Below are 134809 nucleotides of genomic sequence, written 5' to 3'. Positions count from 1 at the left end.
TTATTAATAAAGGGCAAACAGATCAGGACCAGAAGAGCAATGCATCAAGAGACAAATGAAAAGACAAGACAAGAGACAGATAGGAAACAGACTTTGTGAAAAGACAACAAAAATAGAAATAGGAAAAGAAGAGAAAATGTTTAATAACTTTGTATGGGGACTAGCTCACATCCTCTAGTGCCTCCCACTTGTCACTTGTGCTAAAAACCTTATCTCACCTATTCTTTAATCTCTGCACTGATGGTACCTCCTCTTGCTAGCTTAATACAGTAATCAATTGCTTCTAATGCTAGTACATTTCCCTTAATGTCTCAGCTCAATGTTTCCCTCCCTGGCTTTGGGCCATTGCTCCTTATTCTGTCCCCCTCTAAGGCTGTGAATAATTCTTATTCTCTCATTAAACTGTTCTACAGTAGATTTATTGGCACTCATCATGTTCCCTCATCCCCTGGGTCTCTCTGCTCCAACCCATTAAATAGATTTAGTATTTTTAGGACCTGATTCAGAGGCCATTGAAGTTAATGGAAAGATTCCCATGGACTTAACTGGTTTTTGGATGAATCCCTTAGTCATTACCCACATTTTCTCTCAGGCTGCCTAATTTCAGCCTGTATTGAAGTTCGCAGGTAGAGAGGGACCTGAACCAATTTTTTTAATCTTATCAACCCCAAACTTTGGGGAGGTTTGGAATCTGAACCCCCATCCCTAGTGAAGATCAAACCAAAACCCAGGATATAGACACTCCAAGACATTAGGGTGTGTGAAATCTGGTTCTGAACTTAGCACCTCAGCCCCATCTCTAGTGTTTATAATGGGCACATTATTTAGTGAGTGCTCAGGGAGACCTGGGAACCTCTTTCTTTCCCTCATACTCACAGGCAGAGGGAGTAAACCCAGGACAACTAGGGAATTGTCCCCACTAACCCCTGCGAAGTACAGTCCAGATATCCATTGCACTTCCCTCGTGGGAGATCAGCTGCTTTGCTGACAATCCCCATGACCCTGCTTTGTTATCACTGTATCAACTAGGGACGGGTCTGAACCAACCCCCTAGACCCCAGCACCTAGAGCTCCACATCTTTGGGAGAAGAGGTTGAAATCCAGATCAGGATCTGAATCCTTTGGCTTAGGCCCACCTCTGACACCAACAGACCCTGGCTCGGAAAGCCCTGGCAGAGCTAGGGAAACTGACACTGTGGCAGGGACTGGCTCTGACAGAACATACTGGAGAGATGAGATCATCAGTATTGACACCCCCTTGATGGGCTCACCTGTAGTACTCCTGACCAATGAGATTACTGCATTTCAACTGATCTCGGGGTGGGGCGCATTGCCTGGTGCAAAGCTGTGTATCTCAGATTCCAGTAGTGGGTTCCAAGGCTGGAGGAGGAGCACTTCAAGGATGGCCCACCCACATCTATGAACAGCTTGGCAGACACAGCGGAGTATTGACAGGCACTTTCCAAAGGGCCCTTCATTACTGAGCACACATTCACCTAAGGGGAAGTTAGAGGGATCCTCCTAAAATGTAGGTGCAGAGTGGCCATTCCACCCTGCTCACTAGTGGCCACCAACCAACAATAGAAGATTCAGACTCCTCAGTCTTACAGACAGGATTCTACATAATTTGTAGAATCCATCTCTGCTCTCATTTTCTCCTAATTCCTATCTGCTTTTTCCTTCTGCCATGCTTTGTGCCTTTGCTCCATTCTGCCCCTTAAAAGCCTGAAGTAGTTCCCTTGTTCCTTTCTGCCAACTACCTCTTGCTTCAAATCTCCTTAAAAAAAAAAAAAATCAGTTCAATCAATCTCTCCTTCATTTCATCAAATATCCCTTCACTCTCTCACTCCTGAACTGCTATCCACCACTTACGATTGTTTCCTTCATACCCCTTAAGATGTAAGATCTGTTAGCAGCTACAAGGGCCAGGTCCTTATTTTAGGTGTGACGGACCCAGACCTGTGGGGTACAGGAGTCTGGTCCTGCTGGTATCCAGGAGGTGAGCGGGCTATGGGGAGGATCCACAAGTCTGGGATTCCAAATAAGTGCAGGGGGACAACTAATGAGTTAACAGGAATGGGAGTGAGGTCACAGGGCTAAACAAAGGGAACCTGATGGCAACAGCGAGCAGAGAATCCCAAACAGCACCAACTGCTCCTCGACGGCATCCAGGGAGCCAGCATACGCCACCCAGAGGAACTCTGCCCAGATGTGTGAACGGACCGAGAAACGGAAATAGGCCCCATAGTTGCAGGAAACCCCGTCGGCCAACCTCCTCTCCCTGGTTTTGTAGATGGCCATTTTGGCCAGGGCTAGGAGGATGTTGACAAGGAGGTCCCGCGACTTTGTGAGGCCATGGATAGGGAGTACATAGATGTACAGGTGAGGGAAAAAGTGCAACCAAAACAGTAATAAAATATCTAGGAGGAGCCGGAATATGGGCTGCAACCTGGTGCACTCCAGGTACATGTGCGCCAGGGTCTCCCTCATGCTGCAAAAGGGGCAGGTGTCCGGGAGGGGAGTGAACTGTGCCAAGTACATGCCTGCGCTCATGGCTCCATGAAGGAGCCACCAGCTGATGTCCCCAGCGGGCCTTGGGACCAGTGTGGAATATAGGCTGGCCCACCAGGGCTCCTCACCCTCCAGAGGCAGCAAGAGGTCCCGCCCCTTCATGTTGGGGCGGAACGCAAGGGTGAGGACGTGAAGGGCCAGCCCTCTGTGGAGAAAGAGGTGGTTAGGGACTATTTAGAAAAGCTGGACGTGCACAAGTCCATGTGGCCGGATGAGTTGCATCTGAGAGTGCTAAAGGAATTGGCGGCTGTGATTGCAGAGCCATTGGCCATTATCTTTGAAAACTCGTGGTGAACTGGGGAAGTCCCGGATGACTGGAAAAAGGCTAATGTAGTCTTTAAAAAATATCTTTAAAAAAAGGGAAGAAGGAGGCTCCTGGGAACTACAAGCCAGTCAGCCTCACCTCAGTCCCTGGAAAAATCATGGAGCAGGTCCTCAAAGAATCAATCCTGAAGCACTTGCATGAGAGGAAAGTGATCAGGAACAGTCAGCATGGATTCACCAAGGGAAGGTCATGCCTGACTAATCTAATTGCCTTCTATGATGAGATTACTGTGGAAGACTGTGTCAAAAGCTTTGCTAAAGTCAAGAAACAATACATCCACTGCTTTCCCTTCATCCACAGAACCAGTATTCTTGTCAGCAAGTTAAAGAAGTATGGGCTGGATGAATGGACTATAAGGTGGGTAGAAAGTTGGCTAGATTATCGGGCTCAACGGGTAGTGATCAATGGCTCCATGTCTAGTTGGCAGCCGGTGTCAAGTGGAGTGCCCCAGGGGTCGGTTTTGTTCAATATCTTCATAAATGATCTGGAGGATGGTGTGGATTGCACTCTCAGCAAATTTGTGGATGATACTAAACTGGGAGGAGTGGTAGATACGCTGGAGGGCAGGGATAGGATACAGAAGGACCTAGACAAATTGGAGGATTGGGCCAAAAGAAATCTGATGAGGTTCAACAAGGACAAGTGCAGGGTCCTGCACTTAGGACGGAAGAACCCAATGCACAGCTACAGACTAGGGACTGAATGGCTAGGCAGCAGTTCTGCGGAAAAGGACCTAGGGGTGACAGTGGACGAGAAGCTGGATATGAGTCAGCAGTGTGCCCTTGTTGCCAAGAAGGCCAATGGCATTTTGGGATGTATACGTAGGGGCATAGCGAGCAGATCAAGGGACGTGATCGTCCCCCTCTATTCAACATTGGTGAGGCCTCATCTGGAGTACTGTGTCCAGTTTTGGGCCCCACACTACAAGAAGGATGTGGATAAATTGGAGAGAGTCCAGCGAAGGGCAACAAAAATGATTAGGGGTCTGGAACACATGATTTATGAGGAGAGGCTGAGGGAACTGGGATTGTTTAGTCTGCAGTAGAGAAGAATGAGGGGGGGATTTGATAGCTGCTTTCAACTACCTGAAAGGTGGTTCCAGAAAGGATGGTTCTAGACTATTCTCAGTAGTAGATGAGGACAGGACAAGGAGTAATGGTCTCAAGTTGCAGTGGGGAAGGTTTAGGTTGGATATTAAGAAAAATTTTCACTAGGAGGGTGGTGAAACACTGGAATGCGTTACCTAGGGAGGTGGTAGAATCTCCTTCCTTAGAAGTTTAAGGTCAGGCTTGACAAAGCCCTGGCTGGGATGATTTAACTGGGAATTGGTCCTGCTTTGAGCAGGGGGTTGGACTAGATGACCTCCTGAGGTCCCTTCCAACCCTGATATTCTACGATTCTATGAAGGGTGTGGAGCACGAGCTCATATAGCTATTTTCTTGGCATGGTCTGGAACTGAACCGGCTGCAAGTTGTGCAGCCGGTTCACAGTAAAAGGGCGGTTTGGTCCACGGGGCAGGGGCCAGATGAAAAGGTCCGGAGGGCCTAGGGTGGGTGGGGCATGCCCTCTCCCAGGACCCAGTTGAGGTAGGCCTGAGCAGCAGGTGGTAAAGCAGCCCTCGCCTCCTGAAGTACGTGCTGGGGAGTACAAGGTGTGGAGAGCCCCATGCGCCAAGCAAGCATCAGGGGGTCCAGCCAGTCTCCCTGGTCGTAGTCCAGGAGGTCTCCGACTCTGCTCCTGCCAGAAGTCACCAATCTCTGGCGCACTGAGCAGGACTCCGCCACCTGCACATGGAGCTGGGGGTTGTGTAGCAGGGGCTCCGCAAGGAGATCTGCCCCCTCGGGAGCTGCCACGGACCTTGTCGCCGAGAATAGTTTCCAGGTCTGGAGGAGGTCCTGGTAGAAGACTGGCAGCCCAGAGAGGTCTCGCAGAAGACCTCTCGGATGGAGATAAAGGAGCTGCCGGTCGTATCGGAGCCCTCGGAAGCGGCACAGGAAGGCGTTCGCCAGTACTCTCCATGCCGGACTACCTGCACCATAAAGAAGCCTCTGCGGGGCCTGGAGGCGGAAGACATGGACCTGAGTGTGTAGGCACTTCAGGCCCTGCCCTCCCTCCTCCAGGGGCAGGTAGAGGACCCCTGCAGAGACTCAGTGCACTCCTGGCCAAAAGAACTCCAGAATCGTCGTCTGGAGGTCAGCCAGGAAACCCAGGGCCAGGACCAGGGTGTTGAGCCGGTACCAGAGCATGGACAGGACTAGTTGATTAACCTCCCTCGAAGGGAAAGGCACCGAGTAGTCCTGTTCATTTCTGGAGCCGCTCTGTCACCCTGCCTTCTAAACCGTACCAGTTCTCTGGCAGAGACAGATGCGTGGCAGAAAGATAAACGCCGAGATAGAGCAGTGGACCCGCGCTCCACCAGATGGCCTGAAGCTCAGGTGGGAGGGAGCTCGCCTGCCACCCATCCCCGACCACCAGGCCAGAGCTCTTGACCCAGCTGACCGGGGCGGAGGAGGCTACTGAGTAGACGGCCTGGCAAACCTCCACCCACGCCAGGTCGCCCGGGTCCTGGACCACGAGGAGCACATCGTCAGCATACACCGACAGGACCAGCCGCAGCTCCGGCTCTCACAGCACCAACCCCATCAACCTCTGATGGAGGAGACAGAGGAAGGGCTCGATCGTCAGAGCATACAGCTGGCCCGAGAGGGGGCACCCCTGCCATACTCCCCGCCCGAAGCTGACCGGCTTGGTCAGGGTCCAGTTGAGCCTGACCAGAACTCTGCGGAGGCGTACAACATCTGGTGAAAGCCCACAAACTGGGGTCCAAAGCCTAATGCTCATAGAGTGCCCAGGAGATACCTATGGTCCACCCTGTCAAACACCTTCTCCTGATTCAGGGACAGGAGGGTGAACAACAGACCATCCCTACACCCAAGCTCCAAGAGATCCCAGTTCAGACACAGGTTATCAAAGATGGCATGGCCCGGGATGGTGTAGGTCTGGTCTGGGTGGACCATGTCCGCCAGCATGGACCCCAGCCGCAGTGAGATGGCCTTCACTAAGACTTTGTAGTCGGTGCTGAGGAGCAATATGGGACGCCAATTATGTAAGTCACGGAGGTCCCCCTTCTTCGGTAATAAGGCAAGCACGGCTCGCCTGCACAAGAGAGGGAGGACCCCACTCTCCAAAGACTCGGCCCAGACAGTGATTAGGTCTGGGCTGAGGTCGTCCCAGAACACGTGGTAGAACTCCACAGTCAGTTCATCCATGCCCAGAGATTTATTAGTGGGCATGCGGCGGAGGGCTTCCGAGAACTCGGCCAGAGTGAGAGGCAGTTCTAGCTGGTCTCGGTCGCCCGTGCTGACCATCAGGAGTCCATCCCAGAGCACTCTGCAAGTGTTAGGATCTGTCGGATCGGGGAGAAAAGGACTGCGTAGAAGGTCCTGGCCCTCCTGCACATCTCCGCTGGATCTGTGAGGGGGGCGCCATCCTCTGCCAGAAGGCAGGTGACGTGCTTCTTGGTCCCCCCTCCTTATCTCCAGGGTGTAGAAGAAGTGGGAGCCACGACCCATCTCCCAAAGGAAGCGGATGCAGGAACAAACAAAGACACCCTGGGCCTGATGGTCTTTGAGGGCCTGGAGCTCCTCCCACTTCTCCCAGCACGCTCCGCAGAGGGATGGATCCTCAGGGCTGATGGCCAGACGCCTCTCCAGCTCCAAGACCTCCTGTTTCAATTGCTCTATTGTTGCATCCCTCTGTCGGCTGGCACCCTGGGTGTAGTCATGGTAGAAGAGCCGGGCGTGCACCTTCCCCAGGTCCCACCACCGCAGCGCTGAGGGAAAGGCATGGCTCTGCCCTCGCCAGGACAGCCAGAACTCCCGGAAGGATGCCATGAAGCCCACATCCTCCAACAAGCTGTTGCTGAAATGCCAATAGGCCAGCCCCGGCCTCTCTGCACAGAGAGAGAGAGTCACGGTGGCTAGATGGTGATGTGAAAACAGGGCCGGCCAGATGCTGGAGGAGTGGGCCCGTGAAAGGTGGAAGCGTGACAAGTAGATGCGGTCCAACCGGGAGTGGCGTCACCGATGGGCCTCCACCCGGACAAAGGTGAACATTGAGACGTCATCCAGGTGGTGGTTGTGCCAGACGTCCACTAGGGAGTGATGGTCGACAATCTCCCGGAGGATGTCTGCCGTGGCCGGGCACTGCTCAGTCCCACTCCTCAAGGGTGGTGTCAAAGTCCCTGCCCAGGACCAGGCACTCACGAGGATCCAAGAAGCCAAGGAAGGCCGAGGCCTGCTGATAGAAACGCAGCTGCTCCGGGCCTGATGTTGGGGCATAAACGTTAACAAGGTTGACCACGAGCCCCTCCATGCGGGCCCGGAGGTGCGGCAGGCGACCCAGCACAGCCTTGGTGACCCCTAGCACCATGGGCTGTAGGTCGGGGGAGAACAGGGTAGCCACTCCAGCAGTGAACTGTGAGATGACTAAAGTACACCCTGTCCCCCAACTCCAGCTGCCAGCTGTCTTCGGCTGCCAGATCCATATGAGTCTCCTGCAGGAAAGCTACAGAGTACCCACCCTCCCGAAGGAAGGAGAGCACCAGGCACCTGCGGAGACCCATCCTACAGCTTTGGGTGTTCAATGTTGCAAAGATGATGGGTGCCATGAGGAGGGCTGGGGGGGATCCTCGCCGGCAGAGACGCTCAGGGCCCCCATTGGGCCACGCAGCAAACCGTGACCTACCCCATAGGTGAGCAAGGAGTCACGGAAGCTGCGGACCTGCTGGTAGGTTGCGGCAGCCTGCTTTCCGGTCCTTTTATCCTCCCCCATGAGAGCCCTCGCAGCCCGGAGGATTTGATGAAAATCTCCCCCCGTCGTTGGAGAGCAAGCTGCACCTTGTTGCAGGAGCCATGGACATCTTCCAGAAACTCCCGCAGCTCCTCTGGTAGAGTATGGAGGGGGTGGTGGTCACTGGCCCCTGGCCATCCTCCGGCAGGGTTCCTGGCACAGCTCTGTGGCCCACCGAGACGGGCAGGCAAGGGGCAGACCCTTGACGTGGCACCAGATAGGCCATGTGGCACCAGCCTGCCTCAGACCCTGGCTCAATGGGGGCAGTGGAGGGAAAACAGAAGCCCCTAGTGGGACAGGGGAACATGAAGGCCACTCCCTGGGGGCCATCCTCTGGGAAAGGGAAGGAGATGGCTCCAGGGGCGGCAATGGCATCACAGGAAGTAGAAGGGATAGGGACAGGGTTGGCATCAGGGGCAGGGCAGGGGGTCAGGAGTAGGGGCAGGGCAGTGGTCAGGAACAGGGTCGGGGAGGGGGCAGAGGCAGGATCCTGGGCCCCAGTAGCCAGGCTGCTGGGAGGTGGCCCCTCTCAGTCGGGCTCAGGGGTCTGGGGAGTGGGAGCTCTGTGAAACCGGGCTCAGGCTCTATGGCAGGTGTGACAGCCAAGGCATCAGGAGGTGTATGGTCTTTGGTGGGGCCACCGCCCGGGAAGGAGGTTAGTTGCCCCACATCAATGAGGGATGCCTCTGGTAACTCAGGTCCCGGCTGCGAGGCACTGGCTGTCAGCAGCCATCAGCGGGATGCCACCCGCGTCCAGGCAGATGGAAGAATCCAGGGGACCCTGGGAGGCAGGAGCAGAAGCAGCGGTTAGGTGGAGGGAGCACGGGGAAAGGGGGGCTGGGGTGAGGTCACCCAGATCGAGGCCCACTGGCAGAGGGTCGTCCTCCCCTTGGGTGACCGGGGTCAGACCCAGGGCCTTGATCTCCTCGTAGATGGAAGGGAGGATCGCCTTCCATCACCCTGGAGTTCTCCCCGCCAGCGCCCAAAGCGATGCTTGCCTCGGGGCTCCAGAAGTTAAGGGGCAGGAGGGGCTCCATCAGGGGCCTCCATGGGAAGGGACTCCAGTGGAGGGGCAGCACTTCTCCCCGATGCTGCCACATTTTCCCCAGCCGGCACCAGTGGATGGAACACCCCCATGGGCAAGGCAGCAAGCTCGGCATCGGTGCCCCCCTTCCTGGTCTTTCAGGGGGCCTCTGCATCGGATGGAAGGAGTGGAGCTCGAGCCTTCCGCTTGCCCCACTTCCCTTGTACTAGGGCCCAGCCCTCCATGGCAGCATCTGGGGGCTGGCTAACAGGTATTGGGTCGGGGGGCAGGGGCGATGGCTCAGGGACTCGGGGAGGTAATGGTGGGGCAGCACGAGGGAGGGAAGATTCCCCCTGGGGCGCGCCCTCTTCTATGCCCAGCGGTATCCCTACTGCACCCTCCTCCACAGGCCCCACCAGATTGCAGGCAGCGGAGGTGGGGCTCTCCCGCTTGTCTGGGCATACTGGGGGGAGGTACCTCTTGGGCTCAAGAGGGAGCAATGGTGGACTGGGAAGGAGGAGGGGTGGCTTCGGGCACTGGGCAGCCAGGGGTGCCAGCGATGATGGGGCCGGCCCCTCCAGAAGTGCCCCATCGCCCAGTAGAGGTAGCACCGGGCCTCCCCGTAGAATAATGCACCTGGTAGCGGGTGCCATGGTAGAGGACCAGGAAGGACCTCTTGATCGCCTCTCTGTCACGCGCCACCGGTGGCAGTTGAAGCTGCATCTGCCAACGGAACGAAAAGACGTGACGGAGGGCGGGGTCTTTGCAACCCAGTGGGAGAGGGCTCACAACAGAGAGGGGTTTCCCCAGGGTAGTGAGGACGGGTAACAGGGCGGCATTGAGGAGGAAGGGAGGTCAGGACCACTCGGACACCCAGGTCCTTAGGGTGACCAGATGTCCTGATAAAAAACAGGACTGTCCTGATTTTTAGTTCGTTGTCCTGCGTCCCGACCGATGCACGGTCGGGACACCATTTATTCTGATATTGCGGCTTTGGCCACGCCAGCCACCTTTTTTTTTTTGCTTCCCCCATGCGTCCCAATATTTTGTCCATTTCATCTGGTCACCCTACAAGTCCTCCAGTGGCTCCAGGGGGACAAACACCCCCCCCCCCCGCCACTGCCAGGCCTTTCTCCACCACCTCCTGGGCGGTGGCCTCCGATGCTAGGAAGAACACGACCTTTCCGCACATCTTGGAGGTTGCTACGATGGCCGTGGTCCCCACCACCCTCGCTAATGCCTGTACGTAGGTTTCTATGTGGGGCGACGTGGCCACGAGGAGGCAACGGACGCGGTGCTTCCTGATCAAGGTGGGGAAGGGGCCCCGGCTGCTATAGATGGTAGTGGAGGTGGTGGCCGGGAGAGATGACGTAGCAGCAGGCAGGTGGGCATTTGCAGAGCTGGTGGAGGGAGCAGCGGGGAGGGATGCCACAGCCGGTGGCGGGGCTGCAGCAGTGGGGGCAGCCCCTGCCATGGAGGGCCTAGTCTTTTTAGCAGGGCCCTTACCCTTCTTCTTGCTCCGGCCCTTCCCACCAGCTGGGGGAGCTCCCCCAGAATCAGAGGGGGCAAGGGACAGGGCAGCAGTGGAGGTCACCCCGTTGCTCGCTGCTGCCAGTGCCCCAGTGGGGGCGATAGCAGGTGGTTTGGCAGCGGCGGTTGAGGTAGAGGCTAGGGGGAGTGGTGGGGGGGCACGTGGAGGAAGGGCAATGGGGGCTGCCCAAGGGGTCCCACCCACCTCATCCTTTGCCATAATAAGGGGGAGACAAACGCCAGAGGAAGGGGGGAGAAGGGGAACAGGTCAACCACTCCTCCCTGCTAGGTTGCAGGCAGGGGAGGAGGGGAGAGCTGGATGTGGGGAGCTATCAAGGATGTGGGGTGGGGGTCTGTCACCAACTCAGGACAGGATTCCAACTCCTTTAGCTATCTAGAGGAGAGAGGGTTACAATAGCATTGGGGGGGGGTGCAGTGATATAAGGGTCAACTAAAACAGGAAGGGCACAAGTACATGGGAGGGGGCATGGGCGCATAGAGCAAGGGGCTAATCAGGGCAGGGGGACCGCAGGCGGAGGGGAACAACCATATTGGAGGTAGGACAAGGAGACCCAGGGGCTAGCTTCAGAGGCTGGGGTGGGGCAAACAGAGCAGCAGAGGAAAACGGGCAGGGCAGACAAACAAACTGAAGCTAGTGAGAGGGGATGGGGCAAAGGGGAGAGCAAAAGGCTGCAAGGGGCAAATGGGGCAGGTAGCAAGGGGAAAAGCTGGGGGTTTGCTGGGGGCAGGGGGGTCAGTCCAAGGAGTGGGGAACATGCACTCACATGTGCTTGCAAAAGTCAGTTTGGGCTGGCTGCTGCTTCAGGCCCAGAAGGTGGTGAAAGTGCATGGCAAGCCAGGTGAGCAGCTGAGTTCCAGAGGCAGGAGCTTGAGGCAGATGGTAAGTGTCCACTGGGGGTGGTGGAGGGGGCAGCAATGATGGGGACAAAGGGGAACACACAGATGGACCAGGGAGCAGGCTTCATGCTATACCCCCTATGTCCCCACAAACACAGTCAAAACCCCTACCACAAGAGCACAGGTCAAAAGTTATTCAGTCTTAGAGGCCCCCTCCATGGTAGTCTGCAGAGTCTCCGTGCGCTCCCCAGCAGTAGATGGTCCTCTTCTACTCTTCCTCAGGGCTCCAGCAGCTCCTCAGCAGCAAACACAGCAGCAGCTCCAGGCAACAGTCTGGTAGCCAGGCAGGAAGGGCCCCTCACAGGTAGTGGTGGTGATGACGTCCACAGCAGCAACAGCTGAGGCTGGGGTCCCTAACTCCCCTCCTCTGGGGAGCAGGCCAGCAGGCTCCCCCCAAGGGGCTGGAGCAGCAGCAACCAAGCATGGGGGGAAGGGGTCCAGCAGCCAGCCAGCAACCAGCTAACAGAGAAGGAGGAGGTGGTATCTGGCCTAGCCAGGGGAAGCAGCAGCAGCAGCAAGAGCCCAGGACCTAGTAGGAGCAGGAGTAGCAGCCTCTCATCTCCTTCCAGGCCAGAGGGCTATAGGAGATAGTCAGAGGCAAAACTTCTGACCACTGGAGAAGCAGGTTGCTGTTCCCTGACTGACCAGGGCAGAGGCTGTACTAAAGTAATCAGAAATGTGCTAGAACCAATTAAGACAGGCAAGCTAATTAAAACTCCTGGAGCCAATTAAGAACATACTAGAATCAATTATTGCAGGCAGACTAATAAGGACACCTGGTTTAAAAAGGACCTCCTGTCTGTTAGTGTGGGGTGTGTATAGAGCAGGGAGTGAGAAGGTGTGCTCCTGGAGGACTGAGGAGTACAAGCATGATCAGGCTTCAGGAGGAAGATACTGTGGCAAGGATAAAGAAGGTGCTGGGGGGAGGCTGGGAAAGTGGCCCAGGGAGTTGTAGCTGTCACACAGCTGATACAGGAGATATAGACAGCTGCTATCCACAGAACTCTGGGCTGGAACCCAGTATAGAGAGTGGGCCTGCATTCCCCCCCATTTCCCCAGCTCCTGTCACACATTGGAGGAGTTGACCTAGTCTGTGAGCAACACCAGAAGGGAAGGTCTAATTTGGAAAGGGATCTGGCCTGTCCTTAACCCACTAGGTGGGACAACAGAGACTGTGGAGATTGTTCTCCATTTCCCGCATGCTGGCCAGTGATAAGGTTAGCTGAGTAAATGGCAGGTTTGAGCCTCTAGCAGAAGTGGCCAAACTGAGGGCTGCCATGAACCTCTGAGGTAAGCAAACCTGCCAAAAAAGCGCAGGACCCACCAAGGCAGAGGAGGAACTTTGTCACAAGGGGATTCTCTAGTTCCTTAAGTTTTTTTTGGCTCAGGTCACCACCCAGGAATCAGAGAACCTATAACCACTCTGAGCACCTTTGCTCGGCAAATCAGTACAAACTTGCAAGCACAGAGATTTAAACAAACAAACTTTATTGGGGGTGGGGTGGGGTGGGGTGGGGGGAGAAAAGGGAAAGGCCAGGTTGAACTGGGACAAATATTTATAATTTAACACTTTTTTTCCACCATCTATGAGCGTTATGTCAGACCTGCCAGGCTCTGGAATGGGGCTTGCAGCGTCACAGGATGTGGGGTAGAGTCTCACTGGCATAGCCGCACTTCCTGCATCGCTTGTCCCAATTCCTGTGGTGGACGGCTCCCTTCAGCGGAACGCAGTACAGACGGGCCCTGTGGCTGAACCTCCAGTCAGCAAATTGGGTGAAGCTTCCCCCAGGGAGGAAGTGGTTGCTGGTGTCCTACTTGCACATGACCTTGAATGCCTTGCCCTGGTCTGGCTTCCGTTTCAGGTTTTCCACGTATTGGCAGTGGATGGGATGCTTCAGGGTCCTCTCCAGTATGGTTCTAACTTTCGGAGTGAGGACTGTGCTCTGTATTCTTCACCTGTGGCACCAGGACTCCCAGCTCCTGCCTTTCCTTGCACCACGTCCAGCGGCAGCTGCTACGTTTCTCCAGTTGTCACGTGGCGTTGCAGACGTGAATCTAGAGAAGCAGTCTCCCCTGTTTCTTCCAAATTCGCCTTCCAGCGAGCCGCTTAGGTAGGTGGCAACATCTTGATTGGAAGGGGTCCTTGCGATTCGCTTCTTCATGGCATCCCACATAGCACTTTCTGCGATGTTCCTCACCATGGCGTCTGGGCATGTCAGAAGGCATGAGTGATCACTGCAGTATCGCACAGATCACCCATATGAGGGACGCTGGTGCCACCTTGCCTGTGCAAGATGTACACCAGTTCATTGCTGGCTCTCTGGGAAAGAAACATCCACTTCTTCACTAGCTGTCTGATGGTGTTGTCTGCCTTGTTCAGAGGTACCTTTGCCATGGCAAGTCCCCTCAGGATGAATGAGATATGGGGGATCAGGAAGGTGTTCAAGGTGTTGATCTTCTGCCATGGTGCCAGTAGGGAGGAGTCAATCCTGGCCACATCTCATAGGATCTCTGCGATAGTCTCCTCAGGTGTCTGCTGGATGTGGAAACCGTGGACATGTCAAGATGTTGGTATGCTTGTCCGCCCGTGAGGAAGATCCTGGGTTCACCCTGGATCTGCAAAGGCGTTGCATAGACCGAGTCTCTTCTACTGTCATCAATATGCAGGGATGCGCACTTCCTAGCGTTGAAGCGGAGTCCCATCCAGTTGGCAGCCTGGCTCGTGACGTCGAGCATTTATTGAAGACTCTCAGGGTTGTCTGCGATCAGGACCAGATCGTCTGCGTAGGCAAGGATATTCATGCTGTTGCCATACAGGTCAAAACTGCTGGTCAAAAATTCTAATGTTTCTGTAAGGTCAGAAAGTGGTATATAACAACAAAGGTTGCTTCATCAGTGTCTTTTCCTTGCATAAGAAATGTGAATTTATGCCGCTAAGGGAAGATTTTTTTTTTTCATGATGCACAAAGGAAGTTGAAAGTGATCATATTTTTTTTGTCCAATCTCATTGCTTCCTACTGTGGAAAATAACTGACTTCACCAACCTAATGCAATGACATAACTCTGTGTGGTACGTACTATGTCTCTCTGCAGAATGGATGTTTTTTTTTTTTTAAAGTTGCAGTCCCTTGAAACAGTTATTACTATTTATAGCCAACAGTGTGATGGCTGAAATCAGCATTTCTTATTGTTGGAGCATGTGTTCCTTGATCTTGTCCAAACACTAACTACTGTTAATTATGATTCTACTGTTTGAAAAACTTGACTCACTGGAATGGTTGGAAAAAGACATAGGTGCTAGCTTGCATTCACATGTAACAATTCACCCATGGAGATGGGCCTAGCCTGCAATATACATGTTGAGACCAGGATCTAAATTTTTCTCAGTTTGGAATCCAAGATTCTTGTTCAGATCCAAAGTTCTAGTTCTTGTCATACACTATCACAGGGGGGCTTAGTATGGATGGAGAATGATTTTTAAGGTGAGAAAAGATGCAATTGAATTGTCTGGTATGGATCAGCTGATCTAGGTCCCATGCTCAGAAGGAGACTAGTCATACTGTACTATGTTTTTCATCTTGCCTGAGCCAATCCTTGTGGGTCTGTGTGTTTACTCAGTTCCTACAGAATTCAGTGACAGTTTTGTCCAAATAAGGAGTTCAGGATTTGGCTTAGAGAAAATAAACTTGTTTAAAGGGATATCAGCAAACAGTACAGGCTCCTAAATATAGGGTCCAGAGGCAGGGAAAGAATGGGTAAGTGGAAGGGTTTTCAAAAGTGGAAGTGTTTGCAAGTGTATTTACAATTTTAAAAATATAAATGAAACAAGCTTTTTGGAATGTGAATTAATCCTCTGCAGTTTTGCGAACCTACACATGGTAGCACTGCAAGAAAACCAGAAAGAACTAGTTTGACTGTCCATGCTGGGAAAAGTGCAAAAAGTAGGTGTCATAATTAACACTAAAAGAAAAGGAGTACTTGTGGCACCTTAGAGACTAACCAATTTATTTGAGCATAAGCTTTCGTGAGCTACACAAAAAATACTGGAAAATACAGAAGATGGTTTTTATATACACAGACCATGAAAAAATGGGTGTTTATCACTACAAAATCCAGGTTTTCTCTCTTCTCTTCCCCCCCCCCTTGTTGGTAATAGCTTATCTAAAGTGATGACTCTCCTTACAATGTGTATCATAATCAAGGTGGGCCATTTCCAGCACAAATCAAGGGTTTAACAAGAACGTCTGAGGAACAGTGGGGGGGGGAGAGGAATACACCATTTTTTCATGGTCTGTGTATATAAAAACATCATCTGTATTTTCCACAGTATGCATCCGATGAAGTGAGCTGTAGCTCACAAAAGCTTGTGCTCAAATAAATTGGTTAGTCTCTAAGGTGCCACAAGTACTCCTTTTCTTTTTGCGAATACAGACTAACACGGCTGTTACTCTGAAACCTATAATTAACACTCATAAACCTAAATTTGATTTTGAAAATTCTTCAATCTTAAATGTTAAAATGTACCGGAAGTTGGAAATACTAGATTGTTTTGTTTTTTTTTAAATCTGTCAGTGAATACACACACATCTTGTTGTTTTATCCTTTACTACCATATGGTTCCAGAAACAAAAGATCTTTCCTTGATTTTGATTAAAACTAAAGAAGCAGAAAGTCCATCTCCCTTTAGCAAACATTGATGTTTGGGAAGCAAGTGTCTTAGTTCTATGATTTCTTAAATTTTCAAAACATCTGCTGAACAGCACTAATTTTATGTCACTTAAAAATTTTAAACATCTTAAATGCTCTCATTTTGAGGGCAGTGTTCTAAAAGGTATTTATAACTTTTATTAGTAAACACAATGTACTGTACACTCAGTGCAAAATCAGAGGTCAGCAGCACTCAGAACTCTGCCGGATGCATAGCTAATGGGGTAGATATTCTCCACATGTGCTGGAACCATAAAAACATGCATAATATCTGGGACTGCAGTCAAGAAAAAGTGAAGCCTTATTAGGCATTCAGATACTGACCACACCTATATGGCTTCAATTTATACCTCTGAATTATTAAATGTTTCCAAAACAAATAGAATCATAGAATATCAGGGTTGGAAGGGACCTCAGGAGGTCATCTAGTCCAACCCCCTGCTCAAAGCAGGACCAATCCCCAACTAAATCATCCCAGCCAGGGCTTTGTCAAGCCTGACCTTAAAAACTTCTAAAGAAGGAGATTCTACCACCTCCCTAGGTGACTCATTCCAGTGTTTCACCACCCTCCTAGTGAAAGTTTTTCCTAATATCCAACCTAAACCGCCCCCACTGCAACTTGAGACCATTACTCCTTGTTCTGTCATCTGCTACCACTGAGAACAGTCTAGATCCACCCTCTTTGGAACCCCCTCTCAGGTAGTTGAAAGCAGCTATCAAATCCCCCCTCATTCTTCTTTTCCGCAGACTAAACAATCCCAGTTCCCGCAGCCTCTCCTCATAAGTCATGTGTTCCAGGCCCCTAATCATTTTTGTTGCCCTCCGCTGGACTCTTTCCAATTTTTCCACATCCTTCTTGTAGTGTGGGGCCCAAAACTGGATATACTACTCCAGATGAGGCCTCACCAATGTCGAATAGAGGGGAACGATCACGTCCCTCGTTCTGCTGGCAATGCCCCTACTTATACATCCCAAAATTCCATTGGCCTTCTTGGCAAAAAGGGCACACTGTTGACTCATATCCAGCTTCTTGTCCACTGTAACCCCTAGGTCCTTTTCTGCAGAAGTGCTGCCTAGCCATTTGGTCCCTAGTCTGTAGCGGTGCATGGGATTCTTCCGTCCTAAGTACAGGACTCTGCACTTGTCCTTGTTGAACCTCATCAGATTTCTTTTGGCCCAATCCTCTAATTTGTCTAGGTCCCTCTGTGTCCTATCACTACCCTCCAGCGTATCTACCTCTCCTCCCAGTATAGTGTCATCTGCAAACTTGCTGAGGGTACTGTCTACACCATCCTCCAGATCATTTATGAAGATATTGAACAAAATCAGCCTGAGGACCGACCCTTGGGGCACTCCACTTGATACTGGCTGCCAACTAGACATGGAGCCATTGATCACTACCTATTGAGCCTGACGATCTAGCCAACTTTCTATTCACCTTATAGTCCATTCATCCAGCCCATACTTCTTTAACTTGCTGGCAAGAATTACTGTGGGAGACTGTAAAAAGCTTTGCTAAAGTCAAGGAACAACATGTCCACTGCTTTTCCCTCATCCACAGAGCCAGTTATCTCGTCGTAGAAGGCAATTAATTAGTCAGGCATGACTTGCCCTTAGTGAATCCATGCTGACTGTTCCTGATCACTTTCCTCTCCTCTAAGTGCTTCAGAATTGATTCCTTGAGGACCTGCTCCATGATTTTTCCAGGGACTGAGGTGAGGCTGATGGCCCCGTAGTTCCCCGAATCCTCCTCCTTCCCTTTTTTAAAGATGGGCACTACATTAGCCTTTTTCCAGTTGTCTGGGACTTCCCCCGATCACCATGAGTTCTCAAGATAATGACCAATGGCTCTGCAATCACATCCGCCAACTCCTTTAGCACTCTTGGATGCAGCGCATCCGACCCCATGGACTTGTGCTCGTCCAGCTTTTCTAATTAGTCCCAAACCACTTCTTTCTCCACAGAGGGCTGGTCGCCTCCTCCCCATGCTGTACTGCCCAGTGCAGTAGTCTGGGAGCCGACCTTGTTCGTGAAGACAGAGGCAAAAAAAGCATTGAGTACATTAGCTTTTTCCCCATCCTCTGGCACTGGGTTGCCTCCCTCATTCAGTAAGGGGCCCACACTTTCCTTAATACAATGTAAATAACCAGCCAAGATAACAATATTGAGAGGGGAATCACAGTACAATAAATCAGAATAGCTGCCAAGTTTAACTAATTCAGTGAGGGACAAAAAAAAAATTATATAAATTGCAAAACATAATGGATTCCTCTGAGAACATGTGGCAATTCTTTGGCCCTTGGGCTGCAGTGGGTCACCTAATGGGACTACTCACCTGAGTAAAGTTAAACACATGTATAAACCTTTGCAAGGTTGGGGCCTTATTTAGCTATGATCAGAAAACGATAATCATTTTAATAAAGTCTGCTTTGCTTGAATTGGTGGCAGTGATGCAATGGTGGTAGCTTGATGATGACAACAGGGCTATTATTATCAACTATTATTTGATTAAAATTCAAGTCTGGGGAGACAAAGAATTGTTTGGCCAAATAATTCCTAATGGGTGCCGCCGACTGGATAATTTCAGGGACGCGATCAGGCTACGGGGCGCCACGCTTCTTTGCATGCTTTAGCGGGCACCGTGACAGCCTCTGGGATTGTGGCCCCTGGGGGAGGCTGGCCCCGGGGGAGCGCAGGCCCGCACCGCAGGCAGCCAGAAGCAACCCTGCCACGGAGCCCGTTCAGACGGTGCCGGGGGGGGGGGGGCTGTGGGGCGGGACAGGGGCCTTGACACCTTCCCGGGGCTACGGGCGGGGTTAACCCCCCCTCCGTCCCACAGAGCGGCGGGGGGTGGGAGGGGCCCAGCCCGGCCCCGCGCGCGGGGCAGAGGATGGCGGGGGTGGCGCGTGCGGAACGGGGGTTCCAGCCCCACGAGGCAAGGGCGGGGGAAGGGAGCGCAGAGGGGGGCCCCCCCCCGGTGTGGTTGGGGGGGAGGGGTCGCTCTATCCCTCCGCCGGGGTCTCGGTGGTGGGAGGCGGCCGCTCTGCCGTCGTCTCTATGGTCGGCGGCACGGGATGCGGGCTGGTACTGGCACCGCGGCGGAGGCAGGTGAGGAGCGGCCCGGTCCGCGCCCCCCTCCCCCGCCCCCGGGGGATCTGAGGCGGTAGCCGGGGGCGGGGGGACGGTCACAGTCCCGGAGCTTCCCAGAACCGGCCCGGCTGGGGACTGGGCCCGTCACGGGTCACCGCCCCGTGGCCCGGCTCCAAGGAGCGACCTGCCCTTCCCGCGAGCGAAACAACGGGGCCCAGGGCAGAAAGCGGGGCGGGGGGGGCAGTAATACCGGCCCCCTCTCGGCAATACCGCTCCCGCCCCATGCCGCCCTTGCACGGGCCAAGCACGTAAAAGCTCCCGGAGCCGGGGCCGAAGCTCCAGCGCGAGGCCCGTTGCCGGCCGGCCGCGCTCCCCTCGCGCGAGCGGCTGCGGTAACGAGCCCGCGCCGCGCTGTGCGCGCTGGCAGCTGCGGCGTGCCTGCGAAGCCCTGTTTGCGTCGCTCTGGATTTCTAGCGTGCAAATGGAGAGGCGCCTCTCTGGGCACCTGCTTTGGAGTTGTGAAGTAGTTTGGGGCTTAGCGCCACCCCCCGGGGTGTGTGTGCGTGCGTGCGTGTGTACTGGGATCAGCCCCAGCTGTGAATTTGCGGTGGCTTTGCATTGCGGTGTCTCATCAGGAGTTTGGGGTGTGAAGTGAGTGGGCTGTCAGTCTGACTTCAGAAAAGCGACGGGGTGTGTATTTAGAGGAAGCTGTCGCCTCAGATTTGGTGCAGAGTTTAGACTCTCTGAAAACTAAGTTCCTTCAAAACCCAAGAATAGTATAAATCAGTGATGCTCAGACCTCAGTGGTTCAGAAGCCAAATTAGCCATCAACATTACACTATGGCTCTTTTGGGTGACTTCATTGTTTCATTTACTGTAGTATTATTCATATTTAAACACAAGGGAAATCTTTATATATAAAATTATTCTCACAGTATATAAGTTAGTAACTGAGTGCAAGCTGATAATATAATTGGTTAACAACATAATAAAAGCGTCTTGGCTGGTTAATAATTAAATCACATAGTGTTTTAATATCATGTTCTGCAGAGAGCGCCAGGAGACACATTAAAGAGCCATTTGTGGCTTGTGAGCCGTAGTCTGAATATCACTGGTATAAATGTTTCTATGAATTAAAGAAAGAATTCCCATGGAGACAAATAAGCAATCCACTGCAATATATGTGTAAGGACAACTCATATATAGTGCAGCAATGGGAAAAGGAAATCAACTATAAACAAAAGAGAAATGGTCTTCACTGATATTTCCTTGTCTTGGGAGAAATGCAAAAAGTAAAGCAACAACATAACAATGACAAGTAAATGTACCCTTTAAAATTATTCTACTATGAAGTTATTGGCAAAATAGGAGGGAAATTTGCTTACTAATGATTAACATTTGAATGGTTAGCATATTCAAAGCACTTTACTAGCATTAGCCCTTATACTGTGGTTGGGTAAGTCTAAGTCAGGGATTGGCAACCTTTAGCCTGCAGTCCACCAAGGTAAGCCCCCTGGTGGGCTGGGCCGGGCCGATTTGTTTACCTGCCGCGTCCACAGGTTCAGTTGATTGCAGCTCTCACTGGCCGCGGTTCGCCACTCCAGGCCAATGGGGGCGAACCGCCGCCAGTGGGAGCTGCGATCGGCTGAACCTGCGGACATGGAAGTGTTATTTACCCCTTCGTATAACATAATTTCATTGGGTGAGCCCTGTTCCTTAATAGGCAGCAGGTTTAAAACAAAGAAAAGGAAGTACTTCAGACAAAACACAGTCAGCCAGGGGATTTTGTGAAGGCCAGGGGTGTAACTGGGTTAAAAAAAGAATTAGATAAATTCATGGAGGATAGTTCCATTGATTGCTATTAGCCACAATGGTCAGGGACACAATCCCATTCTCTGGGTGTCCCTAAGCCTCTGACTGCCAGATGCTGGGACTGAGTGAAAGGGGTTGGATCACTCAGTAAATGCCCTGTTCTGTTCATTCCTTCTGACGCATCTGGCACTGACCACTGTTAAAAGACAGGATACTTGGCTAGATGGACCCTTGGTGTGACCCATATTAGGAGCATTCTTATGGGTTGCTGACTGGGGAAATGCCTTGAGAGCCTTGCCTGCCCAGGCCCTTTCAGAAAGAAGAAGGATTGGTACTTTTCCCTTCTCTGTTTTTCTCTTTGGTTTCCTGAAGGCTTAGGACTGACTTTCGAGGGCTATGGAAGCATATAGACTGTTTGGACTACTTTAGCTTCCCCAGTAAGGGGGCCAGACGTCCTGAATAGCACCGTGGGAGGGCTCTGACCTAGAATCTGAGGCTGTAGCAGTATCCACCCTCTCCCCAAGGAAGATGCTAGAGAGGTATAGCCTATTATAGTGACCTATGGGGAAAGGTTAAAAAAACTGGTCTTGTTTAGTCTTGAGAAAAGAAGATTGAGGGGTGACCTGCTAAGTCTTCAAATATTAAGAGCTGTTATAAAGAAGACGATAATCAGTTGTTCTCCATGTCTGTGGAAGGTAGGACAAGAATTAATGGGCTTAATCTGTAGTAAGGGAGATTTAGGTTAGACATTAGGAAAATTGTTTTAACGCTAGGGGTAGTTAAGCTCTTTACTAGGTTTCCAAGGGAGGTTGTGGAATCTACATCACTGGAGGTTTTTAAAGACATGTTGGAGAAATACCTGCCAGGGACAGTCTAGGGGTATGTCTACACTACGAAATTAGGTCGAATTTATAGAAGTCGGTTTTTTTGAAATCGGTTTTATATATTCGAGTGTGTGTGTCCCCACAGAAAATGCTCTAAAGTGCATTAAGTGCATTAACTCGGCGGAGCGCTTCCACAGTACCGAGGCAAGCGTCGACTTCTGGAGCATTGCACTGTGGGTAGCTATCCCACAGTTCCCGCAGTCTCCGCTGCCCATTGGAATTCTGGGTTGATATCCCAATGCCTGATGCGGCAAAAAACATTGTCGCAGGTGGTTCTGGGTACATGTCGTCAGGACCCCGTTCCCACCCTCCCTCCCCCCCTGAAAGCAAGGGCAGACAATCATTTTGCGCCTTTTTTGTCTGCTGCCAGCCAAAGATGTAAAGGATCGATGGAGTGAGTCAGAACAAGACATAGACCAGATTTGTTTTGGACTCATTTTCCTCCTCCCCTGTCTAGATCACACTGCAGTCAGTCACAGAGAAGGCGCAGCGAGGTTAATCTAGCCATGTTTCAATCAGAGGCCAGGCTAACCTCCTTGTTCCAATAAGAACGATAACTTTGGTGCACCATTTCTTATTGGAACCCTCCGTGCAGTCCTGCCTGAAATACTCCTTGATGTACAGGCACACCCTTTGTTGATTTTAGCTCCCTGAAGCCAACCCTGTAAGCCGTGTCGTCAGTCGCCCCTCCCTCTGTCAGAGCAACGGCAGACAATCGTTCCGCGCCTTCTTTCTGTGCGGACGCCATACCAAGGCAAGCATGGAGGCCACTGAGCTCATTTTGGCAATTAGGAGCACATTAAACACCACACGCATTATCCAGCAATATATGCAGCACCAGAACATGGCAACGCGATACCGGGCGAGGAGGCGACGTCAGCGCGGTCACGTGAGTGATCAGGACATGGACACAGATTTCTCTGAAAGCATGGGCCCTGCCAATGCATGCATCATGGTGCTAATGGGGCAGGTTCATGCTGTGGAACGCCGATTCTGGGCTCGGGAAACAAGCACAGACTGGTGGGACCGCATAGTGTTGCAGGTCTGGGACGATTCCCAGTGGCTGCGAAACTTTCGCATGCGTAAGGGCACTTTCATGGAACTTTGTGACTTGCTTTCCCCTGCCCTGAAGCGCATGAATACCAGGATGAGAGCAGCCCTCACAGTTGAGAAGCGAGTGGCGATAGCCCTGTGGAAGCTTGCAACGCCAGACAGCTACCGGTCAGTTGGGAATCAATTTGGAGTGGGCAAATCTACTGTGGGGGCTGCTGTGATGCAAGTAGCTCATGCAATCAAAGATCTGCTGATATCAAGGGTAGTGACCCTGGGAAATGTGCAGGTCATAGTGGATGGCTTTGCTGCAATGGGATTCCCTAACTGTGGTGGGGCTATAGACGGAACCCATATCCCTATCTTGGCACCAGAGCACCAAGCCGGCGAGTACATAAACCGCAAGGGGTACTTTTCGATAGTGCTGCAAGCTCTGGTGGATCACAAGGGACGTTTCACCAACATCAACGTGGGATGGCCGGGAAAGGTGCATGACGCTCGCATCTTCAGGAACTCTGGTCTGTTTCAAAAGCTGCAGGAAGGGACTTTCTTCCCAGACCAGAAAATAACTGTTGGGGATGTTGAAATGCCTATATGTATCCTTGGGGACCCAGCCTACCCCTTAATGCCATGGCTCATGAAGCCGTACACAGGCAGCCTGGACAGTGGTCAGGAGCTGTTCAACTACAGGCTGAGCAAGTGCAGAATGGTGGTAGAATGTGCATTTGGACGTTTAAAGGCGCGCTGGCGCAGTTTACTGACTCGCTTAGACCTCAGCGAAACCAATATTCCCACTGTTATTACTGCTTGCTGTGTGCTCCACAATATCTGTGAGAGTAAGAGGGAGACGTTTATGGCGGGGTGGGAGATTGAGGCAAATCGCCTGGCTGCTGGTTACGCGCAGCCAGACACCAGGGCGGTTAGAAGAGCTCAGGAGGGCGCGGCACGCATCAGAGAAGCTTTGAAAACCAGTTTCATGACTGGCCAGGCTACAGTGTGAAAGTTCTGTTTGTTTCTCCCTGATGAAACCCCCCGCCCCTTGGTTCACTCTACTTCCCTGTAAGCTAACCACCCTCCCCTCCTCCCTTTAATCACCGCTTGCAGAGGCAATAAAGTCATTGCTGCTTCACAGTCATGCATTCGTTATTCATTCATCACACAAATAGGGGGATGACTACCAAGGTATCCCAGGAGGGGTGGTGGAGGAGGGAAGGAAAATGCCACACAGCACATTAAGCACAGCACTTTAAAAGTTTACAACTTTAAAATTTATTGAATGACAGCCTTCTTTTTTTTGGGCAATCCTCTGTTGTGGAGTCGCTGGTTGGCCGGAGGCCCCCCCACCGCGTTCTTGGGCGTCTGGGTGTGGAGGCTATGGAACTTGGGGAGGAGGGCGGTTGGTTACAGAGGGGCAGCAGTGGCAATCTGTGCTCCAGCTGCCTTTGCTGCAGCTCAACCATACACTGGAGCATTCTGGTTTGGTCCTGCAGCAGCCTCAGCATTGAATCCTGCCTTCTCTCATCACGCTGCTGCGACATTTGAGCTTCAGCCCTGTCTTCTGCCCGCCACTTACTCTCTTCAGCTCTCCACCTCTCCTCCCGGTCATTTTGTGCTTTCCTGCACTCTGACATTATTTGCCTCCACGCATTCGTCTGTGCTCTGTCAGTGTGGGAGGACAGCATTAGCTCGGAGAACATTTCATCTCGAGTGCGTTTTTTTTTCTTTCTAAGCTTCACTAGCCTCTGGGAAGGAGAAGATCCTGTGATCATTGAAACACATCCAGCTGGTGGAGAAAAAAAAAGGGACAGCGGTATTTAAAAAGACACATTTTATAAAACAGTGGCTACACTCTTTCAGGGTAAACCTTGCTGTTAACATTACATACATAGCACATGTGCTTTCGTTACAAGGTCGCATTTTGCCTCCTCCCACCGCGTGACTACCCCCTCAACCCTCCCCCCTCCCCGTGGCTAACAGCGGGGAACATTTCTGTTCAGCCACAGGCAAACAGCCCAGCAGGAATGTGTCCCTGAAGAAAAGCACCCTATTTCAACCAGGTGACCATGAATTATATCTCACTCTCCTGAGGATAACACAGAGAGAGAAAGAACGGATTTTGGTTGAATGCCAGCAAACATACACTGCAATGCTTTGTTCTACAGTGATTCTTGAGTATGTGTTACTGGCCTGGAGTGATAAAAGTGTCCTACCATGAAGGACGAAATAAGGCTGCCCTCCCCAGAAACCTTTTGCAAAGGCTTTAGGACTACATCTAGGAGAACCGCAAATGCCAGGGCAAAGTAATCCTTTCACATGCTTGCTTTTAAACCATGTATAGCATTTTGAAAGGTACACTCACCAGAGGTCCCTTCTCCGCCTGCTGGGTCCAGGAGGCAGCCTTGGGTGGGTTCGGGGGGTACTGGCTCCAGGTCCAGGGTGAGAAACAGTTCCTGGCTGTCGGGAAAACCGGTTTCTCCGCTTGCTTGCTGTGAGCCATCTACAACCTCCTCCTCCTCCTCATCTTCTTCGTCCCCAAAACCTGCTTCCGTATTGCCTCCGTCTCCATTGAAGGAGTCAAACAACACGGCTGGGGTAGTGGTGGCTGAACCCCCTAAAATGGCATGCAGCTCATCATAGAAGCGGCATGTTTGGGGCTCTGACCCAGAGCGGCTGTTCGCCTCTCTGGTTTTCTGGTAGGCTTGCCTCAGCTCCTTCAGTTTCACGCGGCACTGCTTCGGGTCCCTGTTATGGCCTCTGTCCTTCATGCCCTGGGAGATTTTCACAAAGGTTTTGGCATTTCGAAAACTGGAACGGAGTTCTGATAGCACGGATTCCTCTCCCCAAACAGCGATCAGATCCCGTACCTCCCGTTCGGTCCATGCTGGAGCTCTTTTGCGATTCTGGGACTCCATCATGGTCACCTCTGCTGATGAGCTCTGCATGGTCACCTGCAGCTTGCCACGCTGGCCAAACAGGAAATGAGATTCAAAAGTTCGCGGTTCTTTTCCTGTCTACCTGGCCAGTGCATCTGAGTTGAGAGTGCTGTCCAGAGCGGTCAGAATGGAGCACTCTTGGATAGCTCCCGGAGGCCAATAACATCGAATTGTGTCCACAGTACCCCAAATTCGAGCTGGGAACGTCGATTTAAGCGCTAATCCACTTGTCAGGGGTGGAGTAAGGAAATCGATTTTAAGAGCCCTTTAAGTCGAATTAAAGGGCTTCACTGTGTGGACGGGTGCAGGTTTAAATCGATTTAACGCTGCTAAATTCGACCTAAAGTCCTAGTGTAGACCAGGGCTAGGTTAACTTGATCCTTCCTCAGCACAAGGGGATGGGGGATGGACTAGATAATCTCTTAGGGTTGGAAGGGACCTTATCTTTCTATGATAAGAAGAAAAACCACCTGCACATCTACCAATGTGATATATGCCATCATGTGCCAGCAGTGCCCCTCTGCCATGTACATTGGTCAAACTGGACAGTCTCTACGTAAAAGAATAAATGGACACAAATCAGATGTCAAGAATTATAACATTCAAAAACCAGTTGGAGAGCACTTCAATCTCTTTGGTCACTCGATTACAGACCTAAAAGTTGCAATTCTTCAACAAAAAAACTTCAAAACCAGACTCCAACGAGAGATTGCTGAATTGGAATTAATTTGCAAACCGGATACAATTAACTTAGGCTTGAATAGAGACTGGGAGTGGAAGTGTCATTACACTATTTCCCCATGTTTATTCCCCCTGACCCTCCACTGTTCCTCAGACATTCTTGTCAACTGCTGGAAATGGCCTACCTTGATTATCACTACAAAAGGTTCCCCCCCTCCCACTCTCCTGCTGGTAACAGCTCACCTTAAGTGATCACTCTTGTTACAGTGTGTATGGTAACACCCATTTTTTCATGTTCTGTGTGTATATAAATCTCCCCACTGTATTTTCCACTGAATTTATCCGATGAAGTGAGCTGAAGTTCATGAAAGCTTATGCTCAAATAAATTGGTTAGTCTCTAAGGTGCCACAAGTACTCCTTTTCTTTTTGCGAATACAGACTAGCACGGCTGCTACTCTGAAACCTCACAATATAAATGTCAGAGATCCAGGAAATGTACAGTTAAGGTGGTGATTCTCACAAAACACAGCCACACAACCTTGACTTTGACATCTTTGATGTCTGCCTGAGGTGTCTCTTAGGGATGTCCCAGTACATTACTCCTTCCTAAGGGTATGTCTACACTACGAAATTAGGTTGAATTTATAGAAGTCAAATTTTTAGAAAGTGATTTTATATAGTCGATTGTGTATGTCCCCACCTAAAACCATTAAGACCATTAAGTCGGCGGAGTGCATCCACAGTACCAAGGCTAGCGTTGACTTCTGGAGTGTTGCACTGTGGGTAGCTATCCCACAGTTCCCGCAGTCTCCTCCGCCCATTGGAATTCTGGGTTGAGATCCCAATGCCTGATGGGGCAAAAAACATTGTCGTGGGAGGTTCTGGGTATATGTCGTCAGGCCCCCATTCCCTTCCTCCCTCTATGAAAGCAATGGCAGACAATCGTTTTGCGCCTTTTTTCATGGGTTACCCGTGCAGATGCCATACCTCAGCAAGCATAGAGCACGCTCAGCTCACTGTCACTGTACATCTCCTGGGTGCTGGCAGACATGGGACTGCATTGCTACACAGCAGCAGCTCATTGCTTTGTGGCAGCAGATAGTGCAGTATGACTGGTAGCCATCCTTGTTATCTCCTGGGTGCCCTGGCCGGCCTTGGTCAGATTGGTCGGGGCGCCTGGGCAGACATGGGTGTTCCTGGCAGATCTCGGTGAGGTCTGTCGGGGGTGCCTGCACATAAATGGGAGTGACTCAGGTCATTCTCTTCTTTAAGTTTTGTCTAATGAAGATTCAGTCCTGCGTGGAATATTGGCAGAGGGATAGCTCTCCCATCCAACAGCACTGTCTGCTGCCAGTCTACCCCTCCCTCCCTCCGTGAAAGCAACGGCCAACAATCATTTCATGCCTTTTTCCGTGCGGATGCCATATTGCTGTCAGCATCGTCATCCACCCGCCGCTTCTGCTGCCACTTTGCTCTCTTGCTCACACCATACCACAGCAAGCATGGAGCTCGCTCAGATCACCGCAGCAGTTGTGACTGCTCTAAACACCACGCGCATTATCATGCGGTATATGCAGAACCAGAACCTGCAAAAGCTGGCGAGGAGGCGAAGGCAGCGCGGTAAGGAGAGTGATAAGGACATGGACACTGACTTCTCTCAAAGTACGATACCCAATGGCTACGAAATTTTGTATGCGTAAGGGCAGTTTCATGGAACTTTGTGACTTGCTTTCCCCTGCCCTGAAGCGCTAGAATACCAAGATGAGAGCAGCCCTCACAGTTCACAAGCGAGTGGCGATAGCCCTCTGGAAGCTTGCAACGCCAGACAGCTACCGGTCAGTCGGGAATCAATTTGGAGTGGGCAGATCTACTGTGGGGGCTGCTGTGATGCAAGTAGCCAACGCAATCACTGACCTGCTGCTATCAAGGGTAGTGACTCCGGGAAATGTGCAGGTCATAGTGGATGGCTTTGCTGCAGTGGGATTCCCTAACGGTGGTGGGGCCATAGACGGAGCGCATATCCCTGTCTTGGGACCGGAGCACCAAGACAGCCAGTACATAAACTGAAAGGGGTACTTTTCAGTGCTGCTGCAAGCACTGGTGGATCACAAGGGACGTTTCACCAACATCAACGTGGGATGACTGGGAAAGGTACATGATGTTCGCATCTTTAGGAACTCTGGTCTGTGGGAACGGCTGCAGCAAGGGACTTACTTTCCAGACCAGAAAATAACCGTTGGGGATGTTGAAATGCCTATATGTATCCTTGGGGACCCAGCCTACCCTTAATGACATGGCTCATGAAGCCATACACAGACAACCTGGACAGTAGTCAGGAGCAGTTCAACTATAGGCTAAGCAAGTGCAGAATGGTGGTAGACTGTGCATTTGGACGTTTAAAAGCGCACTGGAGCAGTTTACTGACTCGGTTAGACCTCAGCGAAACCAATATTCCCATTATTATTACTGCTTGCTGTGTGCTCCACAGTACCTGTGAGAGTAAGGGAGAGACATTTATGGCAGGGTGGGAAGTTGAGGCAAATCGTCAGGCCACTGATTACACGCAGCCAGACACCAGGGCGGTTAGAAGAGTACAGCAGGGCACACCGCGCATCAGAGAAGCTTTGAAAACCAGTTTCATGGCTGACTGGGCTACAGTATGAAAGTTCTGTTTGTTTCTTGATGAAAACCCGCCCCCTTGGTTGACTCTACTTCCCTGTAAGCCAACCGCCCTCCCCTCCCCCCTTTGATCACCGCTTGCAGAGGCAATAAAGTCATTGTTGTTTCAAAATCATGCATTCTTTATTAATTCGTCACACAAATGGGGGGATAACTGCCAAGGTAGCCCGGGAGGGGTGGGGGATGAGGGAAGCACCGGGATGAGGGGTGGTGGAGGAGGGGAGGACGGAAGGACAAGGCCACACTGCACTTCAAAACTTATTGAATGCCAGCTTTCTGTTGCTTGGGCAGTCCTCTGGAGTGGAATGGTTGGGTGCCCGGAGGTCCCCCCCCACCGTGTTCTTGGCGTCTGGGTGAGGAGTCTATGGAACTTGGGGAGGAGGGCGGTTGGTTACACAGGGGCTGCAGAGGCGGTCTGTGCTCCTGCTGCCTTTCCTGCAGCTCAGCCATACGCCGGAGCATGTCAGTTTGATCCTCCAGTAGCCTTAGCATTGCTAGCATTGCATCCTGCCTCCTCTCATCACGCTGACGCCACCTCTCCTCGCGCTCGTCCCTCCTGTCCTCACGTTCGTTTTGTGCTTTCCTGGACTCTGCCATTGTCTGCCTCCATGCATTCTGCTGGGCTCTTTCAGCATGGGAGATCTGCATGAGCTCAGAGAACATTTCATCATGAGTGCGTTTTTGTTTGTTTGGGGTTTTTTTTGGTTTTTTTTTTTTGGCTTCTAATCTTTGATAGCCTCTGGGACAGAGATGATAGGGGGAGCGTTGAAACATTTGCAGCTGCGGGAGCGAAAAAAGGGAGATTAGTCTTTAAAAAGAGATATTTTAGAGAACAATGGGTAGACTCTTTCATGGTGAACCAAGCTGTTAGCATTACATAGCACGTGTGGTTTCTTTACAAGGTCACATTTTGCCTCTTATATTGAGGGCCTGCCAGTATGGTGTGAGAGATCACACATGCAGGGCCGGCGGGCAACAGAATTCGGCTTGCAGGCAGACATGGTAAGCCACAGTCTTTTGGCTTCTTTAACCTTCCTAACATGTGGGAATGGTTTCAAACAGCAGCACCCTCATTTCACATACCAAGCACCCGTTGGGTTGGCCCTTTAAAATGGGTTGGCCATTTAAAAGGAGGGGTTGCAGTTTTCAGGTTAACGTGCAGCACAAACCCAACTAACCGCCCCCCCCACACACACCCAATTCTCTGGGATGATCGCTTCACCCCTCCCCCCACCACGTGGATAACAGCGGGGATGATTTCTGTTCAGCCACAGTTAAACAGCCCAGCAGGAATGGCCACCTCTGAATGTCCCCTTAATAAAATTCCCGTATTTCAACCAGGTAACCATGAATGGTATCACTCTCCTGAGGATAACACAGAGAGATAAAGAACGGATGTTGCTTGAATGGCACCAAACACCGGGACCACACGCTGCCATGCTTTCTTATGCAATGATTCCAGACTACGTGCTACCGGCCAGGCGTGGTAAAGTGTCCTACCCTGGAGGACGCAATAAGGCTGCCCTCTCCAGAAACCTTTTGCAACGGTTTTGGGAGGACCTCCAGGAGAGCTTCATTGGGATGTCCCTGGAGGATTTCCGCTCCATCCCCAGATACGTTAACAGACCTTTCCAGTAGCTGTACTGGCCGCAAATGCATCCCAAGTCTTCAGGGCAAATTAATCATTAAACACGCTTGCTTTTAAACCGTGTATTATATTTACAAAGGTACACTCCCAGAGGTGCCTTCTCCGCCGTCAAGGTCTGGGAGCCCGGGTTGGGAGGGTATTGGCTCCAGGGTGATAAAGAGTTCCTGGCTGTCAGGGAGAACAGTTTCTCCACTTGCCTGGTGTGCGCTATCTTCAACCTCCCCCTCCTCATCATCTTCTTTGCCCCAAAATCCTCATCGCTGTTGCGTGAGACTCTGTTGCAGGAGTCCACGTACAGATGTGGGGTAGGTGTTGGGGCACCCCCTACAATTGAATGCAGCTCATCATAGAAGTGACATGTCTGGGACTCTGACCCCGAGCGGGCGTTTGCCTCTGTGGTTTTTTTGTAGGCTTGCCTGAGCTCCTTAAGTTTCATGGGGCACTGCTGCGGGTCCCTGTAAGAGCCTCTGTCCTTCATGCCCTTGGAGATTTTTTCAAATATTTTGGCATTTTGTGTTTTGAAATGGAGTTCTGATAGCACAGATTCATCTCCTCATACAGCGATCAGATCCATTACCTCCCGTTCGGTCCAGGGTGGAGCTCTTTTGCGATTCTGGGACTCCATGGTCACCTGTGCTGAAGAGCTCTGCATGGTCACCTCTGCTGATGAGCTCACCACACTGGCCAAACAGGAAATGAAATTCAAAAGTTCGCGGGGCTTTTCCAGTCTGCCTGGCCGGTGCATCTCAGTTGAGAGCACTGTCCAGAGCGGTCACAATGGAGCACTCTGGGATAGCTCCCGGAGGCCAATACAATCAAATTGCGTCCACACTACCCTAAATTCGACCCAGCGAGGTTGATTTCAGTGCTAATCCACTCGTTGGGGAGGAGTACAGAAACCGGTTTTAAGAGCCCTTAAAGTTGGAAAAAATGGCTTCGTAGTATGGACGGGTGCAGGGCTAAACCGATCTAACGCTGCTAAATCTGACCTAAAGTCGTAGTGTAGACCAGGGCTAAGTGTTTGTTTAGTGTGCTCTCTTCCAACCAGAAACAAGTATGCTTTTGATCAGTGGTGGTGCCCAGAGCATGTTAGCGTGTATGAATAGGATAGCTGATTTGGAGTTAGGATAGGCACAGATAAAATGGCAGGTATTTTTAGAGATGAGTAAGGTCCTGGGGTCCCAGTTTCATTTGGTGTTCCTACAGGGCAAAGTTAAAGTTGTGTGGAGACTCTTGTCTTGCTTTGTTTTCCATGCTGCTCCTTATACATCAAATATCTTCTCAATCTTGGAGCGACAAACCTTTCCTCATTGAAATCCCTCTTAAATCCCTTCCTCCATGATGCTCACAAAAACTGAGATTTTAAAAATACATAAGACTTCCAAATTGTTTCTCAGTGCATCTTCTGTCGACCTTCTAGTTTATAAACTCATTGTGGTAGGGATTGCTGTTATTTCATTTTCTTGTATGCTGAACACAAAGAGACTTAGATAACAAATAATGATAATGAGGAGTGCAACCTGCACAACTGTTTATACTCTGGACACAAATAGGATTTTTCACTACCTGTGAATTTCTAGCCACGCCCCATAAATGCACATTGGTCTTTTTCTTTCCTTTAAATCATAAATTCCCCCTCTAAGGAATTCCGGTTGTGTTCTACACACTGACTTAAACCAAGTCAATCTGCTGTTGCCTGGAAATGTGTTGCCTATTGTCATCTTTATAAAATACTGTCAGTTCAACAGAAACCTGAGCCACCTTTTGCCATGTCCAGCCCTACCTAGCACCTCTATCATCCTGCTGCAGGAAGGTCACAAGTGCTACCATTAAACTAAAATTTAAGAAAAATAGTCAGAGGAGTGCAGAAGGTCATTGGAGCTAGAGCAGACTGTGACTGCTTCTTCCTGAAACTGACAGATGAGTGTCTGTTAGCAGCCAGTTCCTAGGCTTGGTGAGTGGTGATTGAGTAGCTGTGTTACTTACACTCTGCAGACTACTATAGGCACAGTAATTCTAGAACCATGGCTGGAAGTTTTCTATGTCAACCTAATTATGTCAGTGTCTACACTACAGCCTTTCTCCCACCTACCTAAGTTCCCTACTACACGGACATATTAACTTCACCTCCACTAGAGGCATAAAGCTTATGTCAGTATAGTTAGGGCCATGCCATGTCTGTGTAGGCACTGCATCCCTTACATCTATTTTGTCAGTTTCACAGCAGGACCCATGAAATTCACAAGAAAACCCCTGCTTCCCTGGAGAGCTAGGTGGCTGCAGACCCTGCTCCACCCGTTCTGTCAATTTCAGGGCTCCCTGATGCATGAAATTGACAAGGTTGCCTGGCTCCCAGTGGGTGGGAGAAGAGAAACCCTGGGTGGCTTCCGCCTGCTCTCAGCATGGAATGGGGAACAGAGGCAGCCTGTTCGGAGCCTGTGGGGCAGCCAGGCTCCTGGTAGGTAGCGGCCAGCGGAGCTGAGACCAGCTCTCCACTCCCCACACTATCCCTGGCACCTCCTTATTCACCACTGTCATATACAGGCAGTCCTCAGACTTAGGACACAATTGGTTCCTGAAAATTGCATCGTAAGTTGAAACATCGTAACTCTGAACCGCAATCCACTCCATTGCGGGACCGAGCACCATAAAGTTGAAACCAATGTCGTAAGTCGAATCAGCGTGTCAATTCAGAAACGTCATAAGTGCTGTTTGTCGAACGTCATAAAGTCGAGGACTGCCTGTAATTAGGATATGTTTTGCACAAACTATGCCTTGTGAAGTATCATTCTAAAAGTCTTGATCTGCTAGACATTAATATCTCACTGGATTGTATGTGCTATTGTCGTATGTGAAGTTATGAAGTTTGGCTACATATGTGTTACTGAAACATGTTGTGAAGTTGAAAATACCCACAAGTAGCCTTTCAGGTGCAACAGTAAAAAGGCCAAACAATGTTAATGGCTTATTGAAGAAATGCACACAAGCACAAGGATTACCCCAGGAACTATGTACAATAGAAACCTCTCAGAGATAGCACTACACAATGGGAACTGTTTGACCCAGGTCACAGCAAAAGAGCTTTCCAGCAAGTGGGAAGAAGATACAAAAGGGGGAAATGACATCATGATGGTACCTCACTCTCCCTACAACACCACACCTGGAAACACCTGAGGAACAAAGACTGAACTAGGGGAAGTGATGGTCCCAGGCTAAAGGGATTTCTAGCCTGTGTAGGAAAACCCACGCTGCAAAGCAAAGGCAGCTTATGCCTTAAGACTGTGCCAGTCTATTTATCATTCAGGGTGAGAATTTGCTAATTCATATCCTACCTATCTAGTATGTTAAGCTCAGTTTGTGGTTTTGTTTATTTACTAGGTAATCTGCTTTGATCTGTTTGCTATCACTTAAAATTTATCCTTTTGTAGTTAATAAACTTTTATGTTTTAATCCAAACCAGTGTGTGTTTGACTAAGGTGTCTGGGGGAAATCTCAGCTTGGTTACAAGTGTGCATGGTCCTCTTCACACTGAGGGAGAGGTGGACCAGGTATTAAACCCATATACTGGCCAGATTTGACCAGGGCAGGATGGTACTGCTCCGAGGTCCTAGGCTGGGAGGCTGGTTGTTAGAGAGCCAGCATGTAACTGCAGCTGGGTGTGTCCCTTCCTGTGTGAATGCTGGCGAAAGAGCAGGCTTGGAGGGCTTTGCAGCTTGTCACAGCAGCACAGTGTGAGAAGACGCCCAGGCTGGTGGGTCGGAGGGCTCAGTGGTACCCCAGTTCCAGGTGGCATCCCAGGGGCAACCTGTCACACCCACCACCTACACTACTTCAAATTCTGGATTCAGTGCACAGCTTGTGTAACCACATTGTGCATTAGCAAGGTTCAAACATGTTGGAATGTTTCCCCTCAGCTACCTGACCATAGAAGCAGATGCTACCACAGCTAGAACTCCCACCTCTTAGGCTCATTGGATCAGATAGGAGGCAGGCTTCCAACTCCACCTTGTGGTCTCCTGGTAGGGAGGTGAGCGAGAGGGCATGATCACCTGTGCTTGATGCCTATGGAAACTTCCACTTACCAGCTCCTTACAGAGATGTAGAGGTTCTTATCTCTGATTATGGAGTGGCTGGGCGATTTTTTTTCACAGCCTACAAACCAAATGTTGCTGTTTTCAGTCTTGTTTAGGACTCTTCGTTCTTACCCTATACTCAGAGCAGGATTTTCCATCCAGTTGTACAATTATCTGACATTTTTATCTTTAAAACTGAAAGGGGAAAAAAAGCCAGATGCTTAATCACCATAATATAGACTTCCCTGTTAGTGATCAAAGAACTCCGGTGGGTAGATGCTCATTCCTCTTTGTACTTTTTGTAGGAGTCAGGAATTTGCTTTGTCATCCTTTGTCAAACATTTTCCACCCTTTGTTCTGTAGTGTGCTGCTTGGCTGCTGCCCTCCAACCCAAAGAGAGCTGCATTTCAATAGAATTGCATTAATACAGTTTGTGGCATGTGTTGGGATAAAAGGCATTGCATAAATGTAAATTTATCTCTAAAGTTTTAGGTAGCATTATTTCTAATACTTTTCCCTCTTATAAAAATAGTCTTCTTAGGATATCAAAGTGCTTCACAACTATGAACAAAGTCTCTCAATCCCCCTCTGTATTAAGTAAATGTTATTAACCCCTGTGATGGGGTTCTAGTGGACCAGCTATGGTAACTCAGTTAGGGTGAACTGCAAGAATGGGGCAGACAATCTTCATAAAGCTGGTGGATATTCCAATACCCAGATTTACCAAGCCAGCATAAAACAGCTTCTTTATTACTTCACTGGTTACTCAGAAGTCCAAACAACACAGTTCCCTTAAAATGATCCAGCCTCAGGCCTCAATCCAGGTACTCACATCAAATATGATGAAAATTTCTGTAAATCTTATTTCATCATATAAAAGAAACGGTTCTACCCCAATCCCAAAGGATTGGACACATTACCTCCCAGGTTATTGAATATTCCAGATCTTACCCAAATACACGTTACAGCCAATTCTTATTAACTAAACTAAAATTTATTAAAAAAACATGACATGAATTCAGTTCATTTAGGTGCAGATTCATAGCAGAGATGGTGAGCTTTGTGGTTGCAAAGAGTTCCTTTAGAATTCAATTCATAGGTCATATTTCAATGTCCAAATCTCATATTCAGGGTTTACCAGCAAAAGTGGGACCTCAGTCTTGCGACTCAAACTTCCCCTGACGAAGCCTAACCAGATCTGAGATGACAGAATCAGGACCCAAGGATCTTTTATACAATTGCATGTCTTTTGACAAGTTGGAATTCCTCAGGGAACAAAGGATGACTTTGAAGGAGATCCATAACAGGTACTTAGCTATATGAATTAACATAAGGCCATTCGCTTGTTCCTCCACCATTCACAGTACGTTTCAAAGAGAGATGAATACCGAGATATTCCATGTTTACAATTCATTTAAATGATAGGATCTTCTTTTGATCTCTGAATTATCAGAATACAGCATAGACAGGTAGGGACTGTTGATTACATTGTGGACCCTACTCATACATATGTAAATGCACAAAAAAACATTATCTCCTCACATGTCTTCTGTGGGTTATTTATTTTGCAGGATGTTTAACCCTTTCTAGCCAGGCGTCACACCCCCAATGTGAAACTGGTGTGGCAGAGCGAAAATAGAGCTCCTGGATACACCTTAATGACCTCCCAACATTGATCTGAGCTGTGTTTATATTGAGTTCTTTGTAAGGTGCACCAAATTATTGATGCATGCTTTGGCCCCAGCCAAAAACTTAGTCCATACTTTGTGAAACAATTTAGTGATTCCAGGGTTTGGTCTATGTGTTGACTTAACATAGCCATTCACGTTCTTCAGAGAGCACTTACTCTGGCATTCAGACATGAAGGCTGCGAGGTGTTGTACCTCAGTTTCCCTTTGTGCACAGCAGTTCAAGCTTGTAGTGGTTTTTCTGCCCTGGAATGTTTTAGAAATATGTCTATGCATTAGCTGTGAAGCCTCAGCCTTATTAGGCTTTTTAGCACAAGGTGTGTTGTCATGTAATGAGACAGTATAACCATGAAGGCCTTTACAATATAATGAGTTCTTATGCATCACTCCCAACATCTTCACTGGTTTTTCCAAAAAACTATGCACATTGTACATTTTTCACTTTGTGTGAGATCCTTACAGTGTGTATGATAACACCCATTTTTTCATGTTCTGTGTATATATAAATCTCCTCACTGTATTTTACACTGAATGCATCCAAAGAAGTGAGCTGTAGCTCATGAAAGCTTATGCTCAAATAAATTGGTTAGTCTCTAAGCCCTGGTTTACACTAGGACTTTAGGTCGAATTTAGCAGCATTAAATCGATGTAAACCTGCACCTGTCCACATGATGAAGCCCTTTATTTTGACTTAAAGGGCTCTTAAAATCGATTTCCTTACTCCACCCCTGACAAGTGGATTAGCGCTTAAATCGGCCTTGCCGGCTCAAATTTGGGGTACTGTGGACACAATTCGACGGTATTGGCCTCCGGCAGCTATCCCAGAGTGCTCCATTGTGACCGCTCTGGACAGCACTCTCAACTCAGATGCACCGGCCAGGTAGACAGGAAAAGAACCGTGAACTTTTGAATCTCATTTCCTGTTTGGCCAGTGTGGCAAGCTGCAGGTGACCATGCAGAGCTCATCAGCAGAGGTGACCATGATGGAGTCCCAGAATCGCAAAAGAGCTCCAGCATGGACCGAACGGGAGGTACAGGATCTGATCGCTGTATGGGGAGAGGAATCCGTGCTATCAGAACTCCGTTCCAGTTTTCGAAATGCCAAAACCTTTGTGAAAATCTCCCAGGGCATGAAGGACAGAGGCCATAACAGGGACCCGAAGCAGTGCCGCGTGAAACTGAAGGAGCTGAGGCAAGCCTACCAGAAAACCAGAGAGGCGAACGGCCACTCCGGGTCAGAGCCCCAAACATGCCGCTTCTATGATGAGCTGCATGCCATTTTAGGGGGTTCAGCCACCACTACCCCAGCCATGTTGTTTGACTCCTTCAATGGAGATGGAGGCAATACGGAAGCAGGTTTTGGGGACGAAGAAGATGATGATGATGATGAGGTTGTAGATAGCTCACAGCAAGCAAGCGGAGAAACCGGTTTTCCCGACAGCCAGGAACTGTTTCTCACCCTGGACCTGGAGCCAGTACCCCCCGAACCCACCCAAGGCTGCCTCCTGGACCCGGCAGGCGGAGAAGGGACCTCCGGTGGGTGTACCTTTTAAAATACTATACATGGTTTAAAAGCAAGCATCTGAAAGGATTACTTTGCCCTGGCATTCGCGGCTCTCCTGGATGTACTCCCAAAGCCTTTGCAAAAGGTTTCTGGGGAGGGCAGCCTTATTGCGTCCTTCATGGTAGGACACTTTACCACTCCAGGCCAGTAACACGTACTCGGGAATCATTGTAGAACAAAGCATTGCAGTGTATGTTTGCTGGCGTTCAAACAACATCCGTTCTTTATCTCTCTGTGTTATCCTCAGGAGAGTGAGATATAATTCATGGTCACCTGGTTGAAATAGAGTGCTTTTCTTCAGGGGACACTCAGAGGAGCCCATTCCTGCTGGGCTGTTTGCCTGTGGCTAAACAGAAATGTTCCCCGCTGTTAGCCACAGGGAGGAGGGAGGGTTGAGGGGGTAGCCACGTGGTGGGGGGAGGCAAAATGCGACCTTGTAACGAAAGCACATGTGCTATGTATGTAATGTTAACAGCAAGGTTTACCCTGAAAGAGTGTAGCCACTGTTTTATAAAATGTGTCTTTTTAAATACCGCTGTCCCTTTTTTTTTCTCCACCAGCTGTATGTGTTTCAATGATCACAGGATCTTCTCCTTCCCAGAGGCTAGTAAAGCTTAGAAAGAAAAAAAAAACGCACTTGAAATGTTCTCCGAGCTCATGCTGTCCTCCCACACTGACAGAGCACAGACAAATGCGTGGAGGCAAATAATGTCAGAGTGCAGGAAAGCACAAAGTGACCGGGAGGAGAGGTGGCGGGCTGAAGAGAGTAAGTGGCGGGCTGAAGAGAGGGCTGAAGCTCAAATGTGGCAGCAGCGTGATGAGAGGAGGCAGGATTCAATGCTGAGGCTGCTGGAGGGCCAAACCAGTATGCTCCAGTGTATGGTTGAGCTGCAGCAAAGGCAGCTGGAGCACAGACTGCCACTACAGCCCCTGTGTAACCAACCGCCCTCCTCCCCAAGTTCCATAGCCTCCACACCCAGACGCCCAAGAACGCGGTGGGGGGGGCCACTGGCCAACCAGCCACTCCGCCACAGAGGATTGCCCAAAAAAAAGAAGGCTGGCATTCAATAAATTTTAAAGTTGTAAACTTTTAAAGTGCTGTGTGGCATTTTCTTTCCCTCCTTCACTACCCCTCCTTGGCTACCTTGGTAGTCATCCCCCTATTTGTGTGATGAATGAATAACGAATGCATGACTGTGAAGCAGCAATGACTTTATTGCCTCTGCAAGCGGTGATCGAAGGGAGGAGGGGAGGGTGGTTAGCTTACAGGGAAGTAGAGTGAACCAAGGGGTGGCGGGTTTCATCAAGGAGAAACAAACAGAACTTTCACACCGTAGCCTGGCCAGTCATGAAACTGGTTTTCAAAGCTTCTCTGATGCGTACCGTGCCCTCCTGTGTTCTTCTAACCGCCCTGGTGTCTGGCTGTGCGTAACCAGCAGCCAGGCGATTTGCCTCAACCTCCCACCCCGCCATAAACGTCTCCCCCTTACTCTCACAGATATTGTGGAGCGCACAACAGCAAGCAGTAATAACGGTGGGAATATTGGTTTCACTGAGGTCTAAGCGAGTCAGTAAACTGCGCCAGCGCACTTTTAAACGTCCAAATGCACATTCTACCACCATTCTGCACTTGCTCAGCCTGTAGTTGAACAGCTCCTGACGACTGTCCAGGGTGCCTGTGTACGGCTTCATGCGCCATGGCATTAAGGGGTAGGCTGGGTCCCCAAGGATACATATAGGCATTTCAACATCCCCAACAGTTATTTTCTGGTCTGGGAAGAAAGTCCCTTCCTGCAGCTTTTGAAACAGACCAGAGTTCCTGAAGATGCGAGCGTCATGTACCTTTCCCGGCCATCCCACATTGATGTTGGTGAAACATCCCTTGTGATCCACCAGAACTTGCAGCACTATTGAAAAGTACCCCTTGCAGTTTATGTACTCGGCGGCTTGGTGCTCCGGTGCCAAGATAGGAATATGGGTTCCGTCTATAGCCCCACCACAGTTAGGGAATCCCATTGCAGCAAAGCCATCCACTATGACCTGCACATTTCCCAGGGTCACTACCCTTGATATCAGCAGATCTTTGATTGTGTTGGCTACTTGCATCACAGCAGCCCCAACAGTAGATTTGCCCACTCCATATTGATTCCCAACTGACCGGTAGCTGTCTGGCGTTGCAAGCTTCCAGAGGGCTATCGCCACTCGCTTGTGAACTGTGAGGGCTGCTCTCATCTTGGTATTCATGCGCCTCAGGGCAGGGGAAAGCAAGTCACAAAGTTCCATGAAAGTGCCCTTACGCATGCGAAAGTTTCGCAGCCACTGGGAATCGTCCCAGACCTGCAACACTATGCGGTCCCACCAGTCTGTGCTTGTTTCCCGAGCCCAGAATCGGCGTTCCACAGCATGAACCTGCCCCATTAGCACAATGATGCATGCATTGGCAGGGCCCATGCTTTCAGAGAAATCTGTGCCCATGTCCCGATCACTCACGTGACCGCGCTGACGTCGCCTCCTCGCCCGGTATCGCTTTGCCAGGTTCTGGTGCTGCATATACTGCTGGATAATGCATGTGGTGTTTAATGTGCTCCTAATTGCCAAAGTGAGCTGAGCGGCCTCCATGCTTGCCTTGGTATGGCGTCCGCACAGAAAAAAGGCGCGGAACGATTGTCTGCCGTTGCTCTGACGGAGGGAGGGGCGACTGACGACACGGCTTACAGGGTTGGCTTCAGGGAGCTAAAATCAACAAAGTGGGTGGCTTTACATCAAGGAGTATTTCAGGCAGGACTTCACGGAGGGTTCCAATAAGAAATGGTGCACCTAAGTTATTGTTCTTATTGGAACAAGGAGGTTAGCCTGGCCTCTGATTGATACATGGCTAGATTTACCTCGCTGCACCTTCTCTGTGAGTGACTGCAGTGTAACCTAGAGGAATGAGTCCCCTAGACGGGGGAGGAGGCAAATGAGTACAAAACAAATCTGGTCTATTTCTTGTTTTGATCCACTCCATCTATCTTTTACATCTTTGGCTGGCAGCAGACGGTGCAGAAGGACTGCATGCCATCCACATCTCATGGCTGCTCAGCAGAAGATGGTGCAGTAGGACTGCTAGCCATCCTCATCTCTTGCCTGCCCGGCAGAAGATGGTACAGTACGACTGCTAGCAATCTGTATCGCCTGCCTGCTCACCATAAGACGGTTCAATAGGACTGACTGCAGGACTAAAGAGAATGACCTGGTCAAGTCACTCCAAATTTAGTCCCTGCGCCCATGTCTGCTCAGGCGCTCCCAGCTGATGTGGCCAGGAGCACCTCGGACACGACAAGGACGGCTACCAGTCGTATTGCACCGTCTGCTGCCAGAAGGCAATGGGTTGCTGCTACTGTGTAGCAATGCCGTACCGCGTCTGCCAGCACCCAGGAGACATATGGTGACGGTTACCTGAGCGGGCTCCATGCTTGCCGTGGTATGGCGTCTGCACAGGTAACTCAGGAAAAAAGGCGCGAACCGATTGTCTGCCCTTGCTTTCACGGAGGGAGGGAGGGAAGGGGGGCCTGACGATATGTATCCAGAACCACCCGCGACAATGTTTTAGCCCCATCAGGCATTGGGATCTCAACCCAGAATTCCAATGGGCAGCGGAGACTGCGGGAACTGTGGGATAGCTATCCACAGTGCAACGCTCCGGAAGTCGACTCTAGCCTTGGTACTGTGGAAGCACTCCGCTGAGTTAATGCACTTAATGCACTTAGAGCATTTTCTGTGGGGACACACACACTCGAATATATAAAACCGATTTCTAAAAAACCAACTTCTATAAATTCGACCTTATTCCGTAGTGTAGACATACCCAAAGATGCCACAAGTACTCCTTTTCTTTTTGCGAATACAGACTAACATGGCTGCTACTCTGAAACCTATCATTGTACATTTTACAGTTCTTACTATCAGCAACAAGTTAGTTACAATCTTTAGCAATAACATCAGGTTTATCACAAGTGTACATTTATAATTATTTTTGTCATGCCAAGTCTTTGGTTTAGACAGATTATTCTTTAGGTCAGCTTGTTCAATGTCCTTCTTGAATCTTTGTTAGCTTTTTCTTGACCTCAGGGTCTTCCTTAACATAGGCTTTCAGTTTAACCACTTCCTTGATGTTTTGGTATTTTAGGGTTAATCTGTGGCTTTTTGCAAGGTTTAATCCTTCCTTTCCTCCCTGCCCAGTAGGGTCAAAATCTGAACTCTTTGGTGTAACAGAATCCATTGGCTGGCTGAGTACGTCCTCTTTGCTAATGGCTTTGGGCAAGTCTTTCTCTCCCAGTCAGTCAGGTAATTTGCATCAACACAGACACTAGCTTGTTTTCTATTTTTTCGATCCTCAAGTTTTACCAATTCCAAGGCTGGACTCTGTCTTAAAGAGATACCATCCATTTTCACTAGCATGTTAGACCTAATGTTCCTTTGTCCTTCCATTACCAACCTCTGCTTCCACATGGAATTAAATGTCTACAAATCATGTCCAAAATATCTAGAGATAAGAGTTTGCCTGCTCTGCCCTGCATCCTTGTAACCCAATCTTTCCTCAGTACCTGAGTCACAGACTGCTTACTTAAAGAATCAACATGGAGACATTCATGTTCCAACAACATTGTCTCCCCAACAAGCGGGTTAAGCTGATAGTGCTGTTTAAACTCCCTAACAATTTTTATTCCATCTGAAATCTCCGCAAAGCTATCCACAATGGATTTTTTTCAAAACAAATTCAGTGGATTCATTTTCATTTGAAAGACTTTGGCCACTAGGCACCAACACGCTTTCCTCAGAAGAGAGACTGTTTACTACCAACAGTCGTCCATCAAGAGTCATGGAAACAATTCCTTTTCACAGACTTCAAAGACTTCACCAAGAAATTCCTTTCCTTCTGCAATATCATGCTCTGCAACAGGTTCTTTCTGAGCTTTATTTATGTCCAGAACCAGCTTTGGCACAACAGACAAATCACCAAACTCTTTTTGAGTTTCACATACATCCAGAATTACCTCTGGCCCATCAGGAGGATTTTCACACAACTCCCTTTCAGGTAAACTGCTAGACTTCCTTGTCACAAGATTAGAAGCATTCTCCTCCTTGTTACAAGTTGCCACACTGTCAGTGGCTAACATAGTCAAATCACCTTCATGCTTTCCTTGTGCCCTGGCTATGATATCACCCTGATCAGACAAGGTTGTCATATCTTTACTCAGCAACTCACTAGCAATATGCAAAATAGGAGCACCAGAACTGCTTGGTCTGTGGGAGCTATTTGTGACCTCAACTGGATGCAACCCAGTAGCAATGTCATCATCCCTACAGATACAAATTTTGGACCACTTCCTTCCTGGGCTTTAGTTGTATCCAGAACCAACTTTGGGTCAACTGATAAATTTTCAACTGTCATAGGCTGACAGGCTTCTTCTCTCTGCTCTACAGACAGAAAAAAGCTGAAGAAACATTCCCCTTTAACAGACAAAGAGCTTGGGATATCATTTCCCTTGTCCCAGCACACATGGCTGTTCACAGACAATTGCTTGGAGATTGGGGTAGCTCCCTTCAGAGGCAAGTCATTACCCCTAACACACACAGGAACATTTCCTTCACTGTCACAATTCTCTACACTGGTAACAGGTAAGGTATATGGATACTCATGTTCCACTAACCTTGCCTTCCCAAACTGCTGATTAGACAAAGCTGCCTATGCTCATCTAAACTTACTTTGCTTTCCCCTCCCTTAGCAGTTTAGCTGTTGTTTTCCACAAATAGAGTCTTATTACACTGGGCTACTTTAAGCACATCACTTTTACCTGGGTCAGGCTTACTTTCCCAAGCTTTACTAGCCAACAATTTATCACTCACCAAGAATGTACCCCTTCCTTCCTCAGTTAGGGCTTTAACCTGATGACCAATTTTAATTTGCTCTAGAGAAACATCTTCCTGAGCCTTATCTAATGCCAGATTCACTTCTGAGATACCAGACAGACACTCCAAAATTTTTTCCACATATGCACTGCTTCTTTGCACAGATAAATAGCTATCTTCCTCAGACAGACATTTGGAGAAACCCTCCATAGGCAAATCCTTGCCCCTAGTAGACACAGGTTCAGGATTATTTCTTTGCTGTGACTGGTTTATGTCATCAACTTGACTGAACAAAGTTTTAATATCATCCCCAATCAAAAGATCCTTACGCAATAACTTTCTTACCCCAGCTGTAACTTCATGTTTAACACCATTCCATTCAAGATGGATTCTGGCTAAAGGCATACTTACAGTAAACTCACAAAAAGAAAAGGAGTACTTGTGGCACCTTAGAGACTAACCAATTTATTTGAGCATGAGCTTTCGTGAGCTACAGCTCACAGAGGATTACAATATTCACAATGACAGGTTTCAGAGTAACAGCCGTGTTAGTCTGTATTCGCAAAAAGAAAAGGAGTATTTGTGGCACCTTAGAGACTAACCAATTTATTTGAGCATGAGCTTTCGTGAGCTACAGCTCACTTCATCGGATGCATACCGTGGAAACTGCAGCAGACTTTATGTACACACAGAGATCATAAAACAATACCTCCTCCCACCCCACTGTCCTGCTGGTAATAGCTTATCTAAAGTGATCATCAAGTTGGGCCATTTCCAGCACAAATCCAGGTTTTCTCACCCTCCACCCCCACCCCCCACACAAACTCACTCTCCTGCTGGCAATAGCCCATCCAAAGTGATAACTCTCTACACAATGTGCATGAAAATCAAGGTGGGCCATTTCCTGCACAAATCCAGGTTCTCTCACCCCCCCACCCCCCTCCAAAAAACACACACACAAACTCACTTTCCTGCTGGCAATAGCTCATCCAAAGCGACCACTCCCCCCACAACGTGCATGACAATCAAGGTGGGCCATTTCCAGCACAAATCCAGGTTTTCTCACCCCCCCCACCCCCATACACACACAAACTTACTCTCCTGCTGGCAATAGCTCATCCAAACTGACCACTCTCCAAGTTTAAATCCAAGTTTAACCAGAACGTCGGGGGGTGGGGGGTAGGAAAAAACAAGGGGAAATAGGCTACCTTGCATAATGACTTAGCCACTCCCAGTCTCTATTTAAGCCTAAATTAATAGTATCCAATTTGCAAATGAATTCCAATTCAGCAGTTTCTCGCTGGAGTCTGGATTTGAAGTTTTTTTGTTTTAAGATAGCGACCTTCATGTCTGTGATTGCGTGACCAGAGAGATTGAAGTGTTCTCTGACTGGTTTATGAATGTTATAATTCTTGACATCTGATTTGTGTCCATTTATTCTTTTACGTAGAGACTGTCCAGTTTGACCAATGTAAATGGCAGAGGGGCATTGCTGGCACATGATGGCATATATCACATTGGTGGATGTGCAGGTGAACGAGCCTCTGATAGTGTGGCTGATGTTATTAGGCCCTGTGATGGTGTCCCCTGAATAGATATGTGGGCACAGTTAGCAACGGGCTTTGTTGCAAGGATAAGTTCCTGGGTTAGTGGTTCTGTTGTGTGGTATGTGGTTGTTGGTGAGTATTTGCTTCAGGTTGCGGGGCTGTCTGTAGGCAAGGTTTGTGAGAGTGTTGGGTCATCCTTTAGGATAGGTTGTAGGTCCTTAATAATGCGTTGGAGAGGTTTTAGTTGGGGGCTGAAGGTGACGGTTAGTGGCGTTCTGTTATTTTCTTTGTTCGGCCTGTCCTGTAGTAGGTAACTTCTGGGAACTCTTCTGGCTCTATCAATCTGTTTCTTCACTTCCGCAGGTGGGTATTGCAGTTGTAAGAAAGCTTGACAGAGATCTTGTAGGTGTTTGTCTCTGTCTGAGGGGTTGGAGCAAATGCGGTTGTATCGCAGAGCTTGGCTGTAGACGATGGATCGTGTGGTGTGGTCAGGGTGAAAGCTGGAGGCATGTGGGTAGGAATAGCGGTCAGTAGGTTTCCGGTATAGGGTGGTGTTTATGTGACCATTGTTTATTAGCACTGTAGTGTCCAGGAAGTGGATCTTTTGTGTGGACTGGACCAGGCTGAGGTTGATGGTGGGATGGAAGTTGTTGAAATCATGGTGGAATTCCTCAAGGGCTTCTTTTCCATGGGTCCAGATGATGAAGATGTCATCAATATAGCGCAAGTAGAGTAGGGGCTTTAGGGGACGAGAGCTGAGGAAGCGTTGTTCTAAATCAGCCATAAAAATGTTGGCATACTGTGGGGCCATGTGGGTACCCATAGCAGTGCCGCTGATATGAAGGTATACATTGTCCCCAAATGTAAAATAGTTATGGGTGAGGACAAAGTCACAAAGTTCAGTCACCAGGTTAGCCGTGACATTATCGGGGATAGTGTTCTTGACGGCTTGTAGTCCATCTTTGTGTGGAATGTTGGTGTAGAGGGCTTCTACATCCATAGTGGCCAGGATGGTGCTATCAGGAAGATCACCGATGGATTGAAGTTTCCTCAGGAAGTCAGTGGTGTCTCGAAGGTAGCTGGGAGTGCTGGTAGCATAGGGCCTGAGGAGGGAGTCTACATAACCAGACAATCCTGCTGTCAGGGTGCCAGTGCCTGAGATGATGGGGCGCCCAGGATTTCCAGGTTTATGGATCTTGGGTAGTAGATAGAATATCCCAGCTCGGGGTTCCAGGGGTGTGTCTGTGCGGATTTGATCTTGTGCTTTTTCAGGAAGTTTCTTGAGCAAATGCTGTAGTTGCTTTTGGTAACTCTCAGTGGGATCAGAGGGTAATGGCTTGTAGAAAGTGGTGTTGGAGAGCTGCCGAGCAGCCTCTTGTTCATATTCCGACCTATTCATGATGACAACAGCACTTCCTTTGTCAGCCTTTTTTGATTATGATGTCAGAGTTGTTTCTGAGGCTGTGGATGGCATTGCGTTCCGCATGGCTGAGGTTATGGGGCAAGTGATGCTGCTTTTCCAATTCCAACTTCCATCCATCGGTGATCTTCCTGATAGCACCATCCTGGCCACTATGGATGTAGAAGCCCTCTACACCAACATTCCACACAAAGATGGACTACAAGCCGTCAAGAACACTATCCCCGATAATGTCACGGCTAACCTGGTGACTGAACTTTGTGACTTTGTCCTCACCCATAACTATTTTACATTTGGGGACAATGTATACCTTCATATCAGCGGCACTGCTATGGGTACCCACATGGCCCCACAGTATGCCAACATTTTTATGGCTGATTTAGAACAACGCTTCCTCAGCTCTCGTCCCCTAAAGCCCCTACTCTACTTGCGCTATATTGATGACATCTTCATCATCTGGACCCATGGAAAAGAAGCCCTTGAGGAATTCCACCATGATTTCAACAACTTCCATCCCACCATCAACCTCAGCCTGGTCCAGTCCACACAAGAGATCCACTTCCTGGACACTACAGTGCTAATAAACAATGGTCACATAAACACCACCCTATACCGGAAACCTACTGACCGCTATTCCTACCCACATGCCTCCAGCTTTCACCCTGACCACACCACACGATCCATCGTCTACAGCCAAGCTCTGCGATACAACCGCATTTGCTCCAACCCCTCAGACAGAGACAAACACCTACAAGATCTCTGTCAAGCTTTCTTACAACTGCAATACCCACCTGCGGAAGTGAAGAAACAGATTGATAGAGCCAGAAGAGTTCCCAGAAGTTACCTACTACAGGACAGGCCTAACAAAGAAAATAACAGAACGCCACTAACCGTCACCTTCAGCCCCCAACTAAAACCCCTCCAACGCATTATTAAGGACCTACAACCTATCCTAAAGGATGACCCAACACTCTCACAAACCTTGCCTACAGACAGCCCCGCAACCTGAAGCAAATACTCACCAACAACCACATACCACACAACAGAACCACTAACCCAGGAACTTATCCTTGCAACAAAGCCCGTTGCTAACTGTGCCCACATATCTATTCAGGGGATACCATCACAGGGCCTAATAACATCAGCCACACTATCAGAGGCTCGTTCACCTGCACATCCACCAATGTGATATATGCCATCATGTGCCAGCAATGCCCCTCTGCCATTTACATTGGTCAAACTGGACAGTCTCTACGTAAAAGAATAAATGGACACAAATCAGATGTCAAGAATTATAACATTCATAAACCAGTCAGAGAACACTTCAATCTCTCTGGTCACGCAATCACAGACATGAAGGTCGCTATCTTAAAACAAAAAAACTTCAAATCCAGACTCCAGCGAGAAACTGCTGAATTGGAATTCATTTGCAAATTGGATACTATTAATTTAGGCTTAAATAGAGACTGGGAGTGGCTAAGTCATTATGCAAGGTAGCCTATTTCCCCTTGTTTTTTCCTACCCCCCCCCGGACGTTCTGGTTAAACTTGGATTTAAACTTGGAGAGTGGTCAGTTTGGATGAGCTATTGCCAGCAGGAGAGTGAGTTTGTGTGTGTGTTTTTTGGAGTGGGGTGGGGGGGTGAGAGAACCTGGATTTGTGCAGGAAATGGCCCACCTTGATTATCATGCACATGTTGTCACTTTGGATGGGCTATAACCAGTAGGAGAGTGAGTTTGTGTGTGGGGGGGTGGAGGGTGAGAAAACCTGGATTTGTGCTGGAAATGGCCCAACTTGATGATCACTTTAGATAAGCTATTACCAGCAGGACAGTGGGGTGGGAGGAGGTATTGTTTTATGATCTCTGTGTGTATATAAAGTCTGCTGCAGTTTCCACGGTATGCATCCGATGAAGTGAGCTGTAGCTCACGAAAGCTCATGCTCAAATAAATTGGTTAGTCTCTAAGGTGCCACAAGTACTCCTTTTCTTTTTGCGAATATTCACAATCTTATTTGGTAAATAATATTCCTCTTTGACAAGATCTGCTGTAACAAGAGTGATGTTAGAAGCTGTAATGTTCCCTGAACAGCTTTTACCATTGATTTTTACATTCTCTGCACAAGTTATGGGGTTACCTTCACCTGACCTCACAGTAAAAGCATTTACATAAAAGGTGGCAGTGTTGGGGTAAATTTGGTCACACACAGTCAACTGCTTAGAGTCAAACAACATACCAACGTTCTTGCAAACTGAATAGATTCTATCCCCATCTTTGTTGTTGAGAGGAGCTGGATTTTCAGGATGATTCAGTTCCTGTTGTTCCTTTATTCTTTTGAGTTGGAGCTTAAGTCTGTCCACTTTTGCCTTAGCTTCTAGTTCCTGCAATCAAATATATGCTATTATTTGTTGATATTCAAAACACAGGTGTTCTCTTTCAGTAGCTTCTCCTTCCATATCAGCTATTTTTTGCTTTTGTTCAAGTTCTAGCAGCTGGTTTCTTATTGCAACCATTTTCGCTGGGTCTGCTTCCTTATCGCTGGCAATTAACAGATTTTTCAGTACCTGCTCTGGGGCCTTTTTCTTAAAAGACAACCCCCTCTGTGAGCACAATTCTTCCAGGCTTTTTCTGTCAGGATCTTGATCATGAGTCACTCACTGTAACTGATTTTTAACCCTTAATCTCTCCAATATCAAAATTAAATTTTGACAAGCATGGGGTTCTGATCCAAAAACCCAATTAACCTGTGGTAATGTGTGTCCAAGCACAACTATGCCACTGTGACCGGGGTCCTAGTGCGGGCCAGCTGTGGTCACTCAGTTAGGGTGAACTGCAAAGAATGGGGCAGGCAATCCTTATAAAGCTGGTGGATATTCCAATACCTAGATTTACCAAGCCAGCATAAAACAGCTTCTTTATTACCTCACTGGTTACTCAGAAGTCGAAACAACACAGTTCCCTTAAAATGATCCAGCCTCAGGCCTCCATCCAGGTACTCATATTTTCAAATATGAAAATTTCTGTAAATCTTGTTTCATCATAGAAAAGAAAAGGTTCTACCCCAATCCCAAAGGATTGGACATATTATCTCCCAGGTTATTGAATATTCCAGATCTTACCCAAATACATGCTACAGCCAATTCTTATTAACTAAACTAAAATGTATTAAAAAACAAAAGAGAGAGTATGGTTAAAAGATCAATATACATACAGACATGAGTTCAATTCATTTAGGGGCAGAGATGGTGAGCTTTGTGGTTGCAAAGAGTTCCTTTAGAATTCAGTTCATAGGTCATATTTCATATGTCCAAATCTCATATTCGGGGTTTACCAGCATAAGTGGGACCTCAGACTTGCGACTCAAACTTCCCCTGACAAAGCCTAAACAGATCTGAGATGACAGAATCAGGACCCAAGGATCCTTTATACAATTTCATGTCTTTTGACAAGTTGGAATTCCTCAGGGAACAAAAGGTAATTAGGATGACTTTGAAGGAGGTCCATTAACATAAGGCTATTTGCTTGTTCCTCCACCATTCACAGTACATTTCAGAGAGAGATGAATACCATGATATCCCATGTTTACAATTCATTTAAATGATAGGAACTTCTTTTGACCTCTGAATTATCAGAATACAGCATAGACAGGGACTGTTGATTACATTGTGGACCATACTTATATGTATGTAAATACACAAAATCACAAACATCTCCCCATATGTCTTCTGTGGGTTATTTATTTTGCAGAATGTTTAACCCTTTCTAGCTATGCGTCACAACCACATTTTACAGATGGGAAAAACTGTAACAGACAGAATTAAGCCAACATTTTCAGAAGTAACCTCTCATTTGGAGTGCCTGGAGTTTTTGGATGCCCTAGTTGAAACACCTAAGTCCTGATTTTTTTTCAGAGATGTTGAACAACATACAGCTCCCATTGCCTTTAACTGGGTCTATGGGGACTCAACAACTCTGAAAACTACACTCAAAGCATCTCGTCCTAAAACCAAGGAACCTAAAGCTCACTCTTCAAAATTTTGGTCTGACTTGTCCATGGTCACATACAGTCAGTGGCAGAGCTGAGAATAGAAGTCAGTTGTCATGACTGGGGCATGGGCAGTCTGACCTAGTGGAGGAGTTGGGTTTGGTCAGATGCCAGGAGGTCAGTCAGAGACAGGGCAGACCAAGAGTCAGGTGTCAGGAGGCAGGCAGGGTCAGGTTACTGGGGTTGGGTGTCAGGTTACTGACAGCAATCAAATAGTGAGGCCAAGGATGAACGAGGGTCGGAAACTGGAGTCTAGGATCTATTGCTAGCAGGGTCTGAAGTAGAAGCAGGGAGGTTGCTCAGACTGCTCCCCATCATCGCTTCCTGGTTTTATATACTGGTATCAGCCCACCCGGTGGCTATCAGGGGCTGCCAGTCAGGTCCTTTGGGGAAAGTACTTCCTGCTAAGTCTAGTTTTGTGGGGTCCTCCCAAGCACACCTAGCCCAAGCCTCTAGTGGTGATGTGGAGGCATCAGTAGCCCAGAAAACCCATGGTCTGAGATTCTAGCCTTGCAGGTTCTTACACCAGGAGTCTTGGGTAAAAACAACGTAGGCTTGTCTACATGAACATTAAGGGCAGCTCTGCACTTAAAGCTGCTGTAGCGGTTTAGTGAAGATGGTAGTGCGCAGATGGGAGAGGTTCTCCCATCGGCGTAGTTAATCCACCTCCGTGAGAGGTGGTAACTACGTCGACAGGAGAATCTCTCCTGTTGACGTAGCACAGTCCATCCCAGGGGTTAGGTAGGTATCACTGTGCTGCTCAGGGATGTGGATTTTTTCACACCCCTGAGCGATGTAGTTATATTGATGTAAGTTTGAAATGTACACCTGGCCTTAGTTTGCAGCAAGCTGGGTGTGACTTTACCCCATACTAACCAGCTCTGGCCTAACTGTCCATGAGGACACTGCTGACATGCATTAATAGTTTGTTAGGTTTGATCTAGTCCTCTTTGAAATGGGACTAAGTCAAAGCTCACTAACAAACTGTTAATGTATGTCAGCAAAATCCACACAAATTGTTAGTGCATGGCTGGCTAGTGTGAGGTAGAGTCACACCCTAGCTTGCTGCAAACTGATTGTTCATATAGACAAGTGCTATATCTCACTGAATCTGCCAGGGCTGTCGGAGTGCACTTGAAGAGAAGTATGTAGCGCAAAACTCTGTCCTTGATGATGTGCCACTGACTGACTTTCACTAACTGATACTGAGGGCATGTCTGCACTGGCAGAACTACAGCACCGGGAGTTACAGCGCTGCTCAGCGAGCATTGAAAGGAAACCACTGTTGTGTGTTCACACTGTCAGCTGCCTGTGCAATAGCATGTTCACATTTGTGGCACTTGCAGTGGTATTCGGAGCGGTGCACTCTAGGCAGCTATCCCACAGAGCATCTCTTCCTCTTCTGCCGCTAAGAGTTGTGGGAAGGCGGAGGGGGTCGCAGAGCATCTTGGGTCCTCTCTCAGTGCCCTGTGATGAATAGCTTCGCATCCCAGCAATCCCTGGGCTTCTGTCCACATTTGGCACCATCTTTCAACGGTTTCTGTATTACGCGCCCTGCTTCTTTGGGCTGCAGGAATGAATCCCGAACTGTTGACCTACTGGCTGCTTGCTCTGACCAACATGTCATGAGTGGCAGTGGAGTTATTCCTTAAAGTACAAAGGCAAGAGAAGTGCAACATTGATCTCACCACACGTCTTAGCTACGACATGAGATTGCTAGTGGCATTCACGGAGGTGCTGACTACAGTGGAACACCGCTTTTGGGCTCAGGAAACAAGCACTGAGTGGTGGGATCATATCATGATGCACATCTTGGATGATAAACAGTGGTTGCAGAACTTTCAGATGAGGAAAGCCATGTTCATGGGACTGTGTGATGAGCTCGCCCCAACCCTGCGGCACAAGGACATGGGAATGAGAGCTGCCCTGCTGTTCGAGAAGTGGGTGGCTATTGCCATCTGGAAGCTGGCAACTCCAGACTGCTACTGATCGGTTGCTAACCAGTTTGGAGTAGGAAAGTTGACCACTGGACTCGTGGTGACAGAAGTCTGCAGGGCCATTAATCTCATCCTGCTGTGAAAGACCGTGACTCTGGGCAACATGTGTGACATTGTGGATGGCTTTGTACAAATGGGCTTCCCTAACTACGGGGGGGTGGGGGGGGCGGTCAATAGATGGCATGCATATTCCAATTCTGGCACCAGGCCACCTAGCCACCAAGTACATTAATCGCAAGGGGTATTTCTCTATGGTTCTCCAGGCGCTTGTGGATCACCGTGGGCGTTTCACAGACATTAACTCAGGCTGGTCCGGAAAGGTTCATGACACACACATCTTTCAGAACACTGGCCTGTTCAGGAAACTGGAAGCAGGGACTTTCTTCCCAGACCAGAAAATCACCGTAGGGGAAGTCAAAATGCCCGTTTTGATCCTGGGAGACCCTGCCTACCCCTTGATGCCGTGGCTTATGAAGCCATACACAGAGCAACTTGACAGCAACAAGGAGCAGTTCATCAACAGGCTGAACAAGTGCAGAATGACTGTCGACTGTGCTTTTGGCATTTTAAAAGCCCGCTGGCGGTGCCTCTACGGGAAGCTGGACCTGGCCGATGACGATATTCCTATGCTTATAGCTGTGTGCTGTACGCTCCATAATATTTGTGAAGGGAAGGGTGAAAGCTTTACTCAGGGCTGAACCTCTGAGGCTTAGCGCCTGGAGGCTAAGTTTGAACAGCCAGAGACCGGGGCTATTAGAGGGGAGCAGTGCAGGGTCATAAGGATCAGGGATGCCTTGAGGCAGCAATTTGAAGCTCAAAGCCACTGATATTTGTTGCTATACTCAGGAGTGCGGTGCTTGTAATGCTAGGAGGTGATTGGTGCAGACAATGCAATATGTGCGTTTAACATAATTGTATGTTGCTTTGCAGGGCTCTTTTTGCTTTCACTTAGTAGAATGAAGATTGCTTTCAAACCAACAATTCTTTTATTAAAAAACAACAATCAGAGGAGAGAGTCAAACTGAAAAAAACCATCAGCAGTGAGGGGGATGGGGGAAGGGAAGGTCCCAGGAGGAGGAGGAGAAGGGGTCCTGGGATGGCTAAAGATTTGTGTTTTTCCAGGGATCATATCCAACCTTCTCCTTTGGAGTACAATGCAGTGGGTACTATGCTTCAGCAGGGCCAAACTACAGAGGGATGGGTGTTGTGGGTAGTGGGATTCCGCAGTGTTGGACTGTGAGGGGTGAGAAGTGGAATGCCATGGGTATAGACTGGAACCAGGTGATTGATAAGAGGGTGTCTGGAGGGAGCATGAGAAAGAGTTTTGCGACAGCGGCTGCAGGGGAGGGCAGGCACAGATCTGCTCGGTTTGAAGAGCAAGTATCTCCTGGAGCGTGTCTGCTTGGCACTCCATAACCTTTAAGAGCCGCTCTGTGGCTTCATTCTGGCATGCCGCGTTCTCCTTTTGGTCCCTCTTCTCGCTGTCCTACCACTCCTTCAATTCCTGTTTCTTGGCAGTGAAGTGCATCATAACATCATCCAGAAAGTCCTCCTTAGTTCTTCGTGGCCACTTTATAATTCTGCACAGCCGTTTAGCCGCCAATAGCAAAAAGGGAGGCTGGGCTCCCAAGGTCATCTCTGTGAAGTTTAAACGCAGCATTTTGCAGAAGCAGTATTGTTTGCAACACAGAACACTGATTCAGTGATTTAAAACACCGCCAGTACTCACACACCTGTCACTAACTTGCTGACCTCAGGCAAGCACACATGAGCCACAAGATGAGTAGTGAGTGAGTAGCCACAGGGGCAGGGTAACTCACTTTTCCCAGACCCTGCTGAACACTGGGCATGTGTCTTGTGGGGAGCCAGCACTGTAGAGGGGGCCTCATAATCATTCCTGTCCCCATGCTTTCCACAGGATGTGATCATTATGGAAGATATCTCACTGTTGAGGGTGAGCAGGGACTCAAGAGAGGGTCTTCTCCAAGCCTGCGGCTTTCGCCCTGGCTCCTATGCAGCTCACCTGTGTGCAGCAATGGTCTTCTCTGCCCTCCCCCCAGTCCTGTGATGGCACAGTGGCGTGGGAAAGTTACCATTAATGGGGCAAGAAACAAAGCAGCTCTGCCCAGTATCTCCACAAGAGTTTCCTGGAGCTCTCTGAGGGAGATTCCTGTGAAGTGAGGGAGTCTATCAACAGCCTGTTCTGCCGCTCAGACTAGGCATGCGGTGGGAGACAAGCCTGCTTTCTGCAACCCTCCTTCCCCCCACCAACTCGCTTCAGCTATTCCCAAAATCAAATCCACTTACCAGGGGCCTTCTCTCCTGTTTGCGCGTCGCCAACATCCGACAGCAGTGACTGGCTAGCCTCCTCCGGGGTAGAAAAGAGCTGGCTGTATGCATCTCTGATCTCCGAGTCATCCTCTGAGTCCCCCACTCCACATCCTCCTCCAAGATTTCCTCCTCCTGGCTCAGTCCACTTTCAACTGGCACGTGAGCCACCGAAGTATTCACAGTGGTCTTCGCAGTGGAGGTGGGGTTGCCACAGAGTATCATGTCCAGCTCTTTGTAGAACTGGCAGCTCGTGGGCGCAGCACCGGAGCAGCAGTTTGCCTCCCGCGCCTTGTGGTAGGCGTTCCACAGCTCCTTCACTTTGACCCTGCACTGCAGTATGTCCCGGTGATGGCCCCTTTCTGTCAGGCATCGTGAAATCTGTCCGTAGGTCTCACAGCTCCTATGGCTGGAGCGCAGCTAGGATTGGACAGCCTCCTCTCCCCAAATGCTGATGAGGTAGAGCAGCTCAGCATTGCTCCAAGTGGAGGATTGCCTGCTGCATGGAGCAGGCACGGCCACCTGGAAAGATGTGCTTAGACCACTGCATGGGTCACCGAGCAAACAGGAAGGGGACTTCCAAAATTTCCAAGGAATTTACAAGATGGGGCTGATGGTTGGTCACCTGAGGGCAGGGCAGTAGAGTTTAAACCGATGACCGGAGAGGTGAGAACAGTCCTTGTGGGATACCTCCCAGAGGCCAATTGCAGCACTGTAATCGACCACGGTGTCTACACTGGCACTGTGGTGCTGTAGCCCTGGCGCAGAAATTTGTACTCCCCTCATTGGGGTGGGTTTTTTTAGAGCGTACGAACTGTGCAGTTTCTGTGCACTAAGTGGCTTGGCAGTGTGTACATCTTGGGAGTTGGTGTGTACACCTCAGAAAGCTGCTTTAGTGCGCAGAAACTTGCCAGTATAGACAGGGCCTGAGATAGGTGTAAGAAGTGCATGTCTTCGGACACAGTGACAGTGTGATGGAGAGGTCTGTGGGTGTTGCTGGGGAGGAGGGCTTGGAAGATGGTGCTAGGCAGATTAACCTAGATAAGGATGATAGAAGCTGCACTTGAAGAATCTCTACAAGGACAGAGGCTATGGGGGCTCAGGTGAAAATCTTTTTTGTGTTTATGAGGCTCTTAATCTTTCATAATGCAGACTTACTGTTATTATTGTTCATTATTCGTATTGTGGTAGCACCTTTGGCATGTTGCCCTCCTGGATCTATCTGAACGCCTCCAGGATAGACTGCTGTGTGCTTTAAAAGATAGAGAGAAGCTCTCCGCACACTCAGAAAGGTGGGGGGGGGCATGGAGGAGGAGGAGCATGTAGGAAGGGACGAGGGAGTGGCCTGTGGGGTGGAAAAAACCGGAAAGTGTTGACTTAATTTTTTTTTCCGTTGCTCCCTGCAGTGTTGAGCTGACTCTTTCCTGGCATGTACGAGGCAATAAAGGCCTCTTTGTGGTGTGGGGTTTCATGGCTGAGAAGTGCCTGCCATTCACACAGGAATCTCCATAACACAGCACAGAGTGACTCCTCTACAGGAAAGAGAGCAGCAGCAGTAAGTAGATCTAATGTGCTTGCTTCCTCTTGGTTTGAAAAGATAAAAGGAGGGGGTGTTGGTTTGGCGGGGGTTGGTGGAAGCTTAATAGCCAGTGAATTCAGTCCCTTTCTGGGTGCAGATGGAAAAGTTGGTTGAAAAGATTTTCTTTCGGAAAAGGTGGAGAGGAAATTTTAAGCTTAGTGTGTAAGGAAGTGTCCTAAAGCGGTGACACGAATTAGAGTTAGCTTAATGGCAAACTAAAACATGTATTGACCTGAAAAAACCAGTGAGAAGGGGCTGGAATAAGCATTTAAAGAACTCAGAAGCTTGGACTGTCCTGCATGATAAGCAGATACCATAAGTTAGTATTTCTATTGAGTTGCCTGTAAAGAGATCACCTCCTTCTTGGAAGGTGTGGGCCAGAATGTCATTTTGTTAGTCCGTGCTGCCCTCGGCAATAACCTTGTTTCTACTTTCGGGATCCAGTTTGAGTACAGATGTTGAATCGTAAACTGCAGAATTCTGATCTGATAAACACTGTCCCAAGAACTCCTTTATACTTTGGTCCCTGCTACAGCATGTGTGGACCAAATGTGTTTTTCAGTATAGGTTGAATTTTATCCTGTCTTCTGCAGGTGTGGAAGGTCCTCTTTTAGTGGAACTGGTGTATTTCCACTGAGCAGGGGGTATTTGGCATCTCCTGTACAGCATGGAGCCCATTTTCATGGAGCTGTCAGCATGCTGTCATGCAAGACATGAAGAAGACAGTGGTTGGAAGGTTGGGGCTAGATTGTGCAGAAAAGGTCAGGGTCAGAGAATTTGCCACTATATGGTTCCCCTAATTGCTCTGCTGCTGCTCCCCATCCAGATTGCTATGTGGGATTCTTCCCCCTCTCCAGTGCTTAGCTGAATTACTTGGGCTGGAAAATGGGGAGAGATCTTTTCTCTGCAGGAGCCCCTTGTGGATACACTAACTCAGTGTGTGAGTATGCAAATGTCACTGGTATGTGTTATACCTGGAGGATGGGCAAATTAATTTGTTCCTTTTGGCAGGGTTGGCTGCAGTTCTGTATAGAGATGTGGTTTGCAATACATATCCTGGTATTTGTCTGTCTTGAAAAGGAGTGTCTGATGCACATAGTTCTCAAAAATTTGATAGTACTGTTCGTAAAGCCATTGACTTTCGTGTTCTGGCTAAATTCAAATTTGGATACTTATGTTTTACCTCCTTGTATTTTCCCATGGAGTTTCAGTTGCATATAATGGTGTTCTTTGCTTCCTGTCCTAAACTGCAGTATGTTTTTGCTGTGCACTAGTAAACATTCTACCACAGTTATGATTACACTTCATCGGCAGGGGGAAGTGATTCCTTTTCATATAGTTTGTGAAGTTATTGTACAAAATGAATAAAATGTTAAGGCTCTGCATGTTTCTCAATTATCTCTGCCCACCGTATGCAGGTTTATCTATTGTGAGAGGAGTTTATCTAACTGCAAAGTCAACAGTTATATCTTGGTATCCATATTTATGAGAAATAATTGTCCTGCATTAAAATACATAGATGCTGGCAGAACCACATTTGCAGGGCCTTGGAGGTATGAGTTCTTGCTGTAAAGTTTATATGATAGTATGCTAGCTGACCAGGGCTGGATTAACCTTTTGTGGGCCCTGGTGCCAAACATATTTGTGGGCCCCCTTGTAGTCACTGTGGGCTCCGAGTGTGGGCCTGATGGGCGGTGCCATAGTATACCTGGTGCTGAATCTCAGAGACATATTTCATTTTGATCACTCACACCTCTTCATGACGGTATGCATTGCCATACACAGTTCCCTCAGCCCCCAGTTTTTCACATTGAGCTGTACACCCATGTGGGTTTACCAGTGTCCATAGTGAGTAGAACTTTCATAGTGATCAGGGGAAACTTCCCACAGATTTATCTCCTTCCTCATTCAGACCTTCTATGTCTCCAGTACCACCCTATGTCACCAGTCACCGTATGTGGTTCTGGACTCAGCTCAATAAAGTTCCACAGCCAGCAGATACCTGATCAATTCTGACAAATGCCTCCCTCGGCACACATCCTGCCACATACATACATATAATATAACTATATAAAACTATATATTTATAAATAAAAATTTTATATATATATGAATAAACACATCTCATTACATTTCCTATACATTGCATTACACATTTTTGGATTGGCTTGGTTACTTTGCAGGAACCAATCATTGTCCACGCTTGACTTACTCTTTACCTCATCTCTACATTCCTAACTTATCTTGTTTATAGTAAATGGTTCTTTGGGTGTTCTCCCTCTTATCTTAGCTGGCTCAGTCATTCTCTCTTTTTAGCCTACAATATAAGGTGAATGGGGAAACTGAGTCATGCACAGTCTTTCATTAAAATAAAGAGTTCCCCAGTTCTCCAGTCTGGACTAGTAAATGTGGAAGAAATGCAAAAGAAAATTATTTCTACACAAGTATGTTGGGGTTCCCTCCGTGGCCTCTTTCAACTCAGCGTCCCAAGAACTCTGTCTGACTCCAGACTTCATCGCTCAAGTATCTTTATTTGGCATATCCCAGTGCTACGCTGACTGAGTTAGTCAGACTGAAATTGCGAGTGGGGGAGAAGCAGAGTACATCAGAGCTCCAAACTTACTCAGAAACTCCCTCCTTTTATTTATTTGTATTATATATATATTGTTGAAATAAACTCAGACTTGCTAAGGTGATCGGTGAGTTACAGGATGAATTGAAGCCTAAATCCCCAGTCCAGAGGGAGAGGGTATGCGTGTTCCCACCCTGAAAAAGGTGACAGCTTGAGGCATGAGACATAAGTGGGGGTACCCACAAGGAGGCCATGAAGGTGTCATTACGGTGAAACTGACACATGCACATTTCAGGTGTGGGTAGCTATTTTACCTTGTTTAAAGGAATACACTCTCTGAAGTGAAATCTGCTGTTAATGAAACCAAGCCTATAGATGACTGTAGTAAATTGGTCTTGGTCAAATGCATTTAAACAGAGTAAATATCCAGTTTGTTAAGAGCTATATAAAGATAACTATTTTATTTAATTTACCATCCCAAGGGTTCCTAGAGCTCTTTGCAAATCACACTATATACAGTGATAACTCACCCACCAACTAAGGGAAACTGTCTCTGGGGAGAAACGTATCAGTTGTTTAATGATGCATAGCAACACAGTAGTTTACGAAAGATAGTGAAGACGAATATTGTATCTAGTAGAAGCTAGAGGGAGAATTTAGGTAGGCAAAATGTAAATATGTGAGCTGAAATTTGGCTAGAATACCAGGGTTAACAATGCCGCCTTCTACGTGAAGGGGATTTTTGATGACCACAATTGGGAGTCAGGACATCATATGAAGTTTTACTTCAGTGAGTAGTACAGTAGAAATGACACTAGAGGAGTAGAAAGATCAGATAAGGAAAAACGTATTAAATGACAACTGAATGGGACTTGAAATTTTGGTGGAAAGTACTGATGTTTCGGCAAGCAACATTAAAGAACAAATGCTACCTTCAAAAAGAACAGGAGTACTTGTGGCACCTGAGAGACTAACACATTTATTAGAGCATAAGCTTTTGTGGGCTACAGCTCACTTCATCGCATGCATAGAATGGAACATATAGTAAAAAGAAATATATATACATACAGATAAGTTGGAAGTTGCCATACAAACTGTGAGAGGCTAATTAGTTAAGATGAGTTATTATCAGCAGAAGAAAAATACTTTTGTAGTGATAATCAAGATGGCCCATTTAGACAGTTGACAAGAAGGTGTGAGGATACTTAACTGTAGGGAAATAGATTCAATGTGTGTAATGACCCAGACACTCCCAGTCTCTATTCAAACCCAAGTTAATGGTATCTAGTTTGCATATTAATTCAAGCTCAGCAGTGTCTCGTTGGAGTCTGTTTTTGAAGTTTTTCTGTTGCAAAATTGCCATCCTTAAATCTTTTACTGAGTGGTCAGAGAGGTTGAGGTGTTCTCCTACTGGTTTTTGAATGTTACCATTCCTGATGTCAGATTTGTGTCCATTTATTGTTTTGGCCAATGTACATGGCAGAGGGGCATTGCTGGCACATGATGGCATATGTCACATTGGTAGATGTGCAGGTGAATGAGCCCCTGGTGGTGTGACTTATGTGATTAGGTCCTATGATGGTGTCACTTGAATAAATATTTGGACAGAGTTGGCATCGGGCTTTGTTGCAACAAAGCCCGATGCCAACTCTGTCCAAATATTTATTCAAGTGGAGGATAGGTTTATTTATTCAAGTGAAGGGTAGGTTTATTCAATATTTATTCAAGTGAAGGATAGGTTCCTGGGTTAGTGGTTTTTATTGTGTGGTGTGTGGTTGCTGGTGAGTATTTGCTTCAGGTTGGGGGGCTGTCTGTAAGTGAGGACTGGTCTGTCTCCGAAGAGCTGTCAGTTTGTATGGCAACTTCCAACTTATCTGTATGTATATATATTTCTTCTTACTATATGTTCCATTCTATGCATCCGATGAAGTGGGCTGTAGCCCACGAAAGCTTACGCTCTAATAAATTTGTTAGTCGCTAAGGTGCCACAAGTACTCCTGTTCTTTTTGCGGATACAGACTAACACAGCCGCTACTCTGAAACAAATGCTACCCTGTTAACTTAGTTTCAAACTCAACAGTGAGCAGTCATTTGACTCAAGTTATATCAGTTATAATATTTTGCCCTTGCCTTCTGTTACCCTCCTGAATATTTATTGGTGTGGCATGTCTGCTGGTGAGATTAAGCAAAATGTGGGAAAGTGACTTTTCAGAGCTGAAGTGAAATAGTGAAAATCTCAGCATTTTGTTTCCTCCTTGTTTTCCCTTATCTTTTTCCATTTCTTCCTTGTCTTTTTTCCATCCCTTTTCCTTTTCTTGTTTTTTTTCTTTTCATCTGCTGTTGCCTCCCTCTCTTTGGCCTCTTCGTGACTGAGCTTTTCCCTTCCTTTAGCAATTGCTCCTTCACCACTTCTTCTTCTTCTTCGTCTTTTCTTCTCCTCATTCTATTGCCTCTTCACTTCTTAGTAGTTTTCTCTATTCCCCTGGGTTGCTGCATGCATTCTCTCCGCCTTCACTACCTGTCCTGATAAGCTCTGAGTGTTCTTTCAGCTCATACGTAAAGGAGCAGGAGAAATGGAGAAATAGAGAGTGGGTTGAGTACTGGTGGCTGCAACTGTGTTAGCATTAACAAATCTCCATACCAATGTTCAGGTCCCTCTGGTAGCTCATTATGAGCACATGGAGACCCCATTATTGAGCTTGTTTTGGTGTTCACTGAACTAGCGTACTGAGAAGTGCACTAGGCTTCCAGCATTTTAGAATGTAATAATGAAAGCCAAAGAATTGATAGACCATCCATTATGCATGCACTGAATGCCCTTGGGTAGAGATACCCATCAGTGAGGAGCAAGGTGAGGTTTTGGGCAATCTCCAGAGAACGCCGGAGGGAGTGGTCAGAAGGGGTTGGTTGGGATCTGTATACCAGGAGTGGAAGCATGAGGAATCTTCAGTGCTACTAATACAATTGTAAACCTAATCTCAGAGTGTTGGCAGCCATGGAAAGTCATGAGAACATCATGACTAACAGAAAAGTCAACCAGGCAGTGACCCTAGCCTGGTCAGTCACCCTAGCAAGTACATGAGGAGGAGAGGAGTGATGGCCAAGCTGCTGCAGGACTGCTTTGGAGTCCTGTAGCCACTGCAGCCCACCTCCAGTCTGGAGTGTGAAGAGAGCAACTGGGAGAGACCTGATGCCCCTCTCACACCCTGAGCCCCATCCCATCACATTGGACACCTGTTCCCTACCTGACACTACTCCACAGATCAGCTAACGGACCTCCAGCCATCAGGGAGACCCACTGCTAGAAGAGCTTCACTTTCACTTGATCACCCACTCCACAGCCACATGCCAAAGGCTGACCTGCCTATCATTGTCATTGCTCATGTGAGGAACAGCTCTGTAACGATGCTGGCTTTGGTGGGACCCAACTGAGAGTACCAATTCAGGAAAAATTGCTTAAAGCAGGGCAGTTACAGCCCAAGGCAAGTTACACCAAGGCAAGCCAAACCAGCCAAAGAGAGAAGACTTCGGTTTTACCCCACTGGCTAACCGTAAGTCACACAAGCAATTTCCTTAGACACTCCAGTTTCCCACTATCACCACCAGTGCCACTCGTTATGGGGACAAATGGTTATGAAAACCAATATCCCAGTAAAAGAAAAAAGGTTCTCCAGATCCCAAAGGACCAAGCCCCAGACCTAGGTCAATATACAAGTTAGATCTTACCCACAAATCAGACTGTTGCCAATCCTTTAGAATCTGGAATCTAAAAGTTTATTCATAAATGGAAAAAGATAGAGATGAGAGGTAGAATTGGTTAAATGGAATCAATTACATACAGTAATGGCAAAGTTCTTGGTTCAGGCTTGTAGCAGTGATGGAATAAACTGCAGGTTCAAATTAAGACTCTGGAGTACGTCCACAGCTGGGATGGGTCATTCAGTCCTTTGTTCAGAGCTTCAGTTTGTAGCTAAGTTCCTCCAGAGGTCAGAAGCAGGACTGAAGACAAGATGGAGGAGTTTTCAGGGCCTTTATATCCTCTGCCCTTGGAAGATCACAGCAGCAAGATCGTTGTCAGTCAGGTGTTTCTTGATTGGGCACTTACTGAGGCCTTGGCTACACTTGCGAGTTACAGCACAATAAAGCCGCCCAGAGCACTGTACCTCACTCCCTGTCCACACTGGCAAGGCTTGTACAGCGCTGTGTCTCCGCGGCTACAGCGCTGCTGGTACTCCACCTCCCCCAGAGGAATACAGCTTGTTGCGCCATGCGGTGCCAGTGTGGCCGCCCAATGCGCTCTGATTGGCCTCCAGAAGTATTAGGAAGTATCCCACAATGCTGGTTCTAGCCACTCTGGTCATCAGTTCGAACTCTATTGCCCTGGCCTCAGGTGACCAACCATCAGGCCCGCCCTTTAAATTCTCTGGGAATTTTGAAAATCACCTTCCTGTTTGCTCAGCCAGGTGTGGAGTGCTGTCAGCGAATCTTTCCAGGTGACCATGCCTCCATGCGCCAGGCAAGCCCCAGTATGGAGCAATGGAGAGTTGTTGGACCTCATCAGTGTTTGTGGGGAGGAAGCTGTCCAGTCCCAGCTGCACTCCAGCCGTAGGAATTACAATACTTTTGGGCAGCTATCAAGGGGCATGAGGGAAAGGGGCCATGACTGGGACGCACTGCAGTGCAGTATTAAAGTGAAGGAGCTGCGGAGTGCCTACTGCAAAGCCCGCGAGGCAAACAGCTGCTTGGGTGCTCCCCCCGCGACCTGCCAATTCTACAAAGAGCTGGATGTGACACTTGGGGGCAACCCCACCTCCACTCTGAGCACCACCATGGACACTTCAGTGCGGGAGGAGGAGGAGGAAAGTGAGAGTGAGGGTGCTGGGGGGGAGGGAGACACCCTGGAATCCCTGGAGGCATGTAGCCAGAAGCTGTTCTCAAGCCAGGAGGAAGGTAGCCAGTCGCAGCAGCTGGTACTTCGTGGAGGACAAACAGAAGAGCAGGTTCCCGGTAAGCGGCTTTTTTTTTCGGGAAGGAATTTTTTCGGTGCGGGCTCTTTGGGCGAGGAGGGTTAGGGCTGCATGCATGCCTAGATGCGGAATAGCACATTGATGTGGTCTATCACATCACAGGAATCAACCTCGGTAATCTCTTAGAAGTCTCATCCAGAATGTGGGCAATGCGCTTGCACAGGTTTATTCAGAAAGTCACCATGGTCCTTGTCCCAGTTAGGCTAACGTGTCCGCGCCATTGTGCCGCGAGGGGCAGGGAGACCATTGCTGCACACAGGCAAGCTGCATATGGGCCAGGGTGGAAGCCGCATTGCAGTAGAAGACCCTCCCTTGCTCCCCAGGTCACCCTCAGCAGCGAGATATCTTCCAGGACGGACTCCTGGGGAAATGTGGGGACAGTGTTCAGTATAGGGGCCCCCTGTGGCTGTTGGCTCTCCCCAAGGCACAGAAACCCAGAGGACAGTACAGCCTGAAACAATCAGTCCCCCTTGACCCTGTGCTTACTCACCATTTTGGGCTCCTGTGGGTTATGTGCGCTCTCTTTGGGATGGGAAAATTATGCTATTGTGTAAACTGTGCTTGCCCTCCTTAAGTTCAGGGGAATCATTACTCTGTCTGGTGTGAACAATGCTGCCTCTGTTAAGTGTTGCATTTTGACTTTACAGATGCAACCTTGAGATCTCAGCCGTCCGTGTTATCACCAGCCGAGAGACTGCAAAGACTCAGGAAGAGGCCACGTAGAAGCAAAGAAGACATGCTGCAAGAAGTGATGCAGCAATCTCTTAAAGAGAATCAAAAAGCGCAGGAGTGGAGGGAGAGCAAAAGCAGGATCCACCAGGAAAACGCAGTGCACTGGCGGCAAAGCACGGAGTTCCGGCGGCAAAGCACGGATTGGCTGATAAGCATCAGGGAGCGCCAAGCAGACTCCATCCAGGCGCTCGTAGCCATATAGGCGGAGCACTACTGTGCCTGCTCCCACATCCTGCAGCCATTGTCTCAAAACTCTTTCCCTTGTGCCCCCATGTCACCTCCAACCCACTTTTCCCAGCATCCGGGTTCTTATTGCCAGCAGCTGCCTCCAACACCTGTGGTTTCAGCACCCAGCCCTGAAAACTACGACCTTTACCCACTGCACTCAACCCCCATCCTGAATTATAGCCATCCTGAAGTGCAGCACTCATTGCACAGCACTCCAAACAGGAAGGCTGAGTATGATAACAGGACATACGCAAATCTATGATTGAACCATTCCCCACCCCACCCCCTTGCTCTTTCTGTTTCCCAAGCAGTTGTGTTTCTTTTCAATAAATGGATTTTTTGGCTTTGAAAACATTCTTTATTATTGCATAAAGTAAAAGATACCTTAGCCCAGGAAAGAAACAGGCACTGCAATCAGCTTAGCAAACACAGATTCCTACTAACATTGAAGCCACTGCAGTTCACTCCCGTGCAGGGCACCAGACATTACTGGTGGTTTTCAGTCTCAAATTGCTCCCTCAAGGTATCCCTAATCCTTGCAGCCCCACGCTGGGCCCCTCTAATAGCCCTGTTCTCTGACTGTGCAAATTCAGCCTCCAGGTGTTGAAACTCTGAGTTCCATGCCTGAGTGAATCTTTCACCCATCCCTTCACAAATGTTATGGAGGGTACAGCACACGGATATAACCGGAGGGATGCTGTGTTCAGCCAAGTCCAGCTTCCCATACAGAGGTCGCCAGCGGCACTTTAAACGGCCAAAAGCACACTCCACAGTCATTCAGCACTGACTCAGCCTGTAGTTGAACCGTTCCTTGCTGCTGTCAAGGCTCCATGTGTAGGGTTTCATGAACCACGGCATTAAAGGGTAAGCAGGGTCTCCAAGGATCACAATGGGCATTTTGACTTCCCCTATGGTGATCTTCTGCTCTGGGAAAAAAGTCCCCCCCTGCAGCTTCCTGAACAGGGCAGTGTTCAAAAGATGCGTGCGTCATGCACCTTTCTGGGCTCGCATGCGTTAATGTCAATGAAACACCCACGGTGATCCACAAGCGCCTGGAGAACCATAGAGAAATACCCCTTCCGATTAACGTACTCGGAGGTTAGGTGGGCTGGAGCCAGAATTGGAACATGCGTGCCATCTATCGCCCCTCCACAGTTAGGGAAACCCATTTGTGCAAAGCCAGCCACAATGTCCTGCACGTTACCCAGAGTCACGGTTCTTCTGAGCAGGATGTGATTAATGGCTCTGGAAACTTGCATCAACACGACTCCAACGGTCGACTTTCCCACTCCAAACTGGTTAGCGACCGATCAGTAGTTGTCTGGAGTTGCTGGCTTCCAGATGGCAATAGTCACCTGCTTCTCCACCGTCAGGGCAACTCTCAATCTCGTGTCGCTGGGCCGCAGGGTGGGGGCGAGCTCCTCACACAGTCCCACTAAAGTGTCTTTTCTCATCTGAAAGTTCTGCAGCCACTGCTCGTCATCCCAGAATTGCATGACTATGTGATCCCACCGCTCAGTGCTTGTTCCCCGAGCCCAAAAGCGGCATTCCATGGTGCTGAGCATGTCTGCGAATGCCACAACCAATCTCGTGTCGTACGCATTACACGACTCGATAGCATCGTCGGACTCCTCATTGTCACTCTGGATCTTAAGGAATAGCTCGACTGCCAAACGTGATGTGCTGGCGAGACTCGTCAGCATACTCCTCAGCAGTTCAGGCTCCATTTCCCGCAGACTGAAACGGAACACAAATCGTGCTGCACAGAAACAGTTGAAAGATGGCTCCAAGTGTGGACGGAAACACAGGGATTGCTGGTATGCGAAGCGATGCATCACGGGGCGTTGGGACAGGACCCAGAATGCCCCAAGCCCCGTTCACACAACCCACTACGCCAGAATGGGAAGAGGTGCTCTGTGGGATACCTGCCCATAATGCACTGCTCCCAGTGCCGCTGCTAGTGCTGCAAATATGGCCACGACAGTGCGCTGGCAGCTGCCAATGTGGACAGACTGCAGGTCTTTTCCTACTCAGCTGTATGAAGGCGGGTTTAACTCACAGCGCTGTACATCTGCAAGTGTAGCCAAGGCCTGAGAATAGTTCTTTCTTAAGAAGCTGACCAAATGCTTCACTGGGGGTATTTAGAATCAAAGCACATTGATATTCACATACATAGCCAATATTTATAACTTCAACTACAGAGATGATACACCCATACAGATAGCATAATCATAATCAGCAAATCATAACCTTTCCATTGACACCTTACATGACAACCTTTGTACAATATTTGTTGCAAATATATAGCAGGTGACAGGTTATGTCAGTAACGTCACAAGCTACAAATTGGGTAGCCACCTAGCAAAGCTTCCATGAGGTGCTGGAAAGGAAGCAGCATGGTGGATCAAGAGGTACCAGGCTCAGCCCAGACCTAATCCATATAGCATGTAAAATACCAGTGGCTGCTGGCAGCCCATTTACACTCGGTTCTTCAGCTGTTGCTAACACCAGTGAAGCTGAACTTGCATTAGCAATAATGGGAAATGTTTTCAAAATTCCCTTAGTATAGATAAAGGTTATAGAATTTTACAGGCTTGACAAGCCTGTATGTTTCTAATTTAAAAGCAAGCAGGCAACCCCTCTGCCTCACCAAAAGGCTCACTTTTCAGGCTGCTTTTATCCATCATAAAGATGCCAAAAAAGGAAAAAGCCCAATTGTTTCCCCCTTTGCAGGTCTTCTTTAAATGTTATGACGCTGGTGCTTCCTCGATTCAAAAATAGTACTGTACATCAAGGCCACTTGGTTGTGAGAATGAAGAGTCCTGAGCTGATTGAAATGAACTTCGGAGACAGAATTCAGTGGTCGCCTAGCAGGAAGCCTATGAATCCCAGTCTTAGAAAAGGCAGACGCTGAACTGTTTCCCAGCAGGAAGCTCAAGGTGGCTCTACTTACATATTGTTCACTTGGCACACGCTTCAGGTGACTATGAAGTGAGCGGGAAGTGTTCCCGGTCTTTGATTATCGTAACATTTCACCTGTCTGATTTTATTCCGAACCAGTGAGTGTGTCAAGATTTACAGGCTCAGGAGATGGTCTGGTAATTCTGTGGCAGAAGGAAGGTGCTCTTGCCAACAGGTCTGACATTGCAAATATATGGGTGCAGGTAATACTTCATGCTCTAAACAATGCAATGGCACCTTCACCACAGAACCGTCTGTAGGGTCACCACCTTGGACACCGGTTAAACAGAGCCACAGCACATAATGGCTGCAGAGCTACAGTAGAACATAGCCAGAGTGGGACTGGGAGCCGAAGAATGGAGTGCGAGAGCGGCTGGACTCTTGGGTCTCACAGGACTCCCAAAGGGCATGCAAGCAGTGTTATTTCATAAACCAGTGTTGGAGGAATGTCAGTGACTTTCCTATCTGCTGTAACTGTGGCCCTTTCATCACCCAGGCAGTGGCCACTGGTACTCCATGTATCTTCATACCATTTTCAGTGTTATGAGTGGCAGACAAGATGTGCAGCGGCCAGTGTTGCTGCTAATGCAAGTTATGTGCACTGTTTCTTTAAATCCCATAGTACAGAGGTTGGGGGAGGTTCTAGGCAGAAGTTCTGCAGTGAAGCAGAGACAGACAGGCAGCAATCTTTATGGATAATACTGTCTTCCTTATTTTAAAAGAGTTTCTTGTTCATTGTCAGCAGAAAGTGACTCTCTAATTCTGACATTGCCACATAAATTGTGCACTGTTAGGAGTGTTAATAATATTCAAGCCTGTATATTTGCCTGAAATAGAATTTTGGCTCTTGTTTGCCCATTTAATTTTTGACATTTTTATATTCTTACTAATATGTCAGGTTTCAGAGTAACAGCCGTGTTAGTCTGTATTCGCAAAAAGAAAAGGAGTACTTGTGGCACCTTAGAGACTTACCAATTTATTTGAGCATAAGCTTTCGTGAGCTACAGCTCACTTCATCGGATGCATACTGTGGAAAATACAGAAGATGTTTTTATACACACAAACCATGAAAAAATGCATGATTATCACTACAAAAGGTTTTCTCTCCCCCCACCCCACTCTCCTGCTGGTAAAAGCTTATGTGTTCGATTATCATACACATTATAAGGAGAGTGATCACTTTACATAAGCTATTACCAGCAGGAGAGTGGGGTGGGGGGAGAGAAAACCTTTTGTAGTGATAATCACCCATTTTTTCATGGTTTGTGTGTATAAAAACATCTTCTGTATTTTCCACAGTATGCATCCGATGAAGTGAGCTGTAGCTCACGAAAGCTTATGCTCAAATAAATTGGTTAGTCTCTAAGGTGCCACAAGTACTCCTTTTCTTTTTACTAATATGTGTGAACAAAGACACTGTGTTACATCTGCCCACAAACAAATGGGGGGGGGAAGAAAGAGAGCTAAATTGTTATTAAGCAAAGTGGGAATGTAATATATGAGCATACACTTGAAGGACAGTCCTGCCTCAAACTCCTCTCCTGAAATAAGGTCAAGCAACCAGTTGGGAGGGGCAAGGGGGATGACGGGGGAAGGTATAAAAAATACTAAAAGGCCAAAGACATACCTGTCCCTGATCAAAGCATAACCTCACTCCTTACCCCTCCCGTGGGATACCAAAGGGGTAGTACTGAAGCCCCCAGACTCACAACCCTCCAAAAAGGAACATGACCATAGATAGTAAGAGGTGGGGCCAAAGGCTTGCATTACAGGTATAATTATGCCTGCTAAGGAGGGGGAAAATAAAACACTGGGAAAAGGCTCTGTGGCGTCAGAGCTATGGATGTGCTTGCCAGAAACTAACCCCAATAAACATCGCATTGCCTGCACTTCGGACTTCTGGTCTTTTGCTTTCTGTCTGCATGACAAGAACCAGGGGAGGGAGTGGAGGGAAAGCCCCCTAACATGCACCTAAAAGATGCCAAGCAGATAGAGATGAGGGCCCAATCAGTGAAGTGTATTTGTAATTTCCCACTTTCCTATCTACAGACTAATTAAGTTCTTGACCTCTTATTTTTTTTAGACTGAATAATCTGTTTATTTAGAGAATAAGATCTTAAGATACAATTTGTAAAAGAAAAGCATTGCATTTAGAAAGTAAATATAAGGATCTTGTAGGGAGGCAGTGTGGTTCCCTGCCACCTTGGAGAGGGATGAGCTCCGCCGGACACCAGAGTGCGTGGAGCCAGAGCACTCCAAGCCCGCACCCCAGAGGGTCAGGTGCTGGACAGGAAGTATAAGAGCCAAACCCCAGAGCTCACTTGAGAGGCAGCCGCTGGAGAGGCCAGACGCCTCTGGCCCAGTTCCTGCTGGGGAAACTTCAGCAACCAGCGACGGACTTGGAGACTGGCCTGATCGGCCAATACTTGATGCAGATCAGTGTGTGGTAGAGTTGCTGAGCCTACCTGTTGCCAGCTACCCCAAGGATCCAGTGGTGATCGACCCCTGCCCTGAGGACACCACCTTGACCCAGGTACCTCCAGAGAGGGAGTTGGGAAGTAGCCCGGGGGCAGCTGACTCGAGTCTGGCTGCAACACAGCCGGAACCCATGTCAGTGTGTTGCCGCCAGGATCCCCACTGATACAGCAGTGGGCCTTTGGCTGCTGCTAGGGCCCCGGGCTGGGTCGCAGTGGAGTGGGAAGGCCTGCGTCCCATCCCTGCCACCCAACACATGGATGGCAGTCCCCCCATCCCTGGCTGCTCAGAGCCTGAAGCCTGGATGTGCTATTTACCTGTGTTTGCTCAGCTCCTACCTGAGCCTTGAACTCCTTGCTGCCCCGCCCTGACCCAGGGCCTGGGCCTGTTGACTATATATACTGCTGCTCAGCCCCCGCCTGAGCCTTGAACTCCTTGCTACCCCACCCTGACCCAGGCCTGGGCTTGTTAACTGCTAACTGTTACCTGTGGTTGCTCAGCCACTGCCGGATGGCTTGAACCAGGACTCCTGCGGCCCTACTGATTCCCCAAGGGCCAGTGCAGGGACTAAGGGAGGCGGTGTGGTTCCCTGCTGCCCCGGAGAGGGACGAGCTCTAAAGAACCCTCTCTACAGATCTATTAACATGAAGTCTCTGCTTTATTAATCTGTATGTCCTAAATATGCTTAATAATTTAAGTCCGATACTTTATATAATTGTTAGCAACCTGATCCTCAGTTCCCTGTAAGGTTAGACCAAGAATGTTGTTTCCCTGACCCTCTTGAACTCCATGATTCTTTGTTGCTTCTTTGTCAAGGGTTTTGAAGAATGAGTTCTTTGCAGAGGTGGAAGGGAGAGGGAAATGTTGCATTGATGGAGATCAGCTTCTCTTGTCAGCCCTTGATGGGGCAATACGTTCTGTGGGGTGTCGTTTAGCATGACTGGAGGTAGCACTAAAGTGGGGGAGCTCTTGAGAGGGTATTTGTAGCCAAGGTTATCTAGAGCAGAAATGGAGGGGATTAGCGGAGGCTTGTGGTGGGGTACGATTTCCACAGCTGACTTAATGTGGGGTGAGAAGTGTATAGGGCATGGCATGGGGGCAGAGAGGGGCCTGTCAGCTAGCAAACTAAGTGTGGTTTGCTGACATAGGACATGTAAAGCTGTGGGGTTTACTGAAGGCTGGGGGAGGAGAATGTTTTCAGGGGGCATTATTTGAGGGTATGTTTCTAGTGTGCTCATGGTAAGGGAGACAAAATGGGGACGCTCAGTCAATGAACTATGGGCTGCAGCTGTGGCATGGGACTGCGAGCTCCGCTCCCAACACACCCTCCATCGTGGAGATAATGTACAAGTACCTGAATTGGTTTTGACAAATCAGCATAGACACTGGCCCAAACTTAGACAGTTCAGCAAGGCTAGTGAGGATACGCTGAATTGTTTGTGCGTCAACCTGTTCAGATTCAAGTGTCTACTATGGATGACACTTAACGGTGAACGAGGGATGCCGTGCATAGTTCTTGGGCCCTCCTTTCCTCTGCACAGCTCACTTGAGTCACAAATAAGGAAGAGATGGGAAGAAGTTGCTGCTGCACTGAGTAGGAATCCTGTAGCCATTGCAGCCTACCTCTCTCCCTGCCAGTGCCTGTCCCTCTCATCAACTACTTCTAGTTTGAAGAGCTTGGTTTAATACAAAATATTATTTCATCTACCTTGTCTCTCTTCTAGTTTGAAGAGTTGATACTGAGAGTGAGCCTGGAGCACTGTTCTTCCTTCACAACTCCCTTCCCCACCAGCTAAGATAACCTCCTTTCCCACCTAATCTTCAAAAATCTTCTAGGGGAAACGCATCTACCTCAAGAATTAAAGGGATCTTTTCCTCACATTATCACTCAGCCTTTCTATCAGAGGGAACCTATTCCCAACCAATCAGCTCACAGAACTTGTGTGAGTGTGGAAGAATTCATTGATTTGTAGGGAGAGAGAATAAGGAACTGATGGATGTTTTTAGGGAAGAGTATTTTACCCAGAGAATGTTCCAAGTGTTGCTCATAGACTTTAAGGTCAGAAGGGTCCATTATGATCTTCTAGTCTGACCTCCTGCACAATGCAGGCCACAGAATCTTACCCACCGACTCCTGTAACAAACCCCTGACCTATATCTGAGCTACTGAAGTCCTCAATTCATGGCTTAAAGACTTCAAGGTTCAGAGAATCCTCCAGCAAGTGACCTGTGCCCTACGCTGCAGAGGAAGGTGAAAAACCTTCACAGAGGAAGGTGAAAGTCCTTGCCCCAAGGTGCTTAGTGTTGCATCCCTGACCATCCTGGCTAATAGCCATTGATGGACCTATCCTCCATGAACTTATCTAGTTCTTTTTTGAACCCTGTTGTAGGGTGCTGGTGCACATTGAGCGAATGTTTTCAGAGAACTATCCACAATGACTCCAAGACCTTTTTCTTGAGTGATAACAGCTAATTTAGATCCCATCATTTTGTATGTGTAGTTGGGATTATGTTTTCCAATGTTCAATACTTTGCACTTATCAACATTGAATTTCATCTGCCATTTTGTTTCCCAGTCACACAGTTTTGTGAGATCCCTTTGGAACTATTCACAGTCTGCTTTGGACTAGGGATGTAAAAATTTAACCAGTTAACCAATAAGCAAGAGTCTTATACTTCTGGGGGAATTCTGTGCGTGCGCAGAATTCATGTCCACTGCAGATTTCTTTTCTTCCCTGCAGAAAAATGACTTTGACAGGGAAGCAAAGGGAAGCTGCAAGAGCAGTCACACACCACTCCCTAGTAGTGCAGGTACAATGTTTCAGGCACCCAGTGGAGAGGTAAATCACCATGGGGCTGGGAACACCCCAGCCAGTGGCTCCTACCCTGATCCAGGATCAGCTGATAGTCCCGGTTTGGTTGGAGGCAGGAGAGGATGGGACTTCCTCTTCCCCTGCAAGGAGTGGCTGGGGCTGGGTCAGACACACCCCCAGAAACTTCTCCCAGCTGCAGGAAGCTCAGCATCCTGCCCTGCTTCCTGCCCCCATCACTCCTCAGCTGTGGAGGAGGGGTCACTGTATGGGGAGCTGCTCCCCCATCAACCCAACTCTATGCATCCAGACCTCCCTGCCAAGCCTCATCTGATACATACAGAAGCCCCCTAGCCCTTCATACCCGAACCTCACCCCACTGAACCTCAACCCCTGTCTCTGGATGCCTACCCCTGCACCCAGACCACCCCCCATTGAGCTGCCTGCACTCAAACCCCCCCCCCCGATGCATCACCCTGAGCCCCCACATCCAGACTCTATGCCACTGACTGCCAACTGGCTGCACCCAGACCCCCACCAAGCCCCACTCTCCCAGCACTCCCCTACCCCCCCACCCTGTTAGCCGACGGCCAAGGATGTTTGGTGAGGTGCCAGCTATGCCCGTTTATACCATCTGTGACTTTAACCGCTAGGACGCACTGTCCCTTCGCGGCAGGCAGCCCGGGCTAGGCTGACGGATGCCCCAAGGTCTTAACCACCCGTGACTTTAACTGCTAGAGCTCAGAGCTCCTTCGCAGCGGGCAGTCAATACTGACTGACAGGTGCCCCAATGGCAGCACTAAGAGCCTCTCCACACCCGTGACTTTAACTGCTAGAGCTCAGAGCTCCTTCGCAGCGGGCAGCCAGGATTGACTGACAGGTGCCCCAAGAGTTTGCCCCGTGGAGGCAGCACAACTCAACGCTAGGCTCTTAGTACTCTCACCTAATGGCCAGGCTTTAGAGCCAAAACGGCTGAGGTTCTTTAATTGTGTTGGCTGCTTTACAGTAAACCAGAGAAAACAAGTCAGGCTTATGCACAAATGGTTACCAAAATTTATTAAGCTAGATTCTAATCATGTGGTTACAAAATTGCTAGTGCCTACTTATTTAAATGTAGAGATGTTACACACACAAACAAGTTACAAAACTGAAGCCACAATCCCAAAGAAAGAAAACAAAGTATAGAGCTCTATTTCAAAATATGTGTACACTAAAGATAGGAGATCAGGTGTGGGTGCTTCTTACCCTCCTTGCATCTCTCGATTCCAGCGGTGCCAAGCCAGGATCGGTCACTCAATTCCGCGGAAAGACGAATAAGGGACAAGGCGTAGGGACCCTCTTAGCTGCAGAAGCCTTGGGAGGCTGTCACTTATCTGACCAGCAGATAGATAGTGAAAAGCACTCAAGAATCATGGTGCTGTAGGTCCCCTACTTATACCTCTGTACTCCTTTATTCTCTTTCTCCTTTCTTATGCCAAATTGAGGCTGGTCTGTCGGGGTGACGCCAGCTTTCGCAAGAGTAGTTTACACTTGCAAGGGAGAGAAACAATAAGTTTCGACTACTGGATATTTCTTTTATCAGGGTAAATATTTTCCCACCTAGGATGTTGGTGTGTGTGCATCACGCTATTTAGTAGGGGCTAAGAGCCATGTCTGTCACAGGGCCTCTGCCTGCTGTGAGCTTAATCCTTGTATCTGTTCCCAGAGGCACATTGTAGCAGCACACCTGTGCTTTCACAGCTTCAAAGGCTGTGCTGGAATATATGTTAAGTGCCCTGTTCCGGCTTCCTCCTGTGTTTCCAGCAATGCTGGTCTGAGGGCGGGGGGGGGGGGGGCTGGCTGTCTGGCTACACACCCCCGCTGAGAACTCCCCCACACAGAGCACTCTGCTGAGCCCCAACAAACTTTACCTGGAAGCCCCTGCAGAGTCTTATTGTACCTGGAACCCCCGCAATGAGCCTCTGTGCCTCCAGATCCCCCCACACCCAGACTCCCCACTGCCTGCCTGCATCCAGATTGTCTCACACAGAATTCTATCTCCTCACACTGAGCCCCTCCACACTTGGGTCCTGCCTGGTTGAGCCTGCCTGCCCCACACCTGCTGCACCTGGCACAGAGGGGCATGGCCCCAGGGTGTTTCTGGGGCAGGCCCAGGCCTTGTGCTGTGTCAGGGTTGGGTGCAACCTCTCCGCTGAGTCTGTGTTCTGGGGTGGGGGGGCTGCAGGGTGATCTTCCACCTTCGTGCAGCCAGTGGCCTGTGCTCCCCACTGCCATGCTGGAGCCTCTGCATTTATTTATTGACAAATAAAACTTGCAAAATTTTAAAATATTGTGTGCAGAATTTTTAGGCACAGAATGCTCTCAGGAGTAGTCTTACTGGTTTCGGTGAACAATTAAACTCCGCTGGCTGCTGGGACTCCTTAACGGTTAACTATTTAATTGATAAGAATTTTAATAGGTTAAACTGTTACTATTTTTAAACCCTATTTACATCCCTACTTTGGACTTAACTATCTTGAGTAATTTTTTATCGTCTCCAAACTTTGCAACCTCACTGTTTACCCCTTTTACCAGATCATTTATGAATATGTTTAACAACGCTGGTCTCAGTACAGATCCCTTGGCGACATCACTATTTACCTTTCTCCATTGTGAAAACTGACCACTTATTCCTACCCTTTGTTTTCTTTTAACCGGTTACCAATCCATGAGAGGAACTTCCTCTTATCCCATGACATCTTTGTTTAAGAACTCTTGGTGAGGGACCTTGTTAAAGGCTTTCTGAAATTCTAAGTACACTATATCCACTGGATCACCCTTGTCCACATGTTTGTTGGCCACCTCAAAGAATTCCAGTAGATTGGAGAGGCATGATTTCCTTTTACAAAAGCCAGGCTGACTCTTCCCCAACAAATTGTGTTCATCTGTGTGTCTGATAACTCTGTTCTTTACTACAATTTCAAACAATTTGCCTGGTACTGAAGTTAGGTTTACCAGCCTGTAATTGTGGAGATTGTTTCTAGAGCATTTAAAAAAAATTGTCATCACATTAGCTATCCTCCAGTCATCGTCTGGTACAGAAGCTGATTTAAGTGATAGGCTATGTATCACAGTTACCATCTAATTTCTTTCTTCCTTGTATGTTCTGCATCATGAAAAATTAACATAATAGCTATGTGATCATGATGCAGTGAGAAGAGTGTCTTCTGGACATGGAACCTGTGAGGTGGTTGGGGAAAGAAATAAAAAGTTGGATCTATCACTCTGTCTGGAGTGGCTCATGACCATGAGTGTTTACTTCAGAGCAGACTGTCAAAAACAGGGCAGACACCCCAAACTGGTGGTATGTTGGTAAAATGTAATTATACAACCCAGTAACAAATGTGAACTCCTGGATCACTGAAACAGTCTTACCATGGAGTCACAGACAGTTCCCTTAAGCTCTCCAGTCTATCTTGTCACTTAGGCAAGCTGGATTCAGTGATAAAAGGTCACTTACACCAAAAATCACAAAATAGTCAGGTTGCTTGCAATCCCAAGAGACCAGTCACTTACTCCAGCTCAGTTGGTATCTTGGATCTCTCATAAAAGATGCCTGTAGCCAGTTCTGTAATAAACTAACTAAAGGTTTATTAGCTAGGAAAAAGAAATAAGAGTTATATACAAGCATGTAACACAAATGCATTGCAATCTAAATCCTAAGAGTGATAGAGTTGTAGTGATCTGTCAATGCAAAATGTTCTCTTCCCCCCTTCCCCCCCTCCCCCCCCGGGCTAAACCATGCCAAGTGTCATGGGGAACTCTATGGTTGTGTTTAGGAATCCTTGCTCCTCCAAGTCCACACAGCCCCTTGTGCCACATGTTCTTCTAGTGAATTCGGGGGGGTGGGCATCGGAAGTGCATTGCAGTGCAGCTGAGGGAATATAAAATGACCTCTTGTCTCTGTTTTGTACTAGGGTGAGTCGTGTGATGTTTGCCTTCCAACAATCACTGTACCAGAACTCCATGAATTCCAAAGCAACAGGAGGCTCAGCAGCCTTTGATATCTCCCAGCTTCCTGCCTTATTGTGACATTCCTTCTGGGTCCTTTATTTTCACCCGTCTGAGGTGTATGGTGAGGAAAATTGCTGAGAGAGTGGCTTGCATACGAGGGAGGGCCATGGGCTTGAGCTCTGCCATCCTTCACCTTTCCTACAAGTTCAGGCTGCTGCTGATCTTCATCTTCTGCATGATGGTGGTGGCATGGGCCACCTCCAGTTATCTTGTGGACACTGTACAGGAGACTCCCAAAGCAAAGAGCTTGGTGGAGAATTTCAGGAAGGCAACCATGCTGGAGAAGGAGAATCAGAAAAAGAAGTCCATGTCAACTGTAGAAGAAGTTCCCACAGTGAAGTCCACCGTGAGTCACTGCCCTGCTCTCTCTCCCTACCTGCGTAAGTGGCTCAGTCTTCAGTATCTTTAATGAATGAAATCTGCTTTTGTGCTACTGATTCCTTGGTTCCCCTCTAGCCATCTTTCACCCAGGTGCTTTTCCTGTGTATCAAACTCAAAGCTAGTGACAGTTGTATAAAAGATAAACTGCGTCCTCTCAACTGTTACATATCTGTTCACCCTAGAAATACTTAAGAAGTATAAAGAGATGTGTAGGACAGTTTAATACTTTATGGGGAGAGGTTGTTGGGTCCTTACCATGCCCAGTGGTGGTGCTTTGGCTAGGTAAACTAAACTAACTCCGGTAGCTCATGAGTTACCTAGATGCTGTCACCCTGACTTCATTCTGAAAGGCTAGCAAAAACGCACCATGCCAACACTGGAAGGAGATGGAATGGATGACATTTCTACTTGCCTATGAGACTAGTTTGGCCCATATGTACTTACTGTCTATGGCAGCCAGTTAGACAGGGGAACAGAAGGCGGGGAAGGAAAACCCATCAGAAATAGCTGTAGCAGCCTGATATCTGGATACTGTGCTCCATTGGCAACTGTAGGTACCTGGTTACTGGGCTCATTATGGGTCCCATACTGTGCTCTTCATTGTTTAATCTGTTAAATCTGCAGTACTTAAGTACAGCCCATCTTCTGAAATGTATATTGCAAAGTGCTGAACTCCAGAATAATAATTTAGTAGGGAATGGGCCTCTGCCCCTACCTGACTTGCTTGCTGGTTCCACTGCTTCCCACCCCCCCTTTTTCTTTTATGCTGAACCCTGCTTTTGTGGTAAGAGATTTCCATCCTCCTCACAACCCATACACTTCCGCTTTCCATCTCCACAGCAGATGTGAAAATCCTAATGGGAAACGAAATGCAGTTTCATAAGTGTATCTTCCTTTGACAAAGACTGTGTGACTGTTTTGGGGACTAATGCTATCCTCCTGGCTAGGGGTCAAATGGACATCTTCAGAGGCTTCCTTAGACTGGCCATTTTTATTAGTACCGTAGCTCCATGGAACTTTGAGCAGCCCATGGACCCTTGAGGTTTGCCATATTGGCCCATGCTACCTTTTTCAGCTTTACTGCCAGGGGGTGATTTCTGCGTTAGCAGCACAAAGCTTCTGGACCATGTTGTCCTCCTTGTATGCCCATGCTCATGCAAGCTGGTTGGGCGATGCTGACATTTTTTCCTGCCAAAAAAATAGTTTAAAAAAAATTCATTTTTCCTGGGAATTTTTTTCAGTCAAAACTTTGCAACCATCTCTAGTCACAGTTGTGTGATTTCTTCTCCCCCAAGTGAGCTTTCTCTATGTCAGCAGAGGCTATGATGAAAGATCAGCACAGCGGCCACTGAAAAGGTCTAATTTGGACATGGGAATGTTGGATTAGTAAGAGGCATTTTCTGACCCTAAAATGTTTACATCCTTCAGTGTCCATGGTTAAAGCCATGATGATTTCCTGCACTTCTACTCTCACATCTCTCTCCACTCTCTCTCCTCTTGAAGCCCATATTGAAACAATGACTATCCTTCTGATTGAGTGGGACTCCTTTTGTACATCATTGACATTGCTTCTTCAAGTGAATAAATGCTAAGCAACTCCAAGTATCCACTCCCTCCAGGACCCATGTAATGCCTTTACAGCACTCTCCATTCCATTTGATCTGGGAAGCAAGATAAATTAGAATTTGAGATTGAACCCAAGCTTCTCATGCTGTTGTATGGACTGTGTTGTAAAGGAGGTCAGACAAGATCATCAGAGTGGCCCCTTCTGGTCTCGGAATCTATAAATGCTGGAGTGCAGAGTCACTCCCATGAAGGCACTTAGCTAGCCTGAAACCAGAAATGAATTAAGAATGCTTCCTGTACTTCTCCTGCAGAGGGCCCCAGCAAGCTCAAGTTCAAAGCATCTCTCACATTCGAAGAGGTACGGAAGGAGAATCCTCAGGTGGCAAAAGGCCGGCATCGCCCTGCAGAGTGCTCAGCACTGCAACGAGTGGCCATCCTGATCCCACACCGCAATCGAGAGAAGCACCTGTTGTACCTGCTGGAGCACCTCCACCCATTCCTACAGAGACAGCAACTGGACTATGGTATCTATGTCATCCACCAGGTGAGGTAATCATGAAGGCAAGAGAACTGCTTGCCTGGGGGGGGGGGTAGGAGATTAATTAACTCCTGTGCATCCCAAACTCTTCTGCCCTGCGGATATTTCTCCTGGCTTTGTGATGGTGCCTCAGGGCTGGCTGTCTCCTTTATTGGCTAGAGGACAATGGCATTCCTTTTGTTCAGTGATCCTGTCTGAATTAGAGAAGCTCTTTAAAAATGTCCCACCTTCCCTAACACCAATTCAGTTCTGTCTGTGTTAACAGTGCTGCGAGCAAACTGGCTGGTAGCTGCCTCTTGTGCTTTACGCAGGATGCCATCCAGCCTGCTCAGAACAAGTCTAATTATTATAGTGCTAACATGGATTTGGCAGCCCTTCTGCATTGGGGCTCACACTGGTGCTAGTACTGGGGAATCTGGACTATTGTTGGTAAAGATGGGAATCTTTTTAGAAAATGTCCTTGATGTAGCTAGAGCCTTCAAAATCATACATAGAAAGCCCTTGCCAGCCTGAAGAAACTATGAAATGTATTGTAGCTTAGTTAAAAGAAACTAACCAATTTATTTGAGCATAAGCTTTCATGAGCTACAGCTCAAATAAATTGGTTAGTCTCTAAGGTGCCACAAGTCCTCCTTTTCTTTTTGCGAATACAGACTAACACAGCTGCTACGCTGAAACCTGTAGCTTAGTTAGCATTTCCGACCTAGGCCTTGAGGTGACCATCCTAATATTTGTTACTGAGAAAATTAACTTACCCAGCATGTTAAACTTAGACAAACTGGATGAAACGTTCTCAGCCCCAAAATTTTGGGGGTGTTCAGATCAAGGATCTTGGTTCATGGGTCTCTTCCACCCCTTCAGATAGTTTATTGATAGTGACAATCATTATTCACATCATAGTACTTGTGTACGAATTCCTGTTGTCTGGAATAAAACACTAAATAAGAGCTCTTTGGCATACAGATACGCTTTGAGTAGCAAAGATGAATGGAATGTGAAGTCCTGACAGTATGTTTGATACCTTCGAGATTCTGTTCACATTCAGTGGCTTTGCGCTAAATTAATTGCTAATTTTGTAGACCATTTTAACTCTTGCTTGGGTTTCTTTCATACCCAACATTGGTACTGTGGTCAGGTGAGCTTGAAGCATCAGTCTGCTCTGGGAGTGGAAGCCAGCAAATGCTTTTCTTGTAACCCAGTCTCAGGGCTTTCTGTTTTTAAACTTCCATTCACATGTCTGCTCTACTTTGATTCACTCTTCAGATAGCAGGAAACAAATTTAATGCAAAACTCCCCACCCTGTCCTGTTTAAATAACCTCACAATTGTGTCATAAACCAACAAGAGGCAGGAAATTCTGAATGAAGGCCTATTTCTAGCTCTAAATCATCTAAGAACAGGAGCAGCAGTGATTGGCAGGATCTGCTTTTACTTGGAATATCCTGGTTTTTTTGTTTTTTTCATTGCTCTGAATCGGAGTTTTACAGGTTGGCTGAAGAGGGGGATGTCCTTCCTTTACTACTTTAGGATGTATTAAAGAAGGCCCCAAAGCTCCGTCTGTCTAATCTATCACCAGTGCCAAGTCTTGTTTTCCCTGTTTTGCTGGAGGGTCTTTCTTTTGAAGACCCAGAGATGTGGACTGGGACTCTCCCATATCCTTTATTGTTAGGGGGTAGTGATGGATAGGCACACTCAAAACCAGAATGTGTAAACACAGAGAAGGGATTTTGAAGATCAGCTGTCACTTGCTCTTGTTAACGGTGAGGTCATAACCTTATTAGTTGTCCACACTGTGTTCCAGAAAAAGCAGGGTGGACCACACCTGACTTTTTAATACTAAACATGCGGAGACTGCCTCTTGGGTGATGGGGGAAAGAATCATAGACTATCAGGGTTGCAGGAGGTCATCTAGTCCAACCCCCTGCTCAAAGCAGGACTAATCCCCAATTTTTGCCCCAGATCCCAAATGGCACCCTCAAAGATTGAACTCACAACCCTGGGTTTAGCAGGCCAATGCTCAAACCTCTGAGTTATCCCTTCCCCCAAAGGGCCTTTTAAGTCTTCTCCATTGATCATGAAAAGGGCACCAAGCCAATTCTTTTCCCTCTGCAGGTCACCTTTACATTATTTTTAAAATATCATGTTTTTTTTTTTTAAGGGTGCTGGTGAAAGCCCTAAAGAACAAATCTTTCCTTTGTTCACAAAGTAGGTGCTGCACTGTTTGCCGCAATGTATTCGTTCCCCAGTGTGCCTTAAACTTGCCTATAGGGGGAGAGAGGGGAGTTTAATCTCCATGGATTATTCAGTCCTTGGGTTTAGGCTGAAACTGGCAACAAGAGGGCCAGTTAGAGCCAATGGTAATTGTGATGTGGCTTGCTGCATGTAGGAACTGGACTAGGATGACCTGATCAGTGACACCAAACAGCCTTCAGATGTTAGACTCTTTGTAACTACCAGCCTAGGCTGAATTTGACCTAATATGTAAATGAAAGGCTCCATATTCATACTCAACCTGTATGCATGCCTGCTCTTCCCCCAGGCTTACCATCCCCTGGATGTGAGAAGGAACAACTTTTTCAGACTCCTTCGCAGAGCACTTCTCTGTCTCCCTGGATGGATCCTGAAAGGACCCCCTCTTATTCCTCTGAGAAGGGCTTTTAAACTCTTAGGGCATGGCTACACTTGCAGATGTAGAATGCTGTGAGTTAAACCCACTTTCATACAACTGAGTAGGGAAAGCGCTGCAGTCTGTCCACACTGACAGCTGCAAGCGCACTGGCATGGCCACATTTGTGGCACTTGCAGCGGCGTTGGGAGCGGTGCATTATGGGCAGCTATCCCACAGAGCACCTCTTCCCATTCTGGCGCTGTGGCTTGTGGGAACGAGGCGGGGAGTGTGGGGCATTCCGGGTCCTGTCCCAATGCCCCGTAATACATTGGTTCGCATCCCAGCATTCCCTTTGCTTCCGTCCACATTTGGCTCCATCTTTCAACGTTTTTTGTACTGCGTGCTCTGTCTTCCCTTTCGGTCTGCGGGAATGGAGCCCGAACTGCTGAGGAGTATGCTGATGAGTCTCGCCAGCACGTCACGTTTGGCAGTTGAGTTATTCCTTATGATCCGAAGTGACAGTGAGGGCTCGACGATGATATCGACTCAAGTAACGCATATGACATGAGTTTGCTTGTGGCATTCACGGACATGCTCACCACCACAGAATGCCCTTTTGGGCTCGGGAAACAGGCACTGAGTGGTGGGATCACATTGTCTTGCAAGTCTGGGATGACGAGCAGTGGCTGCAGAACTTTCGGAGGAGAAAAGCCACTTTCATGGGACTGTGTGATGAGCTCGCCCCCACCCTGTGGAACAAGGACACGATATTGAGAGCTGCCCTGATGGTGGAGAAGCAGGTGGCTATTGCCATCTGGAAGCCAGCAACTCCAGATAGCTACCGATCGGTTGCTAACCAGTTTGGAGTGGGGAAGTCGACCGCTGGACTTGTGTTGATGCAAGTTGGCAGGGCCATCAATCGCATCCTGCTCGGAAGAACCACGACTCTGGGTAATGTGCAGGACATTGTGGATGGTTTGCACAAATGGGTTTCCCTAACTGTGGAGGGGCAATAGATGGCACGCACGTTCCAATTCTGGCATCAGCCCACCTAGCCTCCAAGTACATTAATCGGAAGGGGTATTTCTCTATGGTTCTCCAGGCGCTTGTGGATCACCGTGGGTGTTTCATTGACATTAACGCATGCGAGCCCAGAAAGGTGCATGACGCACGCATCTTTTGGAACACTGCCCTGTTCAGGAAGCTGCAGGCGGGGACTTTTATCCCAGAGCAGAAGATCACCATAGGGGAAGTCGAAATGCCCATTGTGATCCTTGGAGATCCCGCTTACCCTTTAATGCCGTGGCTCATGAAACTCTACACAGGGAGCCTTGACAGCAGCAAGGAGCGGTTCAACAACAGGCTGAGCTGGTGCAGAATGACTGTGGAGTGTGCATTTGGCCGTTTAAAGGGCCGCTGGTGCTCTCTGATGGGAAGCTGGACCTGGCTGAACACAACATCCCTCCGGTTATATCCGTGTGCTGTACCCTCCATAACATTTGTGAAGGGATGGATGAAAGATTCACTCAGGCATGGAACTCAGAGTTTCAACACCTGGAGGCTGAATTTGCACAGTCAGAGAGCAGGGCTATTAGAGGGGCCCGGCGTGGGGCTGCAAGGATTAGGGATGCCTTGAGGGAGCAATTTGAGACTGAAAGCCACCAATAATGTCTGGTGCCCTGCATGGGAATGAATTGCAGTGGTTCCAATGTTAGTAGGAATCTGTGTTTGCTAAGCTGACTTGCAGTGCCTGTTTCTTTCCTGGGCTAAGGTATCTTTTACTTTATGCAATAATAAAGAATGTTTTCAAAGCCAAAAAATCCATTTATTGAAAAGAAAATTCATTTATTGAAAAGAAACACAACTGCTTGGGAAACAGAAAGAGCAAGAGGGTGGGGTAGGGAACGGTACAATCACAGATTTGGGTGTGTCCTGTTATCATACTCAGCCTTCCTGTCTGGAGTGCTGTGCAATGAGTGCTGCACTTCAGGATGGCTATAATTCAGGATGGGGGTTGAGTGCAGAGGGTAAGAGTCGTAGTTTTCAGGGCTGGGTGGTGAAGCTACAGGTATTGGAGGCAGCTACTGGCGGTAAGAACCCGGATGCTGGGGAAAGTGGGTTGGAGGTGACATGGGGGCACAAGTGAAAGAGTTTTGGGACAAGGGCTGCGGCAGGAAGGCCGGTTTGGTAGTGCTCCGCCTGTATGGCTACGAGTGCCTGGATGGAGTCCACTTGGCGCTCCATGATGCTTATCAGCCGATCCGTGCTTTGCTGCCGGAGCACCGCGCTTTTGTGCCAGCACACCTCATTCTGCTGGCGGATCCTCCTTTCACTGTCCCGTCACTCTTGCACTTTTCGATTTTCATTATTTGAATGCTGCTTTACTTCATGCAACATCTTCCTTGCTTCTGCGTGGCCTCTTTCTGATTCTTTGGAGTCTTTCGGCTGGTGATAACACAGACGGCTGAGATCTCAAGGTTGCATCTGTAAAGGCAAAATGCAACACTTAACAGAGGCAGCATTGTTCACACCAGATAGAGCAATCATTCCCCCACTTAAAGGCAAGCACAGTCTACACAATAGCATAATTTGTCCATCCCAAAGCGAGCGCACATAACCCACAGGAGCCCCAAAATGGTGAGTAAGCACAGGGTCAAGTGTGATTGATCGTTTCACGGCTGTATTGTCCTCTGAGTTTCTGTGCCCTGGGGAGAGCCAACAGCATCAGGGGGCCCCTATACTGAACACTGTCCCCACATTTTCCACATGAGTTGTCCTGGAAGATATCTCACTGCTGAGGGTGACCTGGGAAGCAAGGGAGGGTCTTCTACTGCAATGCGGCTTCCACCCTGGCCCATATGCAGCTTGCCTGTGTGCAGCAATGGTCCCCCCGCCCCTCACGGCACAGTGGCGCGGACATGTTAGCCTGACTGGGACAAGGACCACAGTGGCTCTCCTGAGAAACCTGCGCAAGCGCATTGCCCAAGTTCTGGAGGAGACCTTTGACGAGATCACCGAGGCCGATTACCGCGATGTGATAGAGCACATCAATGCCCTACTCCGCATCTCGGCATGCCTGCAGCCCTAACCCTCCTCACCCCAAGAGCCCGTACCGAATAACCTCCTTCCCAAAATAAAAGCCGCTTACCGGGAACCTCCTCTGGTAGTTGTCCTTCCCCAAGCACCGGCTGCCGCCACTGGCGACCTTCCTCCTGGCTTGAGAGCAGCTCCTGGCTGCATGCATCTAGGGATTCCGGGATGTCTTCCTCCTCCTCAGCACCCGCACTCCCACTTTTCTCCTCCTTCTACTCCTGCCTTGTTGAACTGAGCTCTGAAGAGTCCATGGCGGTACTCGGAGTGGAGGTGGGGTTGCCCCCAAGTATCGCGTCCAGCTCTTTGTAAAAACGGCAGGTTGCAGGGGCAGCACTGGAGTGGCTGTTTGCCTCCTGCGCTTTGCGGTAGGCATTCTGCAGCTTCTTCAATTTAATCCTGCCCTGCAGTGCGTCCCGGTCATGGCCCATTTCCATCATATCCCTTGATATCTGCCTGAAGGTATTGTAATTCCTATGGCTGGAGCACAGGTGGGACTGGACCCCTTCCTCCCCCCAAACACCTCGCCATTGCTCCATACTGGGGCTTGCCTGGCGCGTGGAGGCATGGTCACCTGGAAAGATTCCTTGAGAGCACTCCACACCTGGCTAAGCAAACAGGAAGGTGATTTTAAAAATTCCCAGAGAATTTAAATGGCGGGTTTGATGGTTGGTCACCTGAGGGCAGGGCAGTAGAGTTCAAAGTGATGAGCAGAGTGGCTAGCAGAGGCATTGTGGGACACTTCTGGAGGCTGATCAGAGTGCTCTATAGGACCAGTGCATCCACTCTGGCGCCACGGCGCTCCAGTAAGGGTGCAGCAAACGTTATTCCACTCGCTGAGGGGGAGTACCAGCAGCGCTGTAGCCACAGAGTCAGAGCGCTCTACGTGCCTTGCTAGAGCACCCGGGGCTCCTTTATTGCACTGTAACTCGCAAGTAGAGCCAAGCCCTGAGTGTTTTGATCTTCAGGCTCCCAGCTTTGGCAAAACAACTCTGACACTTCAACCTGGAGACAGGATCCTAGAAGCTAACAGCTTGCCCCATTGTCTTCCAAGTATGCACTTGTGGCTGCTTATCTAGGTTTATTGCATTGCTTTCCTGTTTGTCCTCCCTTCAGATCTGCATTAAGTTAGATCAGTACAGTCTTATAGGAAATTCTATTAACTCACCATAGTTACACAATAAATGTACCTCCCTGATCAGGTCACTTAAATATTCATATAATTATTGCACATCAGTAGTCCTAGATTAATACATTGCAGCTCATTGTCTGTCACAACTGAATCCTATGTGTGTGTGTGTGCTGCTGTGTCTGCAGGAAATATATTTTAGCCTAGGGTTAAGTCCAATGGCAACTGATAAAACAATATTGATCCTAATATTTTAGCGATGGTTTTATAAAAATAAACATTTGTTATACTTATAAGAAGCACACGGGATCTTTATAAGGGAGAAGGCAGCATGCCGCATTTATTGAGAATACAACAGTTAGCATATGCTTTTCATTCACACACACAGTCCTGCCAGTCGATGTTTAGAGTTACGAGACCAGAGTCTGGATCAATCTAGTAGCCAGCCAGATTGGTCGCAGAGGGGAGCAGGGCTCTGTCTGTCACGATCCGATGCTCCTGGAGTGTGACAAGATGAACCCAAAGTCCCATGGCCAAGCACCCTGTTCTTATAGTCTTTTTTCTCTGTTGAAGTCTATGGATTTTGCTGTGTCAGTTTGTGACCGGTTACTTCTTAATTGGTGTATCTTTTGATGTAAACGTTCCAATACACCTCCGAGAGGGTCATCCTGTCCTGATTCCGATGTAATCAATTGTCCTGCCTTTAGGGGTGCCAGCCTTCACCTCAGGGTCGTCAATTTGCTCTTCCTTCATTATGGATGTGCGTTGATGATTTTGTGGTGTCATTAAGACTCTTTACTCCTTCTTCCTTGACCATCTGGCTATAACAATGGCCTTCACACCTTATCTTTTCCTGATGCATACATTCCTCATACACAAACAGTCTTTTTACAGAGACCTTTGAGAATACGAACAGTGTCTGTTTATTTTGAATCTTCTTAACATAGACACAGTACAAGATCCTGTCTCTTACTTACTTAACCTTAAAACAAAGAAATGTATATTTATCTAGAGTGCCTAATTTACATATAGGAAACCATAGTAGACATTATAACTTATCCTAAAACAAAAGGGTGACCATAATCAGTCATAAGGATTGTTCTGGTCTGTCCCTGCCTTAACATCAGTACAGATACTGGCAGTCTGTCAGATGCATTTCTACCAATGTCCCAGAGGGTCATTCCTTTCTGCTATTCAAATGGGGGAGTGGCTGGTAAAATGAAATCAAGACCTACATTAGTACCTCTTCTCTTATAGTACAATTATAAAATCCTGCTCCTACACATTGATAAAGATGGAAAATAGTCAAGTTCCTTTTTAAAGGGAATGTGAACTGTCATTCTCTTTCTGTTTGCACTGCAGGCCGTTGTTCACACATAGCCACAGGATGTGTTCTGCAGGCTAGCGTGTGGGTGCGTGCGTGTGTGCATTCAAATGCATGCATGCTCATGAGATGGCTGCGTCATTGCTCTAACTGAATTTTGTCACCATCATAGGCTTAAGAAACGACTAACTACAGCTCAAAATTCTTCAGCTACAATTAAAATAAACCTATAGAACAGATCCTTCTGAAAAGGGAAGAGGCACCAAACTATAGCAAAAAGTAAACATGTACAATCCAGTAAAAAATAGAATAGAATAAAATAAAATCCGAAGCCAGGAGTCCCGGTACAGCTCTGTGTATATAAAAGACAGTGTGTGTAGATTGCGAGTAGGGTACCAGACTGTGTGGTAGGAGTACCACATTTTTTCCCTAGCTCTGCACATAATGTGTGACCTTAAGCAAGTCACTAACTTCTATGTGCTTTAGTTTCTCTATATGGAAATAGCAATACTTTCCCTTGTTGTAAAGTGCTCGCAAATCAATGGAGGAAAAGTGCTAAATTTTAGAATAGAGTTATTTTTTATGTTTATGTAACTCATGCTAATAATAACTGCATTTACACTCCGCGCTTCCTAAGCCACATGGTCGTTGCTCTTTCATTACTTTGTCTGATGGAAATTCTAAGGCAAGAAGTGATGGGAGTAGGATAGCATCACACAACTTAGGTTACTTCTGGCAGCTAGATAACATTGTGCCTTGTCTGACTCTGTCTATGGCCATTCATGACAGGTAGGGGATGAAGAAACACCTCACAATATTGGCTGCTTTGTTGCCCAAATATAATGTCAAGGAATAGCTCTTTGTTTGGTGTGAGAACTTGGTACAGTATAAAGGCTGAGAGCCATGAAGGATACTGTAACCTATGCGATTAGGATGGAATCCAGGCAGGTTGCAAATAACCTTTAATGGGTTTGATGTATGCCTTGTTTTCCTTTCCTTATTCACAGGCTGGCAATACCAAGTTTAACCGAGCTAAATTGCTGAATGTAGGATATTTGGAGGCCCTGAAGGAGGAAAACTGGGACTGTTTCATTTTCCATGATGTGGACCTGGTGCCAGAGAATGACTTTAACATGTACATGTGTGACAAACAACCAAAGCACCTTGTAGTTGGCAGGAACAACACTGGGTACAGGTAGGAATGAAAGAGCTTGGAGAACATTTTGACTAGTAATTGCCAGATCGTTGGTAACATTCCCCTTTCTAAAGGACCCTTAGATTGGTGCCATCTCATATGATAGGTGCCCTTCTATAGTGCCTTCCATCCAAGGATCTTTACAAACATAAATGAATCTAGTCTCTCAAATCACCAGTGAGGTAGGTCACTGTGGTTAGCCCTGTTTCTCACATGGGGTAATGGAGGTTCTGAGGGGGCTAAGTGATGTACCACAGGTTATGCATAGACACTGTGGCAGAACCAGGAATTCATTTCAGGTCTCCTGGTCCTGTGATTTTAGCAGGATCATCCTCCCAAAAGTTACTCTAATAAAGTTTCCTCTTCTGTAAGATCTTCATATCAGGCCTACATCTGTAGAAGAGGAAACTGTATTAGAGCAACTTTAGGGAGAATGATCCTGCCTCTCTCATTAGCTGTTTTTACAGCTCATAGCACAGGGGGGTCCTGATGACAGTTGGGCCCTCTAGGTGTTACTGAAACACAAATAATATATCTAGAGTGTGAAATAGGAAATCAAGTCCCACCCGCCTCAAATAAACAAGGCCCTCAAATTTGGCCTGAATACTTAGAGGAGTTTGAGTAGGAATGTTGTAGCCTTTTCTTTGAAGATGTCCTTCCTTTTTTTATGCCATGCCAATACAAATATTAGTGATAAAAGTTGTGCTACTCAAAAGCTGATCTGCAGTGTGTAAAAGTAGAACTCTTTTATACCCTTTATAAAGAGATGTGGGGGAGGGGAGGGACAAGGAGAAGACTTTAATGTGCAGATCCTTACATGAGATAAACAGCCGCTTACCATATCTTTCCCAGACCTGAAGAAGAACTCTGTGGAGCTCCAAAGCTTGTCTCTTTCACGAACAGAAGTTGGTCCAATAAAAGATATTACCTCTCCCATTTTGTCTCCCTTACCACTCAGTCAGTCTAACTCCAGGATTCCAACCAGACTCATAACAGATTTCCGGAAGTACTGTGCCTTGCAAAGAGAATACCAGCCCACTGAACACAGTAGAAGCAAGCACCCCAGTTATTCAAGAGTCAGTTGGATTCCAGAAGAGTAACAATGGAATGACCCTTGAGGCACTTGAATGGCCTCAGATGCCCTAGTTACTGTATCTGTTTTGAGTAATGAATCACAGATGAATTTTTTCTCTTACTAGCGATTTTCTTCCAGTTAATTTTCTAAGCCGCCTTTTGTCCCTGGGAAAGAGCTGTTAGTTTTCATTCACATGACTTAGTGGTTTGAGCCTTGGTTTGGAGGCGGGGGGGAATCCGTCAGAGGGCTAGGTATGTTGTTAAGGCACTGGACTGGTGATCTTGGGTTAATTCTTGGCTCTGCCACACGCTTCCCATGTGAGCTTGGACAAGTCACTTTTTAAAATCTCTGCCTCCTGTACCCATCTTTAAAATTGGGACAGTTCTTCCCTATATCCCAGCAACTTCATTATCGTGTGAGAGAGACTCTGATCCTATGTTCAGGAGAGCCATGTAAGAACCTAGACACATAGAGCCCTAGTGCCTGGAACCACGTCTTAAAACCCCATCGGGATTGACTCGGCCTTTTGTCCTGCTGAGGTGGCGAAACGAGGCAGTTTACTAGGTGCAGATCTTTCAGACAGGACCCAGGCGCTGACTTTTGTTTTTCCCAGGAGGTGCACCACCCTTGGTTGGCTTCTTCCCTGGAGGCCCTGCCCTTGCTCCGCCTCTTCCTGCCCCTGGTCCGCCGCTCCCCCGATGCTCCTCTCCGCTCCCCTCCCATAGGCGTAGTTTGACTGCTGTTTTGTGGGGAGGGAGCAGGAGTGTGCCCATGCATGCACACAGGTGCACACTGAAGCCAGTTTCTTTGGCTCACTGCGTCTCTCCCCCTGCCTGGAGTGGTACCGGGGGTGGTGGTGGGGGGGGAATGAATTGGCTTAACAGGGGAGCCCCAGCTGCTGCTGGCAGCCAGTTCGGTGCCAGCTGTGGCCGCAATGTCACTGCTCTAGTGCTGCTGCAGCCACCTCCCTGCTGGGGCTGTTGGTGCTGCCGAGCCGATGCCACATGCTGGGCTCCTGCTTCCTCCCCATCCATTCCCGTAACCCGTCCTCTTCCCTCTCCCCTCCCCCTTCCTCTCCCCACTGTCCCCTGCCCCATCTCCTTCTCTTTCCCTGCCCACTGTCTATTCTCCCCCCCCACCCCCGCACATACCGTTGTATGGTAAACAGGCGGGCATTAGGACCCAGGAGGCAGCAGCCCGGAGCACTGGAGAACAGCTGCTCTGTCCTGCCCGCTCTGCTCTGCCTGAGCCAAAACATGCCGGGCAGGGTGGGTAGAAGGGGGAGGCCTGCCCTGCGGGCCAAGCAGAGCAAGCCTGCTCTACAGCTCAGTGCTCACAGAAATCGGGGTGAAGGGGGGAGAAGTGGCACATGACCCCATGTAACACCCCCCACACACACACACCTCACCTCTGTTTGAGGGGAAAGTGCCTCCCTGCACTCCCCCAAACTGTGCCTGTGCCCTCTCCCCTGAGCACCTTCTGCTGGCTGCTCACTCCTTTCTGTCCCTCCTGCCTTAAGGGCGAGTGATGGGGGTGGAGAGGAGCAAGCGGTGGAGGCTTCGGGGAAGAGGTGAGGCAGGGGCATGAAGAGGCACCACGTGGGCGGGGCCACAGGGGAAGAGCCAGAGTGGAGGCAGGGCTTCAGTGCAGAGCACGGGCGGGGCCACTGTCCATGGGTGCTGAACATATCCTATTTTTTTTTTCCTAAGTGCTTAAGCCCCAGAGCACCCACAGAGTTGGTGCCTGTGAAACAGGACCTTAAAATGCAAGGGCCTATCTGTTGTACATAGACACTTTTATAGGGCATTTTTTGTAAAAGGAGGGATTTGCCCTAGTGGCTTTGTAGAAAATCTCCTCTCATCTCCTGTTGCTATGTGGTGACTGTCTACTTGGCTGCTGCACTCACCCCAGAGTGGCTACATTTCGGTAGTTCTGTATTTGTATAGTTTGCAATTTGATCTTTGATTCTTTGGGACAGTAAGAACCTTTTCTCCTCAGACTTACAATATTGAATCCCAGAAGTTGAGGATGGAAAACCTTTCTAGCTCCCTGGGGCCAGAACACAGTTGTTGCTACTGTATATTTTCTAGTGTGTTTTTTTTTCCCAGTCTAGTTTTAACAGTCCCAGGTGAGAGGCTTCCACCTCTTCCCCTAAGAAAGAACGCCTCTGAGGTTGCTGGAACACTAATACACGCACAACTGGGTCATTAGGTGGAGTCTATCACTCCTTTCCTATTGCTTTGTTAAAAGCCCATTCACAAAACTCAAAAGAGATTGGCTTTTCCTGTTGTAATAAGCTGTTTTCAGCCTTAAAACCTGTTGTGCAACAGGGTGTCTTGAGTAAAGCAGGTTTGTGGAGCTTCACCTGATGAACAGCGGATTAGAAACAGCTCTTTATTATCCCCACTGTTGTGCACAACAAGTATTCACTGTTCCGCAGATGGGCATCCTGGAATTTCCTCAAGGCTGGGATGATGCCACTTGATATGCTTCAAACAACAAAATCACATTCACATTGAGGCCCATAGGTTAATGGCTATAAACCCTTGTTTACTGTTCCAGCAAATGTGGATTATGGTGAGCAATAGGGATGATCACTTGGCAACACTATTGCAGGGAGTCCAATGACACATCCAATAGAGAGCAAAATTGGATTGTGAAATGGGTGAGGTGTGTGTATATGAGGCCTCATTATAATTCTGTTTACTTTGCACAGATCTAATGTGACTGGCCTGAAATGAATTCAAAACCTTGAATTGAAGTCAGTGGTTTTTTGGTCCCTCCCCATTCCTTGGCAGGCTTAACCCACCGTCCCATTTCAGATCGCTAGAAGAGCTACTAGTTTTAGGTGCAAGGGCTCATGCTTTCAAATGGGCTTGCACTCAAACCCCCGCATTTGTCTGTACAGATGAGGTACTTGCTGGTCCATCTAGCTGATCAAATCAGTCTGCTTTTCTAAACCACCCATCACTACAGTTTGTAGGTGGTGAGACACAGCTAAAATTCCCAGCAAGTTCTATCCAAAATAGGATCTCAAACCCTTTCCCCCACCCCCATCAATCCTTGCATGCTGCAGCCTGATGATCTCCTTTGGCATGCTGGGGGAGGAGGTGAAGGGAAAGCAGGAAGAGAAGTTGTAAGAAGGAGGGGAAGAAGAGAAAGAAGAGGTGAGACATCAGAGGGAGAGTGTATCCAGCCAGAACAGCGTCTTTCATTGCTCACAGATAGACAAGGCATGCTGTCTCTAGAGAAGCAGACTGCAGTCCCAGAGAGTGACAGGAGTACAAGGGGCAGCCTAAATCATCTGACTGTAGAAAGAAAATAGGCTGGGGAAATAGGTGGGTGGGAGCCCTTATTTTGGTCATTGGTGGGAGACTGTTCCATGCTGGGCACACTAAGGAAATGATCTTGGGTCTTCCAGGCTCAGTTTACTTTGCTTATCTTCTGTATAAACTGCAATGGACACCTTCTTCCAGTCTCTTCAGCTTACGCATTACATCTGCTTAGACTTACTCACCAACATATAATTTATAGCCACTTGCATATCACCTGGCAGGCTGTGTTGTAACCCAGGCCTTGAAGGCCAGAGGAGCGGAGTGTGTCAGAAAAAGCAACTAGCAAGAGGGTAAAAGAGCGAGTAAAGTGTGTCACCTAATTGATGTAATTTCCAGGACAGAGAAGCTAGAAGCTGAAATTAATCTCCCTTAGAGTCAAGCTTCCTTACACTAATTTATCACTATGTAATTTACACATTACAGTATCTTACACATCACCTCTGAATTTGTCCTGCAGTGCCTCTAGCTCCGTACCATTACAATCAGTTTTTCATATCCAGTCTTCAAGATTTTACTGTCAAATTGTAATACTACCAATCCACTGATTAGAAAATAGCTTGCCTTCCTTTCAGTATGTCATTGTGTAGCCTTGCTGCCTCCCTTTTCATTTAGAGCTCTTGGGATACAGAGCCATCTTTGACTGGCAAGGACAGGTCCAGAGTTAAAGAGCAAAGTAAAGAATGCTCCAGACTGCCAGTTGGAGAGAGAGTTGTTCTGATTAGTACTCTGAAGTGAATCATTCTTTTTTGGAGCAAAATGGGCCTAAATCCAGGACCTGAACACCTTTGAATTTTGGAGAAAGTTCAGACCTTGATTCAAACTTTGCAGCTTGGGCCCAAGGTTTCAGGGCTGTGTTTCCAGTAGTATTAGTTCTTAAATTTCATGTCACTTCTATCTTTCAGTTTTTTTCACTATACCTTCTTGTCCATTTCTAGGTTGCGTTACCAGGGATATTTTGGGGGAGTAACTGTTCTAACAAGGGATCAGTTTTCGAAGGTGAATGGATTCTCTAACAATTACTGGGGCTGGGGTGGAGAAGATGACGACCTCCGAATCAGGTAACCAAATGGCTAGTGGGAAATGGGTGTATATGGTATGGTATAGTATGGTATAGGATGTGGATGAATGGGATATCTGCCTATAATATCCCAAGTGTGATTTAACATGAGCACTTCAGTTCAGATGGAATAGGGAAGGGAATGTACCACTGGAAGTTCTTGAGATATGAAGAGTAAACGAGTTAGGGAATTTGCAATGCGTGTGGCAGGGTATTAGTGACTGATCAGCAGTGTGCTACTGGGTGGTGGAATCGAGATGACAACTGATTATGGTTGTGTCTGGCAGCAGGATACTTACATAGCTGCGCTGTCTGTGTTATGGGGAAATGATTGATTTCACCGAGAGCAGAAGCGTTACTTTTGAGTAGGATTTTCAGTGTTGTTTTCTTCTGGGTATCCAGAAGAGGGGCATCCCTTGAGAATCCTCCTTAGGGCTGCAGTGGAAGCAATTGCATCCGTATTCTGCTCTTTGACTCTGTATTAAACATACTACTCTCCTTTGAGCCTCCTCCTAAAGGAAGTTCTGTGAAGAGAGTCTGAGGATGCAAACTGAGTGTGTTTCATTCATTTGACAATTTACTGCTTATTCAGGATATGTCTACACTATGAAATTAGGTCGAATTTATAGAAGTCGATTTTTTAGAAAACGATTTTATACAGTCGATTGTGTGTCCCCCCACTAAGCGCATTAAGTCAGTGGAGTGCATCCACAGTACCGAGGCTAGCATCGACTTTTGGAGAGTTGCACTGTGGGTAGCTATCCCATAGTTCCCGCAGTCTTCGCCGCCCACTGGAATTTTGGGTTGAGCTCCCAATGCCTGATGGGGCAAAAGCATTGTCACAGGTGGTTTTGGGTACATGTCGTCAGTCGCCCCTCCCTCCATGAAAGCAATGGCAGACAATCGTTTTGTGCCTTTTTTCCGTGCGGGAGCCATACTGCTTTCAGCAGACGGTGCAGTAGGTCTGCAAACCGTCGTCATCGAACGACCGCTTCTGCTGCCACTCTGCTTTTCTGCTCTCCTGGTGGTCTCGCAGGTCCTCTGTCTATATGACCATCGTCGTCCACTGCTTCCACTGCAACTCTGCTCGGCTGCTCTTGTCTCGCCATACCACGGCAAGCATGCAGCCCGCTCAGCTGTTGTGTCCTGGAAGCAGACGGTGCAGCAGGTCTGCAAAACTGGTCATCCAACCACCGCTGCCCCTGCAACTCTGCTGTCCTGCAGACGCCATTACCACGGCAAGCATGGAGCCTGCTCAGATCACCATGGCAGTTATGAGCAGTGATGAGCTGCCAAAATCTTAACAACGGATTCCCTCCTCACCCCACGAGGGGGTCGTTGCCCACCCCCGCCCCCTGGGACTCCTGCCCCATCCAACCCCCCCGCGTTCCTTGACGCCCCCCCCCCCAGGACATCTGCCCCATCCACCCTCCTCCGCTGTCCCCTGACTGCCCCCAGAACTGGGCAGGAAGGTCTCGTGGGCCACTGTAGTGGGTGCCCACCCCATCCCTAAGAGCCAGAGGCACCTACTGGGGGGGAGGTGGGGAGTCCTGGTGGTGCTTACCTGGGGCAGCTCCCAAGAAGCATCCGGCAGGTCCCTCTGGCTCCTAGGGGCAGGGGAGCGTAGCTGGGGGGGGGAGCAGGGGGAGCGACCGCTCCTCCACTGATCACATCAAAAGTGGCGGCTTAGGCGCCGACTCCCTGGGTGCTCCGGGGCTGGAGCACCCATGGGGAAAATTTGGAGGGTGCAGAGCACCCACCGGCAGCTCCCCGCCCCGTGCCCAGCCCCAGCTCACCTTACCTCCGCGCCGCCTCCTCCCCTGAATGCACCGCCCTGCTCTGCTTCTCCGCCCCCCGGCTTCCCACGAATCAGCTGTTCGGCGGGAAGCCGGGGAGGGTTGAGAAGCAGGTGGTGGCTTCCTGCTCAGGCTGAGGGTGGTGGAGGGGAGCTGGGGCAGGGAGCGGTTCCCCTGCTTGCCCGCCCCCCCCCGCCCCCGGGTTACTTGCTGCAGTGCGGGCGGCCCTCCTCGTGCCCCCCCGCCCCAGCTCACCTCCGCCTCCCTGGGCCTGAGCAGGAAGCCTGCCCCAGCTTCCCATGCGAAGAGCTGATTTGCGGGAAGCCTGGGGTGGGGGGCGGAGAAGCAGAGCAGGGCGGCGCATTCAGGGGAGGAGGCGGAGTGGAGGTGAGCTGGGGAGCTGCCGGTGGGTGCTCTGCACCCACCAAATTTTCCCCTTGGGTGCTCCAGGGCTGGAGTACCCATGGAGTCGGCGCCTAAGGCGCCACTTTTGTCCGGTTAAATTTAGAAGCCCTTTTAGAACTGGTTGTCCCTCGTGGAACAATCGGTTCTAAAAGGGCTTCTAAATTTAACAACCGGTTTTAGCGAACTGGTGGGAACCGGCTCCAGCTCACCACTGGTGAATCAGCATTGTAAACATCTCGCACATTATCATGCGGTATATGCAGAACCAGAACTTGCAAAAGCAGGCAAGGAGGCGACGGCAGTGCGGTGACGAGCGTGATGAGGACATGGACACAGACTTCTCTCAAAGCATGGGCCCCAGAAATTTGGACATCCTGGTGGCAGTGGGGCAGGCCCATGCCATGGAATGCCGATTCTGGGCCCGGGAAACAAGCACAGACTGGTGGGACCGCATAGTGTTGCAGGTCTGGGATGATTCCCAGTGGCTGCGAAACTTTTGCATGCGTAAGGGCACTGTCATGGAACTTTGTGACTTGCTTTCCCCTGCCCTGAAGTGCAAGAATACCGAGATGAGAGCAGCCCTCACAGTTCACAAGTGAGTGGCGATAGCCCTCTGGAAGCTTGCAACGCCAGACAGCTACCGGTCAGTCGGGAATCAATTTGGAGTGGGCAAATCTACTGTGGGGGCTGCTGTGATGCAAGTAGCCAACGCGATCACTGAGCTGCTGCTATCAAGGGTAGTGACTCCGGGAAATGTGCAGGTCATAGTGGATGGCTTTGCTGCAGTGGGATTCCCTAATGGTGGTGGGGCCATAGACGGAGCGCATATCCCTGTCTTGGGACCGGAGCACCAGGGCAGCCAGTACATAAACCGAAAGGGGTACTTTTCAATGGTGCTGCAAGCACTGGTGGATCACAAGAGACATTTCACCAACATCAACGTGGGATGACTGGGAAAGGTACATGATGCTCGCATCTTTAGGAACTCTGGTCTGTGGGAACGGCTGCAGCAAGGGACTTACTTTCCAGACCTGAAAATAACCACTGGGCAGTGATGAGATGCCAAAATCTTAACAACCGGTTCCCTCCTCACCCCACGAGGGCATCGTGGCCTGCCCCCGCCCCCTGGGACTCCTGCCCCATCCAACCCCCTCCTCTGTCCCCTGACTGCCCCTGGAACCAGGCAGGAGGGTCTTGTGGGCCACCGTAGTGGGTGCCTGCCCTGCCCCTAAGAGCCAGAGGGACCTGCTGGGGGGTGAGGTGGGGAGTCCTGGAGGTGCTTACCTGGGGTGGCTCCTGGGAAGCATCCAGCAGGTCCCTCTGGCTCCTAGGGGCAGGGTAGCGTAGCTAGCGGGGGAGCAGGGGGAGCGGCCGCTCCCCCCACTGATCACATCAAAAGTGGCGCCTTAGGTGCCGACTCTGTGGGTGCTCCGGGGCTGGGGCACCCACGGGGAAAATTTGGTGGGTGCTGCAGTTCACCTCCGCTCCGCCTCCTCCCCCGAACGCGCTGCCCTGCTCTGCTTCTCCACCCTCCTACCCCCGGCTTCCCGCGAATCAGCTGTTCGGCAGGAAGCCGGGGAGGGCTGAGAAGCAGGCGGCGGCTTCCCACTCAGGCCGAGGGTGGCGGAGGTGAGCTGGGGCAGGGAGCGGTTCCCTGCGCGTGCCCCCCCCCCCACCGGGTTACCTGCTGCAGCGTGGGTGGCCCTCCTTGCGCCCCCCCACCCCAGCTCACCTCCGCCTCCCTGGGCCTGAGCGCGAAGCCAAGGCCTGCTTCTCAGCCCTCCCAGGCTTCCTGTGCAAACAGCTGATTCGTGGGAAGCCGGGAAGGGGGGGCAGAGAAGCAGAGCGGGGCGGAGCGTAACTCAAGCGGGGAGACGGAGTGGAGGAAAGCTGGGGTCAGGGGTGGGGAGGGGAGCTGCCAGTGGGTGCTCTGCACCCACCAAATTTTCCCCATGGATACTCCAGCCCCAGAGCACCCACGGATTCGGCGCCTAAAGTGTCACTTTTGGCTGGTTGTTAAATTTAGAAGCCCTTTTAGAACCGGTTGTCGGCTTCTAAATTTAACAACCGGTTCCAGCGAACCAGTGCTGTCATAAATATAAAGGGAAGGCTAACCACCTTTAAATTCTTCCTGGCCAGAGGAAAAAAACCTTTCACCTGTAAAGGGTTAAGAAGCTAACATAACCTCGCTGGTACCTGACCAAAATGACCAATGAGGAGACAAGATACTTTCAAAGCTGGAGTGGGGGAAAACAAAGGGTTTTCTCTGTCTGTGTGTTTTTTCTTTTGCCGGGACCAGAGCAGGAATGCAGGTCAGAACTCCTGTAAAGGGTTAATAAGCAATCTAGTTAGATATGCGTTAGATTCTGATTTGTTTAAATGGCTGATAAAATAAGCTGTGCTGGAGGGAATGTATATTCCTGTTTTTATGTCTTTTTGTAACTTAAGGTTTTGCCTAGAGGGATTCTCAATGTTTTGAATCTAATTACCCTGTAAGGTATTTACCATCCTGATTGTACAGAGGTGATTCTTTTACTTTTTCTTCAATTAAAATTTTTCTTTTAAGAACCTGATTGCTTTTTCCTTGTTCTTAAGATCCAAGGGTTTGGGTTCACCTATGCAAATTGGTGAGGATTTTTATCAAGCCTTCCCCAGGAAAGGGGGTGTAGGGCTTGGGGGGATGTTGCGGGGAAAGACGTTTCCAAGCGGGCTCTTTCCTGGTTATATTTTGTTTGACGCTTGGTGGTGGCAGCAATAAAGTCCAGGGACAAAAGGAAAAATAGTTTGTACCTTGGGGAAGTTTTAACCTAAGCTGGTAAAAATAAGCTTAGGGTTTTTTTCATGCAGGTCCCCACATCTGTACCCTAGAGTTCAGAGTGGGGAAGGAACCTTGACAGGTGCGAACCAGCTCCAGCTCACCACTGCCGCTGGGGATTTTGAAATGCCTATAGTTATCCTCAGGGACCCAGCCTATCCCTTAATGCCATGGCTCATGAAGCCGTACACAGGCACCCTGGACAGTCATCAGGAGCTGTTCAACTACAGGCTGAGCAAGTGCAGAATGGGGATAGAATGTGCATTTGGACGTTTAAAAGCGCGCTGGCGCAGTTTACTGACTCGGTTAGACCTCAGTGAAACCAAAATTCCCATTGTTATTGCTGCTTGCTGCGTGCTCCACAGTCTCTGTGAGAGTAAGGGGGAGACATTTATGGCAGGGTGGGAAGTTGAGGCAAATCGCCTGGCGGCCGATTACGCACAGCCAGACACCAGGGCGATTAGAAGAGTACAGCAGGGCGCACTGCACATCAGAGAAGCTTTGAAAACCAGTTTCATGGCTGACCGGGCTACGGTGTGAAAGTTCTGTTTGTTTCTTGATGAAAACCCGCCCCCTTGGTTGACTCTACTTCCCTGTAAGCCAACCGCCCTCCCCTCCCCCCTTTGATCACCGCTCGCAGAGGCAATAAAGTCATTGTTGTTTCAAATTCATGCATTCTTTATTAATTTGTCACACAAATGGGGGGATAACTGCCAAGGTAGCCCGGGAGGGGTGGGGGATGAGGGAAGCACCGGGTGGGGTGGTGGAGGAGGGGAGGACGGAAGGACAAGGCCACACTGCACTTCAAAACTTATTGAATGCCAGCTTTCTGTTGCTTGGGCAGTCCTCTGGGGTGGAATGGTTGGGTGCCCGGAGGTCCCCCCCCCACCGTGTTCTTGGCGTCTGGATGAGGAGGCTATGGAACTTGGGGAGGAGGGCGGTTGGTTACACAGGGGCTGCAGCGGCGGTCTGTGCTCCTGCTGCCTTTCCTGCAGCTCAGCCATACGCCGGAGCATATCAGTTTGATCCTCCAGTAGCCTTAGCATTACTAGCATTGCATCCTGCCTCCTCTCATCACGCTGACGCCACCTCTCCTCTCGCTCGTCCCTCCTGTCCTCGCGTTCATCCCTCCTGTCCTCGCGTTCATTTTGTGCTTTCCTGGACTCTGACATTGTCTGCCTCCATGCATTCTGCTGGGCTCTGTCACTGTGGGAGGACTGCATGAGCTCAGAGAACATTTAATCGTATGTTTTTTTCGCCTTCTTATCTGCGCTAGCCTCTGGGACGGAGATGCTCGTAGCAGCGTTGAAACATTTGCAGCTTCAGGAGGAAAAAAAGGGAGAGTAAAATTGAAAAAGACACATTGGCTGTTTAAAAGGAGTGGCTGATGTTTTCGGGCTAACGTGCAGCACAAACCCAACTAAACCCCCACACACAATTCTCTGGGATGATCTCTTCACCCCTCCCCCCACCACGTGGCTAACAGCGGGGATGATTTCTTTTCAGCCACAGGCAAACAGCCCAGCAGGAATGGCCACCTCTGCATGTCCCCTTAATAAAATTCCCGTATTTCAACCAGGTGACCATGAATGATATCACTCTCCTGCAGATAACACAGAGAGATAAAGAACGGATGTTGCTTGAATGCCAGCAAACACCGGGACCACACGCTGCCATGCTTTCTTATGCAATGATTCCAGACTACGTGCTACTGGCTTGGCATGGTAAAGTGTCCTACCATGGAGGACGCAATAAGGCTGCCCTCCCCAGAAACCTTTTGCAAAGGCTTTGGGAGTACCTCCAGGAGAGTTTCATTGGGATGTCCCTGGAGGATTTCTGCTCCATACGCAGACACGTTAACAGACTTTTCCGGTAGCTGTACTGGCCGCGAATGCATCCCAAGTCTTCAGGGCAAATTAATCATTAAACATGCTTGCTTTTAAACCGTGTATTATATTTACAAAGGTACACTCACCAGAGGTGCCTTCTCCGCCGTCAAGGTCCGGGAGCCCGGGTTGGGAGGGTATTGGCTCCAGGGTGATAAAGAGTTCCTGGCTGTCGGGGAGAACGGTTTCTCTGCTTGCCTGGTGTGCGCTATCTTCAAGCTCCCCCTCCTCATCATCTTCCTCGTCCCCAAAACCCTGATCCCTGTTACGTGACACTCCCTTGCAGGAGTCCACGTACAAATGTGGGGTAGGTGTAGGGGCATCCCCTAGAATTGCATGCAGCTCATTCTTGAAGCGATATGTCTCGGGCTCTGACCCCGAGCGGGCGTTTGCCTCTGTGGTGTTTTGGTAGGCTTGCCTGAGCTCCTTAAGTTTCACGCGGCACTACTGCGGGCCCCTGTTATAGCCTCTGTCCTTCATGCCCTTGGAGATTTTTTCAAATATTTTGGAATTTCGTCTTTTGAAACGGAGTTCTGATGGCACAGATTCATCTCCCCATACAGCGATCAGATCCAGTATCTCCTGTTCGGTCCAGGGTGGAGCTCTTTTGCGATTTTGGGACTCCATGGTCACCTCTGCTGATGAAATCTGCACGGTCACCTGTGCTGATCAGCTTGCCACGGTGGCCAAACAGGAAATGAAATTCAAAAGTTTGTGGGCTTTTCCTGTCTACCTAGCCAGTGCATCTGAGTTGAGAGTGCTGTCCAGAGCAGTCACAATGGAGCACTCTGGGATAGCTCCCGGAGGGCAATACCATCTAATTGCATGCACACTACCTCAAATTTGACCCGGTGAAGTCGATTTCAGTGCTCTTCCTCTCGTTGGGAGGAGGAGTACAGAAATCGATTTTAAGAGCCCATTAAGTCGACAAAAATGGCTTCATTGTGTGGACAGGTGCAGGGTTAAATCAATCTAACGCTGCTAAATTTGACCTAAACTTGTAGTGTAGACCAGGGTTCAGTCATCAAGAAGCCTTAGGGCTTCAACTCTTCAAACCGTGTTTAGCTTTCTGACTGCAAGCTAGATGCTCTTTCAGCTGCTTTGGTGACAAATAGCCCTGGGTACTTCTCAATTCTGTGGCCACGAAATTTGCTTTCGCATTCTCCACTTGCAGGAGGATTATGCTCCATAAACTTTTATTTAAAAAACAAAACACCCAAAATGTTCAAAGGTGGGTGCCTGAAGTTAGGCTCTTAAATGCATGTGAGGAACTTCAGGTATCTAGTACTTGCTGTTGCAAGGAGACCCTTCAAAATGTAAAGAGGTTAAACTGATTCCATGATGTGTGGTGTTTCAGTCTGCAGACAGCCTGAAACAATAGGTCTGAGAGGTGCCAGCTGCCCAGTGAGTGCAGTGAGATGTTCATTCTGTACCCGAACGATGAATGTGAACCTATTGACTTCATTGGGGTCAGAATATCAATGTTATTATTTCCTTGCCCATGTGTCTTGGTCCTTCTAACAAACTGCCAGTTTGTGTGTTTACCCCGTTATGCTGAACTGCCTCCCCTGTTGCCAAAATCCACAAGGGTCCCCTGCCGTCCTTGTTGAAATCTTTAGCTTCCCTCTAACTTCTTCAATGCCATTGTGTTTTCAATGGGAAAGCCTGTAGCTCATTGAAAGTGGCATAAAATAATGTGACTTTAATATAAAAATAAATAATAGAATTAAATATGCATTCCATCATATAATCAAGACAGACTAGACTGTGTTGTTTTTAATTTTCCTGATGCTACCCTGGAATTTTCAACTGTCACCCGAGAGCCTCAGAATCCAGCACCCTGGCCACAGAAGTCAGGCCAAGTTCACTGTAGAATGAACGAGGCCTTGCCATAGACTCCCTGGATGAATACAGCCAACATGAAACAGGCTGCAAGGCTATAGAGAAAGACTGGCTGTTTAAATGCTCTGTAGTATAATGTGTTTAAACCCCCAAGTAAGCCATACTAACTTAACAGTTAATTGCTTGTGGTCAAAAGGAATGGATGGCTGGAGCCGTAACTGAGTGTGCTGTGGGAAAATAGACGTTTGCTAGGCTCCATTTCTATGGTGTAGTGTGGTGTGGGGGAAAGAGGAGGGCATAGCTGAGTTCTCTGGGGGTGTGGCTCTCTGTTCTGTCTATATTCGTGTGTTAGCTCCCCATCCTCTAGATGCCCTTGACAAGTCTGTGACCCCCTTCCTGCCATGCTTAAAGGTACTGTTCTGCTCACTGTACTATTATTACTTTCAGGGTTGAGATGCAGAAGATGAGGGTGATGCGGCCATCCCCTGCTGTAGGAAAGTACACTATGATCTTCCACACAAGAGACAGAGGAAATGAGGCGAATGGAGAAAGGTGAGTCAGGACTAGCATTCCATTCTACACCCTCTCGCCGTACGGGGAGACCGAAAGGACTGATGGTGCAGCCTCTCTCCTGCTAACACCATCTGGGAAAGTGCTTTCTGAGGTGTGCTTCTCCTGTGAGCCTTATAGGAGAAAGAGGCTAACTAGCTAGGCTTGTTCCTGGAGACCATTGCATGGTATCTGAGCACCTCTTAAAATTGTGCACATAAATCATCCCCCCGCCACCAACAGCTAAGACAGAGTTACAGTTAAAGGCACATATCCATCATTTGGGTGCACATTATCTTTCAAGCCTCAAAGGTTAGAAAGCCAGGAGTTTTCATGAAATTATAGGCTACCTGTACCTGTGAATCTGATCCTGCTGAGGGAAGGGAAAGCAGGACTCTGTGCTTCCCAGTACACATGCACACATGAGAATAGATGTAAAACTGTGTAAAAGGAACACAGTCTGTAAAGTGCTTTCACTTAGGGGGGAGGGATAGCTCAGTGGTTTGAGCATTGGCCTGCTAAACCCAGGGTTGTGAGTTCAATCCTTGAGGGGGCCATTTGGGATCTGGGGCAAAAATTGGGGCTTGGTCCTGCTTTGAGCAGGGGTTGGACTAGATGACCTCCTGAGGTCCCTTCCAACCCTGAGATTCTGTGATTCTCCTTCAGATCCACCAATAGCCTAGGTGCAGGGTAGAGCTTGATGCTCCTCTGCTGTGAATTGTAATGGCACCTCCAGCCCTGGAGTAGGGGTTTCTCAACTCTACAGTCCTATAAATACTTTTTTCTCTGATTTATATCCTTAGGATGAAACTCTTGCGGCAGGTGTCCCAAGTGTGGAAAACAGATGGGCTGAACTCCTGTTCCTATAAACTGCTCTCAGTGGAGCACAACCCTTTGTACACTAATGTCACAGTAGATTTCAGCATGCCACCCAAGATCTTGTAACATTGTTTCCTGTAGATTCTAGAAGACGGAAATAGATCTTCCTCTTGCGGTAGCTGCTGCAGTGACTGGAAAGGCAGCGTTGTGCCTCAAGGGGTCCCCCAGCAGCACAGAGACAATGCAGAGGAAATAGCTTCTTTCATCCTTTCTAATTGTTTGGTTACAAATTTGTTTTGTGGCAGCGCTGTGCGTTAAGCTGGAGACCTGAACTGACTGAGTGGATATGTCACCGTGCCTGTTAGTTTGTTTTCACTGGGATATTTAGAAAGTCTACTTGTTCGGGCTGTTGGCTTTTCATTGGCCTTGTTGGGAGCTTGAACTACACCCACTGAAAGCTTCAGCTCCAGTAGCTGTTTCCAAACCTTCTGCCATTAGAGAGCAAGACACAGTGTTTTCTAAAGGAGTGAGACTGTTATCATACAAAGCACAAGAATATTTTATAGCCTAAAGTCTTGTTTAGAAAGGCTGATTTGATCTCAGCCTGGGTAAATAAGGAAAGGGAGAGGGAAGTAATCATGTTAACTGCAGCCACGTTGAAGAGAATTTAAAAACTCTCAATAAAATACAACCCATTTCACTCCAAAGGATTCCCTTGTCCTTCATCAGTTCAATTCAGTACCTAGTGGGAGTGCTCAAGAGTCCTGTGCGTATATGAAAGGCTCACTTATTTCTGCAGCAAACCTGTAATACAGACAGTAGTATGGTTATCACCTACTGTGCCAGTCTGGGCTGGGCATTGAGGGAATACACACAAATAAGTAGTGTAAAATGGATTGAGACTACCCACAGTTTCTTGCTTCCTAGACACTGTTAGCCTGGTGCTCGGTGTGGTATAAATACCCAGTAATGACTTGGCTTTTTGTAGTTCTTGCTTTAGAAAAAATGGGGTGGATTTGTGGATAAACTGGTTAGCAGTTGCAGTAAATCGCAAGTTTTTCAACTGCAAATGTATGGGAGTGGTGTAAGCCCCTTCTCTACAGCAGCAGACAGCGCTGTATTGACACTTGCTTGATGGGTAGATGTTGGTTGCAATCAATAAATGTAAGATCATAGTCTTCTCAAGAAGAAAAGCTTTGATTCTGATGTTTGTTATATTAATTCCTCTAGAAAGCAGTAATTTAGTACCTAGAAACTTAAATATTAAAAACCCTCTTACGGTAGCATGAAGTCTAAAGAATTATTTCCTAGCTAGTTGCTAACCGTATTCATTCTGTCCTGCAGAGGAAAGACTCAAGAACAGTGTCCATCTTGGCCCCTGAATTTGCCAACTGCATCCATTTGACCTTCAGACTAGCTCTGAAATTACTAATATTTTGGAATGTAGCAAAAATTGCTGAGATTTTAAAACCAGTGACAGATTTTTCACTTCCACTATTTTCTGTTGTTGCTGATGGTCAGGCAGGTGGTTTTTTGAGGGGAGCGGGGAAAAAAATTCCATCTCTCCCCTCTGTAAAACTGTCCCAAAAGCAGCTGTTGCTCAAGCCCACCAGGGCTGAACAGGAGGACTGTATACAGTGAGGTCACAAAGGGGCAGGACCTCCCAGACACTGTTTCAGTCTGAAAAGTTAGATTTTTTACACTCTTACCTTTTTCCTCAAATCAAGCAAATGGGCCAAATTTTACATTTCAGTCATTCTTGCTCTCACTGTATTGTGTGCTTAGAGTGGTTTTATAATGGGAAAAGTGTGGAGGGTTTTCCTAACTTATTCCTTAAAACCAAGGATTTTAATTGTGTTTTAATTCTGCCAAAAAGCAAGAGACTGCATCTTGAAAACTTGAGACAAAAGGTCAATGTTTGGAAAATTAAAAATGTGTGGAAGTGAAAATTACAAATGATATATAATGGAAATAGCAGATGCTTGCTATCATTAATGCTATAAAAGCTATGAGATGCTGCTCCACCATGAACACTTTGAAAAGTAAATTCCATCATATGCTGCCATCTGCTGTTTCCCCCTGAATACTGCCGCAATAACTGCTCAAGGAAGCTGCAGCTGTCAAAAGTATCTTTCATGCAGCAGAGATCAGCAGCCCAGAGGAACTCCCGTGCCACCACAAATTGTGTTGTGGCTATGACACAAGGACTTCCTCATTTTGGCACTAGTAGACCTCATATGGTGCAGAGTATGATATAGTCTGTAGACTGAATACAAAGCGGCTGCTCTGGAGAAGTGGTTTTTAGAACAGACTCATCTCTAGTGCCACCTAATGATAAAAGGAAATTAAACTGTAGTTGCATTTAGTTTGGTTCACTTGTCATTCCTCCTCCCCCCCCCCCCCCCCCCACAGAATGCTACCACCAGTCTACACTGACCAGGAAGGCTGAGTTAGCAAGTGCAGAAGACTGTAGCCTTTATTAATGGTATTTCTCTGCATGCCAGTGCTTATGCTCTTTCTAGTAGTTTCTGGATGCCATTTGAGAAGTTGTTTGGTGATAATTAAGTCCTGTTTTAATAGGCACAGGACATAAACTAGAGCAGCTTGGTAAGGCATAGAGAAGGAGCAAACAGCAGAGACAGTTGAGACACTGAGGCTTTTAATCCTAACGTGTGTGGATTCAGACCCTGCTAGGGGAAAGGAAATAAAAAAATAGGGCCTTCCCCTGAGACTGCCAGTCCTTACACAGCCAGTCTGTTGATTATCAGGACACAGTACAAAGCCTGTGTCTGTGTACTTCTGCCTTGTTTAAGAGGGGGGGGGGAAGAAATTCAGTTTGTATTAAGAAACAGGACAGGACAATTCCAAGTGGTGCTTTACTGCAAATGTATCAAAAGGGTCCCTTTTAGACATTGATTTAATCTATCTGGGTGGTGTACACAGTCCAGCTTCAACTGCTTCTCCTTTATCCTGGGTAAAAGCAGACAGCTCAGTTCTACAATCTGTGTTCTTATTCCCATTAATGCTAAGTAATTTTTCCTTAACATGTCTCTTCCCACATCCTACAACAGAAAGGATCCAGACTGGAAGGCAGTGTGAAATGAAAGATAGGGGGCTTACTTTAGCTGGCAGTTAAAAAGATTCAACAACCTAAGAGAGTGACTGGTCTAATTAAACTTTCTTTGTTAGTGACTAGTCCTGAAGGTCACCCCACAGCTGTTTAGCAATGCTGCATTCCTCTTCCCCCAAAGAGATTAACACATTTAGCAGTGTGACCTCCAGACAACACACACAAGGAGTAGGGGACTGTTTAAATATCAGCTGCTTAGAAGATGTAACTCCGTAAGAAATTGGTTTTGAATACAGTAGGAGCAAAATTACTTTAGATTTATGACAAGGCTTGTGTGCAGTCAGCTAAGAATAAATGGCTGGTTCTAGGGGCACAGTGACACTGTTAGAATCCATAAGAAAGGCCATACTGGGTCAGACCAAAGGTCCATCCAGCCCAGTATCCTGTCTTCCGACAGTAGCCAATGCCAGGTGCCCCAGAGGGAGTGAACCTAACAGGTAATGATCTAGTGATCTCTCTTCTGCCATCCATCTCTGTGCTCTGACAAACAGAGGCTGGGGACACCGTTCCTTACCCATCCTGGCTAATGGGCATTCATGGACTTAACCTCTATGAATGTATCCAGTTCTCTTTTAAACCCTGTTATAGTCCTAGCCTTCACAACCTCCTCAGGCAAGGAGTTCCACAGGTTGACTGCGCTGAGTGAAGAAGAACTTCCTTTTATTGGTTTTAAACCTGCTACCCATTAATTTCATTTGGTGGTCCCTAGTTCTTATATTATGGGAACAAGTAAATAACTTTTCCTTATTCACTTTCTCCACACCCCTCATGATTTTATATACCTCTATCATATCCCCCCTTAGTCTCCTCTTTTCCAAGCTGATTCAGAGGAAAGAGTGAAATGTACTAGCTGTCTCATATGATCTGTGAAAACTGAAAGATGGCCCACTGGATAGCTGAAAGGACTGGTAAAGGGGGAAGATAAGTGCCTTTAACTAGGTTGTTAGCCCAAGATTAGTTACTAAAGTATTAAGAAGTGGCACGTGTTGCAGAACTAGATGAGAATTCACACACTCACTGGAGAAAAGTGTCCATACCACAAAAGTGACAGGTTCCCCCTTTATTGCAGTTTCAGAGCTAGGCCAAGGACTGAACTGGCTGTGGAGACTGAACTCCCCACTTATTCAGATTTCTTCAGGGCAGCGTTTAGGTGGTGGCAGGAATTTAGCAAGGCCTGCATTGTACTTCTGAATGGATGAGAACTTCAGGCTCCCGCTGTCCAGCTCTCAAGGCAGTGCTGCTGCCAACAGCAGCACAGAAGTAAGGTTAGCAGTTCTGCAACTTCCCCTTCCATAACCTTGCGACCTCCCCACAACTCCTTTATGGGTCAGGACCCTTACAATTACAACACCATGAAACTTCAGATGTATATAGCTGAAATCATGAAATTTACCATTTGAAAAATCCTATAACTCTGAAAATGACCAAAATAGACTGTGAATATGGTAGAGCCCTACCAATTCCTGCAGCTGAGGGGAGACTAGTAGTGTTCTAAGTGAATAGATTTATAATTCGATCAGCGCTGGCAGGCACAAAAAATGCAGGAGGCCCAAACCCAGGTTCCTGCTCTAACGATGACTAGACAAAACTTTCTGCTATACCAAGCCGCTAGACTTCCTGTGGAGAAGCTCCCGTACACAGCAAATGGTCACATAAAACAGGAACCATAAGATGGCTGTTCACTTCCAAAATTTTTATTTAAACTTCCTGAAGAATATTTACAAATGTAACAGTTGGAAAGGGAAATATTTAACACTAATGGAAAAAAAAATCTTATTTCAAGAAAGATTGCAACTAGAGAATCTCTTTTCCAGGGAGACGGGACTGAGGTTGCTTTCAGACAAAACACAGAACATGTCCTCAGTGGGTTTAATCCCAATTACCATTTTAAAACAGTAAGCAGTAGGATATGCAGAGGTTATGTAGCTGGCATTCAACTAACTATCCAGCTAATGGGTCATGCTGATTTAAGAGTACACAGCTTAGAGTGGAGTTGTCTGGTGATGAAGGATGTACTCCTCAAGGCTGCAACGGAAGGGGGTGGGGGGTGTGTGTGTGTGGGGAGGCTGGCTCAGTAGCATCACATTTTACAGCGCTTAAGGGATTCTCTACAATAAATTGAATCCAGTCTATTAGTGGTCATGCCTCATTCCTGAAGACTTTTCTTCTAACCCTCACATGTTTGGAGAAAAGGTGAAGTGCACAGCAGGAAACAATTCCTCAATCTTCGTAGACCTCTGATTCCTGATTAACTATAGGCTGGCACCTCGTGTGTTGCACAACTTTCAGGTGCTATACCAATGCTCAAGCTCTATTCTTTGTTTTTCTCCTCTGGAGGCAGCGTGGGAGCATTCCCAATGTCCACAGTGATGTTGGTATAAAGAAGGTGCTTCTTTCTTGAAAGGAGTTTGAACTCTACAGAATTCATTCCATCATCCTTCCATGTTTTTCTGGTGTTGTGCAGTGGAGCAGGCCTAAAGGGAGGAGAGTACCTGTAGTTAGATATTCCCATCTTTGTCCAGTCAGTTACAATACAACTCTTGAAAAATACACAACACACTCTGTTTGTGAATATGATTAAGTGGCTTAATCAGAGAGAAGAGAGGCACTGTTGGGTAACACTTGAAGTAAGATGTAGACAGGCAGATAGGGAAGCTGTTCCAGGTGGCAGCAGCTTTACAGGTAAAGTCTGTTCCACCAAAAGACCTCAGATTGTTCCTTCGCACAAAGGAAACCTGTTCTAGACAAGCAGAAAGAGCAGAGAGTGGAGCAGGGACATACTGTGAGGTGCAGGAGACTGGAGTAATTGTGTGGTGTTTATGAACGAGGACCGTTTGGAACTGGAGCCTGAAATGAATGGGGAGGACCAGTGGCATGTGAGAGTATAAGGATGATGTGGCCATGCCGATCTGTAGGTCTGAAAAGGCAGTGGCAGCACCATACTGCACATGTTGGAACATGGAGAGATGGGGCTTGAGGAGGCAAAGGTGGCAATGAGGATTTCAGAGGCAGAATGGAGATGCAGGTGGCTGTATGTCGATTTGCGAACATGTGAGAGAAGCTGTTAAAGAGCTTAGTCTTAAGGATGAGGCAAGTGGGAGGGCTGAGATGCCAATGTAGACAGCCTCCACCCCAGCATAAACACCTTCCTCCAGCTCTTGGTATGTAAGTAGGTTCTTGGGGATTTAAGTTAAAGATAAAGGTTCACCTTACCCATGTCTTCTGAATTCAGCGCTCCGATTTCACATTTTCACTGGGTCTGCATACAGCTTAGTGTTTGTCTACTGCTAGCATAATACTTTGTTACATAAAATCTTAAGACTTATTTTGTCTGAGATGTACATAAAAATCTTGAGAGGAGGGAAAACATAAGAGAACAAGCTTCAAGGCTGATTCTTAATGTTTCCAAGATACCTTGAGGTAACTAATGTGGAAGTTGTCTTGTTTCTTCATCTGAATATTTTAACAAACTATTACTGTAGTGTCTGGAGCCCTAATCATGGGCCAGGACCACACCATGCTAGGCTCTGTACAAAACTCTTGCTAGCAACTGCCAATCAAAAGAATGAGCTTACTACTAAGGACTTCAAACAATGTGATGAAGTAGTATTAAAGCATCTACACTTTAAAAATATAACCACTGAAAGAAAGTAAGGTTCAGTTGTAATTGGCTTTTGACCAGACAATATTGCTGATATCACAAATGTTCTTTTATCCATGAGTCCAGAGGCTGCCAGCAGGACTGCAGAAATTTAAAAGTTGTAATCAAAACAAATCAAGCAAATGCTTCCACCCAGTGAATTTCCCAAACTCTGTGCTGAACAAAGTCAGAGACAGTTTCTTTAAATAGCATTTAAAAGCAGGATAGTGATAGGCACAGTCCAAGGAGCTGCTTTCTGCCCTGCATGAGGAGGAAGTTGCTAGCACTCAGTCAGCAAGCTCTTCAGACCAGGGATGGCCACACTGGAATTTGGACAAATGAGGACAGGGCCCTCCTACAATAGTTACCTTCTTAGGTGCTCTTCACTCCCTGTGTGTTGCTCAAGATCCACCATTTTGTAGCGTCCAAGATGAATAGGGGTCCTGACTATTTTCATTCCTGCTAACTGAATCCTTTAAAATGAAGACAGAGCAAAAGCTAGGTTTATATACAAGAATATGAAACTTTTTTGGGGGGGAGGGATAGCTCAGTGGTTTGAGCATTGGCCTGCTAAACCCATGGTTGTGAGTTCAGTACTTGAGGGGGTGGTCCTGCTTTGAGCAGGGGGTTGGACTAGATGACCTCCTGAGGTCCCTTCCAACCCTGATATTCTATGAATACCAGCTCTAGGCTACACAACGTACAGAGATGTTTCCTGGCAGAAACGCAACCGAAGCAAAACATACAACAGGGCTGAAAAGACAGTACTTCAAATTCAAGAAAAGGAAGTAAGATTATGGTACTCAGTGGTACCTCCTGAATTAGGCATAATGCACCACTGACTTAATGGACACTACTCATGGAGACTGTGATGGGAACACTTATTTTACTTAGAAGTAGTGTGGTACATAAATGTGAGCAGGCCAGCAGCAGTGCATTATGCTACCATTCAGATGACCTAGGGCAGTAGAGTTCCAGAGGCTGTATCAACTGCTGTGTCTGAATGCCCAGCCTAGGGAACTTTACAAAAAATTATTCCTAGTGCTACTACCACTTGTAGTGAATCACTGCCAGTTTTGGATAGATCTCAAGTGCAGAAAAGGCTCCAATAGCCAGACCCGTTGCTCCTACCATGTTTGTTTAATTTGCTGAAGATTTAGGCAGTTTAGTTTGGCAAATTAACATCTTTGAAACTTCTTTTTATTCAATTTCTTTCATTAAAAGTTTCATTTTAGAGATAGTGCTAGAGGTAGATAGCAGCAAGCTGCACTGCAATAGTCCTGCTCCCAGGCCCTTGGGAAAGGCCAGAGTGCCAACAATATTTAAATTTAGTCTAGAATTATCAAAAGATAAACCCAGAAATGGTATTAATTCATTAAGGGAGTATGTCTTAGCATTTGGTAAAGTACCATTACCTCAACCTGGGCTGTAGCAAAAAAGTTTGTATGTCTGCATTAAAAAAAACAAACCATACATTAATTACACTGCACATTCAAACAGAAAAATGGACAACTGCAAAAAAGCTGAGCTAACTTTGCTGTTGAACTCTAGTCTGGCGTTGCAAGACTAATTGTAGTAATGCAACTTTAAATACAAAAAGCTATGTTAATGCAACAATGAAAAACCCACAAAATTAGCATAAAACACCCCAAAACACGGTCTGTGCTTAATGTTAATACTTAAATGGTTCCTGTTCAGATATTGAAGCTCATTTCTCATAGGAGGTGAACGAGGAGGATACTAGTGCCTGAGATTAAGGTTCAAACACAACTAGCTGATGCTGTTGAACCCAAGTTTGCTTCATCTGTACTGACTGCAAAACTGGTCAGCACTGATTGGCCAACCTGGCTCTTCAGTTGTGTTTAATATAACAAAGCTTTAGAGAGAAGACAAGGCCAGCAAGCATTCATGCCATATTTCCAGTTTTATTTTTGCTGTTCTACAGCATAGGTGCTCAGTCCTTTCTAAAACTCAGCTCTCTTTTAGGGGTCTCAAGCTGGTCACTCAAAAATTGAGGCACCACAAATCACTACAAACTTTTGTAAACACATGCCTGTACGTTGGTGAACAAAGAATCATTATTAGCCTCCACCACTAATTGCAATGTGCCCCTCAAGTGGATGTGGTTATCAATTTGTAGTACATAATTCTCACAAGAGATTTACTTTCCTTCAAGGAAGGTATGCTTTGGGGTCTACTCAAGCGAACAGTGCCCCTGGAACAGATTTTTTTTTTTTAAATAAAGGAATACAAGGAAGGGCACCCTAATGCACAGGACTCTGGTATGGCATGTCTCACCACTGGCACCCCACTTGAGACCCACGTTAAGAGCTGAAATAGTGCAGAAAGCATTGGAGTGGGTCTTCTGTTTGTTTTTAGAAATTCAAGATGCACTATACCCTGATATTCCAATCATCAAATAGTACTTTCATTTAATTTTAAAAGTAATTATGTTCCTATAATAAGATTTCTCTGATCAAAGGAATTAACTTTTAAACACCTAACTTTCCACTCTCAGGAGCACAATGCTTGGGAAGACTCCCACAGTCCCTGAAGAGAATGTTCCACTGAAAATTACATAACCTGTCACACCGCGTAAGAGCGGGAAATAAATGTATGATTTTTACTGCCAGCTGAGTAGTATAACCTCCCCAACAGTTTGCCTCAATGTCCGCTACTAGAGCTGTACCACTGGTGAATTACAGCTACAATGTTTGCTAGAGTAGACAAGGCCAAGGGGTCTTTATTCTGTACTCTACAGAGCTGCACTGGGCACAGCAGCTGGAATTAAACGCTCTATATTCACACCCATAGCACGTCACCTTCCTAGCAACAAAACATCACATTTTGCCAACACTGACTCATAGGTATTTAAGGCTCTATGATACGTCACTACGTGTCTGACAGTTTAAAGATAGTAACGTAAGGAATCCAGATTCCTAGCTCCCCAAATACTGTGTACTTACTGAAACAGTCTTTCAGGTGGTAAATGCCATGTCCTGAATCCCCTCCTATTTTTAAATCTAAAGCTTCCCTAAAATCCCCTAGCTAACTTCTAGGTTTTCTACCTTGTCAGCCTAGTATTCTCTCCTATGGAATGATTAATTTTGGTGAGAGTCAACTATCAGTCACTAGTGGTTTATACAGCTCTTGGAAGAACTCCAGAGACAGCACAGGGGTATTCAATGCAACATTATCTAGCTCCTGAAGTCCAAGCTATCTGAAGAAAGCTTCTAATTTTGTTTAAAGTATCACTTTTGTACAGTAGGAAGTTAGATCTAACATGCCCTGACCATCAATTCTGAAATTAATGTCTCCAGAACTGAACTCTGGAAAGATGTTGATACACTGGAGAAGATTCAGAGAAGAGCCACCAGAATCGTTAAAACATTACAAAACATGCCTTACAGTGATAGGCTCAAAGAGCTCAATCTATTGATAGTTTAGCTTTAAGGGGGGGGGACTTCATTACAGTCTGTAAGTATCTCCATGGGGAACAAATATTTAACAGACTCTTCAATCTAGCAGAGAAAGTATAACTGTCTAGTTTCAACTTCCAGGCACTGGATTAATCTGGACTGGAAATAAGGTGTAAATTGTTAATGATGAGTGTAATTAACAATTGGACAATTTACTAAGGGCTGTGGTGGAGTCTACATCACTGACAATTTTTAAATCAAGATTGAATGTTTTTCTAACAGATATGGTCTAGGACAGGTGTTCTCAACTTTTTTCTTTCTGAGCCTCCCCCCGAACATGCTATAAAATACTCCACAGCCCACCTGTGCCACAAAAAATGTTTTTCTACATATCCAGTAGATTAAAAGCCAGGGCCAGCATTAGGGGGATAAAAAGCAGGGCAATTGCCCAAGGCCCCATGCCACAGGGGGCTCCTCAAATCTAAGCTGGCTTCATCCCCATGTGTCAGGGTTCAGACTTCATCCCCAGGGAGTGGGGCATGGGCTTCGGCTTTTTTCCCTAGGCCTCAGTGACTAGCGCCAGCCCTGCTCTCTGGTTTATTTCTGGTTGAGAACCACTGGTCTAGGAATTATTTTGGGGGAGTTCTGTGGCTTGTATTAAGTAGGAGGTCAGACTAGGTGATCATAATGGCCCCTTCTGGCCTTGGAATCTATGAATCATAGCACTATATAAAATTAAAATTGTCCAGAACCTATTAGCTCATGGAGACCATGCAATATGTTGTTACTTTTATATTTAGTTCTATTTTAAATGGCCCAGTTCTATCCGTTAGTACCTTGCAGCAATGTCATCATCTTCACCACGACTGCCCCAGTAGGTGTTTGGAAACCCATTTATCTTCATGTAATGCTCTGGAGTCAAAGCAGACACACCTCCAAAAAAGGACCAATATGGCAAACTGGAGAAGAGAAGAACAAATTGTCAAAATGGAGAGTTTGTCACTTTACAAACTGTCTTACACTGCAGTGATGAGTCACATGCATCTTGGTCTCAGCTTATTGTACTTATATTGCACAAGAAGCTGGATGATAGTTCTTTCATATTTATGTGGCAAGTATTGAACTAGAAAGATAACCTGTAGAAAGTTTTAGTCACTGAATAAGTGGGATATTAAGACTTCAGTACGGAAGATCAGACTGGTAAATTCAGCTGAGATTCCTTCTAACCAGCAAAATTCAGAGATTAACTGTTCTGCAATGGACAGGCATTTTTCCCCCCACTGTGAGGGAAATACCGTACTCTGCTCACAGAAGAAGGAAAGAAAATAATTAGCCATCCATCACAGGAAGATGAGTTTCAGTTTGCTTTGAATAGCTGCTGAAGGCAAAAAAAAAAAAAAAAAAAAAAAAAAGGGTGGGGGCTCATAAAGGACTGGGTTTGCCCTGGTATGTCATAAAATGATCCATGATGATTACATAGCTGCAGAGGAGGGAAGCCATAGTTGTTTAAAGTGATGTAGATTATGATTTCGTCAACATCTCAGTGTTCAGATTCCTACTCAGCAGCAGTACCATGTCACATTTACAACAAGGAGTCCAGTGGCACCTTAAAGACTAACAGATTTATTTGGGTATAAGTTTTTTCATGGGTAAAAAACCCCCACTTCTTCAGATGCATGGAGTGAGAATTACAGATACAGGCATAAATATACTGGCACATGAAGAGAAGGGAGTTACCTTACAAGGGTGGATGAGGAGGTGTCAACACCAAGAGAGGGAAAATTGCTTTTCTAGTGAGCCAGCCACTCCCAGTCCCTATGCAAGCCCAAATTAATGGTGTTAAGTTTGCAAGTGAGCAAAAAGCATGTCATATTTGTGCTCTGTTCTGCTTAATGCTCTCCATCCTTCATCTAGGGGAAGGATCTGTCTTTCCGTTTTAATATGGGTGCATGGGGAGAGCGGCAGGAATCATTTGACTAGCTAATCTGACACATCCCTTCCTGCAACAGCCGCCCAGGTGGGAAAACACTGAAGTAACATCCTTCAGTGTCCAGTCCTAGGCTATACTATATGTTCCATGAAAAGGAACTGCTTATAAGATCATCAAAAGCATCCATCCCAAAAGCAGACCCTTACCTGTACTGGAATTTGTCTATGGCACTGGCAATGTGTTTGGGGTAGTATTCATCACAGACATAGAGGTTATAATCATTTTCAGGAATGAGGTCCACATCATGCAGGAGCAGACAATCCCAGTCCTCATCCTTCATGGCTTCCCGGACACCAACGTTAAGGAGCTTTGCTCGGTTAAAAGTAGCATTCCCAGCCTGGAAAAGAAAACGTACAGTTTACTCACCAACTCCTAGAATGGCTTCAAGGGTCTAAGGCTGCTCACACTGAAGTCAATGACAAAACTCCCATGGATTTCAATTTGAGTGAGACTGGAACCAAGTGATGCTGGGAAAAGCTTTCAGAAGTCCCTTAAATGCTTTTAAAAATCTGACCTACTGCCTTAGCAACTCTATGAACTTTGGGAAGTTGGAAGTCTTTTGCCCATGGGCATAAAGAGAAAAGGGATTCTAATCTCTGTAGCAGACTAAATGTAGATCTTCAACTATACTTCCCTGCACACAGAGATTATTGCCCTCATCCCTCTTTAGAAAGAGGCCAAAAATCAGAACACATATGCTAGTTACATACAATTGAAAGATACTCCCTAACTAGCCATCAGTTTTCACCACTAGTTAATTTCCCCTCTCTGGGGATCCTTCACAACACCAGAACTCATCAGTAACACCAACTGTTTGGCCTACGTAGGTGTGACCCAGAGCAGGATCAAATCAGAGTTTGTATCTCACTCTTGTCTAGGCAGACAGTAAAGATATCCGATTTCACTCTGGCACCTCCTTCTGACTGACTCAGAAGCAGCTCCAATGAACTTGAGAAGCGCCATATTCAGTCCTCTTTCGCAGGAAAGATTATCACCCTTTAAATTTCTCCCTCCAAAAAACAAACATGGAACAGTATCTAGTGCTAAGATACAATAAGTGCTTTAGAGATACAAAGAGAGTGGGTTAATTATGTGCCATTGTACGTTCATATTCACAAACTCCATATTTCTCATGGTGGGGGAAAATTGTGTCTCCACTTTTCATTTACAGCCAAACCACTCCTTAACTCAGAGGTGGACAAACTACGGCCTGGGGCCCGCATCCAGTGCTTCAGATGTTTTAATCCGGCCCTCAAGCTCCCACTGGGGAGGAGGGTCCAGGGCTTACCCCGCTCCAGCGAGGGAGCAGGGTGGGGGGCTTTCCCTGCTCTGCGCGTGCTATGACTCCGTGCGGCCCCCAGAAGCAGCAGCAGCAGCAGCATGTCCCCCCTCCAGCTCTTACATGTATGGGCAGCCAGGGGGCTCCGCCTGCTGCCCCAAGCAACACCCCCCCAGCTCCCATTAGCTGGGAACCAAGGCCATTGGCTGGGAACCAAGGCCAATGGGAGCTGCAGGGACAGTGCCTGCGGATGGGGCAGGGCGCAGAGCTGCTTGGCCGTGCCTCCGCGTAGGAGCCGGAGCATGGACATGCTGCTGCTTCCAGGAGCTGCTTGAGGTAAGCACTGCCCAGAGCCTGCACCTCTGATCCCCTCCCACGCCCCAACCCCCTGCCCCAGCCCTGATCCCTCTCCCACCCTCTTGGTACCAGCCCAGAGCACCCTCCTGCATGCCCAACCCCTCATACCCAGCCCCACCCCAGAGCCCACACCTCCAGACGGAGCCCTCACCTCCCCCCCTCCCAATCCCCTGCCTCAGCCTGGAGCCCCCTCCCACACCCTGAACTCATTTCTGGCCCCACTCCAGAGCCCTCACGCCCTCCCGCACCCCAACCCCCAATTTCATGAGCATTCATGGCCTGCCATACAATTTCCATACCCAGATGTGGCCCTCAGGCCACAAAGTTTGCCCACCCCTGCCTTAACTGGAAATCTCAGCAGCAGTGATAGACACACATGGTTTTGATTTACCTGGTGAATCAAGTAGATGCTGTAGTGAAGCTGTTGGCGCTGCAGGAAGGGATGTAGATAATAGAGAAGGTGTCGTAGGTGCTTCTCCTGGTTCTTGTGTGGTACAATGATGGCTGATTTGTAGCGAGCCAGGCAGTGAGGAGGGCTATAGCAGCCTCCAAACCGAACAAAGGGATTTTTTTTTATTATCCTTCTTTCACTGGGGAATGCATTGAAGGTGATGGTTAATGGACCAACTGTAAGAACGAGGGAAGGGGGGGGGAGAGAAAAGTGAAAATTTGGTGGATTTGAACAGTGATTTGGTTCAACCTCAAATTCATCAGAATAAAACCTCATACTTCTACTGCTGGAAACACTTGAGCTATACCCAACAGGGAGCAGTATACTGGGCATCTATCACATTACGGTTTGGAATCCACAAGGGAGGCCTTTCAGTGGGCTGATCCACAGTCCTGTTCTTTCGACATTTGCTGTTCTTCACTCACATTAGAAGAGAAGACCCAGACTCCTGTGAAGTACCTTGTGTAAGCAGACCACAAGGGAGTCTCGACAAAAGGCAAGATATTTATCATTGCAGGATGGTTGTTTCTCCAACTACTCTTCTACAATCATATCTGCCTTCTTTACTACCTTTTCCCATTTATTGATCAATGCCTCATTTCAGGCAAGGGCTCAAGGACAAAGTGGTCTGGAGGAATCGTAGTGACTACAAAGAAACTATTTTGGAGAAAACAGAACTTAAAGGGAGCAGGGGCACTTTCTCTCACGGCAGCCCATGCCACCCAAAGATAAGTTCCCCTTCTGTTCTAAGGGCAATCTGATATTTAGTAGTAGGTGGAATATTTCCTCCTTTCAGAGTTCACAGCCAGCTCTCAGTCCATTCTGTTGTGAGAATGGGCTTTGCCACCTTTTTAGTGTCAGGAAATCAGACCATTGCTACTTTACAAATAGAATCATAGACTTTAAGGTCAGAAGGGACCATTATGATCATCTAGTCTGACCTCCTGCACAACGTAGGTCACGGAATCTCACCCACCAACTCCTGTAACAAACCCCTAACTTATGTCTGAGCTACTGAAGTCCTCAAATCGTGGTTTAAAGACTTCAAGGTGCAGAGAATCCTCCAGCAAGTGACCCATGCCCCACGCTGCAGAGGAAGGTGAAAAATACAAAGGCTTTGTAAAGATTCATAAATTCAGCCTCACAATACACCTGTTTGCTACAGCAGGACAGTATGAGCTCCAATGATTTTGGTGGCTTCTTCTCCCGCCCGCCCCCGATGAAACCCAAAGCTTTCCTACTTATTTAAAAATCAAGGAACCAGATATCTAACTAATGGAGAACTAGGAGTACTTGTGGCACCTTAGAGACTAAAAGGTGCCACAAGCGCTCCTCGTTCTTTTTGCGGATACAGACTAACACAGCTACCACTCTGAAACCTAATGGAGAACTCTGATTTTTGACTCTGTTACCAAGAATTTTCCTAACCAACTGCTGCCATGTTTGCTTAATTGCAACAAACAGAATGGCTGTTCTTCAGGTAACTATGCTATGGAGGAACAGCTCGAGATCATACCTACCATGGCTAGGTGATTACTATGATTGTATTAGCTGCTTCTATGGAACTCTCAGCTTCTGTCTTTAAAAACAAAACACTTCATTCCATTATTGTTTTTAATCTGTACATTTCTATTATACTGTTTTTATATTTAAAACAAAAAAAGTTAAAGTAACTGTTTTCATATGTAAGTACTAACTATTGCTCCAGTGTCAGTTGGCATTTGTCTAAGCGATACTAACAAAATGTGTCTATATTCAGATTCAGTTGCATTTATGGGAGTCACAACAACAAAGGGTATGAGGTTTTTTGTTTTTTGTTTTTTTTTTTTTAAAAAAGAGATGGTGTTTTTTTCAGTATAATCAGGGCCCTGCATACTGCAGGACTAAATTCAGTAGCGCCAATCTGTAAATTCCACAACAGCAACTCCTGCTTTCTAAAAATCAACCTTAATTTATTCTACTGACATGCAGTATTCTTACATTTTTGTTCTTCCACCCCCACGGCTCATAGATGAATTTTGGAAGCATTTTCCGACCATGATTATTTTAGAGAATAAAGTTGTTTGTCATGCTCTCCTGGCCATGTGGCTCTTCAGTTCCTATAATGTTGTTCAAGCAACCTAGCTCAGAACCTGCTTCTTTCCCTGGCACACATGGGGAGAAAAGAAAGGAAGCCTGTAAGCTGCATCTATGGCTCGTATCCCTAAGCACTTCTGGCTCCCCCACACTCCCTGGCTGCAAGCTGGACTTCAGGTCTGGGTCCCTAACCCCTGCCTCCTAGCTCCATGGAACAGCATAGGGAGCAAGCACTGTAATGCAACGAACTCCCTCTTGTGGGGAAAGTAAAGGCAGCTGCATACGGTTCTCTGCAGAGCAGGTAGACAGAAAAATCATTGTGGTCCAACAGGAGCAAAACCAACAAATTTCAGGGCAGAAGTACTGAAAAAATGCCATAGTCCACAGTTAAAATGAATGGATTAGTTCACACCTTTCAGAGCTATTATTTCAGCTCTCTGAACACTTGTGCAGACAGCACTTCATCAATTTACATTTTCAAAGTTCTCTCTACAACCATGAGTGCTATAAACAATATTTTATTTTTCAATCAACATTCAGATTCTGGAGCACAATTCCATGGTAAAGGATGAATTCCATAGCAAACTCTGCTGCCACAGAAGACAGGGCGCTGAGCACAGTGCACTCTTGTACCATAGAAGGAAGTAAGACGCTCTTGCCCCGCCCACTATCACTCATTCGCTCTCAGACGACACTATTTACATAAAGACCATGCTTCCAACCTGTGCTCCCTTGACCACCACTGGCTGACAGAATGTAACAAAGGCAAGCAGCGAGGAGTTCAGGTAGGAGATCCTCTCTTGAATCACATTACTTATGAAATGATTTGCAGAACAAACAGGTTAGAGTACTACTGAATCAAAATCTATAAAGTGTTATGGCCCCAAAGCTTCCTGAGCCTTTGCTCTGTATCTAACATTACATGGAAAAGAATCTTTTAACCATGTTTAGAGACGTATAATGGTCAACCAGAACAGGAAGCTTCTAGCTGTGTCAAGGTTCCTCCCCCACTCTGAACTCTAGGGTACAGATGTGGGGACCCGCATGAAAAACCTCCTAAGCTTATCTTTACCAGCTTAGGTCAAAACTTCCCCCAAGGTACAAAATATTCCACCCGTTGTCCTTGGACTGGCCGCTACCACCACCAAACTAATACTGGTTACTGGGGAAGAGCTGTTTGGATGCGTCTTTCCCCCCAAAATACTTCCCAAAACCTTCCACCTTACTTCCTGGACAAGGTTTGGTAAAAAGCCTCACCAATTTGCCTAGGTGACTACAGACCCAGACCCTTGGATCTTAAGAACAATGAACAATCCTCCCAACACTTGCACCCCCCTTTTCCTGGGAAATGTTGGATAAAAAGCCTCACCAATTTGCATAGGTGACCACAGACCCAAACCCTTGGATCTGAGAACAATGAAAAAGCATTCAGTTTTCTTACAAGAAGACTTTTAATAAAAATAGAAGTAAATAGAAATAAAGAAATCCCCCCTGTAAAATCAGGATGGTAGATATCTTACAGGGTAATTAGATTCAAAAACATAGAGAACCCCTCTAGGCAAAACCTTAAGTTACAAAAAAGATACACAGACAGAAATAGTTATTCTATTCAGCACAATTCTTTTCTCAGCCATTTAAAGAAATCATAATCTAACACATACCTAGCTAGATTACTTACTAAAAGTTCTAAGACTCCATTCCTGGTCTATCCCCGACAAAGACCAGCATATAGACAGACACACAGACCCTTTGTTTCTCTCCCTCCTCCCAGCTTTTGAAAGTATCTTGTCTCCTCATTGGTCATTTTGGTCAGGTGCCAGCGAGGTTACCTTTAGCTTCTTAACCCTTTACAGGTGAGAGGAGCTTTCCCCTGGCCAGGAGGGATTTCAAAGGGGTTTACCCTTCCCTTTATATTTATGACAAGCTGCATATATAAAAACCAGAGCCCCCCAGCCCATCCCTTTAGCTCATCAGCACCACTGCAGGACATATTCTCAGCCTGCTTTACTTATTAGGCAATGCGTTCAAACTGAGAGGTTTTTGCTGGATTTGGCTGAATCGAATTCATTTCGAGGGAAATGTGAGACCTTTCAGACCTCGAGTGTGCACACCTTAGGATCAGATGACCTTACAACGGTCCTCTTGGTACACATTTAATCTGGTGTAAGTGGATGCAACACCATTGACTTCAACAGAAGTTTTGCCATCAGCAAGATCTGCATGATTCAACCTGTCAAAGGGGAACTTAAACAATTAGATGTAAGCACTACCCTGAATGGAAATAGCTTGTCCTCATGGGGAAATTTATTGATAGAACTATACCAGTATGACTATACCACTATAGGTTTCAGAGTAACAGCCATGTTAGACAAGTACTCCTTTTCTTTATACCACTATAGTTATACTGGTATAACTCCCTGTGTGGACACCCTGAATCCAAAGTAAGAGTGTCCACATGTGCAGTTACATCAGCATACTGTAGGGTGACCACCTGTCCTGAATTGGGCAGGACAGTCCCGAAATGCAGAGTTCAAGTCCTGGTGTGAATGACTCCAGGACAGCATGTGTCTTGGATTTACTGCGGCGTCACTCCACGGCTGCCCAAGATTCCGGGGTGGCGCCAACCTCTTCCTTGTGTGTGCGCGCGCGTGCGGGGTGGGGTGGGGGGGATGACACCCAACACGACACGACCAAGGTGGGCCTTCATCCCCCCTCGCCCCCCCAGCAGCCAGAGCCGGGCAGTAGTAAGAACCTTTCAGGGAGCCTGGGCTGTTGTGGGGAGCTCCTGACCCTCTACCTGTTCAGGACGGGGTGCCTGAGACCACAGCGGACCAAGCTCCCTGGGTGGCTCTTACTACTTCCCGGCTCTAGCTTGGCCTGGGCCACGGCGGTGGGCAGGGCTCCTGCATGTGTCCCACTTTTGCCTTTTGAAAAGGTGGTCACTCTAGTGCACTGGTATATCACCAGTTATGTCACTGTACTGGTACAATTATTCTGGTATAGTTCTGCCAGTACATTTCCCCATATAGACAAGCCCACATTGTTTAGATGAGGGAATAAGAAGCGGTAAAGGAGCATTAGCTAAAGCACCAAATCCTAATGATGGAGAATGGGCCGAATCCAGAAGTGTGTCCAAGCTAGGTCTCTCAACTGCAGCTAAAGGCTTAACCCCAATTCATAGAAATGCCCTTGCCTATTTTTTCCCCTTTAAATACAAAACAAAAGTACGAACCCTAATAGAAAAGTATCAGTTTGACACAACTGCAGGGACCACTCACTAGTACCATAGCAGATGGTCATGCTCCCAAGAAGGCTATGACAGATGGGAGTAAGGAGGAGGGACTATTTTCAAAGACATTGGACCAAGTCTGCTCCTGGTATAAACCCATTTAATTCAGCAGGTACATGAGGGAGGAAATTTGACCTATCAAGTTTTCCAGAGCTAAATCTAATCATACAAATCTAATCTAATATTACAAGCAAGGTGCAAAAACACAGGACTTTGAAGTTAAATGATAAATAGATGGATTCAGTTTGACTGGGCTCAAGTTGAGCATACAACTGTAGGTTAGACAAAAAAAAAAAAAAAAAAGAAATAGCAGGCATCGGACTTTTGCTTAGACAATCTTCAAGATGGAAATAAAGTTACTTGTTCCGTATAGTAATGAAGACACTGAACATTTACCACACACATAAATAGAGAAAGGGCTACACTTCATAGAAGGCCTAATCCAAAGCCCATGGGTATGGGAGTCTTTCCATTGACCTCAGAGGGATTTGGATCAGGCCCAAAGTGACCTATTACCAGTCTCTAACTTGGAGCTTCAAGAATTACATTTGAAGTCTTATTTAATGGAGACTATGAAATAAGTATTGGAAGGACAGATATTCTATTCCATATATGATGTTTTTAATTTCAATGGGACTCTTGAGAGAGGTTTTTATTAATAAATAATTTGTGTATCTATTTTAGTTCTAAGGAGGAGAGTAAATGCCTTTTACAGTAGCATACATTTAAAAGAGTTCATTTGGATGAGGTTTGAACACAATAGATCATGAGTATCTGGAGAAACAAATTTCTTTTTATGCACTAAAAAAGTGTTATTGTTTAGAAAGTTAGTAAACTAAAGCAGAATCTTATTTCACACACTGCAGCTGTTCCAACACCACACCAGGTTGCTTCCTGCAGCGTGCATTTGAAACAACATTATAATTCTAGTTTCCTCAAGAGGTTTCCATAAATGCTAATTACTCTAGAGTATTTAATCTATTTAAACTCCTTCTTTAATTTGCTCTCATTTTGGTAGCTCCATAGAAAACATTATTCTCTGATGGCTGAAAGGCAAGTTGTACAGTGCTCACCGTTTGTTTGGAGGTTAAAGATAAAGTAAAGCCTCCTATTTAAAGAAAGCCTTTTAAGAGAGGAGGATTTTTGTTAGGGTTTGCTGAAAGTGAGTGCAAGCGTCCATTCGCTAGTCTACAACTTGGCTCATAGCGACTTAAAATTTTTACTATCTATCCAGGCCCCCTTAAGTGAATCAGTGAGCTCTAGTCCGCTCTACACCTCAAGAAATAATAACTGACATCTGTGCCAGTAGGCTAACGGACAATTATTTCAATGGCCACGAGGAGAGTTGTTCACAGAAGTGGCTGTTTCCAAGAGAGGATTGAGGCATACAAGCAATACAACACGAGTGAGAAACCATGCACATTGTCACAGAGATTAAATGAAATAAACACAGGCAGTGTGGTGGCAGAGGGAGAAACAAAGGATGATCAAATATTGTTATAACCCCTGTAGAGCTAGTTTAAATGCCCAGCCAGATGAGTAAATCCATGTTTTCTAACTAAACCAGGCAACTGTTCATGACAGCGGTGTTGTGCCCACACATTAAACAGAACACAATTATGTGTGAAGCAAGGTTGTGTGTCCCCTCTTGCCATGCTGCCTGATCGCATTTGCGTCACTACATCTCAGAATATCTGGGCAGCTATCATCTCGTGCCTCAGCAGTGGCTATTGTACATGAAAGACGTACACAGATTATGGCATTTGCAGCACGGGGGCAATAGACTGCGGTGCCCTACCACACAGAGCTGGGAGGACTGGCTAAACTGGTTACACAAGCAGTTAGGAAATGTAAAAACGTTTCCAGATTGGAACATGTGATGTAGCTGAATGAGTGCTACCAACAGTGAAACAAGCAGTTTATTTTTTAAAACCAGTGTCATCTAGCCTGTCTCAGAGTTCTACCTGATTGGATGCAGGTAATTTTGCAATCAGGCAGAAGTCTGAGAAAGGCTAGATGACACTGGAAAATATTGCATAGCACCCAATCTACACTATAGCTTGTACTGCAGCAGTTACAGTGCTACCTACTCCACTGCTGGAAAACTTTCAGAATTTCCTTGTGTACACAAAGGTCCTCTCCAAACAGCAAAACAACAGCATTACAAACTGGCAATAAGAATATGGGCCAGTCAAGGCCTCTAGGAATGTAAAACACTTAGCTGCCATGGTTACTGTGTTTTGTTAGTCTCTAAGGTGCCACAAGTCCTCCTTTTCTTTTTGCGAATACAGACTAACATGGCTGCTACTCTGAAACCTGTGTATTAACTATGTTATGTGTTGACAAAAAAAACAAAACCACCCACACACCACCTATTTAGCGTATACGACGTAACCAGCTAGAGCTGGTTACAAGCACACTGTGAAGTTTAGCATAAACAGGGCCTAAGCATACACTGAACAAAACCATCTGCACTGTTTGATAGCACCTGACACAGTCAAGACTCAGTAAAATTTCCAGTATCTAGATTTAGGATGAAAGGGAGAGATTAATTTAACCCCAGAGTGGAAATGTTAGTAGAAGCTTCAAACACTATAGTAAATTATTGACAAATATGTTTCACTTTTGTAAAGTGAAAAGTGTTATTACACTGATGCACTAGTTCAGACACTAGCAGTTTATACATACCAAATATCGGTGACTGGGCTGTGCAATATGGCATAGTTTCTTCATTAGGAGCTCGGGTGAACAAGCTGAGGTTTGTATACACATCCTGTGTTTTTGAGTAATCCCAGGGCTGAGGTGCATCTAAAAATCCCCGAAACACACTTGATGCTCCACCTCGGTACAAAATCAGGATAAATATGGCTTGAAATACAGCTAGAAAGAGCAGAAAACAAGGATTTTCAACACGAGACAGGGACATGGTTTTAGGCCATCCACTGGAACTAGTCTTGCTGAGAGTTTAATTCTCTAGAACAACTTCACATTTTAACTTCAGGGCTACATTTGTTTAAGTAAGAATGCTTGTCCTCTCCAAAGGGCTCAGCAAAACAATTAACGTCTTTTGACTGCAGCGCATATTTCAAGCATGGTTTCGGTTATGTGCAGTCCAAACTGCTAAACTTTAGCGATCTTCTGTGCATCCCTCTTCATTCTTCGTCAACATTCAATCTGCACAGCTAATAAAGAGAAAAGACAACTTGCTACAGTAATTCCACCACAGGATGTCTGCCAGTTTCCCTACTAATTACCACGGACAGTCAACTTCTGGTATACTAGGGCCAGGCCGGGTCTGCCTTCCCATCAGTAGCCCGCTCCCTGCCACGGCAGAAAACCAAACACGGGGTGAGCCCCCTTTGCGGGCGAGAGCTGGCTGGCGGCAGCCAGGCCGCACAGACCCGGAGCGAGCCGCGCCTTAAGGCGAGGGGAGTTCGGGCTCGTCCCCACGCCGGGCGGCTCCCTGTGTGGACGCTCCGATCCCGCCATAGCGCGGCCGGGTTTCACTCCGGATCCAACTCCAGGAGAACGCGGCGCGCTGACGCCCGAATCGGAGCGTCTACACAGTCAGCAGCTGCGTGAGGAGACGACTCCAGTCAGAGGCGGGCGGGGGGGAGGAGAGTCCAGGGCGGATACACCCCCCATGCGGGGGGGGGGGTGTCGGAGCGGCCTGCGGGGCCTTAGGGCAGCCCTAGCGGCTGCTTCCCGAGCCCCCCGGCGCTGGGTTACGGGAGGGGCCGCAGCGACCACCCCCCTCGCCAGCGGCGGGAGCTGGTACGGGAAGGGCCGTCGCCTGTCTCCCCTCACCGCCAGAGCGAACCCAGGAGTCCGGGCGGCACCGCAGAAAGCCCCTCACCTGCCCGAAGAGGCAGCACGCGCCCCCGCTAAACTGCCAGCGCCGCCGCTCGCCGCGCTGGCCACGCCCCCTTCCCGGGCCGCGCCCACTCCCCGTAAAACCGCCCCCCGGTCTCGCTCCTGTAATTTGCATAAAATAGACCCGATCCGCGCCGCCTCATACTCGATGCGAGACCACAACGCCCAGCCTGCAAGGCGGCTCTTCAGGGACTACAGCTCCCAGCATGCAACGCGAGCGAGGGATTAAAATTCCCCAGTGTAGGTAGAAGACCCCCCCTGCCCCTTGCACTCAGATAGAACAGTGCATGCTGGGATGGGGGCGGTGGTCTTTAGGGGGTAACCCTCCAGATTGAAAGGGGTAACCACATGTGGTTATAGATGTGGGGCCCGCGGGCTGACTATGTATATCAGGCCCCATCACGGCCTGTGCTAAACCCATGACACTGGGACGGGCCCATCCCAGGCTGAAAGGCACCGAGAAACACTTATACAGAATTCGCAAAAAGAACAGGAGGACCTGTGGCACCTTAGAGACTAACCAATTTATTTGAGCATGAGCTTTCGTGCGCTACAGCCCACTTAAATAAATTAGTTAGTCTCTAAGGTGCCACAGGTCCTCCTGTTCTTTTTGCGAATACAGACTAACACGGCTGTTACTCTGCAACCTGTCATTATACAGAATTGCCAGCTAGTGTGCTATTATGATGGAGCCCTTCACTAGGCCCTCCCACCCCGGAGAGGGCTGGGGGGGGGGGAATGGGCACAACGAGACATGAGCACCAGGCTGGATGGTCTAATCCTGCTGTGAGTAGGTGGTATAACAACACCCGAGCCGTCACAAGAATGCCATGCCTGAGCATTCAAAATCAAGAGTCAGGCCTCCAAAAATCATGAGCCTGGTTGAACCGAGGTGCTGGAACAATTTTTATAGTGGAGGTGCTGATGGATACAATGGAAATCATGTATTTGGTGTTTGTTGTTAGTACTTCAAGCCAGCAGGTGTGTGACAGCACCCACAGCACTCCTACTTTCAGTACCACTGGACTGAACATAAAATAAGGTTTAGATTTCATTTTATTTATCTTCTGGTTTTGGAGCCTTTAGTGTGCACTAGCTTCCTGTTTTCAAGCTTATCTCTGTGATCATAAGGGCTAAAAACTTACTGGGGGAAAAAAAGAAAAGAAAGCTGGGAGGCTCATGTAATCACATGATTCCCACAGCTAGAGTGTAGTGGGGCAGTTACCCACTCCAGAGGAAAAAGCTAGGCTGATTGGGGAAGCAGCCACAGCTGGGGCCACGCCCCAATCAGGCCACACCTGGCCCTGTTATAAGGGCTTAGGGCGGAGCTGGGGTAGAGTCTCTCTCTAGGTGTAAAGAGAGAAGGACCTGGCTGTCTAGGAGTAGAGCTAGGGAAAGGTAAGAGGAGCTGGGGAGCTCTAGCCTAGTAAATCCCTAGGCTGTGGGCCTTGTTAAAGGCCAAAGCAGGTAGTGGGTTTGCTGAACTGCAACCTGGGGTTAGGCAGAGGCAGCTAGTCTGACCCCTTTGCCAGTAATGAGTTGCCTTTGCAGATTGCAGTTCTCCCCAGTGAGAGGAGGCTAGATGATGACTGGCAGTAGCCACTGAGGTAAGGTGGGTGTAGAGGGTTGGGGGTTCCCCTGGGAGGGGAGACTCAGTGTGTAGGGGTACAGCAGTGGGTAGAACCCCAGGGTAAAGGGGTCTGGGGAGGGGCCTGCTGATGGTGAGCCACTGGCCTGCTGATGGTGCTCTGAAGCTGGAGTTAAGCTAATTCCCAGGATGACCAGTAGGTGGTGCCACACTGAGTTGTTGCTTTGCTACATGGAGTTTTAAGAAAAACACCAAATATCACAAAACTCATGATAAAATCATAAGTTGGCAATACTGCTCCCACTAAATTATGGATTCATTTTTATCACTTACTCTAGGATTGCTTTAGTGCCAGAAGGATACTAGGTTTCAGAGTAACAGCTGTGTTAGTCTGTATTTGCAAAAAGAGTATTTGTGGCACCTTAGAAACTGCTCAATTTATTTGAGCATAAGCTTTTGTGAGCTACAGCTCACTTAATCGGATGCATACTGTGGAAAGTACAGAAGATTTTTTATACACACAAAGCATGAAAAAATGGGTGTTTACCACTACAAAAGGTTTTCTCCCCCCGCCCCCCCCCACCCCACTCCCCTGCTGGTAATAGCTTATCTAAAGTGATCACTCTCCTTACAATGTGTGTGATAATCAAGGTGGGCCATTTCCAGCACAAATCCAGGGTTTAACAAGAATGTTGGGGGAGGGTAGGAAAAAACAAGGGGAAATAGGCTACCTTGCATAATGACTTAGCCACTCCCAGTCTCTATTCAAGCCCAAGTTAATTGTATCCAATTTGCAAATTAATTCCAATTCAACAGTCTCTCGCTGGAGTCTGGTTTTGAAGTTTTTTTTGTTGTAATATCGCAACTTTCATGTCTGTAATCGCATGACAGAGATTGAAGTGTTCTCAGACTGGTTTATGAACGTTATGATTCCTGATGTCAGATTTGTGTCCATTTAGTCTTTTTTACGTAGAGACTGTCCAGTTTGACCAATGTACATGGCATTGCTGGCACATGATGGCATATATCACATTGGTGGATGTGCAAGTGAATGAGTCTCTGATAGTATGGCTGATGTTATTAGGCCCTGTGATGGTGTCCCCTGAATAGATATGTGGGCACAGTTGGCAATGGGCTTTGTTGCAAGGATAGGTTCCTGGGTTAGTGGTTCTGTTGTGTGGTATGTGGTTGCTGGTGAGTATTTGCTTCAGGTTGCGGGGCTGTCTGTAGGCAAGGACTGGCCTGTCTCCCAAGATTTGTGAGAGTGTTGGGTCATCCTTCAGGATAGGTTGTAGATCCTTGATAATGCGTTGCAGGGGTTTTAGTTGGGGGCTGAAGGTGACGGCTAGTGGCGTTCTGTTGTTTTCTTTGTTAGGCCTGTCCTGTAGTAGGTGACTTCTGGGAACTCTTCTTGCTCTATCAATCTGTTTCTTCACTTCCGCAGGTGGGTATTGTTGTAAAAATGCTTGATAGAGATCTTGTAGGTGTTTTGCTCCAACCCCTCAGACAGAGACAATGCGGTTGTATTGCAGAGCTTGGCTGTAGACAATGGATCGTGTGGTGTGGTCAGGGTGAAAGCTGGAGGCATGTAGGTAGGAATAGCGGTCAGTAGGTTTTTGGTATAGGGTGGTGTTTATGTGACCATTGTTTATTAGCACTGTAGTGTCCAGGAAGTGGATCTCTTGTGTGGACTGGACCAGGCTGAGGTTGATGGTGGGATGGAAGTTGTTGAAATCATGGTGGAATTCCTCAAGGGCTTCTTTTCCATGGGTCCAGATGATGTCGTCATCAATATAGCGCAAGTAGAGTAGGGGCGTTAGGGGACAAGAGCTGAGGAAGCGTTGTTCTAAGCCAGCCATAAAAATGTTGGCATACTGTGGGGCCATGCAGGTACCCATAGCAGTGCCGCTGATTTGAAGGTATACATTGTCCCCAAATGTAAAATAGTTAAGGGTAAGGACAAAGTCACAAAGTTCAGCCACCAGGTTAGTCATGACATTATCGGGCATAGTGTTCTTGACGGCTTGTAGTCCATCTTTGTGTGGAATGTTGATGTAGAGGGCTTCTACATCCATAGTGGCCAGGATGGTGTTATCAGGAAGATCACCGATGGACTGTAGCTTCCTCAGGAAGTCAGTGGTGTCTCGAAGGTAGCTGGGAATGCTGGTAGTATAGGGCCTGAGGAGGGAGTCAACATAGCCAGACAATCCTGCTGTCAGGGTGCCAATGCCTGAGATGATGGTGTGCCCAGGATTTCCAGGTTTATGGATCTTGGGTAGTAGATAGAATATCCCAGGTCGGGGTTCCAGGGGTGTGTCTGCGGATTTGATCTTGTGCTTTTTCAGGGAGTTTCTTGAGCAAATTCTGTAGTTCCTTTTGGTAACTCTTAGTGGGATCAGAGGGTAATGGCTTGTAGAAAGTGGTGTTGGAGAGCTGCCAAGCAGCCTCTTGTTCATATTCCAACCTAGTCATGATGACAACAGCACCTCCTTTGTCAGCCTTTTTGATTATGATGTCATTTGTTTCTGAGGCTGTGGATGGCATTGTGTTCTGCACGGCTGAGGTTATGGGCAAGTGATGCTGCTTTCCACAATTTCAGCCCGTGCACATCGGCGGAAGCACTCTATGTAGAAGTCCAGTCTGCTGTCTTGACCTTCAGGAGGAGTCCACCTAGAATCCTTCTTTTTGTAGTGTTGGTAGGGAGGTCTCTGTGGATTAGTGTGGTGTTCAGAGGTGTGTTGGAAATATTCCTTGACTTGGAGACATCAAAAATAGGATTCTAGGTCACCACAGAACTGTATCATGTTTGTGGGGGTGGAGGGGCAGAAGGAGAGGCCCCGAGATAGGATGGCTGCTTCTGCTGGGCTAAGAGTATAGTTGGATAGGTTAACAATATTGCTGGGTGGGTTGAGGGAACCATTGCTGTGGCCCCTTGTGGCATGTAGTAGTTTAGAAAGTTTAGTGTCCTTTCTCTTTTGTAGAGAAGCAAAGTGTGTTGTAAATGGCTTGTCTAGTTTTAGTAAAGTCCAGCCACGAGGAATTTTGTGTGGCAGGTTGGTTTTTTATGAGAGTATCCCATTTTTGAGAGCTCATTCTTTCTTTCCCTGTTTGCTGTAGAGGATGTTGATCAGGTGGTTCCGCAGTTTCTTTGAGAGCGTGTGGCACAAGCTGTCCACACAGTCTGTGTGGTATGTAGATTGTAATGGACTTTTTACCTTCAGTCCTTTTGGTACGATGTCCATCTGTTTGCATTTGGAAAGGAAGATGTCTGTCTGTCTATCTGTACAAGTTTTTTCATAAAGCATGTGATGCAAGGGGTGTTACAGATATTTCCAGTCTAATTGTTTAATCCCTTTGGGCTGGATTCTGATCTTTATGGAGTACATCCATCAAAGTCAACAGGTGATACAGATTTACATGTGTGTATCTGTGACCAGAATCTGTCTTGCTGATCATGAGCTGGATTCTCCACTGCCTTGCACCTTGTTACTTTACAGTTGTGTAAAGTGAATGCACAGTAGATGTAAATCTACCAGAGCGAGATTCTCTGCTCCTGTTTCATTCTCAAAGACCTGCTGAATGACTGTTAAAACTGAAAGGTTATTTAACCTTTTGGACTGCTTTGTTCATATGGCTAAGTTGCTTGCAGCCTGAGTCCCCAGCATTCTGTTTTCCTCGTGTTCCCTCAATAATACCCTTCCCCCCCCCCCAGAAACATGCAACCTCTGACTATGATACAATCAACTTATAAACATTTTAAAGACAAATAATTGATGCCCAGACCCCCACCCTACATGCCTTTGCCCAGAGGTTGCTAGCCCATAGCCAGGTTGATATCTCATCTTTGCTACAGACTCAGCTGGTTACATAGTTTCTGAGGATAGGGTTGCCAACTTTCTAATCGGACAAAACCGAACACTCTTGCCCCGTCCCTGCTCACTCCATCCCTTGCTCTCCCCCACCCTCATTCACTTTCAAAGGGGTTGGGGCAGGGGGTTGAGGTGCAGGAGGGGGTTCAGGGCTGGGGCAGATGGTTGGGATGAGGGGTTTAGGGTGCAGAGGGGGATTGGGGCAGGGGATTGGGGTGCTGGAGCAGGTGTGGGTTCTGGGAGGGAGTTTGGGTGTAGGAGGCGGCTCAGAGCTGGGGTTGGGGTGTGGGAGGGGGTTCAGGGTGCAGGCTCCAGCTGGGCAGTGCTTACCTCAGGCAGCTCCCAGAAGCAGCCGGCATGTCCCTCTGGCTCCTATGCAGAGGGGCCAGGGGCTCTGCATGCTGCCTTCTCCCACAGGTGCTGCCCCCGCAACTTCTATTGGCTGCGATTCCCGGCCAATGGGAGCTGCGGAGCCAGCGCTCAGGGTGGGAGCGGCATGCGGCGCCCCCTGGCTACCCTGTGCCTAGGAGCCGGACATGCCATCTGCTTCTAGGAGCTGTGTGGAGCCAGGGCAGGCAGGGAGCCTGCCTTAGCTCGACTCCACTGAACTGCTGACCGGACTTTTAGTGGCCTGGTCAGCAGTGCTGATTGGAGCCGCCAGGGTCCCTGTTCGACTGGGTGTTCCGGTCAAAAACCAGATACCTGGCAACCCTATCTGAGGAGTTTGATCTTCTGAACAGGCAACC

General features: G+C 47.7%; 2 protein-coding genes across 6 annotated transcripts; one reads left to right on the top strand and one right to left on the bottom strand.

Annotated features, from left to right (window-relative positions):
• The first annotated feature begins 18900 nt into the window (after positions 1–18900).
• On the top strand, positions 18901–105809 carry B4GALT4 (beta-1,4-galactosyltransferase 4). 2 transcript variants are annotated; one of them, XM_084617890.1, is made up of 8 exons: positions 18901–19034; positions 56663–56811; positions 77597–78073; positions 79952–80184; positions 89336–89523; positions 94869–94991; positions 104182–104286; positions 105087–105809. In XM_084617890.1, exons 3-8 carry the CDS (start codon positions 77752–77754, stop codon positions 105226–105228), a joined length of 1113 nt encoding a protein of 370 aa, XP_084474016.1. In that variant the 5' UTR covers positions 18901–19034; positions 56663–56811; positions 77597–77751; the 3' UTR covers positions 105229–105809. The 2 variants fall into 2 exon arrangements, with proteins under 2 accessions (XP_084474016.1, XP_084474017.1); XM_084617891.1 differs by lacking the exons at positions 18901–19034; positions 56663–56811 and adding an exon at positions 70870–70888.
• Positions 105810–109910: 4101 nt separating this feature from the next.
• Positions 109911–128769, bottom strand: LOC311514809 (beta-1,4-galactosyltransferase 3-like). 4 transcript variants are annotated; one of them, XM_084617503.1, is made up of 7 exons: positions 128752–128769; positions 127422–127915; positions 119309–119544; positions 117428–117618; positions 116128–116250; positions 112241–112345; positions 109911–110706 (listed from the first exon to the last, which is right to left on the bottom strand). In XM_084617503.1, exons 2-7 carry the CDS (start codon positions 127657–127659, stop codon positions 110544–110546), a joined length of 1056 nt encoding a protein of 351 aa, XP_084473629.1. In that variant the 5' UTR covers positions 127660–127915; positions 128752–128769; the 3' UTR covers positions 109911–110543. The 4 variants fall into 4 exon arrangements, with proteins under 4 accessions (XP_084473629.1, XP_084473626.1, XP_084473628.1 ...); XM_084617500.1 differs by lacking the exon at positions 128752–128769 and adding an exon at positions 128590–128694; XM_084617502.1 differs by lacking the exon at positions 128752–128769 and adding an exon at positions 128541–128617.
• Positions 128770–134809: the final 6040 nt, after the last annotated feature.

The sequence above is a fragment of the Lepidochelys olivacea genome (genome assembly GCF_965140295.1).
Source record: "Lepidochelys olivacea isolate rLepOli2 genome assembly, chromosome: 1".
NCBI lineage: Eukaryota > Metazoa > Chordata > Testudines > Cheloniidae > Lepidochelys > Lepidochelys olivacea.
The sequence above is the reverse complement of the archived record's forward strand: the minus strand, read 5'-3'. Positions and strand labels throughout refer to the sequence as shown.

Excerpts from the sequence above, each read along its gene's own strand:
- B4GALT4 (XM_084617890.1), top strand. The coding sequence starts at position 77,752 with ATGGTGAGGAAAATTGCTGAGAGAGTGGCTTGCATACGAGGGAGGGCC. Across the intron at positions 80,185-89,335 it reads GTATCTATGTCATCCACCAG|GCTGGCAATACCAAGTTTAA; the intron begins GTGAGGTAATCA and ends CCTTATTCACAG. Across the intron at positions 94,992-104,181 it reads GATGACGACCTCCGAATCAG|GGTTGAGATGCAGAAGATGA; the intron begins GTAACCAAATGG and ends TATTACTTTCAG.
- LOC311514809 (XM_084617503.1), bottom strand. The coding sequence starts at position 127,659 with ATGTCCCTGTCTCGTGTTGAAAATCCTTGTTTTCTGCTCTTTCTAGCT. Across the intron at positions 119,545-127,421 it reads AGCCCAGTCACCGATATTTG|TTGGTCCATTAACCATCACC; the intron begins GTATGTATAAAC and ends TCGTTCTTACAG. Across the intron at positions 116,251-117,427 it reads ATAGACAAATTCCAGTACAG|TTTGCCATATTGGTCCTTTT; the intron begins GTAAGGGTCTGC and ends TCTCTTCTCCAG.